The 144179-nt window shown below is 42.7% G+C and overlaps 2 protein-coding genes and 3 long non-coding RNA genes across 10 annotated transcripts in view; 1 reads left to right on the top strand and 4 right to left on the bottom strand.

Annotated features, from left to right (window-relative positions):
• Positions 1 to 69661: 69661 nt before the first annotated feature.
• LOC125165860 (uncharacterized) lies at positions 69662 to 71515 on the bottom strand. The gene is made up of 3 exons (XR_007152249.1): positions 71454 to 71515; positions 70351 to 70544; positions 69662 to 70093 (listed from the first exon to the last, which is right to left on the bottom strand). It is a non-coding gene; the product is annotated as an uncharacterized LOC125165860 (long non-coding RNA).
• A 630-nt stretch (positions 71516 to 72145) lies between these two features.
• LOC125165858 (uncharacterized) lies at positions 72146 to 76152 on the bottom strand. Of its 2 annotated transcripts, XR_007152245.1 has the most exons (4): positions 76076 to 76152; positions 74262 to 74383; positions 73255 to 73380; positions 72146 to 72315 (listed from the first exon to the last, which is right to left on the bottom strand). It is a non-coding gene; the product is annotated as an uncharacterized LOC125165858 (long non-coding RNA). The 2 variants fall into 2 exon arrangements; XR_007152246.1 differs by lacking the exon at positions 76076 to 76152 and having other exon boundaries at positions 74262 to 74418.
• Positions 76153 to 85136: 8984 nt separating this feature from the next.
• LOC125165843 (butyrophilin-like protein 1) lies at positions 85137 to 123901 on the bottom strand. Of its 4 annotated transcripts, XM_047859259.1 has the most exons (11): positions 123632 to 123901; positions 99128 to 99327; positions 98154 to 98282; positions 95427 to 95774; positions 90800 to 91081; positions 90484 to 90684; positions 90222 to 90242; positions 90103 to 90129; positions 89067 to 89093; positions 86567 to 86593; positions 85137 to 86144 (listed from the first exon to the last, which is right to left on the bottom strand). In XM_047859259.1, exons 3-11 carry the CDS (start codon positions 98236 to 98238, stop codon positions 85480 to 85482), a joined length of 1683 nt encoding a protein of 560 aa, XP_047715215.1. In that variant the 5' UTR covers positions 98239 to 98282; positions 99128 to 99327; positions 123632 to 123901; the 3' UTR covers positions 85137 to 85479. The 4 variants fall into 4 exon arrangements, with proteins under 4 accessions (XP_047715215.1, XP_047715214.1, XP_047715217.1 ...); XM_047859258.1 differs by lacking the exon at positions 123632 to 123901 and having other exon boundaries at positions 99128 to 99745; XM_047859261.1 differs by lacking the exon at positions 123632 to 123901 and having other exon boundaries at positions 98154 to 98248; positions 99128 to 99745.
• LOC125166422 (neurogenic locus notch homolog protein 4-like) lies at positions 119112 to 134474 on the top strand. Its single transcript, XM_047860349.1, has 20 exons — positions 119112 to 119260; positions 120060 to 120141; positions 120333 to 120602; positions 120817 to 120917; positions 121486 to 121833; positions 121911 to 122033; positions 122152 to 122388; positions 122503 to 122658; positions 122966 to 123160; positions 124562 to 124675; positions 125792 to 125905; positions 125993 to 126115; positions 126866 to 127025; positions 128246 to 128391; positions 128673 to 128825; positions 130031 to 130215; positions 131154 to 131236; positions 132415 to 132653; positions 132881 to 132993; positions 133804 to 134474. Exons 1-20 carry the CDS (start codon positions 119203 to 119205, stop codon positions 134329 to 134331), a joined length of 3528 nt encoding a protein of 1175 aa, XP_047716305.1. The 5' UTR covers positions 119112 to 119202; the 3' UTR covers positions 134332 to 134474.
• Positions 134475 to 144055: 9581 nt separating this feature from the next.
• The window catches only part of LOC125165857 (uncharacterized), a 5410-nt gene continuing 5286 nt past the window's right edge, over positions 144056 to 144179 (bottom strand). For both annotated transcript variants that reach the window (XR_007152243.1, XR_007152244.1), the window contains one exon: positions 144056 to 144179. This exon is cut by the window's right edge and continues 311 nt beyond it. This is a non-coding gene — a long non-coding RNA (uncharacterized LOC125165857).

Raw genomic sequence — 144179 nt, 5'->3', positions numbered from 1 at the left:
CCTACCTCAGATCCTCTGTCTCCCTCTCTCTGTGCCCCTCCTGTGCTCTCATGTGCTCTTTCTCTCAAAAACAAATGAATATTTAAAATGTATTTAAAAGACCCCTGGAGAAATATTAACAATGGGTAAATGTATTGTACACACAAAAGACTGACAATGTTTTTGCTTGTATTTGTATTTCAGCAAAATCAGCTCCACTCTTAAGTAAGTTTATTATCTTTTTTGTAATTTTCATATATACTGCAGTATTACAGACTTTTATTAAACTGAGTTTTCCTTTTCAGTAGCATAAAAGATAACATTGTACCAAATTTTAATGATGTGCTTAAAATTTAATCTTACTGAATAAATTGAGGACTTTGTTAAATCAACTCTCTTTCCAGTGTCAAAAAAGGTTCACCCCGGGAAAAGATACAAACCATGAAATTTTGGGTGAGATGAATTGGAAGCAGGAAAAGGAAGCTAGCCAGGGAAATAAAGAGGCAAAAAACAAGAAATAAGTCATGAAAAGTAAACTGTGGAAGCAACCAATAAACTCTAAATGTAGCACCCTAATGTATTACTATTAAAAAGCTAGACAGCAGGGGGAGTGAATTTTTGAATTGACCATTAACAGTATCTCCACCAGGAATTCCAAATTACTTGGTTCTCATTATAGAGGAATAAGAATTCAGGGAGAGTAAAATATAGGAGGTGAAGGTAGTAGCAAGGTTGAAACCAAGTGAGCTTTGATAAGTTTCTAAAGTACTTCTTCTGTTAGAATCTCAGAGAAAAGGAGAGAGGATGGCTCTTTCATCTCAGCTAAAAGAAGGTTTAGTGTGCAGCAGACGGATACAATCTCCTTCCCCAGAGGGCTATCAGTGATAACGTTCTACAACTCACAAGGGGAAAAAAGTAATGTGCTTTTTTGTCTTTGAATTATACAAGATGTTCCAGCATACAGTAAACTGTTTTCAACTTCCAATTTCTGGTTTATTTTACATTTTCCAGTTACCAGAATGTTCTCTCTCCCTGGCATTTTCAATTCTAGATAAATTCATATTATTCAATCCCACTCTTTTTGTTACAGAATCTATTATTAAAGATTATGGGGAAATATAAACTATACTGAAAGTAAGGAGGAACAATAATAGGTCAGTAACATATATAAAGTTCACATCAAATAAAGAACAACACTGATGGTGTACAAAAAATTAAAAGGTTAGGTAAGTAAATTAGCAAGGAGAAAAAAGAAATAAAAATTAAGATTACAAATATTTAATGTTGATAATATCATTAGGATGCCTGAACTTTGCAGTGTATATGGAAGGAATTAAAAGAATAGAGATTTTGCCTACCAAAATACTTTGTCCTCGTCCTTTCCCTTCAATGATAGACTCCAAAGGTGGCACCAAATCGCTGAAGTCCCAAACAACACAGAGGTCAACCATCTAGCCCTTGTCATTTCATGTGTCCAGGAGGGATTTCTCTAGAATTTATACCAAAAGACAGTCTTTTTATTTCCAGTTGTTTGCAGAATGCAACAATTTACACATACTCCAACTGTAAGAGAAAGTGTCCCTCACCCCACATCTTTTACACATCTTACTGTTTTGTTGGATAGAAAGCCACCATAAGTAATCTCATATTTTTTCCTTGGGGTTTTCATTTTCTTAAAAAATCATCAATGATCTTTAGGAATGCCACAGATGTAAAACAGTTTGAAGTGCAGAACTCTGGTGGTCAGAGTGAAAATAGCAGGTGCAGGAACATTGATTTCTGCTTTTCTGATGGGTACTTCCTCCCTCCTGGTTGTTTTAATTTACATTTCCTTGACCACTTCCGAGGTGAAGCACTTCTCTACACGTACTTATTAGCCACTCAGGCTTTTACCTTTTAAAAGTAATCCAGTCACATCCTTTGCCCATTTTCCTATTACATTTCTGGAACCTTTCTTATTGATTTTCTGGCATTTTATGCATTCCAGGGATTCATTCTGTGTGATTCTTAACACATTGAAAATATTTTCTCCCAATGAATCATGTGTCCCTGAACTTTATCTAAAGTGAACAGTCTTGAACAAAAATCCTGAGGTCAAATACATCAACTTTTCATAATACTGTTTGTGATTGAAAGTTTTAAGAAAGTTTCAAGACCAAAAAGAGCTTCCACCTTTTCTTTTTTGCCGCAGTTTCACCTTTCCCATTCATGTCTTTATGCCGTATATTCATACTCTTTCCACTGCACTAAGCCCCAAGGCATCTTTACATTGAACCGGGCTCTCCTACCTAAGAAGTGGTCTTAAAAGATATCCTAACTGGGGTCCTCTTTAGTGTTCCACTAGTACCTTGCTCCACACTTTAATAAAGTAATTACACATTTCTATAATCATTTAACATAACTGCTGACTTCAACTTTATGACACTATCAAGTCCTTCAAGGGTAGGCTCACTCTGCTCTATTCTTTTCAGTACCAAGGATGGTGCCTGGACCTTGGCAGATACTTAATACACATTTGTGAAATGGCAGAGGCTTACCATTCTCACTTTTCCCACTACTAGAAAGCTTGAAGAGGGATAGAAACATGGGGGAAACCTAAGAATAGAACAAACCCAATTTCAATCCCAAATCTGGCATTAATTAAGTTTGACAGGCTCCTAGTTTACAATTCTGTGGCCTCTCAGAAAGGCCAAAAGAGGCCAAAAGGCCATTTTATTTTAAAAATAAAAATGAGGGAGAAAGCGTGACTTTTCTTTTTTATTTTATTTATTTTTTTTTTTATTTTAGAGAGAGTGTGTGTGTGTAAGTGGGGGAGAGGAGGGCAGATGGACAGACAGAGAATCTTTTTTTATTTTTTTAATGTTTATTTATTTTTGAGAGAGAGAGACAAAGCGTGAACAGTAGAGGAAGGGGAAAGAGAGGGAGACACAAAATTGGAAGCAGGCTCCAGGCTCTGAGCTGTCAGCACAGAACCCAATGTGGGGCTCAAAACCATGAACCATGAGATCATGACTCGAATCGAAGTCGGATGCTCAACCCACTGAGCCACCCAGGGGCCCCAGACAGAGAGTCTTAAGCAGGCTCCACACTCAGTATGGAGTCTGGCATGGGGCTGGATCCCCTGGCCCCAGGATCATGACCTGAGCTGAAATCAAGAGTCAGACACTCAACGAACAGAGCCACCCAGATGCCCCAAAAGTGTGACTTTCAAACATCTCTACAAAATAAAGTGTTTCAAAAAAGAAAGGCAAAGCTGCAATATTATAGCACCGACACAGCTAACTGGGATGCAGGGAAGCAGTTCCGCATGCTGGAAGGAAGGCTCACAGAGGCTTGGATGCTTTAGCTCAAATTCATAACTGTGTGACTTCAGGCAACTTACTTTACCTTACTGGACCCAGTTTTCTTATCAGTAAAATGGGAAGAATAATAGGATTGTTGTGAAGAGTAGAACAACACCTAGCAAGTGATTTATAAAATTAACTATTATGATTTTATGCTGTACATTTGCTAAAGGCCAGTGTAATCAAAACCTGAAGTCTCCTCGCAGGCATGTGTTTCTGCCTTAACTTAGGAAGAGCTGAGAAAAGTTGGAATTAATTCTTAGTTATATGATTTGCTTTTGTTAATGCTAGCTCCTAAGATGTCCAGCTTTATATATATCCATGTTCTATTTCTTCTTCTGCCTTTCCTTCATACTAAGATCTTTTGTTTTTGTAATTAGCAAGAAATTTTAACGACTAACATAAACATAATGCATACACCTAAGTGTAAAGCAATATTTCTGTCCCTACTTGGCCATGACAGCAGGACTCCAAGCTGTGGGGCACTAAGGAATTAGATATTAAAGCTCACCTTGAAAAACACAATAGGGAGACCATTAGTCAATCCACCACACTCTTCTATTTGTTTTTGTATTTTAAGAATCTCTAAGAAGCCTACAGTAAGTCATTTTCATTTATCTCAATCTGAATATTTCAAAAACAAGTATATGAAGACCTTTATAATATCACTTTGCAAATCATAATATTACTTTCCATTCTAGGTTACACATCTATTAATCAGAACTTTTTAGATTGTGAGGGTTTACAAGAGAGTTTAAATACCGGGTTAACTAACAGAAACACACATCCATGCAAAATAAAAATAAAACCTTGCCTCACTGTTATAGACTGGAATCTATAGAGAGAGTCCAATTTGAGACATAATAAGTTTGTTTTTGTTTTTAAAGTTGAAATGTTTAAACAACTTAACTACTTTTCTAATAGCTTTTCTACCTTCCTCCTGCAGTAGATGGGAACATAAGGGCACCCAAAGGAATTTGCCCACCTCTACAGAGGTTTCAGCAGATGTCCTCCAACAAAGAACACAAAGGTCAGCAAAATGGGTCAAGTAGTAAAAAGAGCTTTCACTCTACTCTCGTTTTCTGTATTCTGAGACATCTTCTGGGAAGTGAAAAAATAGTAACTTTGATTTTAATCCAGGAAACCTACCATGCCTCTAAGAAGGCATTCATGTCCTAGACAAGTAACATTTTTTGTTATGTTTTCTTTGTATCTGAGAAGATCCTGAAACACCCATCCATGAGTCTGTTCATTTTCTGAATTAAGCATACTGATTATTGGATGATATGAGTTATGAGAAATTCTAATCAACTAAATTTCTTATCAACATCAAACATAATTTAATCCTGAATTCAAAGTGAATAAAAGTGGAATGAGCAGGGAATCTAAATAAGAATTTTTGCTAGGCTCCTAAGTGGTTTTTAGCCACAGCAAAAGGTGAAGAATATAAATTAAATGGTCCCCAGAAAGAAAATTCACTTTTTTTCCCCCACAAAAGTGAGAGCATGAAATAATCATATTCAGAAGAAAAAAGCATGTTATCTGTGAGAAGCCAGATTCAGTCCATTTGGAATCTCAAATGTTGTCATTGTATGTCAACAAGGAACATATGGAGATTCATGTAGTTAATGAACATGAGCCCTGAAATCAGTCAAGAGAAAATTTCAAGAATAAACATTAAGCATTAAATAAATGCAATTTATAACTTCATTAATTTATGATTTAGTGCTTATTAAATGAGTGACACTAGGGGCACCTGGGTAGCTCAGTTGGTTGAACATCTGACTTCAGCTCAGGTCATGATCTCAAGGTTCCCTGGTTTGAGCCCCACATCAGGCTTACTGCTGTCAGCACAGAACCCACTTGGGATCCTCTGACTCCTCTCTCTACCCTTTCCCCACTCATGCTCTCTCAAAAATAAATAAATAAATAAATAAATAAATAAATAAATAAATATTAAAAAAATAAGTGAGGGGCCTCTGGGTGACTCAGTCAGTTGAGCATCCGACTTCAGCTCAGGTCATGATCTTGCTGTCCGTGAGTTCAAGCCCTGCATCAGGCTCTGTGCTGACAGCTCAGAGCCTGTTTCAGATACTGTGTCTCCCTCTCTCTCTACCCCTCCCCCACTCATGCTCTGTCTCTCTCTCTGTCAAAAATAAATAAACATTAAAAAAATAAAAAAAATAAGTGAGCAAGGCTAAAAATGTTGTAGGAGTAGGAAAGACACTATGTTTTTCTTCAAGGTAACTAACAAGACTTCAAAATGATTAACCTCTAGCTACTCACTGAACATGAACCAAGAAAATAGTACAAAAGGAAAAAATTGTTGCAAGCTATTTGCAACTGCATGAGATGTTTTAAGCATAATTTAGGAAAAGTCCCAAGTAGCAAACTATAGCTAGCCTGCTGAGGTAATAAAATATTATATTTTAATAATAAATGGCAATTGTTTTTCTATAAATTAAGATTTTCTGAATCAGCCAGCAAGTCGTCATTTGTTTGGCTTTTTTTTTTAATTATTGAGTGCTTCAAGCTGAAAGAAGAGTCAAAACTGATTACTTTGGCATTATATTCCATGATTATGTTATGCAGAAACAGATCTAATTTTCATTGACTTCCATTCCAACTTCCAAGCATCCCCCATTGAATTTTTCCTGACAAGGAAAAAAAAGTCTACTAGTTCTTAAAGGGAGAAATGAAAAACAGACTAAAAGCATTTTGGTATTAGTCCACTTTTTAAATTCAAAATAATAGAGGACACCTGGAAAAAAAGGAAAATAAAAAAGGAAATGAAAAAATAAATGCACTAAAATAGCAAACAACCAAGGTTAAATAAGCAGTGGTTTTCCAGTCTCTGAAAGTTCTCAGAGGCTGGGGAGAAAAACTTAATCAGTCACTGTGATGTGTGTGGGGGGGTGGGGGTGGGGAAGAGCTGTTAAATATATTTTGAGCACACAGACTTCATTCCTCTAATATTCTTTCCTATCCCAGGACTGTGTATTTTACACCCCTAATAAACAGCTTCCTTCTCTGGATTTACAAGGACAAGATGACAGTAGTTTTGGTATTTCTGGCACATCATTTAAAAAGATACCCAAGTATTTAAGTCCAATAATAAGCTAATGAAAAGGGCTAATGTTTACTTGTTTTGTATTTCAGGTAGAGCTGTACCACTTCCCAGTAAGTTTTTGTCTTATTTATAACACCCGTATGTACTAGACTACTGCAAAGGGCATAACATTTTATTCATAGATTTTTCACTTTCAGAAGATCAAAAGTTAATTTAGAGTCATCAGTGATTAACTTGTAGTTGAAGCCAACTGGTTTGTAGAAAGAATAAACTGAGAAATACACTGTTCTTTTTATATCAAGAGAACTGGTTTGTATATTTAAAAAAATTAAATGTCCATACTAGGACAGAAAAAAATACCAACATTTTAGGTGAAATGCAATGGACACAGGGAAGGAAATTAGTCTTTGAATTAAAGGAGAGGGAAGGAAGAAGTAATTAAAGAGATAAATAAACTTTACATACAGTACAGTAAACGTCAGTAAAGACATTGAGGAGGAGGTGAATACAAGAATAATCCACAGACCTATGTTTCTGCAAGAAATTCCAAAATGAAAGGTCATCGTAGATGGCTTGGAAGCTAGATGTTAAAACAACACAAAGGAGTATTTTTGGGAGGCCTATGATAGTAGGTCAAACCAATCTCCCTTATTTGTTTCTGTTTTTCAGGAACCATTGAGAACATTTCCAGTAAGTTACTTTTATGTGGATACTATCTGGAAAAATATGTGCCTAAAGATCTTTTGATAAATAAGTCTGGCATAGCCATAATCCACTTTGCAAATCTTAATGTTATTGTTTTATTTCCTGTATTCCTCTCATATTAGTGAGCCTTTTTTAGAGATTACTGATAATTTGCAGGAAAGCTTAAAAGCATTTATTATATGACTAAAGATCACAAAGAAAATAAAAATCCTTTTCAAAACAAAATGTATAAGGAATCGGTAAAGAAAACAAGAGTCCAGTTTTGAAAGAAAAAGATAGACTGATAGATACTACTGTAACATCATCCCACCTTCCTAAAAGATTTGAATATTTCTTTGCCCTGGATAAGAAAGATGAAATACACAAAGAAGAGGATGTCTCAACAGAGGTCCTTCAAACAGAACATTCAAATGTCCAGGATTAGTCATGTATTAAAATAATCTTTCATTAAACACAAGTAGTTTCAACTGTTTTGAAATCCCTTTGCATTTCTTTTTGGAGGCACCCTCTGAAAATTGCATAAGTAACAATTTTGTTCTGACTCAAAACGTAGAGAAATTCTTTTATTGGATATATTTTCATATACTACACTTTATTTATGTCTTTATTTTTCTCTGTTTTTTTCCCTTCTGTTTAAAGAACCTGCATCATCCATTAGTAAGTTCCTTTTGAAATCCTAAAATTCATAGAATGTAAACTAGTTTTACTTCCTATTGCTATTACCATGTCAATGGTCTAAAACTCAATTCTAATATTTCTCTACTCTTCCTCTCTGTGTGATAGTGATAAATAATAAATGATATTGTAAAAAATTAAGAATAAAAATTAGTAGATCATACATATTAAAAGAAATGCCATTATCAAACTGGTCTTTGATACCAAATCCAATGTGATATTCATAAACATAAGCAAACAGATGGGGAAAGTTAACAAAAAATATAATAAGAATAGAGACTAAGAGGTATAACTTCTTGACTTGCTCAAAAATGATATAAACCTGTTGTAATAGGCAATAATGTAAGAGCTTAATAGGCTCCAGAAAGACCATTTGCTTTGTTCTTCTACCAGAGTAAGGAGACCCTAACCCCAACCATCCAGATCTTCCCTTAGAACACAGCAGGGACACCAACAACACCAACTATGTAGAAATAATACTGTAGATGCTAGTGCAAGTTTGACCTACCAAAAATGTTTGTGTCATTTTTATAGGTTAGCAACATTCCTATTGAGAAACAGTAGAACATGTACAGTTAATTCACCCAACAGAAAAGTCAAACTAAATATCTGGAGAATGTCCAAGCCTCAAAGGTCACTAAATGAATTCCAATTGTAACTACTCTGATATGTTTCTTAATTTGTATTTCATGAGCATAAACAGATCAGAGAGGTTATCGGACAAAAAAATGTATGTTTTTATATGTATGTTTCTAGATTTAGTTACCTCTAGATTTACAAGTGACAACTTGGGGCACCTGAGTGGCTCAGTCGTTAAGCATCCGACTTCAGCTCATGTCATTATCTCACCATTTGTGGGTTTGAGTCCTACATTGGGCTCTGTGCTGACAGCTCAAAGCCTGGAGCCTGCTTCAGGTTCTTTGTCTCCCTCTCTCTCTCTCTACCCCTCCCCCTCTCGCACTCTGTCTCTCTCAAAAAAAACATTAAAAAAAATTTTTTTAAGGAACAAGTCTTTAAAATAATTACTTATGCATATATTTTAGCCCAAAATTCCAATTTGGGCATTATTAATAATATAAAACAAAGGAAAATAATTTCTGAAAATATATTTGCAATGAATATGGCTAAAATCTAAAAAAGAGTCCAGACACTTAGCCACAGGAGAATTGTTTGTTAATATGATAATATATGACATTATAATTAGAACTGACAGTAGTTTTTTCTCTGAATCAGGATTTGCTGAACCAATTGATAAGGTTTTTTTTTCCTTTTCCTCTATTATTATATTTTCAGTTTAAATAATAGTCTAGAATTTATGCCAGTAGTTTTTTACTTAGAAATAATTAATATTTAACATGATATTAGTTATATGTATACCATGTAATGATTGGATATTTCTACATATTTCAAAATGATCACAATAGGTCTAGTTAACATTGGTCACTATACATAGTTACAAATCTTTTTTCTTGTCATGAAAACTTGTAAGACCTACTTTCTTAGCATTTTCAAATATACCTGAGTATTATTAACTGTAGTCATCATTCTGTACATTACATACCCATGACTCCTTTTTTTTTTTTTTTTTAGGTTCATTTATTTTGAAAGAGAGAGGGAGGAGGAAGGGTAGGGACAGAAGAGAGAAAGAGAAAGAATCCCAAGCAGGCTCCATACCGTCAGTGCAGAACTTGACCCGGGGCTCCTTCTCACGAACTGTGAGATCATGACCTGAGTTGAAATCAAGGGTCTGTTGCTTAACTGACTGAAGCCACCCAGGCGCACCCCCCTGAGTTCTTTATTTAATGATAGCTAGATGTTTGTGTTTTTAACCACCTTCACCCATATTACCCACTTTCTATACTATCACTGGCAACTACAGGATGTTTTCTGTATCCAAGAGTTCAGGTTTTTGTTTGTCTAGATTCCTCATATAAGTGAGATCATGCATTATTTGTCATTCTCTGAGTTATTTCATTGAGCATAAGGCCCTTAAAGTCCATTCATGTTGTTGCAAATGCAAGATTTCCTTCTTTTTTGTGGCTGAATAATATTCCTCTGTGTATGTGTATGCATGTGTGTGTGTACCACATTTTCTTTTTTTTAGCTGGGGCACCCCTTGCAAACTTATTTCTTGAAGTATTGGTGAAAGATAGGTCTTCTGGACCCTCCCAGGATGGGTATGTATTTAAATTGCAGTTAGTTAACATATGGTGTAATATTAATTTCAGGTGTACAATATTCTGATTCAACACTTGCATGTGATACTTGGTGCTCATCACATCAAGGACATTCCTTAATCCTCATCACCTATTTCACCCATCACCCCACCCTCCTGCCTTCTGATAACCATCACTTTGTTCTTTATACTTAAGAATCTGTTTCTTGGTTTGCCTCTCTCTCTCTTTTCCTTGTTTGTTTTGTTTCTTAAATGCCACATATGAGAGAAAGCATATGGTATTTATCTTTCTCTGACATTCTATTTAGCATAATACTCTCTAGCTCCATCCATGTCATTTGAAATGGCAGGATTCCATTTTTTTCAAAGGCTGAGTATTATTCCATTGTGTATGTATACTACATCTTCTTTATCCATTCATCAGTTTGAACTGTTTCCATAATTTGCCTATTGTAGACAATGCTGCTATAAACAGGGTACATATATCCCGTTGAATTAGTATTTTTCTATTCTTTGGGTAAATACCTAGTAGTGCAATTGCTGGATCATAAGGTAGTTTCATTTTTAACTTTTTGAGGAACGTGCATTCTGCTGTCCAGTTTTCGTAACACCATTTGTTGAAGAGACTCTCTTTTTCCCATTGTATATTTTTTTACTGCTTTGTTGAACATTAATTGACTATATAGTTGTGGATTCATTTCTGGGTTTTCTATTCTGTTCCATCGACCTGTATGCCTATTTTTCTGCCAGCATTGTACTATTTTGATCACTATAGCTTTGGAATATAACTTGAAGTCTGGAATTGTGATGCGTCCAGAGTTGCTTTTCTTTTTCAAGGTTGCTTGGGCTATTTGGGGTCTTTTGAAGTTCTATACAAATTTTTCTAAAATGTGCGTAGAAATTTTTCTAAAATTTGTATAGAAAATGCTGTTGGTATTTTGATAGGGGCTGAATTAAACATGCAGATTATGAGGAGATACAACATGGCAGAGAAGTAGGGGGACCCAAAGTTCCCTGGTCCCTCAAACACAGCAGTGTTGAGGCCAAAGAACTTTGAATTTCAAGAGTCCAGGCTGCAGAGTGACAAAGATGTCTCCAGGAGCCCAAGGGGACAATCTGGCAGGCCATAGGTACATGACTGCAAATTGGGTAGAGATAAAACGGGCTGCAGAAGCACAGATGGGAGGGATCCCCTTCTGTGGAGAGACAAAGGGAAGAGAAAGAGAAGCTGGGGGGAGCATAGGACTGTATATGGACAAAAGAAAAACCACTGACCGGAATGGACAAAGATCCATTATCTGAGGGGCTTGCTCTGGACTGGGGCTGGCTGCCCTGTTCCCACCCTTGAGGAGGAGGGGAGCCAGTCTGGGCTAACTAGTTCAGAGGCACAGTCCGCAGTGGGAAAAAGCAATCCCTTCTCTGGAGTACTGTGGGAAGAGGGTATATAACGGTTCAAAGGGCAAGACTGCCTGCGCCCGCCAGCCAGAAGCCATATATCAGCGGCATGGAGCGCACTTCTCCGGAACCAGGGTGCACAGTGTGAGACCCTTTAAGACATCTGGGATTTAAATCCCAGCTGAGCACCAGGGAGGCACTGGAGTGGTCGGAATGAGACAAACCGCCTCATTCGCGCCCAGGGCACTGTGAGGATGGCCTGTACAGAATAGTTTGGGACAACTGGTTCATGGAGGAGAGTGGGGTGTTGCCATTTTTCTCCCCATCACCAGTAAGGCAGGGCTTCAGGGAAGGGAGAGTGAGCCCACAATAGAGGTGGGACCTGCCTACACCAAACCACACCCCTCCTTGCCTGGTAACTTCATGTCTAGTGGAATGGAATTGACACTGATAAACCAGACAGCCCCTCCTCCAGACCAGCACTGCCACGAGTTGCAAGGCACCCAGCGGTTTTGCATTTTCTGATTTAATTCTCAGACAATTCTTATTATACATATATATTTTTTTCTCCCTTTTATCCTTCTTATTTCTTCCCTCTCCTAGTCTGGTTATTCTGGTTATTGGTTTGTTTAAGCAGACATATTTAATCTATTCTCTTTATACCTGTTCTGTTCTATAACTCCTTCTTTATTTCTCTTTCTCTCTCTCTCTCTTTCTGGATTAAACCATATAGTTTCTCTGCCTGGTCAATGATCTTGTCTTTTTCTGAGCCCCTGTCATTTCTCTCTTTGTATGGGATAAGGCCTCTTCCATCAACAATGCCCCCACCCCGTTGTTTTTCTGTAGTTGGTGTTTTTTGTTTTTTCTGGGTTTTTTTGTTTTGTTTTGTTTTGTTTTTGTATGTTTATTTTATTTTCCAGGGCTACTTCAATCATCAAATCAAAGCACACCAGGCGGAGGGTTCAAAACATCACTACCAGTACAGAGATAAAGCAACCAGAGTCACACCAACAGAGAACAAGTAACACACTTCAAAAAACACCTCCTGGACGGCCAGGCCCTGTACAGTGTATGATCCCTCTTTAATATAGTAGTGCTTGCAGGTGCAGGATACATCACAAGCTTTTAAAATGCATGAGGGACAGAAAACTAGCCAAAATAATGAAACAGAAGAATTCTTCTCAAAAGAAATTCCAGGAAGAAATGACAACTAAAGAATTGATCAAAACAGATATAAACAGTATAACTGAACAAGAATTTAAAATAATAGTCATAAAATTAATTGCTGGGCTTGGAAAAAGCATAGAAGACAGCAGAGAATCTATTGCTGCAGAGGTCAAGGAACTAAAAAATAGTCATGATGAATTAAAAAATGCTTGTAAGTGAGGTGTAAAATAAACTAGAGATGGTGAAAGTGAGGATTGAAGAGGCAAAGGGGAGTAAATGAAATGGAAGATAAAATTATGGAAAAAGATGAAGTTGAAGAAAAAGATAAAAGAAATTCTGGACCATGAGGGGAGAATTAGAGAACTAAGTGATTCAATGGCATAATAATACCCATATCATAGGAGTTACAGAAGAAGACAAAGAGGCCAAAGGTGTGCTTGAACAAATCATAGCTGAGAACTGCCCCAAACTGGGGAAGGAAACAGACATTGAAATCCAAGAGGCACAGAGAACACCCTACGGACATAACTTGAATTGATCTTCTGCATGATATATCACAGTGAAACTGAAAAATACAAAGATAAAGAGACAATTCTGAAAGCAGCTAGGGACAAACGGACCTTAACCTACAAGGGTAGGCACATAAGGGTAGTAGGAGACCTAACTACGGAAACTTGGCAGGCCAGAAAGGAGTGGCAGGAAATTTCAATGTGCTGAACAGGAAAAAATATGCAACCAAGAATCCCTTATTCAGCAATCCTGTCATTCAGAATAGAAGGAGAGATAATAGAATGTTTTCCCAGAAAACAAAAACTGAAGGAACTCATCACCACTAAACCAGTCCTACAAGAGATCCTAAGGGGGACTCTGTGAATGGAATGTTGCAAAACCAGAAGAGACCAGAGACATCACTACAAGCATGAAATCTACAGATAACACAATGACTCTAAACCCATATCTTTCAATAATAACACCTAATGTAATTGGACTAAATGCTCCAATCAAAAGACATAGGGTATCCAAATGGATTAAAAAAAAAAAAACAAGATCCATCTATTTGCCGTCTACAAGAGACACATTTCAGACTTGAGGACACCTTCAGATTCAAAGTGAGGGGATGAGAACCATCTATTATACTACTGGAAGTCAAAAGAAAACTGGAGTAGCCATATTTATATCAGACAAACTAGATTTTAAACTAAAGGCTATAACAAGAGATGAATAAGGGCATTATATCATAACTATGGGGTCTACCCATCAAGATAAGCTAACAATTACAAATGTCTATGCATCCAATTCAGGGACACCTAAATATATAAAACAATCACACACATAAGTAATCTTATTAGTAAGAATGTGGTTAATACTCCACTTACAACAATGGACAGATCATCTAGACAGAAAATTGATAAAGAAAGAATGGCCCTGAATGATACACTGGACCAGATGGACTTGACAGATATATTCAGAAATTTTCATTCTAAAGCAGCAGAATGCACATTCTTCTCAAGAGCACATGGAACACTCTCCATATAGATTGCATACTGGGTCACAAAACAGCCCTCAATAAATATAAAAGAATTGAGATCATACCATACATACTTTCAGATCACAATGCTATGAAACCTGAAATCAACCACAAGAAAAGGTCTGGAAAACCTCCAAATGCATGGAGGTTAAAGAACAGCCTACTAAAGAATGAATGGATCAACCAGGCAATTAAAGAAGAAATTCAAAAACATATGGAAACAAATGAACATGAAAATACAATAGTCCAAACACTTTGGGATGCAAGAAAGGCAGTCCCAAGAGGAAAATACATTGCAATCCAGGCCTATCTCAAGAAACAAGAAAAATCCGAAATAGAAAATCTAACAGCACACCTAAAGGAACTAGAAGCAGAATAACAAAGAAACCCCAAGGCCACCAGAAGAAGAGAAATAATAAAGATCAGAGCAGAAATAAACAATATAGAATCAAAAAAAAAGTAGAACAGATCAATGAATCTAGGAGCTGGTTTTTGAAAAAATTAAACAAAATTAATAACCCCCTAGCTAGACTTCTCAAAAGGAAAAGAGAGAGGACCCAAATAGATAAAATCATGAATGAAAATTGTTTTATCACAACTAATCCCTCAGAAATACAAGCAGTTATCAGAGAATACCTTGAAAAACTATATGCCAACAACCTGGACAACCTGGAAGAAATGGAAAAATTCCTAGACACCCACATAATACCAAAACTCAAACGGGAAGAAATAGAAATTTGAACAGACCCATAACTAATGAAGAAATTGAATCAGTTATCAAAAATCTCCCAACAAACAAGAGTCCTGGGCCACATGGCTTCCCAGGGGCATTCTACCAGACATTTAAAGCAGAGTTAGTATTTATCCTTCTCAAGCTGTTCCAAAAATTATAAATGGAAGGGAAACTTCCAGACTCATTCTATGTAGCCAGCATTACTTTGATTCCCAAGCCAGACCAAGACCCCACAAAAAAGAAGAACTACAGGCCAATATCCGTGATGAACATGGATGCAAAAATTCTCAACAAGATACTAGCAAATTGAATTCAACAGCATATAAAAAGAATTATTCACCATGATCAAATGGGATTCATTCCTGGGCTGCAGAGCTGGTTCAATATTCACAAAGCAATCAATGTGATACATCACATTAATAAAAGAAAGGATAAGAACCATATGATCCTGTCAATAGATGCAGAAAAGCATTTGACAAAATACAGCATCCTTTCTTAATAAAAACCCTCAAGAAAGTCAGGATCAAAAGAACATACTTAAAAATCATAAACACCATATATGAAAAGCCCACAGTTAATATCATCCTCAATGGAGAAAAACTGAGAGCTTTCTCCGTGAGATCAGGAATGTGACAGGGATGCCCACTCTCATCACTGTTGTTTAACATAGTGTCGGATGTCCTAGCATCAGCAATCAGACAACAAAATTAAATCAAAAGCATCAAAATTGGCAAAGAAGTCATCAAACTTTCACTTTTCACAGACGCCATGATACTCTACATGGAAAACCTGAAAGACTCACCAAAAGCCTGCTAGAACTGATACGTCAATTCAGCTAAGTCGCAGGGTACAAAATCAATGTACAGAAGTTGGTTGCATTTCTATACACCAATACTGACACAACAGAAAGAGAAATAAAGAAACTGATCCCATTCACAACTGCACTAAGAATCATAAAATACCTAGGACTAAACCTAACCAAAGAGGCAAAGATCTGTATGCTGACAACCATAGAAAACTTATGAAGGAAATTGAAGAAGACACAAAAAAATGGATAAACATTCCATGCTCATGGATTAGAAGAATAAGTATTGTTAAAATGTCAATACTACCCAATGCAATCTACACATTCAATGCAATCCCTATCAAAATTGCACCAGCATTCTTCTCAAAGCTAGAACAAACAGTCCTAAAATTTGTATGGAACCACAAAAGGGCCCGAATAGACAAAGTAATATTGAAGAAGAAAACCAAAGTGGGAGGCATCACAATCCCAGACTTTTGCCTCTACCCCAAAGCTGTAATCATCAAGACAGCATGGTATTGGCACAAAAAACAGACACATAGACCAATGGACTAGAATAGAGAACCGAGAATTGGACCCACAAATGTATGGCCAACTAATCTTTGACAAAGCAGGAAAGAGTATCCAATGTAAAAAAAGACAGTCTCTTTAGCAAATGGTGCTAGGAGAACTGTACAGCAACATGCAGAAGAATGAAACTAGACCACTTTCTTACAGCATTCACCAAAATAAACCCAAAATGGATGAAAGACCTAAATGGGAGACAGGAAACCATCAAAACCCTAGAGGAGAAAGTAGGCAACAACCTTTTGGACCTCAGCCACAGCAATTTCTTACTCAACACATCGCCAAAGGCGAGGGAATTAAAAGCAAAATGAACTATTGGGACCTCATCAAGATAAAAACTTCTGCATTGCAAAAGAAACAACCAACAAAACTAAAAGGCAACCGACAGAATGGGAAAAGATACTTGCAAATGACATATCAGATAAAGGGTTAGTATCCAAAATATATTTAAAAAAACTTACCAAACTCCACACCTGAAAAACAAATAATCCAGTGAAAAAATGGGCAGAATACATGAATAGACACTTTTCCAAAGAAGACATCCAGATGACCAACAGACACATGAAACGATGCTCAACGTCACTCATCCTCAGGGAAATACAAATCAAAGCCACACTGAGATATCAACTCACACTGGTCAGAATGGCTAAAACGAACTCAGGAAACTACAGATGCTGACAAAGATGTGGAGAAATGGGAACCTCTTGCACTGTTGGTGGGAGTGTTTTCCACTCTGGAAAACAGTGTGGAGGTTCCTCAAAAAATTAAAATAGAACTACCCTACAACCCAGCAATAGCACCACTAGGAATTTATCCAGAGGATACAGGAGTGTTGATTCATAGGGGCACATGCACCCAATGTTTATAGCCACACTTTCAACAATAGCCAAATTATTGAAAGAGCCTAAATGTCCATCAAATGATTAATGGATAAAGAAGATGTGGTTTACATATACAGTGAAATACTACTTGGCAATGAGAAAGAATGAAATCATGCCATTTGCAGCAACATGGATTTAACTGGAAGGTATTGTGCTGAGTGAAATAAGTCAGTCAGAAAAAGACAGATATGTTTACACTCATATATGGATCTTGAGAAACTTAACAGAAGACCATGGGGCAAGGGAAGGGAAAAAAATAGTTACAGAGAGAGAGGGAGGCAAATAATAAGAAACTCTTAAATACAGAGAACAAACTGAGGGTGGATGGGGGAGGTGGGAGAGAAGGGAAAATGGGTGATGGGCATTGAGGAGGGCACTTGTTGGACAGGAATCTACCCCAAAAACCAGAAGCACACTTTACACACTGTATGTTAGCCAATTTGACAATAAATCATGTACTTTAAAAAATAAAATTAAATAATAAAATTAAAATTAAAAAATAATTTTAAACATAAAAAAACATGCAGGTTGCTTTGGGTAGTATAGACATTTTAACAATATTTGTCTTTTCAATCCATGAGTGTGGAATGTCTTTCCATTTCTTTGTGTCATCTTCAATTTCTTTCATTAATGTTTTGTAGTTTTCGGAGTACAAGTCTTTCAATTCTTTGGTTAGGTTTATTCTTAGGCCTCTTATTACTTTGGGTAGAACTATAAATGGGATACATTCCTTAATTTCTCCTCTTGCTGTTTCATTATTGGTGTATAGAAATGCAGCAGATTTCTGTATGTTGATTTTGTATCCTGGAACTTTACTGTTTGTTAAATAATTTCTAGCAGTTTTTTTGGTGGAGTCTTTTGGGTTTTCTTTATGGAATATCGTGTCATCTCTGCAAATAGCAACAATTTGACTTCTTTCTTGCTGACTTGGATGTCTTTTATTTCTTTTTGTTGTCTGATTGCTGAGGCTAGGATTTCCAGTACTATGTTAAATAAAAGTGCTGAGAACAGACATCCCTGTCTTGTTCCTGACCTAAGAGGAAAAGCTCTCAGTTTTTTCCCATTGAGAGTGATGTTAACTGTAGGTTTTTCATAGATGGCCTTTATTGTGTTGAGGTATGTTCCCTCTAAACCTACTTTGTTGAGGGTTTTATCATGAGTGGGTGTTGTACTTTGTCAAATGCTTTTTCTGCATCTCTTGAAAGGATCACATGATTCTCTTCCTTTCTTTCATTAATGTGGTTATCATGTTGATTGATTTGCAAATATTGAACCATACCTGCAACCCTGGAAGAAATCCCACTTGATTATGTTGAATGATTTTTTTTAAACATATTGTTTGCTAGTATTTTAAATTTATTTATTTAAATTCAAGTTAGTTAACATACAATGTAGTATTGGTTTCAGGAGTAGAACTCAGTGATTTATCACTTACATGTAACACCCAGCGCTCATCCCAACAAGTGCCCTCCTTCCATCACTCATTTAGCCCATCCCCCTACCTTCAGCAACCCTCAGTTTATTCTCTGTATTTAAGAGTCTGTATGGTTTGCCTCCCCCTCTTTTCTTTTATCTTATTTTTCCTTCCCTTCCCCTATGTGCATCTGTTGTGTGATACAGGGGCAAGTCCAGAATTGTGATGCCTCCAGCTTGGGTTTTGTTTTTCAACATTACTTTGAGTATTTGGGGTCTTTCCTGGTTCCATACAAATTTTAGAGTTGTTTGTTCTAGCTCTGTGAAGAATGCTGGTGTTATTTTGATAAGGATTGCATTAAATGTGTAAGTTGCTTTGGGTGGTATAGATATTTTAACAATATTTGTTCTTCTAATCCATGTGCATGGAATTTTTATCTATTTCTTTGTATCTTCTTCACTTTCTTTCATGAGCTTTCTATAGTTTTCAGCATATAGATCTTTTACCTCTAAGTTTATTCCTATGTATTTTATGGTTTTCAGTGACATTGTAAATGGGATCAATTCCTTGATTTCCCTTTCTGCTACTTCATTATTGGTAGTAGAAACGCCACTGATTTCTGTACATAGATTTTCTATCCTGTGACTTAGCTGAATTCACATATCAGCTCTAGCAGTTTTTTGGTGAAGTCTTTGGATTTTCCATGTAGACAATCATGTCATCTGTGAAGAGTGAAAGTTTGACTTCTTCCTTGATTATTGGAATGTCTTTTATTTCTTTTTGTTGTCTGATTGCTGAGGCTAGAACTTTCAATGCTATGTTGAACAACAGTGGTGAGAGTGGACATCCCTGTCGTATCCCTGAAGTTAGGGGGGAAATTTTCAGTTTTTCCTCATTAAGTATACTAGTTGTGCATCTTTCACATATGGCCTTTATGATCTTGAGGTTTGTTTCTTCTATCCCTACTTTCTTGAGGGTTTTTATCAAGAAACGATGCTGTATTTTGTCAAATGTTTTTTCTGAGTCTATTGAGAATATCATATGGTTCTTATCCTTTTTTTAAATTAATATGGTGCATCACGTTGATTGATTTGCAGACATTGAACTAGCCTGGCATTCCAGGAATAAATTCCTTTTGATCATAGTGAATAATTATTTTAATGTACCGTTGAATTCAATTTGCTAGAATCTTGAGAATTTTTCCAACCAGCTTCATCAGGGATATTGGCCTTTAATTCTTTTTAGTGGGGTCTTTGTCTGGTTTGGGAATCAAGGTAATGCTGGCTTCATAGAATGAGTTTGGAAGCTTTCCTTCCATTTCTTTTTTTTTTAGTTTAGTTTTATTTATTTTGAGAAAAAGATAAAGAGCAAGCAGAGGAGGGGCAGAGAGAGAAGGAGACAGAATCCAAAGCAGGCTCCAAGCTGCCACCATAGAGCATGATTTCACGAACTGTGAGATCATGACCTGGGCTAAAGTTAAAGTCAGACACTTAACCAACTGAGCCACCCAGGCACCCCTTCTTTCCTTCCATTTCTATTTTTTGGAAAAGTTTGAGAATAGGTATTAACTTTTCTTTAAATATCTGGTGAAAGCCATCTGGCCCAGGACTCTTGTTTGTTGGGAGATTTTTGATAACCGATTCAATTACTTTGCTTGTTATGGATCTGTCCAAATTTTCTACTTCTTCCTGTTTCAATTTGGTAGTTTGTGAGTTTCTAGGAATTTGACCATTTTTCCAGATCGCCCAGTTTTTTGGCATATAATTTTTCATAGTATGCTCTTATAATTCCTTGTATTTGTATGGTGTTGTTGGTGATCTCTCCTCTTTCATTAGTAATTTTATCTATTTGCATTCTTTATCTTTTATTTTTGATAAATCTGGCTTGGGGGTTATCAATTTTGTTTATTCTTTCAAAAGATCAGCTCTTAGTTTCATTTTCTGTTCTACCAGAGTTTTTTAGGTTTGTTCCTATATTATTTATTTCTTCCCTAATCTTTATTACTTCCTTTCTTCTGCTAGCTTTAGGTTTTTTTGCTACTCCTTTTCTAGCTCCTTCAGGTGTAAGATTAGATTGTGTTTTGGTGATCTTTCTTGCTTCTTGAGATAGGACTGAATTGCAGCATAATTTCCTCCTAGAACTGTCTTTGCTGCATCCCAACGGGTTTGGACTGTCGTTTTTTTCATTTTCATTGGCTCCCATGTATTTTTTTTTAACTTCTTTAATTTCCAAGTTGTCCCATTCATTCTTTAGTAGGATGTTCTTTAACCTCCATGTATTTGATGGTTTTCAATTTTTTTCTTGTGGTTGATTTTAAGTTCATAGCATGTTGTGATCTGAAAATATGCATGGTGTGATCTCGATCTTTTTGTACCCATGGAGGGCTGATTTGTGATCCAGTATGTGATTTATCCTGAAGAATATTCCATACACAACTGAGAAGAATGTGTAATTCTGCTGCTTTTTAATGAAATGTTCTGAATATATCTGTTAAGTACATCTGGTCCAGTGTGTCATTCAAAGCCATGGTTTCCTGGTTTATTTTTTGCTTAGGTGATCTGTCCTTTTCTGTAAGTGGGGTACTATTATGGTATTATTATCAGTGAGTTTCTTTGTATTTGTTATTAATTGATTTATATATTTGGGTGTTTTCAATTTGGGGACATAAATATTTACAATTGTTGGATCTTCCCTTTTTTAATTTTTTAAAGTTTGTTTGTCTATGTGGAGAGAGAGGGAGAGAGAGAGAGAAACAAAAAACCCAGAGAATTGAAAAACTATATGCTGATTCCAAAAGAAAAAAAGAAAGAAAGAAAGAAAGAGAGAGAGAAAGAAAGAAAAGAAAAGAAAAGAAAAGAAAGAAAAAGTAAAGACAAAGAAGCCTGAACCGGGGCAGTGTTGGTGGGGGGGAGGAATGAAATGAAAAAAACAAACAAGAAACTATAAGCCTAATTGCAAAGGAAAAAAAAAAAAAGAAGAAAGAAAAAAAAAGAAAGAAGAAAAGAATGAAAGCCTGGTCCTATTTCCACAAAAACTGCAGGTGTCATTTTGAAGCACTGGATTTTCAGTACCCTTGGTGCATGCGGTGTCCTGGCTGTTCTGGAGGAGAGGCCTGCTGCATTGGCTCAGAGTCAGTCTTGCCCCAGCAAATAATTAGTTGCAGGCATAGAGATTTGGGGTTTTGTGTAAGCGCATCTCGCCCCCACTGGGGGCTGCTGTGTTGCTTTTTGACATCCCTCCATGTTGGTGTTGGGAGAAAATGGTGCTACCTCAACCTCCATCTCTGGACAGGGGATCTCACACCCTCCACTGTTCAGGCAGCCTTCACAGAATAGTCATCTCACCCTGTGCCTCAATTATCTGGTGTTTTTCTGTGGCATGTAGCTGGCATTCAAAACTTGAAGCTTTAAAGTGCCCAGAACCTAATGGATCCACCCCCCTCTTTCTTTGGAGTAGAGCCTCTCCATTAATTGTCTCAAGTCCTTTGTCCCTGAAAAACAGTCTCAAGCCAGCGTAGTACATGGAATTGATGATGTAATACCACTAAAAGCAGCAAAGGTTATATTCCTTCTGGGTGTGCCTCTGTCCCCTGCTGATGAAAGGCCATTGGCTGGCACCTGCGGGGCCTTTTGTCCTTGGGAAAGCAATATATCCTCTTCCAAAAGTACTGCAGAAAGGGGAATGTTCTCTCCCAATGCACCCCTGAGATAGCTACACTGTGCTATGCACTCAGGGGCCAGCTCCCTCCTCCTCAGGAGCACTCACCACAGCTCCACTCTGGAGAAAGTCATGCATTTCCGAAACCTCATAGTTTGAGCTCCAAAATCTGTTTGCAAAAAAGAACTGGGACATCCAATACTTCTGACTCCAGTCTGTGATCCAGAGAGGTTTTCCTCTTGTGCTAATTCAATGTTGCACTACATCAAAGCCTCTCTCTTTCTCTCCCTTTTGTCTTTCCATGGAAAGCGTTCCTCCTCTCCATGGCACTACTGTTTGTCTCTCCCCCATTGGACTTTCTTGTACCTTGCACCTGACACTCTGCCCCTCCAACTATAGAGATTCTTTTTCCCAATCAATTTCCTGTGTGTTTCAAGTGATCTGCCCTCAATACATCTGTGTTTGAGGGACTAGGAAAGTCCAGGGTCCCCCTATTTATTCACAATCTTAACTCTGCCCTACAACTATCACTTTAAAATAGGTAGTTTTGTTTGGGGATCAAAGATGGTTTTGATCATTTAAAAAAAAAGTATGTTGATTGAGAACTAGTCTAATTCCCTACTTTTTTCACTTATCACTTTATTTTTGAGATCTATTTATATCACTTTAAAATTACTTTGTGGGGCGCCTGGGTGGCTCAGTCGGTTAAGCAGCCGACTTTGGCTCAGGTCATGATCTCGCAGTCCGCGAGTTCGAGCTCCGCGTCAGGCTCTGGGCTGACGGCTCAGAGCCTGGAGCCCGTTTCAGATTTTGTGTCTCCCTCTCTCTCTGCCCCTTCCCCATTCATGCTCTGTCTCTCTCTGTCTCAAAAATAAATAAAACGTTAAAATACAATACAATAAAATAAAATAAAATAAAATTACTTTGTTAGTTGCTTTGAACTATATTTTCAAAAATCTATCCTTGGACTCACTAGTTGTTTCTAAGTACTTCATACTATTTACCACCCCATATACATCAACCACAGTGTATTTATTCACTCCTTTTTCCACAGATGGCATGGTCTCTACAACTCTCAGCTCACATCAGTGATCTGGAGTGTGTCCTCTTTATACCTTGTGAGTTATTTCTCTAGAAGTTATACTTGGGAGTAGTTCCACTGATAAGATGTACAGATACTTAATTTCATCATTAGATTGCTTTCCAGAACTAATGTAACAATCCATACTCTCACCAGTTGTTGGAAGAATGTTCCCTTCATCTCACATCTTGTACAGCACTTTGTTTATCTATCTCCCTAGTTGGCCATCTGGTTGGTACAAGAATGCTCCTTGCTGTTATTTTAATTTGCTTTCTGGTGTCTACTGGTGAGTTCGTATATCTAGCCATTCAGGCTTTCCTCTTCTAAGTTGCCTATTCAGATCCTCTGCCCATTTTTCCATTCATGTTTCCAGTTCTTTCTTTTTACATGGCAGGCATCTCTTCATATTGTGGATATAATCTTTTACTATTTTTTATACTTTGAAAATATCTTCTCTTAATTTGTTACATGTCTGTGAACTTAATCTATGGTGTTCTTGGTTAAACAGAAACAATTCTGTTGGAGTTAAATATACTTGTTTTTTCACATTATGTGTTTTGGGGATTCAAAGAAAGACTTCGCTCCACACAACACCATTAGAGGTGTTTTCCACAATTTTATTATATCTAAAGTTTTATCTCCACATTTAGGATTTAATATACCTCTTAATGCTCATATGCCAAACACTGGCCACAAAAGACAGATATCCCAGCACACTAGCTGTCTTCCATAAAGGATCTTAATAATTCCTTAAGGATTTTGATACCTTATAGATTGAGTGTTCTTTTAGTTTGAATTTCACTTTGGTGAAACTATTTTTTAATGTTGCTTATTCCTTTACTTAACTGTTATATCTGCAAGTACAGAAACAGTGTTCTTCTGTTCATTTCTCCATCCCCAGTATATATTATACTACCACATACAATATGGTAGACACTTAAGCATTTTTTTTAGAGAAAGAAGAAAATTATGTTCTTTTCATTTGCCTATAAATCTCAGAAAGAGGTAGAATGATGTGTAGTCAAACCTGGATTCCCAGAACAGATATATCACCTCTTTGTTTTTTACTAAAGAGAGGTTAACAATCCTCTCTGGATTGAAAGAATACCAGACAGCAGAACAGAACAGAAAGAAGAAAGAGAGAAATTAAAAATCATGTACAGAAAAAGTGTCAGAGAAGTAAAATTCAAAGAAAGAGATTTAGAGGTCAGTGATTAAAGTGTCAAAGGAGTCAACATGGAGTTGGGGAGAAGATAGGGATAAAACAGCAGCGTTAATTCCACAAAGGGGTGGAATTAAAGTGGGATATCCTAGGAAGCATAAGCCAAAGATCGTAAAGAGTTCAGCAGAAGGATGTAAAATCTACCTTAGGACGACTTTCATAAGAAACCATTCTCTCAGTGCCAGGGGCGGGGGTGGAGGGGAGGGGGGACCTGATTAATAGAATGAATATAGAATTAAAAATGTAACTCTCCTATGGCTACCTATAATAGACTGATAATAATAAAAAAAGCAGATGTTCCATTTAAATGTAGTTTATGAAAAGAATAAAGAAAAAGATGAAGGAAGTGAGAAAGCAAATGGAAAAAGAAAACTGTAACTGATGCTTCAATTTAGGAGAGCCTGAATTTCAATTCACTATTGAGGAGTGCTGAGCAAACTCATCTTTGCTTCATGAAATAACCTAGGGTCTTATTTCAGAATAGAAACACAGCTGACTGTGTATAGCCATTTCTAAAATAAAAGACCAGGATATTATCATTTTCATCCCTTTGAAATACTGCTAGTTTTCCTCTTTGTTTTTCCATTCAACTGACTACCAAATTAAAGGTACAAAAATATGCATTTATGGATTCAATGAAACTATTTTCACTTTGAATTTTAATTTTACCCTGAATAGAAGTGAAACATCTCTGCAAATGTCCTAAAGCTTAAGCCTGACACCTCTGTTTAAAAGCTCCTGAAAAACAGAAAATTTGTAATTCTCACTCACAGCTGGGTCCCTTGTGCTGGGCACAGTACCTGGAACACAATGGATGGTTAACAAATATTTCTTGAATTAACATTGACAGAATGGAGGGAGGAAGGAACAGAAGATAACCAGTATCAATTATATTCAATATATGCCAGACAAAGTGACCTCAAATAGTTCTGTTTTTCTTTTGAGAGAATTAGTGTTACTCGTTGGCTCCCTTGCTGTTGTCTCCTTATGGTATATTTTGGTATTCCATACTATCTAAGGAGTGTAATTTCTAGCCCTTGGAAAGCTCTTCTAATTGTTTTGAAATACATAGATTGCTGATAAATTCCAGAAAGCATGTACTTCTTATTAATAGAAAAATACATGTATTCACTGTGGTGTGTAATAACATTGCCAGGGAAAATGTGTTAAGCCTATTTGTAAGCAACATCTTAATTTTCCACTCTGTGACCCATGTATGATAAATAAATAAATAAACAAACAAAGAAACAAACAAGTAAACAAAAGTCAAATGAATCCCCAGGCTAAGAAAGGGGGCAGGAACAGATTACATGAGGAAAACTGAGAGAATTAAGTGATGGTAAGAAAATTCAAATGTTGAAAAATTCTACTTCCTAAATAGTTCAATTAAAAGTGAAATAGTTAAGAGGTGCCTGGGTGGCTCAGTCAGTTGAGCGTCTGACTTCAGCTCAGGTCATGATCTCAGTTTGTGGGTTTGAGCCCTACATCAGGCTCTGTACTGACAGCTCACAGCCTGGAGCCTGCTTCAGATTCTGTCTCCCTCTCTCTCTCTCTGCCCCTCCCCTGCTCATTCTCTCTCTCTCAAAAATAAACATTAAAAAAAATTTTTAATGAAATAGTTAAATGGTAAAAAATATATGAAGAAAGTGTAGAATAAGTGCTATATACTGTCTTTCCCCTAAGCCCATCAAAATAGCCAGATTATTTTAAAAATACAAATAGGGTTGATTTGGTGCTCTGTAAGTGTCCTGCTTAAAAAAAAATTCTTTCTGAAAAATATAGTAGAAAACAGTATATTATACCAAAAAAAGGTATATTTTTATTTTGACTATATTATTCTTGGTTTTGTTTTTTAGGATCGACTCCAGTACCCACAAGTAATTTCCTTTGCATCTCTCAATTGTAGTATATGTCAATCGCCTATAGAATCCAGGGAACTTTTCACAAAATGCCTATTCCAACTCAGGCTTACATATCTCGGTCTCCTTTCCTTTCTTTTTATCCAGAAGTCCCATAGTTCATTGAGAAAGTTTTAGAAAGTGAAATGTTAAAATCACTAACTGGAAAAACAAGAAATACCAGAAGCATTTCCTAATATTTAACACAGTGTATTTACATGTTTAAAAAAGAATAGAGGTAAAAGGTTAACTTGAAAATAAGATAATTGAAAGAAATTAATTGATGCATTTAGGGAAATTGGTTAAAGTAAGACAACAGTTACAATATTCCAGAGTATCAATTTCCAATAAGGTGGTGAGGAGAAAAAAGGTGATTGTTGGGGAATAGCGATAGCCTCCTGCCCAGCCCTCTTAAGTTCTCTCTATGACAGGACTAAAACCCCCCATGGGATCAAGACTACTGATGTTCTTAACAAAAGAAGATTATCAACATTAAATAATCACCATGTGCAAGAATAGAACATTAAAATTAAAATTTTTACTTAATTTTTTTTCTTTTTTTTTAATATATTTTAACTTTATTTTTCATTTTTTAAAATTTACATCCAAGGGGCGCCTGGGTGGCGCAGTCGGTTAAGCGTCCGACTTCAGCCAGGTCACGATCTCGCGGTCCGGGAGTTCGAGCCCCGCGTCGGGCTCTGGGCCGATGGCTCAGAGCCTGGAGCCTGTTTCCGATTCTGTGTCTCCCTCTCTCTCTGCCCCTCGCCCGTTCATGCTCTGTCTCTCTCTGTCCCAAAAATAAATAAACGTTGGAAAAAAAAATTTTTTTTTAAATAAATAAATAAAATAAAATAAAATAAAATTTACATCCAAATTAGTATATAGTGAAACAATGATTTCAGGAGTAGATTCTTAATGCCCCTTACCCATTTAACCCATCCCCCCTCCCACAACCCCTCCAGCAACCCTCAGTTTCTTCTGCATATTTATGAGTCTCTTCTGTTTTGTCCTCCTCCCTGTTTTTATATTATTTTTGTTTCCCTTCCCTTATGTTCATCTGTTTTGTCTCTTAAAGTCCTCATATGAGTGAAGTCATATGATTTTTGTCTTTCTCTGACTAATTTCACTTAGCATAATACCCTCCAGTTCCATCCACGTTGTTGCAAATGGCAAGATTTCATTCTTTTTGATTGCCAAGTAATACTCCATTGTATATATATACCACACCTTCTTTACCCATTCATCCATCGATGGACATGTGGGCTCTTTCCATACTTTGGCTATTGTTGATAGTGCTGCTATAAACATAGGAGTGCATGTGTCCCTTCAAAACAGCACACCTGTATCCCGTGGATAAATGCCTAGTTGTGCAATTGCTGGGTTGTAGGGTACTTCTATTTTTAGTTTTTTGAGAAACCTCCATACTGTTTTCCAGAGTGGCTGCACCAGCTTACATTGCCACCAACAATGCAAAAGAGATCCTTTTTCTCTGCATCCTCGCCAACATCTGTTGTTGCCTGAGTTGTTAAAGTGAGCCATTCTGACAGGTGTCAGGTGGTATCTCATGGTGGTTTTGATTTGTATTTGCCTGATGATGAGTGATGTTGAGCATTTTTTCATGCATCGGTTGGCCATCTGGATGTCTTCTTTGGAGAAGTGTCTATCCATGTCTTTTGCCCATTTCTTCATTGGAATATTTGATTTTGGGTGTTGAGTTTGATAAGTTCTTTATAGATTTTGGATACTAACCCTTTATCCGATATGTCATTTGAAAATATCATCTCCCATTCTGTTGGTGGCCTTTTAGTTTTATTAATTGTTTCCTTCCCTGGGCAGATGATTTTTATTTTGATGAGGTCCCAGTAGTTCATTTTTGCTTTTGTTTCCCTTGCCTCCAGAAACGTGTTGAGTAAGAAGTTGCTGTGGCCAAGATCAAAGAGTTTTTTGCCTGCTTTCTCCTCGAGGATTTTGATGGCTTCCTGTCTTACATTGAGGTCTTTCATCCATTTTGAGTTTATTTTGTGTATGGTGTAAGAAAGTGGTCCAGGTTCATTCTTCTGCATGGCACTGTCCAGTTTCCCTAGCACCACTTGCTGAAGAGACTGTCTTTATTCCATTGGATATTCTTTTCTGCTTGGTCAAAGATTAGTTGCCCATCCATTTGTGGGTCCATTTCTGGGGTCTCTATTCTGTTCCATTGATCTGTCTGTTCTTGTGCCAGTACCATATTGTCTTGATGATTACAGCTTTGTAGTATAGCTTGAAGTCTGTGATTGTGATGCCTCCTGCTTTGGTTTTCTTTTTCAAGATCGCTTTGGCTATTTGGGTTCTTTTCTGGTTCCATACAAATTTTAGGATTATTTGTTCTAGCTCTGTGAAAAATGCTAGTGTTACTTTGATAGGGATTGTGTTGAATATATAGATTGCTTTGGGTAGTATCGACATTTTAACAATATTTGTTCTTCTTATCCAGGAGCATGGAATCTTTTTCCATTTCTTTTTTTTTTTAATTTTTTTTAACATTTATTCATTTTTGAAAGGCAGAGAGAGAGCGCGAATGGGGGAGGGGCAGAAAGAGAGGGAGACACAGAAACAGAAGCAGGCTCCAGGCTCTGAGCTGTCAGCACAGAGCCCGATGCAGGGCTTGAACTCACAGACCATGAGATCATGACCTGAGCCGAAGTCGGCCACTTAACCAACTGAGCCACCCAGGCACCCCAATCTTTTTCCATTTCTTTGTGTCTTCTTCAATTTCTTTCATAAGCTTTCTATAGTTGTCAGTGTATAGATTTTTCACATCTTTGGTTAGATTTATTCCTAGGTATTTTATGGTTTTTGTGCAACTGTAAATGGGATCAATGCCTTGATTTCTCTTTCTGTTGCTTCATTGTTGGTGTATAGGAATGCAACCGATTTCTGTGCATTGATTTTATATCCTGCAACTTTGCTGAATTCATGAATCAGTTCTAGCAGTTTTTTCAGACTCTTTTGGGTTTTCCATATAGATTATCATGCCATCTGCGAAGAGTGAAAGTTTGATCTCCTCCTGGCCGATTTGGATGCCTGAAAATTTTCACTTTAGAGAAGTCTGTAGTAATGCCAAATCATTTCTTCTTCCATGTCTTAGTGTAAAAGTACCTTGGTCCAAAGCAGTGTTAAGAGACTAGTATTATTATCACTTATGCAGGGAAAATGAGAACTCATAATTCCCTTTTCCTGAAGTAGTGCCATTTTTAAAAAAATTCACTCGTGATTAAAAAGAAAATTAATATTGGGGCACCTAGGTGGCTCAGTCAGTTGAGCATCTGACTTCAGCCTTGGTCATGATCTCCCGGTTCATGAGTTTGAGCCCCACATTGGCTCTGTGCTGACAGCTCAGAGCCTGGATCCTGCTTCAGATTCTGTGTCTCCCTCTCTCTCTGCCCTTCCCCACTCACATTCTCTCTCTCAAAAATAAACATTTAAAAATTTTTTAAAAATCAACATATAAAAAAATTACATTACTCAGTTCTCATTGTGATAAGTGTACTCACCATCTGTCACCATACAATGTTCTTACAATATTCTTGACTATATTCCTTATGCTGTACTTTTCACTTCCATGACTTATTTATTTTATAACTAGAAGTTTGTACCTCTTAATCCTCTTCACCTATTTCACACCTTTGCCCACACAATTCTCTTTTGGCAAGCCACCAATTTGTTCTCTGTATTTAAAAGCCTGGGGTTGTTTGTTCATGAGTTTTGTTTTCTGAATTATTTTCTAGATTCCACAAATAAGTGAAATCATATGGTATTTGTCTTTCTCTGTCTGACTTATTTTACTTACCATAATACCTCTAGGTCCATCCATGTTGTTGCAAATAGAAGACTTCATTCTTTTTTATGGCTGAATAATACTCCATTTTATATGTATATGTATACATTGTATACATCTATGTATGTATATACACATGTATACATACAATATTTATATATATGCAATGTTCATATATACATACACAATATGCATATATACAATGTGTATATATATATATACATACATACATACATATATATATACATACATATATATACATATACATATATATATATATATATACATACATATCACCTTCTTTATCTGTTCACCTATTGATTATACTTAGGTTACTTCCACATTTTGGCTATTATAAATAATGTTGCTGTAAATATGAGGGTGCATATATCCTTTCAAATTAATATTTTTATTTTCTTTGGGTAAATACTCAGCAATAGAATTACTGAATCATATGGTATTTCTATTTTTAATTTTTCAAAAATGATTATTAGATCATTGACGCACATTATAAAATAATTTTTACTTTGTAAACTAACATTTTACAGTACTCTCTTGACAAAGTTATTTTCTAAGAATGATATAAAATATAGAAACTAATTTAAAATATGATTGAGGAGGAATTTTAAGATGGTGGAGAGGAGGAGTTAAGATGGTGAAGGAGTAGGGGAACCCTAAGCTTGCCTCCTCCCTCAAACACAGCTAAATAATTATCATATCATTCTGAACATGCAAGAAATCAATCTGAGGACTGAGAGAACAAAACTGTAAGTCTACAAGTAGAAAAGCGACCACCTTCTGAAAGGTAGGAAGTGGGAGAGTTGATTTGGGGGACATAAGAACTGCAGTTGAAGTGGAGGGGAGGGATCCCTGCTTACAGAAGCTACCACAAGGCATTATAAGCAGCAGAGCACAAAATCTGATTTTAGAAGTTCACCACTACAGGGGCCATGCCTGGCTTAAAGGTGCTCTGGTAGAATGAGGGTGAATACACAGGAGCAGACAGCATGTTCTAAGGATTCTCTGGGTTGCAAGAAGAATGGGTGCCAACATGCTGCACTGTTTACAGGCATAGGAGCAGAGAATGCCTGGAGAGTACAGAGAGCCTAGGTGCCAGATTTTGGATACCCCTTTATCTCAAACTCTGAACTCCTGTGCAGTTGTGTATCTGCTTTCCTGGAACAGGCTGGCAAATATAAAAAGTATAGGTAAACCCAAGCCCAAATGATCTACACAGGTCTGCACCATGGGAAGCCATAAAAGTTGGAGTTCAGAAATGCAGTCATGTGCCTGGGATAAAACAGGAGTAAGATGCCACCTGGAAGTGGATGGCTTGGACCCAGAAAGGGCAAAGGCAAAGATCAGAGGAAAGCCAGGGACACAAGAGGCATGATTGCTTGCTCTTTTGTGAGAGCTTCCCGAAGAGTATCAGGCTCAAACTCTCCGCTCCTGGGAAAAGAGTGCACAGCAAAACTATTTAGCACCCCTCCCATCATCAAGCACTGATCTCACTGAGCTAAATAACACCACCAATTGGAGACCCGAGCTGCTTACACAAAGCCCCATGTCCCTGGACCCCATGGGTGCATCTGCATGAGGACAAGTTCTCCTGAAAATCAATGTAAAAAACCCTCCCCCAGAAGACCAGGCCAAACCCTTCTCATGCACTGTCTACTGATCATACAGTGCTGCAAAGTTTCAGCTCTAGGGGAGATAGGGTCTAGCATCCTTTTTATCTTTTTAAAATTTTTTTAATTGTTTAAAATTTTCTTTTATTTCTTCTTATTTATATATATAAAGGTTATTCATTTATTTTGACAGGCATGGAGAGCAAGCAAGGAGGGGAAGAGAGAGAGGGAGAGAGAATCCTAAGCAGGCTCTATTCTTTTAGCGCAGAGCCTGACACAGAACTCAATCCCACCACCCATGAGTTTATGACCTGAGACAAAAACCTAGCTTATTTTAATAATCAGACCAAAACACACCTAGGATCTAGCTTTTTTGGGGGAGGGGGTCTGGACAAAATGGCAAGATGGAGGAATTCATCCCAAAAGAAAGAACAGAAAGTAGAAATAATGGCCAGGGATTTAATATATATATATGTATATATATACAAATATATATATATGTATTTAATATATATATGTATTTAATATATATATGTATATATATACAAATATATATATGTATTTAATATATATATGTATATATATACATATATATATATATATAAAAGCTATCTGAACTTGAATTTAAAATAATAATTGTAACGATACTATCTGGGCTTGAAAAAATAACATAGAAGACACTAAATAATCCATTACTGTAGAGATAAAAGAAATCTGACTAAAATCTAGTCAGGCTGAAATTAAAAATGCTGTAATTGAGATGCAAACTTAAATGGATGCCATAACAACAAAGATGGATGAAGCAGTCGACCGAATTAGTGATGTAGAAGATAAAATGGAAAATAATGAAGTTGAAAAAAGGAGGAAACAAAGATAATGGATCATGAAGGCAGACTTAAGAAACTCAGCAACTTATTAAAATGGAATAATATTTGTACCATAGGAGTTCCAGAAGATGAAGAGAGAGGAAAAGGGGGAAGAAAGTTTATTTGAGCAAATTATAACTGAAAACGTCCCTAATCTGGGGAAGAACACACATCAAATCCGAGAAGCACAGAGAACTCACATTAACTTCAACAAAAGCGAGCCATCATCAAGGCATATAATATTAATGAAATACACAGCCAAGGAAAGAATCCTGAAAGCAACAAGGAAAAAGAAGTCTTTAACCTACAAAGGAAGACAGATCGTGTTAGCAGCAGATATTTCCACAGAAACTTGGTAGGTCAAAAGGGCACTTCTGTGCTGAATGGGAAAAATATGCAACCAAGAATATTTTATCCAAGGCTGCCATTCAGAACAGAAGGAGAGATTTCCAGACAAACAAAAACTAAACCACTAAAAACTAACTACTAAACCAGTCCCACAAGAAATATTACAGGGAACTCTTAGAGTGAGGGATAAAAAAACCCAAAAGCAACAAAGACTATAAAGGAACAGAGAACATCCCAGAAACACCAAATTTACAGGTAACACAATGGCACTAAAGTCATATCTTTCAATAATCACCCTGAATGTAAATGGGCTAAATGATCCAATTAGAAGACATAAGGTATCAGAATGGATTTTAAAAAGCAAGATCCATGTATATACTGCCTACAAGGAACACATTTTATACTAAAGACATCTACAAATTGAAAGTGAGAGAATGGAGAACCATCTCTCATACTAAGGGACACCAAAAGGAAACTGGAGAAGTCATATTTATATCATACAAACTGGATTTTAAAACAAAGACTCTAATAAAAGATGAAGAAGGGCATTATATCATAATGAATGGTTCTATCCATCAAGAAGATCTAACAGTTGTAAATATTTATGCCTCCAACATGAGAGCACCTAAATATATAAATCAATAACAAACTTAAAGAAACTCATTGATAATAATACAATAATAGGAGGGGACTTTAATACCCCACTTACAACAAAGGACAGGTCATCTAAGCAGAAAATCAGCAATGAAACAATGGCTTTGAATGGCACACTGGACTGGATGGACTTAACAGATATATTCAGAACATTATATCCTAAAACAACAGAAAACACACTTTTTTAGTGCATACAGAACATTCTCCAGAATAGATCACATACTGGGTCACAAATCAGCCCTCAACAAGTGTGAAAAGATTGAGATAATACCATGCATATTTTCAGATCACAGTGCTATGAAACCTGAGGTCAACCACAGGAAAAATTTTGGAAAGACAACAAATACTTGAAGGTTAAAGAACATCCTACAAAAGTCACCTGAGTGGTGCAGTCAGCTAAGTGTCTGACTCATGCTTTTGGCTCAGGTCATGAGATCAAACTCCAAGTTGGAGTCAGCATGGGCATGGAGCCTGCTGATGATTCTCTCTCTTTTTCTATCTGGCCCTTCCCCTGCTCATATTCTCTCTACTCTCTCTCTAAAAAGAAAAGAAAAAAAGAACATCCTACTAAAAATGAATTTGTTAACCAGAAATTAAAGAAGAAATAGAAAAAAATACATGGAAGCAAATGAAACTGAAAACACGATAGTCTAAAACCTTTGGAGTACAGCAAACACAGTTATTATAGGGAAATATATTGGAACACAGGCCTACCTCAAGAAGAAAGAAAGCTCTCAAATATACAACCTAAACTTATACCTAAAGGAGCTAGAAAAGGAAGAGCAAAAAAAGCCTAAAGCCAGCAGAAGAAAGTAAATAAAAACTAGAGCAGAAATAAATGATATAGAAACAAACAAACAAACAAAAAACCCAGTAGACTAGATCAAAGAAACTAAGAGCTGGGTCTTTGAAAGAATTCATAACATTGATAACCCCCTAGCCAAACTTATCAAAAAGAAAAGGGAAAGGACCCAAATAAAATCATGATGAAATAAGAGATATTATAACCAACACTAAAGTAATAAAATTATAAGAGAATACTATGAGAAATTATATGCCAACAAACTGGGAAACCTGGAAGAAATGGATAAATTCCTAGAAACTTACACACTACCAAAACTGAAGCAGAAAAATATGGAAAATTTGAACAGACCATAACCAGCAAAAAACTGAATTAGTAATCAAAAATCTCCCAATAAACAAAAGTCCAGGGTCAGATGACTTCCCTGGGCAATTCTACCAAACATTTAAAGAGGGGTTAATACATATTCTTCTCAAACTGTTTCAAAAAATAGAAATGGAAGGAAAACTTCCAAACTCATTCTACAAGGCCAGGATTACCTTGATTCCAAATCAGACAAAGACCCCACCAAAATGGAGAATTACAGGCCAATATCCCTGATTAACCTGGATGCAAAAATTCTCAAAAAGATACTAGCAAATCAAATTCAACAATTCATTAAAAGAATTATCCACCATGATCAAGTAGGATTTATTCCTGGGCTTCAGGTCTGGTTCAATATTTGCAAATCAATGAATGGGATAAAGCACACCAATAAAAGAAAGGATTAAGAACCACACAATCCTCTTAACAGATACAGAAAAATCTTTTGACAAATTATAGTATCAAATTTTGGTAAAAATCCTCAAGAAAGTAGGGATATAAGGAACAAACCTCAACATCAAAAAGGCCATATGCAAAAGACCCACAGCTAATATCAACCTCACTGGGGAAAAACTGAGAGCCTTTCCCCTAGGGTCAGGAATAAGACAAGAATGCCCATTCTCACCATACTACTTCATATATTACTGGACGTCTTAGCCTCAGCAATCAGACAATAAAAAGAAATAAGAGGCATCCAACTGACAAAGAAGAAGTCAAGCTTCCACTATTTGCAGATGACATTATATTTTATGTAGAAAACCCAAAAAACTCCAATCAAAAACTGTTAGAGCTAATACATAAATTCAGCAAAGTTGCAGGATATGATATAAAAGTACAGAAATCTGTTGCAGTTCTATATACCAATAACCAATTAGCAAAAGAAGAAATCAAGGAATTGATTCCATTTGCAATTATACCAAAAACAACTAGATACCTGAGAATGAACCTAACCAAAGAGGTAAAAGATCCATACTCTGAGGAGCACCTGAGTGGCTCAGTCAGTTGAGTGCCCGGCTTTGGCTCAGGTCATGATCTCACAGCTTGTGAGTTCGAGCCCCACGTCACGCTCTGTGCTGACAGCTCGGAGCCTGGAGCCTGCTTCTGATTCTGTGTCTCCTTCTCTCTCTGCCCCTCCCCCGACTTGTGCTCTGTCTCTCTATCTAAATAAATAAAATGTAAAGTAAATAAATGTAAAAAAAATTAAAAAAACAACAGATCCATACTCTGAAAACTATAGAAATAATTTGAAGAGAACATAAAGAAAAGGAAAAGCATTCCATGCTCAGGGATTGAAAGAACAAATACTGTTAAAATGTCTATACTACCTATAAGAATCTACACATTTAATGCAATCCCCATCAAAATATCACCAGCATTTTTCACAGAGCTAGAACAAACAATCCTAAAATTTGTATGGAAACACAAAAGACCCTGAATAGCCAAAGCAATCCAGAAAAATAAAAACAAAACTGGAAGCATCATAATTCTGGATTTCAATCTATAGTATAAAGCTGTAATCATTAAGACAGTATAGTACTCACACAAAAACAGACACATAGATCAATGAAACAGAATAAAGAACCCAGGAATGGGCCCACAGCTATATGGTTAACTAATCTTTGACAAAACATGAAAGAATATCCAATGGAAAAAAGAGTCTATTCAACAAATGGTTTTGGGAAATCTGGTCAACAACATAGAGAAGAATTAAACTGTACCACTTTCTTACACAATATATAAAAATAAATTCAAAATGGATGGAAGACCTAAATGTGAGATAGGAAACTATCAAAATCTTAGAGGATAACACAGGCAGCAACCACTTTGACCTCAGCTGTAGCAACTTCTTACCAGACACGTAGTCAGAGGCAAGGGAATAAAGCAAAAACCAACTATTGGGACTTCACCAAAATAAAAAGATTCTCACAGAGAAGAAAACAATAACCAAAACTAAAAGGCAGCCTACAGAATGGGAGAATATATTTGTAAATGACATATCTACTAAAGGGTTAGTATCCAAACTCTATAAAAAACTTAGCAAACTCAACACCCAAAAAGTGAATAATCCACTTAAGGAATTGTTAGAAACCAGGGAGGAGCCAAGATGGCAGAATAGCAATAAAGTTTTTTTTTTTTTTTTTTTTGCATCTCACATCCATGAAATACAGCCAGATCAACACTAAACCATCATGCACACCTAGAAAACTGATTTGAGGATTAACACAACAATCTGCACAACCTGAACCACAGAACTCAGCAGGTATGCAGTGCAAAGAGGTGAACTGGGGGAGAGACAAGCTGCGGAGAGCAGGGAACTGTTTTTGCTTGCAGAGAGAGGAAGGAGATAGGGGGAGAATTTGGGGAAAGCACCCCCCGAAAAGCAGCTGGAAAGAAAAGTGGAAATGTGGAAACAGCCACAGGGACTGAACTAAAAAGGGAGAAAGGAGAGGGTTTAAATTCCATCAAGACTCTATAAACAGGGGGAGAACAGCATCTGAAACTCTGCAACTCAATACCTGGCAGTGTTCTGGTGGGAAGGGCAAATCCCCAGGAGCAGAGTAGGGTCCAGAAAGTTCTCAGGCCATATGGGGAGAAGAAGTTCCAGTGCTGGAAAGACATTTGGTAGAGGTTGTGAGGCCACCCAGTCCCAGGTGACCCCGAGAACAACCATGTTTGCTGGTGTTGGAACAAGTTCATTAAAGGTGAAACTTGGTGCCAGATGTGTGTTGTGATTTTCCATTTGTAATTTTTTCAAATTCTATTTTACTTCCATCATTTCATTTTATTCCACTTCATTGTATTCATTTTCTCAAATTTTCAAATGTTTTCCTATTTTCTTTTTCCCTTTTTTCCCTAACCTATCAAGCTCCTTTCAGTAACCACCAAAACACACCTAGAATCTACCATCATTTATTTGATTTGTATGTGTGTGTGTTGTTTTTAATTTTTTAATTTTAATTTTTTTCTCATCAATTCCTTTTCTCCCTTCAAAATGATGAAATGAAGAAATTCACCCCAAAAGAAAGAGCAGAAAGAAACAGCCATGGACTTAATAAACACAGATACAAGTGAGATGTCCGAACCAGAATTTTAGAATCACCATAATAAGAATACCAGTGGGAGTCGAAAATAGATTAGAATCCCTCTCTGCAGAGATAGAAGTGAAAACTAGTCAGGATGAAATAAAAAATGCTATAACTGAGCTGCAAGCTCGAATGGATGTCACGGCAGCAATGATGGATGAGGCAGAACAGTGAATCAGCAATATAGAGGGCAAACTTATGGAGAATAATGAAGCAGAAAAAAAAAAGGGAGACTAAGGCAAAAAAGCACAATTTAAGATTTCGAGAACTCAGGCTCATTAAAAAGGAACATTAGACTCAAAGGGGTCCCAGAAGATGAAAACAGAAAAAGTGGTAGAAGAGTTATGTGAGCAAATCATAGTGGAAAACTTTCCTAACCTGGGGAAAATCCAGGAAGCACAGTGACTCCCATAAGATTCAACAAAACCGACCATCAACAAGGCATATAATAGTCAAATTCACAAAATACTCAGGCAAGGAAAGAATCATGAAGCAGCAAGGGAAAAAAAGCCCTTAACCTATAAGGGAAGAGAGATCAGGTTAGCAGCAGACCTATCCACCGAAACTTGTCAGGTCAGAAAGGAGTGGCAGGATATATTCAATGTGCTGCATCAGAAAAATATGTAGACAAGAATTCTTTAGCCAGCAAGGTTGTCATTCAAAATAGGAGAGATAAAAAAAAGTTTCTCAGACAAACAAAAATTAAAGGAATTCGTGACTACTAAACCCTCCTTGCAAGATATTTTAAGGGGTACTCTCTGAGGGGAGAAAAGATGAAGAAAAAAAAAGACCAAGAGCAACAAAGACTAGAAAGGACCAGAGAACACCACCAGAAAATCCAACTGTACAACAAACAATGGCAATAAACTCATGGCTTTCAGTACTCACTCTAAATGTCAGTGGACTCAATGCTCCAATCAAAAGACATAGGGTAACAGAAAGGATAAGAAAACAAGATCCATCTATATGCTGTTTACAAGAGACACACTTTAGACCTAAAGACACCTTCATATTGAAAGTAAGGGGATGGAGAACCATCTATCATGCTAATGGTCAACAAAAGAAAGCCAGAGTAGCCATACTTATATCAGACAATCAAGACTTCAAAATAAAGACTGTAACAAGAGATGCAGAAGGGCATTACATCATAATTAATGGGTCTAACCACCAACAAGACTTAATTGTAAACATTCATGCTCCAAATAAGAAAGCACCCAAATATACAAGTCAATTAATCACAAACATAAACTCATTGATAATAATACCATAATAGTAGGGGACTTCAACACCCACTTACAGCAATGGACAGATCATCTAAACAAAAAATCAACAAAGGAAACAATGGCTTTGAAGGACACACTGGACCAGATGGACTTCACAGATATATTCAGAACATTTCATCCTAAAGTTGTGGAATATACATTCTTCTCCAGTGCACAGGGAACATTCTCCAGAATAGATCACATAATGGAACACAAAGCAGACTTCAACAAGTACAAAAAGATCAAGATCATACCATGCATATTCTCAGACCACAACACTATGAAACTCAAAATCAACCACAAGAAAATTTGGAAACAAAGCAAATACTTGGAGACTAAAGAACATCCTACTAAAGAAGGAATGGGCTAACCAAGAAGTTAAAGAGAAAATTAAAAAGTATATGGAAGCCAATGAAAATGATAACATCACAGCCAAAAACCTCTGGGACTCAGCAAAGGTGGTCATAGGAGGGAAGTATATAGCAATCCAGGCCTTCATAAAAAAGAAAGAAAGGTCTCAGATACACAACCTAACCATACACCTTGAAGAGCTGGAAAAAGAACAGCAAATAAAAGCCAAAACAAGCAGAAGGCAGGAAATAATATAGATTATAGCAGAAATAAGATATCAAAACAAAAAAACAAGAAACAGTAGAACAGATCAGTGAAACCAGAAGGTGGTTCTTTGAAAGAATTAACAAAATTGGTAAACCACTAGCCAGTTTGATCAAAAAGAAAAAGGAAAGAACCCAAATAAATAAAATCAAGAATGAAAAAGGAGAGATCACAACCAACACAGCAGAAATAAAAACAATAATAAAAGAATATTATGAGCAACTATATGCCAATAAAATGGGCAATATGGAAGAAATGGACAAATTCCTAGAAACATTTACACTACCAAACCGAAACAGGAAGAAATAGAAAATTTGAACAGACCCATAACCAGGAAAGAAATTGAATTAGTAATCAAAATTCTTTCCAAAAAAAACTCCAGGGCCAGATGGAATTCCAGGGGAATTCTACCAAACATTCAAAGAAGAGTTGGGGCTCCTGGGTGGCTCAGTCGGTTGAGCGTCTGACTTCAGCTTAGGTCATGATCTCATGGTCTGTGAGTTTGAGATCCGCGCTGGGCTCTGTGCTGACAGCTCAGAGCTTGGAGCCTGCTTTGGATTCTGTCTCCCTCTCTCTTTGCCCCTCCCCTGCTCATGCTCTGTCTCTCTCTGTCAAAAATAAACATTAAAAAATATTTTTAAAAAAGAAGAGCTAACACCTATTCTCTTGAAACTGTTCCAAAAAAAATAGAAATGGAAGGAAAACTTCCAAACTCTTTCTATGAAGCCACCATTACCTTGATTCCAAAACAAGAGACCCCACTAAAAAGGAGAACTAACGACCAATTTCCCTGATGAGCATGGATGCAAAAATCCTCAACAAGATATTAACCAACTGGATCCAACAATACATTAAAAAAATTATTCACCATGACCAAGTGGGATTTACACCTAGGATGCAGCACTGGTTCAATATCTGCAAAACAATTACTGTGATTCATCACATCAATAAAAGAAAGGAAAAGAGCCACATGATCCTCTCAATGGATGCAGAGAAAGCATATGAAAAAATACTTTCTTGATAAAACCCCTCAAGACAGTAGGGATAGAAGGATCATACCTCGAGATCATAAAAGCCATATATGAAAGACTCAACACTAATATCATCCTCAGTGGGGAAAAACTGAGAGCTTTTCCCCTAAGGTCAGGAACAAGACAGGGATGTCCACTCTCGCCACTGTTATTCAACATAGTATTGGAAGCCTTAGTCTCTGCAATGAGACAACACAAAGAAATAAAAGGCATTCAAATTGGCCATGGGGAGGTCAAACTTTCACTCTTCTCAGATGACATGATACTCTATATGGAAAACCCAAAAGATTCCATCAAAAAACTGCTAGAATTGATTCATAAATTCAGCAAAGTTGCAGGATATAAAATCAATGCACAGAAATTGGTTGCATTCGTATACACCATCAATGAAGTGACAGAAAGAGAAATCAAGGAATCCATCCCATTTACAGTTGCACAAAAAAACATAAACTACCTAGGAATAAATCTAACCAAAGAGGTGAAAAATCTATACACTGAAAACTATAGAAATCTTATGAAAGAAACTGAAGAAGACACAAAAAATTGGAAAAAGATTCCATGCTCCTGGATAGGAAGGACAAATATTGTTACGTCAATAGTACCCAAAGCAATCTACATATTCAATGCAATCCCTATCAAAATAACACCAGCATTCTTCACAGAGCTAGAACAAATAATCCTAAAATGTGTATGGAAGCAGAAAAGACCCCGAATAGCCAAAGTGATCTTGAAAAAGAAAACCAAAGCTGGAGGCATCACAATCCCAGACTTCAAGCTGTTACAAAGCTGTAAGCATCAAGACAGTATGGTACTGGCACAGGAATAGACACTCAGATCAATGGAACAGAATAGAGAGCCCATAAATGGACCCACAAACATCTGGCCAACTAATCTTTGACAAAGCAGAAAAGAATACCCAATGGAATAAAGACAGTCTCTTCAGTAAGTTTTCCTGGGAAAACTGGACAGTGACATGCAGAAAAATGAACCCGGACCACTTTCTTACACCATATTCAAAAATAAAGTCAAAATGGATGAAAGACCTGAACGTGACAGGAAACCATCAAAATCCTCAAAGAGAAAGCAGGCAAAAACCTCTTTGACCTTGGCCACAGCAATTTCTTACTCAACACGTTTCTGGAGGCAGGGAAACAAAAACAAAAATGAGCTACTGGGACCTCATCAAGATAAAAAGCTTCTGAACAGCAAGGGAAGCAATCAGCAAAACTAAAAGGCAACCGACAGAATGGGAGAAGATATTTGCAAATGACATATCAGATAAAGGGTTAGTATCTGAAATCTATAAAGAACTTATAAAACTCAACACCCAAAAACCAAACAATCCAGTGAAGAAATGGGCAAAAGACATGAATAGATGTCTTCTCCAAAGAAGACATCCAGATGACCAACCGACACGTGAAAAAACACGCAACATCACTCAACATCAGGGAAATACAAATCAAACCACCATGAGATACCACCTCACACCTGTCGGAATGGCTAACATTAACTTAGGCAACAACATGTTGGCAAGGATGCAGAGAAAGAGGATCTCTTTTGCACTGCTGGTGGGAATGCAAACTGGTGCAGCCACTCTGGAAAACAGTATGAAAGTTCCTCCAAAAATTAAAAAAAGAACTACCCTATGACCCTTCAATTGCACTACTTGGTATTTATCTAAGGGGTACAGGTGTGCTGTTTCAAAGGGGCACATGCACCCCAACTGCTGTTTATAGCAGCACTATCAAAAATAGCCAAATTATAGAAAGACCCCAAATGCCCATCAACAGATGAATGGATAAAGAAGATGTGGTATATATAAACAATGGAGTATTACTCAGCAATCAGAAAGAATGAAATCTTGCCATTTGCAACTACATGGATTGAACTAGAGGGTATTATGCTAAGTGAAATTAACCAGTCAGAGAAAGACAAGTATCATATGACTTCACTCTTATGAGGACTTTAAGATACAAAACATATGAACATAAGATAAGGGAAGCAAAAATAATATAAAAACAGGGAGGGGAGCAAAAACATATGAGACTCTTAAATATAGAGAACAAACAGAGGTTGCTGGAGGGGTTGTGGGAGGGGGGATGGGCTAAATGGGTAGGAGGCATTAAGGAATCTACTCCTGAAATCATTGTTGCACTATATGCTAATTAACTTTGATGTCAATTAAAAAAATAAATTAAATTAAATTTTTAAAGAAGAAAAAAAGAAATGGTTAGAAATCATGAATAGACAAAATAAATAAATAAATACTAAAAATTATAAATAGTGTAAACATAATAATGTTATATAACTTAATATAATATTACAAATATAATATAAATATAATTGTATAAAAATTTATTCATTATTAATATTTAATATAATTTACATGATAAATATAATATATAAATATTATAGCCTCAGTATATAATGATCTCTGGGGAATAAAAGAAATAAAGCAAAAGGTGCAGGAAATATATCAAACAATGAATGCTAAAAATCCAAAATTAGGGGCGCCTGGGTGGCTCAGTCGGTTAAGCATCCGACTTTGGCTCAGGGCATGATGTTACGGTTTGTGAGTTCAAGACCCACATCGGGCTCTGTGCTGACAACTCGGAGCCTGGAGCCTGCTTCGGATTCTGTATCTCTTCTCTCTGCCCCTTCCATGCTCATGCTCTGTCTTTCTCTGTCTCTCAACAATAAATAAACATTAAAAAAAATTTTAAAAATCCAAAAATACTAATCAAAGAAATACAAATAAATAAGAGCTTTTTAAAGAAGCTATTTGTGAAAGATTGGAAAGATTTACAAAGCATAATGTTTTGGGGGAGTTGGTTGTATTTATATTTCTGACAATATGTTTCAAAATACAAAATGTGCATGTACTTTGACTAACATATTTATAGATTTTTTTCTCAAAAAAAAAGAACAATTTTTCAAATTGTTCAAATGTTTCAAATTGTTTCAAATGACGGCTTATCGCATCATTTTTACAATAAAGTTTGCAAATAATATTCATCAATAGGACATTGGCTTAAAATTATGAGTTATATAAATGAAATATTACTCAAACTTTTAAATGATTATACCAATCAATATTGTGGACACAGAACCCTGAAATGTTTTTAAGTTAAAAGACCACTGTATTATGTTTGACAGAATTTCTTCTTGTGTTGTGAGTTGTTAACCACAAATATATTTTTTGTGTATTATTTTAGCAATTTTAAAAACTCATTGATGTGCTTTTTCTCACATTGTCCTTGCATAACTCTATGAGGTAAACAAGGCCAGTATTATTAACTCCATTGTACATATGAAAAAGTTGAAATACAAAAAGATTAAAAGTGTCTGGCAAAGGCCACATAATAAGTTGTAGAACTCAAATATTTTTAAACTCATCCAATGATTGCTCTGTTATCCTGAATCCAGTCTAACAAGCCTTCTCAAAACAACAGGCCTATTCCACAATTCCCACATTCCATCCAGGTTGGAAGCCCTGTTGAAAATGTCTTTCATAATATCCTCGCTTATCTCTTTACCCTCAACATCACCTGTCCAGTTTCATAAATTACATCATTGATTTCCAAAACTTTTAAGCTGCTGTGTGTTCCAGCTCCCCAAGTGTTAATTTTCCTTTACTAATAGAATAGATAGTGGGGGAAATGTGGATGGGGGTTGCCCAATACAGATAATGCAACACCCAAACTCAAAATATCCACCTAGACTACAGCCAAAGAGAAGAGCCAATTAAAGAGTACATACACAGGTGGGCAGAAACAACTGAATAAATCTGTGTGTCCAGTGACAAATATCTGGTACTCTTACCAAGGGCTACCACTATGATGCATAACATATGGGCTCTCATTAAACTCTTGACCCATTCCCAATTTGGGTAGACTCCTAACTCTCATTACTTGCTTAAATTATATTATCTATCATATTTTGGTAACTACTTGTCCTATTTGCTCTAGATTAAATATGGAAAGATGCATTGAAACAATATAGACAAACACTCAAAATCAATTAAAAGATAAGTTAATAATGAAATGATTAACCAAAGGAATCTGGACTTCAATAAAACAAGTTATCATGCTCTATTTTTCCTTTCTATAAAAATATTAATTTTAGCTTGTTATGGATCACACAGCAATAAATATTCCTTTTATTGACACAGGTACTACAAGAACCAGCTGTTTTGCCACCTTAAGTAATGCTACTATCTCTAAATCACTTTTAAAGCAGAGTTCCTGAAAACATATGAGATAGCTAAGGAAAGTTCCAGCCTCATTGTCTCTCAAATTGCTGGCTTAGTAATTCTCCTTATCACTCAAAGGGAGGTGGAGCTTCCTTAAGGAATCATATAAATATTATATAATAATATAAATCTTCTCAGAAACAGTTTTTCTTTTCAGCATACATCTCTAATCATACACTCTAGTCATGTTCTATTGAGGAATTTCCAATTCCTTTGTGTTGTATTTTTCCTTTTCTTGGTTTAATTCCTGAAAAGTCTGTATTACAAGAACCTCTTTCCTGATCCTTTGTATGTGTATCCTTCACAAATTTTATATTATTGGGAGAACAAATTTATTGTCTCAACCTTAAAACAAAGTAAAAGTGTTTGATAGCAAAAAATGTCAATAGACAAAAATTAATATATGAATGAATTATGCACTTTTATTATATTATCTGTTATATTTTCAGGTAATTTGAAAGAAGATTCAAAATCAGAAGTAAAAAGTGGCACTAGAGAAGCAAGGAATATGACCCCAAAACAGGATATTTATTTGATAATTCAGGGAGTCCCTTTACAAAATAGCCAGAGTGGTCCTAAATGGCAGCAGAAGTGAGGAGTAAGTAGCCTTGAGAAGACCTATGAAAAGAGACAAAAACAGAAAACTGGAGTGAAAGTTGAAGAGCTTCCTAAGAAAACTCAGAGTAAAGAAGAGAGAAGAGAAACAAAGGACAAAAGAAAAGATACTAAGAAAGACATGAATAAGGAAAAAGAAATAGATAAGGCCCAATCAATGGAAGGAGGTGGTGAAAAATATAAAGGTGAAGAAGAAGAAAGGATGAACATGGAAAAGAAGGGAGATGAGGACAAGGAGGATGAAGACAAGAAGGGAGATGAAGACAAGAAGGAAGACAAAGACTTAAAGGAGAAAAAATACAAGGAAGAGGAAAAGAACAAAAAGAACTATAAGAAAGGATATGAGGACAAGATAGAGGACAAGGACAAGGAGGGAGTGGAAGACAAGACAGAGGACAGGGACAAGAAGGGAGATGAGAACATAGAGCAAGGTGAGAATGAGGACAAGGAGAGAGATGGAGACAAGATAGGGGACATGGGCAATAATGGATATGAAGACAAGATAGAGGATAGGGACAAGAGAGATGAAGACCAGACAGAGGACAAGTACAAGGAGGGAAATGAGGACAAGACAGAGGACATGGGCAATATTGGAGACAAAGACATGACAGAGGATAGGGACAAGAAGGGAAATGGGGACATAAGGGAAGGTGAGAATGAGGACAAGGAAGAAGAGGAAAACAAGACAGAGGACAAGGACGAGGGAGATCCAGACAAGACAGAGGACAAGTCCAAGGAGGAAGATGAAGACAAGACAGAGGATATAAAAGGAGATTCTATGGAAAAAAAGGATAAAAAAAAAAAGTGGGTAAAGAGGACAAGAAGAACATAGACCCAAAAGAAGGTTATGGAAATAAAATGGGCAGTAAAAAAAAAAAAAAAAAAAAAGATCACACTAAAGAAAAGTAACACTAGATTTCATAAACTAAAAAAACAGAATTGAATAATTTTGCTCTAACTCATAAACTTCAAAACTAGCTCCCAGTCTTCTATGATGTAGGTTAAAATGATACACTCCTTACATTCTCTTTAGTCACAATTTTTCTGCTCCTTTGCTTGTAATCTGGAAGAAGATCTTTCAGAGATTGCTTCTATTTAGATCTCTGTCTCAAACTTCAGTTTCCAAACACAAGTTTTCAAAATGTATGTTCATTATGAACCATTGCTGGGAAAATACAATTAAGTAAAAATTAATTAAAACTCTGATTAAAGCAATGTAGAGTTATTTTTCTCAAGGTGTGGTATTTCCCTGTCTAACCAAATAGCTATTTACTTGGTCCCTACTAAGTTCAATATCCATAAAGGCATGCAAAAATATCTTTATCAAGTAGATAAATAAGAACATTAAAAACATTTAAAATATATAAATATTTTAAAAATGATTCAGAGCAGTAAATACAACAAGAAAGAATTCAGAAGAGGAAAATCCCTTTGGATAGGGATAATACATGAAAGATTTTCACAGGCAGTAGAATTTGAGCTGGGCATCAAAAGAAGATGGATAGGTTTGTATGTCGTTTGAGGCCCCTGGATTAGTAACTCCTTTACTAGAGTATAAACTCCTTGAAGGAAGATCTATATCTTACCATGCTCTCCACCCTCAGTGCTCACCACAATGTTTACTAAATTGAATTGACTGGGAAAGGAAGTGAGAGAAAAAAAGTAAAAGTTTAGAATATGGAAAGTCTATTTTAAAGGCAGAAAGTAGAGCAGAGAATCTGTGTGCAACAAATTTCCCCAAGGAAAAAGACACAAAGGGAGATGAGGACCCTGCTGATGTAGATGATTTCAGCTGGCCCCGAGTAATCATTTTAATATTAATATTTAATATTTACTTTTATGTGAATTAACAAATGTATATCCAACCCATCAAACCCATGATTTTTGGAATTACAAATTAAGATGAGATTAAGTTAAAAGGTGAGTCAATTAAAAAATTTTTAAGTAAAAATATTAGCATAGTAAAAACTATGACAAATGGGGGGGTGGTATAAAACTGAGGGTATTAAAAGAAAACAGGGTGGGAATAAGAAAATAGAGTTCTAGGGGGACTTGAGCATTTATTCCATTATTTGATAGGCAAAGGTATAAGCTGAACTGTCTTTCAGAAAGAGTAATCTGGTGGGTTAGACAACAGAAAGAAGACTGAGAGATCAGCTAGAAGACTATTGTAGTAATACAGCCAGAAAAAGGCAACAACCTAACTCATTTGGAGGCAATAAGAATAAAATGAAAGGAACAGATGTGAGAACATTTCAAAAGAGAAATGAACTGACTTGGACAACAAACTGAATATATGTGACATGGAGAAACTCAAGATGACTCCAATTTGGTATTTGATAACTGATAACATGAAAACACCAATCACAGAAGGGAAATCCACAGGGAGAAAGATAATAAATTGTTCAGTTTGAAGAGAGATGTCATTATAGATACAAACTAGATCTCAGAAGGGAAGAGAGAACCACTTAAGAGTACAGATTAAAGGGTCATTTCTAAGGAAGAGATATTCAAATAATGAGGATTAAATCAAATCTCCAGAAGGGAGACTATAATCCTAAATACTTGTGCTTTGTTGAAATTTAGGGGAAAAAGCTCTGTCTCTCTCTCTCTCTCTCTCTCTCTTTCTCTGTCTCTCTCTCTCAAAAATAAACATTAAAAAAATTTTTTTAATGTAGTACCTGTGAAGTGCTACAAAGTGAAGTGAAATAAAATGAGGTCTACTTATACTAACATTGAACTATTTCTTAGGCAGTTACTGCCATCTCATTTGCTGTCAATTTGCTCCTATTTGTTATCCATCATGCTCCTAAAATATCTCCAAGGGCTTACTTGCAATTGTTTTAGACCTCCTTCAAGTTTTTATTCTTTTTGTTCTTACCTGCTATGTATTTCTCAGAATCTTTGTTTGTTCTATTTTTGAGAAAGAGAGAGACAGAGCATGAGTGGGGGAGGGGCAGAGAGAGAGGAGACACAGAATCCAAAACAGGCTCCAGCCTCTGAGCTGTCAGCACAGAGCCTGATGTGGGGCTCAAAACCATGAACCATGAGATCATGACCTGAGCCAAAGTCAGACGCTTAACCGATTGAGACACCCAGGTGCCCCAAGAAAGTGATTTCTTGAGATAGAATCTATTCCTGGTGAAGATGCTATTGTTGCATTGACAAAGGCTTGACAATATTACATAAATTGAGTTGATAAAGCAGCAGCAGGGTTTGAGAGGATTGACTCCAATTCTGAAAGAAATTCTTTTATGAGTAAAATGCTATCGAACAGCATCACATGCTACAGACAAATTACTCATGAAAGAGTGAATTGATACAGTCAAACTTATTGTTGTCTTATTTTAAGAAATTGCTAAACCCATTCCAAACTTTAACAACCACCGCCCTGATCAATCAGTGGCCATCAATATTGAGGTAACCTTCTCCACCAGCAAAAAGATTGTGACTCGCTGAAAGCTTAGATGATGGTTAAAAAGTATTTTTAAAGTATTACATTGGTTTTTTAGGTATGATACTTCTGTATATTTAATAAACTATGGAATAGTATAAACAGCTTTTATGTGCACTTGGAAACCAAAAAATTCTTTTGACTAGCTTTATCGTAATATTTGTTTTATTGTGGTGGCATTGAACCAAAGCCACAAGATCTCTTAGAGATGCCTGTACCTCCCAAGTTGAAAGCCACTGATAAAGAACAACAACAACAAAAATGATTTCTATTAAATGTTAACGGCTATCTTCTTTACAATGAGATAACTGGCAGTTTTTAACTATTTTTCTTTTTTTTTCTTGCACTTACCATATTTTTCAAAATAAAATTATTTAACCTAAATAAGTATGTTTTAGTCTTGAAACAGTGCTGCTTTTACAGGTTCATTAAAAGATACTGTTGGCATGTAATAAATATCTTCACACTATCACAATAATTATGATACTATATTATCGCTTCTCAACCTTTTAACTAAGATCCAGTGTATGATACTATATTTATTTGATTGACTTTTACAGTAGCCATGATAATATAATGCCAATGGAGAGTTCTTTTTTTTATTTAATTCTGTGAGATCCAAGACTATATTTTGAACTGCACATTTTACCCCTGTAATTGGATTGATTCATTGACCAAACACTATTACATGACAGGTACTGCCCTTGGGTGCAATGGGGGCATTAAACACAGCCCGCATGGAACTAATTCTAGTGAGAAAGTCCTTAATTCAATAATAAACACATAAATTTGCAATCATAACAGGTTTTTTTTTTAAGGATAAGGAAGTTAGGGGTAAGATAGTGGTAAGGGATGAGGGATGGAAGGGAAGGTGAGGACAAATCAGGGACAGGAGATGGTGTTACTGAACCAGAGTAGATCTGCTTCTTAGTGAGTTATAGATGAAGACAACACAAGGTCATTTTTAATTTTATGAATAAGAGATCACTGGGAATAATTTCCAAAGCCTTGTCTCTGGGAACAGGGGAAAGCAGGTTCCTTTTATGAGGGCTTGAGATGAATAGAAAGAGGAGGGTTTTAACACTATAATGAGGCTGAAGTAACTGGCACTTCTAGCACTTTTTGATTCAGATCTATGCAGATGTCATCCTCAAATGTTTCTTTTTCTGTTCCAACAGTTCATTAGTTAGTTTCTAAAATGTAAGATTGCCTGGCAGAAGCTTCTAGGAGTTTAGTTTCTAAAAGGTAAGATTGACAGGGAGAATCTTCTAGAAGTTTAGCTTCTAAAAGGTAAGATCGACAGGCAGAAGCTCCTACTAGAAGTTTCCTGAGTTCAGGGGGTCAGACCAGAGACATTGTGGGGGGGGGGGGAGGGGAGAATAGCAGAGAAAGGGGAGGGGGAAGTGAGGCTGGTGAAAGACTGGGCCAGGGACTGGGATCACACTAGAGGGCAATGGGAAAGCCAAGGTAGGGTGAGGGTGGGAGGCCTTGTCAAGCCCAGCACCATCCCCCTACCCTTCTTGGTTCACCTAAAGTGTTGAGTCATCCTGCCTTATGTAAGTATCTTATTTGGGGCTGGGTTCTCAGGACAGTGAAAATGCTTAAAATAACTAAAATAATTTTAGCAACTGAAAATAACAAGCACCATTCTTAAAATGACCTATTATAGGAAGATTTTTACCTAGTGAGCCAGGTTAGGGAATGTTTAATCTTAAGTTCTGCTTTAATTGAGAACTAAAAGATTAGTTATCTTTAGAAAAAGTGGAAGGAGAAGAGTATTCCACATTGGGAGGATAGCAGTACAAAGGCACCTTGACATGAGCAAATAGGCTCATAACAGCAACTAAGAGAAGCCTTGCACACCGAGAGCATACAAAGTTAAAAACAAAGCTGAAGAAGCAGACCAGAAGCCACACTAGTGTCTTTTAGGGCATGTTAAATTTTTTCTCTCATCTTTGATTAATTAAGAAACCACAGCAAGGTTTTTAATGAGACATGGCTAGATCTGCATTTTGAACAAAAAACAAAAATTATTCTTGCTTGCAAGAGGATGACAGTTTGAAGAAGGGTCAAGGTGGTGTAAGAAGGACCAAATCAGATATTACTGCAATCATGTATGTAAGAGATGAAGGTATCCTGGTGGTAGTGGTAGTGAAGATAGGAATGACTAGATTTGAGAGATACTACCATTCTGTACATATTGAGTTTGATGTGCCTTTGCAGTATGCAAGAGGAAATATCAAGTTGACAAAGCTGATAAAGAGGTAAGACTCTCAGAGAAGTCTGAGCTGAAGACATTAATTTAAGTCATCTGTAGACCTGGCAATTGAAGCCATCTGTGAAGATCATCCAGGGAAAGGAATGGAATGAGGAGGTGTCCTAAGTCAAACTTGATATGCAGCCACTGAATGAACAGTCAATAAAGAATAAAGATGCTTTTGGTGCAAAAAAAAGTGCTTTTATTATAGCACGGGGACAAGAGCTGGGGCAGAAAGAGCTGCAACCGTGATTGTGAAGTGTAATAGATTTTTTTTTACATTGCAGGGGTAGGGATAAGGGAAGTCTGTAAAGGGATTTCTGTATGTTAAAGAAAACTTACAGGACCCTAGGGGTCTGGTTATTGTCAAGCTAAAGTTGCTTTTAGCTCTAGCAAACATCAACATTAAGGAAGCCATGAGTTCCTTGAAGAGTGTCACATTCTGCCTGTGTCAGGTATTTATAAATGGGCTGCAAGTTATAAGAAAATTTAATTTTATCTATATTTCTCTTGCTTTTGTTCTCCATATCATTTTCCCCCCTGAATAGTTTAGACCCTTAAAAATTTAAGGTTGTTGAAGGTGGAAGGTCTTATCTTCTATAACTTCTTCCTGCTGAATACGGGCATAGAGATGTCCCTACCTATGGGTCAACATGGGTCAGTTGGGGAATTTAGGAGTTATGGAAGTCAGAGGCAATTGAATTCAAGGTAGACAACATATATGAACCTCCTTGATTGGAAAGGATCATCTATCAGCTTGAAGTTATGGCAGTGAAGAAGTCTTAGCACTAGGCAGAGACACTGGAAAAGACAACAAAATAAGGTTAATATTATTATGAGGAAAAAGAAGCCCAATAAAAAGCCCTTTGACAGTTGACCAAAATCTTCCTCCAGTCCATGAGTTTAACCAATCATTAAAGGAGAGGGAGGGATCATATTAAGCACCAATTTCAGTATTCTTATCTTTTAGCAATCCTGTTACATTTTTGTGATAATCTGGAATATATACACAACATTCCATTTTAATAATAGCACATGTACCATGTACTTTTTATAACAAAAATGTAATGTCATGTTGAGAATCATTTAAGGTCTTAATTGTGTAGCAGGTGGTATTCGCCATCATATAGATTGTTTTGTTTAGCAAGCAATCAGGTAATTAATATGGAAACAAAAGGAAAATATAGGATAATGGTTGGAGCAAATTACAAACCTATTGTCTGAGTCTCAAGAGCTCCCAGTGAGTAGATTTGTAGATGTCAGGCTTGACGTATCCTTAGATGGAGTAGGAAAAGTCAACAGAAATCAGATGGGTTTTCCTGGTTTGCAATTCAAATCTCTCTGGTGATCCTTTTGAATAGCTCATAGAGCAACAGGCACAGAAACTGTCTATACATGAGTTTTGTGGCAATTTTTCTGAAGCTGACCTCAAGTTGTCCAGCATCAGCTTTCAGGGCTTTAGGAAAAAGGGCAGTTTTCATTTTTAATGACTTTAAGTTAAGACAATGGAAGGAGATTGGAAACCTTAGTTTGAAGACATAGCCAGATATTTGAGGAAACCAGGAGAAGTTAGGACCTAGTATAGTTTATAATAAATAATATTAAAATCTAATATCTACAAAGATGTGTTATTGAAATATATTTTCTCTATATAATCACCCTCACTTTTATCAAAAATAGTCAAATCAAACTAATTCATTTGAAAAACAAGTCAAATTTTAACAAACTTAGTCTAATTATTTACATAAGCTCAGCAAGAATAGTGATTGGCCATATATGTCTTTTAAAATCTGCTTTTCTGGAACTTTTTATAAAGAATCTCTAGGTTAACTTTAAGTAGCCTCTTGAGGCCAGAAGCCGCGCCAAATATTTGCATCAGACTTGTCTGCAAAACTTGTAGGTTTAGGCGAATTCCTCTTATTGAGATCCCCAACATATCCTGAGGTTCCTGCACCTGCCAATAAGTGACATCTTTAATTCACCTGGTAAGGCTGCTGGGAACTCTGGAAGCAAGGTATCAGGCCAACACTTCCAAGGGATTTAATGGGCCTCATGAAATCCACCTTGCTTAGTTCTTTAAAGCTGTCTAGTCATATCCAAGTCTATACATATCTCTCTCAAAGTGACATTCCAGTGAAAGCTTTGGTAAAATAACTAACGTTGGGTGTCTGGGTGGCTCAGTTGGTTGAGCACCCAACTCTTGATTTCAGCTCAGGTCATGATCTCATGGTTCTGGCAGCACAGAGCCTGCTTGGGATTCTCTCTCTCTCTCTCTCTCTTCCACCCCTGCTCACATAATCTCTCTCAAAGTAAATTAAAAAAACATTTAAAAAATAACCAATGTTTCCAATGGTGTCCTGTTACAAGGAGAATAGATTCTTATTGAACTTATGCAAATAGCTGTAATTGCCATGAAATAAAGAACATTCACTGAGAATTTCTGACTTCTGGAGGGTTCAGGTAGAGAGAAAAGTTAAATGCTTCAATTTTTTCATAAAGGAATATTTTATAATATATCTGTATAATCATGGATACCTTAAGAGAAGGCTTCCTTAATCTGGAGGAGGAAACATTAGAGAACCATAAATGTTTCAAACAAGAGTCACAAAAACTATAATCAGCTTTCTTCATTTATTTAGTCCCATGTTACTAATTCTTGTTTTGTTTGAATGCAGCTTTTTAGTATGTTCCAGAAATTCTTACCCATTTCAGTTTTGATCTTAAGGATCTGTATTTTTCAATATTTTTCAAAAATATCTGTATTTTTCAAAAGCACTTTTTATGACTGTCCCTGAAGATAAAACACATTTCACAAATGACAAAAGACTATAATGAAATTGAGAGGAAATTCAGGTATTTCTGTGACACATAACACTTTCATAATTAGAATATCATGTGATGACCTTATATCAGAACATAATATACCAAATAAATAAGCCTAATTAGTCAAAAGACTTCATCTATAATTTTAAATCTTAGGGAAGTTTGTCAAAAACCTTAGAAAGTTTTAAAGTACATGCCTAGGGGTAGGAGTTAAGATGGCAGAGTAGTAGGGAGACTCTGGGCTTGCCTTGTCCCTCAAACACAGCTAGTTTAACATCACATCATTTTGAACATCTAGGAAATAGATCTGAGGATCAGGAGAACAATCTGAATAATTTGAGGGAGGGAACATGGCAGGTAGGAGTTGCAGAGATGTGAACTGGGGGAGAGAAAATCTGCAGTGCCATGGAGGGTAGGGAGCGCTTTTCATGGAAAGGAGACGGCGATAGGAGGAAAAAGAGCAGTGCATTGAATTCATGCAAAAAAAGCACTCCCCCAAAACCATTTACTGGGAAATCAGGAGGAACTGACTATCACAAGATTTTGCAAACAATGGAGCTCAAATTTTGATGTTCTGGAAGTTAACACCATTCACCAGGGTTGATCTGGGTGGACAGTGCTACTCCAGAGGAGAAGGAGGACAGAGGCCTGGGAACAGACAGCTGAGAAAGTGGTATGGGGATCCCCTGGGTCATACTGGGAGAGAACATTCCCCTTCCTGGAGTGCATTTGGAAGAGGGTGTGTTGCCTCTCCAAGGACAAAAGACCTGCTGGTGCCTCTGAGCAGCTGGTGCCTCTGAGCAGCTGTTCAACAGCATGGGACAGAGGTACACACAGAGGGCAGATAACCATGTCACAGCTTTATACTGTGCTTCACCATAATAAATTCCAAGCACCTGTGTGGCCAAGTGACTGCTTTTCTGGGACAGAATGGCACCAGGTGCAGCACCAGTGCAGCTCTTCTCCAGAGGATGGCAATGGGTCCGTGTCTTGCCAGGTCTTTTAAGAATAGTTTTGAATCCTGGCTGCATGCCAGAGATAAAACACAGGAGAGTGTGGCACCTGGCATGTTGATGGCCCAGGCATAGACAAGCTGAGGACAGGAATCTGACAGAATCCAGGGACACAGGAGGGGAGATTATTTGCTTGCTAATGAGTGAAGATTTCCTGAACAGTGGTGGGTGTGAGCTCCCCTCCCCAGGTATTAGAGAGTGGGGCAACACCATCTTCTCCCATAGCTGGGTTAGACTTCAGTGAGCAACATAGTGCCTCTAGTGAAGGCTGGAACTGCTTACACCAAACCCCACTCCCCTGCACCCTGCAGGGGTATCTGTATCAAAGCAGGTCTGACTTTAAGTCAGCACAGGGGGCCTCTCCCCAGAGGACCAAAACAGACACCCCACATGCACCAAGTCTACTGATCATAGCGTGCTCCAAAACATCACCTTCAGTTCTGGTGGAAACAGGACTAAGATTTCTTTTCTTTTCTTTTTCTTTTTTTTTTTCTTTCTTTTTTTTTTTTTTTTTTTGCTTTTTGAATCACTCATATATTTTTTGTTGTTTCCCATTTTGTTTGTTTGTTTTGTTTCATTTCCTTTTCCATTTTTGGATCAGGTTTCTTCTTTTTTTTTTCTTTCTCTCTCTCTCTCTCTTTTTTCCTTTCCCTTAGGAATCAGGCTTATAGTTGTTTGTCTGTTTGTTTGTCTTGTTACTTCTCCTTTTATATTTTTTTTAGATCAGGCTTTTTTAAAAATCAGGCTTATTTTAACAAACAAGTCAAAGCACACCTACTTAAAAGTCTGCACACTCCCCAATGTAAGCAAGGAGGAGCTCTGCAGAGAACTTCCTGGGAGAAAGAGCAGTCAAATCACAACAGCAGAGGGCACACAGCATACACCAGAAATACTTCCTGCAGTGCCAGGCCCTGGACAGTGTATGACCCCTTCTTAATATAGCATTACTCCCAGGAGCAGGAAACATAACAAGCTTTCATAACACACAAAAGACATGAACCTAGACAAAATGAAAATATAGAGGGCTTCTCCCCAAAAGAAAGATTGAGAAGAAACCACAGTCAGGGATTTGCTCAAAAAGGATATAAGTAATATACCTGAACAAGAATCAAGAACAACAGTCATAAGAATACTATCTTGGCCTGAAAAAAAGCATAGAAGACACCAGAGAAACCCTTGCTGCCAAGATAAAGACCTAAAAACTAGCCAGACTGAAATAAAAAATGCTATAACTGAGATGCAAAAACAACTGGATGTAATTGTAATGGGGGTGGAAGAAGCAGATGAATGAATAGGTGATTAAAAGACAAAATTATAGAAAACAATGAAGCTAAAAGAAGAAGGAAAGAAAACTATTAGATCATGAATATACACTTAGGAGAGTCAGCAAATCCATGAAGTGCAATAATATCCCTATCTTAGGAGTCCCAGAAGAAGAGTGAGAAAAAGAGGCAGAAGCCTTATTTAAACAAATTGTAGCTAAAAACTTCCCTAATCTATGGAAGGAAACAGGCATTCAAGTCCAAGAGGCACAGAGAAACCCCCTCAAAAGAAAAGTCAACACCAAGATATACCATAGTGAAACTTGCAAAATGCAAAGATAAAGAGAGAATTGCAAAAGTGACTAGGGACAAAAGGTCCTTAACCTACACGTATGTAAAGATAGATACATAAAAATATCAACAGACCTGTCCATAGAAACATGACAGACAAGAAGGGAGTAGCATGATATATTCAATGTGCTAAATGTGAAAAATATACAGCCAAGAATACTTTACCCAGGAAGGCTGACATTCAGAACAGAAGGAGAGATAAAGAACTTCCAATACAAGCAAAAACTATAGGAGTTCATGACCACTGAAACAGCTCTGCAAGAATTATTATAGGGGACCCTTTTAGCAGGAAAAAGAAACCAAAAGCAACAAAGAACTACAAAGGAGCAGAGACAATCTACAGAAACAGTGACTGTACAGGTATTACAATGACACTAAACTCATATCTATTGATAATCACTCTGAATGAAAATGGACTAAATGCTCCAGTCAAAAGACAACAGGGTATCAGATGGAGTAAAAAAACAACAAGACCCATCCATATGCTGCTTACAAGAGATTCATTTTATATCCAAAGAAACTTCCAGATTGAAAGTGAGGGGGTGGAGAATCATTTATAATGCTAATGGATACTAAAAGAAAGCTGGATTAGCCATATTTATATTAGACAAACTAGATTTTAAATCGAAGACTGTAATAAGAAAGGAAGAAGGGCACTATATCATAATAAGGAGGTCTATCCAACAAGAAGATCTAACAATTGTAAATATTTATGCCCATGCAATACCCAAATATATGTCAATGAATAGCTAGCTTAATGCAACTCATTGATGATAATACAATAATAGTAGGAGACCTTAACACACTTCTTACAACAATGGACAGATTATTTAAGCAAAAGATCAACAAGGAAACTGGCTTTGAATGACTCATTGGACCAGATGGACTTAACGGATATATTCAAAACATTCCATCCTAAGCAACAGAATACATACTCTTTCTGAGTGCACACAGAACATTCTTCAACATAGATCACATACTGGATCACAAATCAGCATGAAACAAATACAAAAAGATTGACATTATACCATGCATATTTTCAGACCACAATGCTATGAAACTTGAAGTCAACCACAAGAAAAAATTTGGAAAGATCAGAAATACAGAGGTTGAAGAACATCCTACTAAAGAATGAATGGGTTAACCAAGTTATTAAAGAAAAAATTTTAAAAATGCATGGAAGCCAATGAAAATGAAAACATGACACCCCAAAACCTTTGGAATGCAGCAAACATGGTCATAAGAAGGTAGCATATAGAAATACAGGCCTTCTTCAAGAACCAAGAAGCTCTCAAATACATCACCTAATCTTACAGCTAAAGGACCTGGAAAGGAACAACAAATAAAGCCCCAAAACAGCAGAAGAAGGGAAATAATAAATATTAGAGCAGAAACAAATTATATAGGGGGAAAAAAACCAGTAGAACAGATCAACGAAACTAAGAGCCGGTTCTTTGAAAGAATTAGCAATAAACCCCTAGTCAGACTTATCAAAAAGAAAAGAAAGAATCCAAGTAAATAAAATCATGAATGAAAGAGGAAAAATCACAACCAACACCACAGAAATACAAACAATTATATGATAATATTATGAAAAATTATATGCCAACAAATTGGGCAATCTGGAAGAAATGGATAAATTCCTAGAAACACATAAACTACCAAAACTGATACAGGAAGAAATATAAAAATTTGAACAGACTCATAGCCAGCAAAGAAATTGAACCAGTAATTAAAAATCTCCTGAGAGGAGCCAGGATGGCAGAATAGCATGGAAGTTTTTGTGTGTCTCAAGTTCATGAAATACAACCAGACCAACACTAAGCCATCCTGCACACCTAGAAAACTGATTGGAGGATTAACACAACAATCTGCACAATCTGAACCACAGAATTCAGCAGGTACGCAGTGCGGAGAGGTGAACTTAGAGAGCAAGAAGGGAGGTGCTTTTGCAGGCAGAGAGGACGAAGATGGGGCAGGAGTGGGGGGAGAATACATGAAAAGCACCCCTCCCCAAAAGCAGCTGGAGAGAAAATGGAAAATTGGAAACAAACACAGGGACTAAACTAAAAAGGGAGAAAGGAGGGGGTTTAAATTCCATTAAGCCTATAAACAAAGGGAGCACAAAGTCTGCAACTCCGCAGCTCAATAGCTGGAGGTGCTCTGGTGAGAAGGGTGAATCCCCAGGAACAGAGTGGGGTCCCAGCAGACCCCAGAAAACGGCCACACTCGCTGGTGCTGGAACAAGGTTGTTAAGGGTGAAGCCTGGTGCCAGATGTGTGTTGTGATTTTCCATAATCCCTGAAACGCTGCTGCTACACTATCTCATGAACTCTTTCTGGGTTGGGCTGGCATCTGGCTGTAGTTTTGGGGCACTGGCAGTAGCAGGGTCCAGCAAGCATTCCTGGGTGCAGCCAATATTCGGCCATTGCTTATTCGGCCATTGCCCGGTGAGACTGTCCCACAGAGGGGCAGAACGGGTCAAAGCTGCAGTCCTTCGGAAGTAAGGGGCCGGGGAAAACAGCCACATCTGAGACAAAACTTAGGAGAGAGGTACTGCCTGGGGCCTGGTCACAGAGGGTGAAAAAACGGGGAGTGGACAAAAACTGAAGACGGAGGACCAGTGTGCGATTGCTGATTCTGGAGAACAGACTGGGTAGCTGAGTGGCACCATTGTCACTGCTCCTGCACATGCGCATAGCACCTACAAGCTTGGCAACAATCCACCTCAGTAGGCTAGCAGCGCCATCTAGTGGAGAAGGGAGCCATTACACTGAGCCCCACCCAACTGAGACAATCTCCCTCTTCAAGAACACAAGTCTCACTGCCTACTTAGTTTATGGACTATAAAGCACTTCAGAGTATGAGTTCTAGGGGAAACTGAAGTAATTTCAGTCCTATTTCAATCCATTAGCAGGTCTGTCTATTCAATTTTATTTTTTTTCTCTTTTTCACTTCTTTTTATTGAATACAGAAAGAGAAAAAATTCATTTTTACTTTAAATTTCTATTAAAAATATTTGTCTTTAATTTTTTACTGTATTTTTTACTTTTGTGTATATTTTTTCAAATTTTATTTTACTTCCATCATTTTATTTTAGTCTACTACAATGTATTCACTTTTTCAAATTTTCAAAATATTTCCCTTTTTTTTCCTTTTTTCTCTTCATTTCTTTTCTTTCTCTTGAATACAGAAAGAGAAAAGGTTCATTTTTATTTTTAATTTTTATTAAAAACATTTTTCTTTAATTTTTTCTACTATATTCTTTGCTTTTGTGTAAATTTTTTCAAATTCTATTTTACTCCCATCATGTCATTTTAGTCTACTTCAGTGTATTCACTGAATTTTCGGAATTCACTGAATTTTTTCAAATTCTCAAACAATTTCCTTTTTTCCCCTCTTTTTGTCTCTAATCTGTCAAACCACTTTCAACACCCAGACCAAAATACACCTAACCTAGCATCATTTATTCGATTTTTGTGTGTGTAGTTTAAATTTTTTTAATATTAATTTTTCTACCTCATTAATTCCTTTCCTCCCTTCAAAATGACAAAATGAAGGAATTCACCCCAAAAGAAAGAACACGAAGAAATGACAGCCAGGGATTTAACCAACACAGATACAAGCAAGATGTCTGAACCAGAATTTAGAATCATGATAATAAGAATACTAGTGGGAGTCAAAAATAGATTAAAATCCCTTTCTGCAGAGATAAAAGAAGTAAAAAATAGCCAGAATGAAATTTAAAATGCTATAATTGAGCTGCATTCATGGATGGATGCTGCAGTGGCAAGGATGGATGAGACAGAACAGAGAATCAGCAATATAGAGGACAAACTTATAGAGAATAATGAAGCAGAAAAAAAGAGGGAGGTGAAGGCAAAAGAGCACAATTTAAGATTTAGAGAAATCAGTGACTCATTAAAAAGGAACAACATCAGAATCATAGGGGTCCCAGAAGAGGAAGAGAGAGAAATAGGGGTAGAAGTGTTATGTGAGCAAATCATAGCAGAAGACTTTCCTAACTTGGGGAAAGACGCAAACATCAAAATCCAGGAAGCACAGATGACCCCCATTAGATTCAACAAAAACCGACCATCAGCAAGGCATATCATAGTCAAATTCACAAAATACTCAGGCAAGGAGAGAATCATGAAAGCGGCAAGGGAAAAAAAGTCCAGAGCCTACAAGGGAAGACAGATCAGGTTTGCAGTGGATCTGTCCACAGAAACTTGGCAGGCCAGAAAGGAGTGGCAGGATATATTCAGTGTGCTGAATCAGAAAAATGTGTAGCCAAGAATTCTTTATCCAGCAAGGCTGTCATTCAAAATACAAGGAGAGATAAAATTTTTCTCAGACAAACAAATATTAGAGGAGTTTGTGACCACTCAACCAGCCCTGCAAGAAATTTTGAGGGGAGAAAAGTTGAAAAAAAAAAGTATATATATATATACACATATATGTGTATGCATGCGTGTGTGTGTGTGTGTGTGTGTATAAATACCAAAAGCAACAAAGATTGGAAAGGACCAGAGAACACCACCAGAAACTCCAACTCTACAAGCGCCATAATGGCAATAAATTCATAACTTTCAGTACTCACTCTAAACGTCAATGGACTCAATGCTCCAAACAAAAGATATAGGGTAACAGAATGGATAAGAAAACAAGATCCATTGATATGCTGTTTACAAGAGACCCACTTTAGACATAAAGACACCTTCAGATTGAAAATAAGGGGATGGAGAACCATCTATCATGCTAATGGTCAACAAAAGAAAGCCAGAGTAGCCATACTTAATCAGACAATCTAGACTTTAAAATAATGTCTGTATCAAGAGATGGAGAAGGGCATTATATAATAATCAAGGGGTCTATCCACCGAGAAGACCTAACAATTGTAAACATTTATGCCCCAAACTATAGAAAGCTTATGAAAGAAATTGAAGAAGACACAAAAAAAATGGAAAAAAATTCCATGCTCCTGGATAGGAAGAACAAATATTGTTAAAATGTCGATACCACCCAAAGCAATCTACATATTCAATGCAATCCCTATTGGAGTAACACCAGCATTCTTCACAGAGCTAGAACAAACAATCCTAAAATTTGTATGGAACCAGAAAAGACCCCGAATAGCCAAAGCAATCTTGAAAAAGAAAACCAAAGCAGGAGGCATCACAATCCCAGACTTCAAGCTATACTACAAAGCTGTAATCATCAAGACAATATGGTACTAGCACAAGAACAGACACTCAGATCAATGGAACAGAATAGAGAACCCAGAAATGCACCCATAAATGTATGGCCAACTAATCTTTGACAAAGCAGGAAAGAATATCCCATGGAATAAAGACAGTCTCTTCACCAAGTGGTGCTGGGGAAACTGGACAGAGACATGCAGAAGAATGAACCTGGACCACTTTCTTACACCATACACAAAAATAAACTCAAAATGGATGAAAGACCTCAATGTAAGACAGGAAGCCATCAAAATCCTCGAGGAGAAAGCAGGCAAAAACCTCTTTGATCTTGGCCACAGCCAATTCTTACTCAATACGTCTCCGGAGGCAAGGGAAACAAAAGCAAAAATGAACTACTGGGACCTCTTCAAAATAAAAGCTTCTGCACAGCAAAGGAAACAATCAGCAAAACTAAAAGGCAACTAACAGAATGGGAAAAGATATTTGCAAATGACATATCAGATAAAGGGTTAGCATTTAAAATCTACAAAGAACTTATCAAACTCAACACCCAAAAAACAAATAATCCAGTGAAGAAATGGGCAAAAGACATGAATAGACACTTCTCCAAAGAAGATCCAGATGGCCAACCGATGCATGAAAAAAATGCTCAACATCACTCATCATCAGGGAAATACAAATCAAAACCACCATAAGATACCACCTGACACCTGTCAGAATGGCTCACATTAACAACTCAGGCAACAACAGATGTTGGCAAGGATGAGGAGAAAGAGGATCTCTTTTGCATTGTTGGTGGCAATGCAAGCTGGTGCAGCCACTCACCAGCTTGGAGGTTCCTCAAAAAAACTAAAAATAGAACTATGCTACGACCCAGCAATTGCACCACTAGGCATTTATCCAAGGGATACAGGTGTGCTGTTTTGAAGGGGCACATGCATGCCAATGTTTATAGCAGCTCTATGAACAATAGCCAAAATATGGAAGAGCCCAAATTTCCATCAATGGAAGAATGGGTAAAGAAGATGTGGTATATATATACAATGGAGTATAACTAGGCAATCAAAAACGAATGAAATCTTGCCATTTGCAACTCTGTGGATGGAACTGGAGGGTATTATGCTAAGTGAAATTAGTCAGAGAAAGACAAAAATCATATGACTTCACTCGTATGAGGACTTTAAGAGAAAAAACAGATGAACATAAGGGAAGGGAAACAAAAATAACATAAAAACAGGGAGGGGGACAAAACAGAAGAGAATCTTAAATATTGAGATCAAACAGAGGGTTGCTGGAGGGGTTGTGGGAGGGGGAATGGGCTAAATGGGTAAGAGACATTAAGGAATCTACCTCTGAAACCATTGTTGCACTATATGCTAACTAAATTGGATGTAAATTTAAAACAATAAAAATAGTATTATTATTAGTTTATATCGTTTGACCCCTTTTACCTACTTTGCCTACTTCTTGCCTCTCACTTTGGCAATCATCTATATCTTCTCTGTATTTATGAGTTTGGGTTATTATGTTGGGGGGGTGGTATTTTGTTTTTTTGTTTTTTGTTTCAGATTCCACATATATGTGAGATAATTTGGTATATGTCTTTCTCTTTCTCATTTATTTCCCTTAGCATAATGCCCTCCTGGCTATTATAAATAATGCGGCAATAATACAGGTGTGCAGGTATCTTTATGAGTTTAGTAATTTCATTTTCTTTGATTAATACCTAGGAGGGGAATTGCTGGGTGATAATGGTTGCTCTATTTGAATTTTTTGAGAAACCTTTATATTTTTTTCCATAGTCACTGCACCAATTTACAATCACACCAACAGAGCACATTGTTGCCCTTTCCTCCCCATTTTTGCCAACCCTTGTTATTTCTTGTCTTTTTTATTACAGCCATTCTGACAGGTGATAGGTGATATCTCTTTGGGTTTTGATTTGCATTTCTCTAGCGATGAGTGATCTTGAACATCTCTTCCTGTATTTCTTGGCCATCTATATATCTCCTTTGGAAAAATATCTATTCAGAACTCTGCCCATTTTGTAATTGCTATTTGCTTTTGTGTCATTGAGTTGTATGAGTTCTTTATATATTTTGGATATTAACCCCTCACCAGATATGTAGCTTGCAGATGTTTTCTCCCATTCAGTATGTTGCCTTTTCATTCTGATGATGATTTCCTTTGTTGTGCAGAAGCTTTTTGGTTTGATGTAGTCCCACTTGTTTGTTTTTGCTTTGTAGCTTTTACTTCTGGTGTCAAATCCAAAAACTCAGTGTCAAGACGGAGATCAAAAACGTTCTGCCCCCAGTTTCACCCAGGAGTTTTATGGTTTTACCTCTTATGTTTAAGTCTGGAATACATCTTGACTTAGTTTTTGTGTATGGTGTTAGATAGGTGTCCGGTTGCATTCCTTTGCTTGTGGCTGCCCAGTGTTTCCAACAGCACCTATTGAGGAGACTGCTTTTTGCCCATGTTACATCCTTGGCTCTTTTGTTGTAAATTAACTGGCTACATATGTGTGGGTTTCTTTTTGGGCTTTCTGTTTCTGTTCCATTGATCTATGTGTCTACTTTTATACCAATGCCATACTGTTTTGATTACTATAACTTTGTGATAGAGTTTGAAAGCAGAAAACATGATGCCTCTAGCTTTGTTCTTCCTTCTCAAGATGGCTTTGGCTATTCGGGGCCATTTGTGGTTCTTTTCACATTTAAGGAATATTCTTTTCACATTCTATTTTTGGACATGTTCTTAAATTTTGATAGGGATTGCACTGAATGTACAGACTGCTTTAAGCACTGTGGGCATTTTGACAATATTAACTCTTGGGATCCATTATCATGGAACATCTTTCCACTTATTTCTGCTTCTTGTAATTTGTTCACCAATGAGTTACGGTTTTCAGTATACAGGTCTTTCATCTTCTTGTTTAAATTTATTCCTAAGTATTTTATTCTTTTCGAGAGACTGTAAATTATTTTCTTGATTTCTCTCTCTGATAGTTTGTTATTCATGTATAGAAATTCAACACATTTTTATGTATTGAATTTCTGTTCTTAAACTTTGCTGAATTCACTTATTAGTTCTAAGAGCATTTTGGGAGGTTTTTTAGGTTTCTATATGGCATATCATGCACTCCTAATAAGTGAAAAGGTAACTGGGAATATAGGATGATGTCATCTAACTTGGATGAGAGTATGCAGACATATGGAGTGATAGTTTTCAAATTTTCTAAAATCTTTTGTTGTTAATATAATCAAATGAGTCCATAAATATGGTTTGTTTTGATGTACTGTTTTCTTTAAACCAGACATATAGAGCTGTGACATAGACCGGTTCTTCCCAACACTTTCGCACCCCACACTCTGTGCGTCTTGGGAGACAGCCACCTTGTCTCTTTTTTCTGTCCTGGAACCCAGTGCCTGACTCAACTCTTCAATGAATACTTCTCGAAATAATGCACTTGGGAAGAGGCTTATTTTTTCATAGGTTTCCTGCAAGGCACCCCCTCCCAAAAAAACACTGAATTTTACAGAAGTGTTTCTGATCTACCTGGAATCCTGTGAGGATGTCTAAGTTTGCATGTGGCGTCCTTTGTAGACAGATGAGAGAGCCCAGCAGTATTCCTGCAATGTCCCTTGTGACCACCAGAGGGCGGTGCTTGGCTGCTCTTGACAAGGACACTGCTCCACTTCAACAGAAGATCCAAATTAATCTCCTTCAGGACTTGGTTTACAGTCTTCGCCAGATGCTTTAAGGAGTACTTATTCGCTTTTATGCTCTAGTTTCCTTGGGATCTATTGAAAATGCTATGCAAGTAACAACTTAAAGTAATACGCTGACTAGAAGATGTCCCTTCTTACACATACAGACACATAAAATTATGAATGACTGAATGAAGGTGGACGTTCACCTAACATAATATAGAAAATGAACCCACAGTGATCAAAGACCTAAATTTAAGAGATAAAACTAAAACTCTGAGAAGAAAGCATAAGAACAAGTCTTCCTGACCTTATTTTGGCATCTGTTTCTTAAGGATGATACCAAAATCAACAAGAGGAAAAATACATATGTGGATAAATGGTCACCAACATGATTGCCTTTCCACTTGACTCTTCATGTGCTCCAGGCACCAGGCAAGAATCGTACAAATCATTTCTCAAGTGATAGGTCTGACAACCCACTTAGCAACATCAGTTCTTTCTCCATTTCAGAGATGGGGTCATGAGGCTCATAGGAACCCCTGGGGTCACTCAACTACAAAGAGGCTGAGCAGGGGCTAGAACTGCTGTCTCTCTGCCTTTGAACCCTGTGTCCGTCCACACTGCTCCACACAGGAACTCAGAGGTCTGCAAATCCTCCATATCCAATCTCTAGGCCTGAAGACCTCACTGAACTGAGGGGGCAGTGTTGCCTGCCCTTATGACTGGGGCTTGGCTTGTTGGCCAGGAATGGCAGCGAGCCTTTATCTGAGAAAGAGGAGGTTTCTCCCTGGGCACCGGGAACAAAGGTTCATGTAGCTTCAGGGCTGAGATGTCTCTTCTGCAGCATCTGATTGCAACCTTCTTGTCAGCTAGACCCCACAGGGGTGACAAGCACTGAATTCAAATCCTGCCTCTGCCTGTCTGTGGGACATAGAAAGGGAGAGTTCCCTCATTAGTCAAACAGGGACTGCATTTCTACCTTCCTCATGGAATTGTTATGGTGACTTAGTGACATGATTCATGTCCCAAAAAGACACTCAGTAATCCTTAGCTGTACCTGTACATGTTACTCCACTGTGAGCCCACTGCTGCCATGGACTTAACCTCTGCATTCTCTGTCCCCTCTGCCTGGCACGCCCTGCTCCCTCTGACTCAACTGTCCCTCCAGAAAGCCTTTTATCACCTCCAGTGTGGGTGGAGTGTCCCTCAATTGGGCTCCCACAGCACTGTTGCTCACCGATCACACCCAGGCCAGCCCTAGGACTGGACATCACCCACAGCTTGTGTCTCTGGACATAGACAGTCCCAAGTGTTGAGATCTGTGCTCTGGAGTTCCCTGAACTGTCAGCTCCTCCTTGGGCCAAATGTTGTAATGCTCACTGAAGGAGCTCTTTCCCTCCAAAGCAGCCAAAGCAAGCTGCCCTCAGCCCCATGGCACCTGCCTTCCCCACCCCTTCTGTGCAATCAGTGGTGCATAGCATCTTGGGCCTCATTGGATGCCAGGATCCCAGTGCCTTTTGGTGCTTAGTATTGAAAATATTTTCTGGAGGTGAATTTGGGTTTTGATGGAAACATCAGTAGGATGAAGCCTGTCCACTTCCAACAAACCACCACAGAGCCTGTGCCCCTGACCAATATGGCAGTAACCCAGCTCATGTCAGCCTTTCCCCCTTAGTCCTCACGACTCTCCTCTCTTACCTGCTCCCCATTCAATGGTGTTTCTCTCTCTTCCTTCAGGGAGAGCCCCAAGTTTCCTCCTTCTGAGGATCTATCTTCTCTGTCCAGGGGCCCCATCTTGTGTCAGAGAAGACATAGGTTGCTGACCATGGCCTCTCTTACTGCTTCAGATCAAGTGGACTCTCCCTGAGTTGACTTTATGGGAGGAGAGGAACCCCCCCTTCTCCTCACATGGTATTTTGAACAGGAAGCACAGCCCCCTCTGTCACAAAAATTGAACTTGAGGGATACCAAGGTTGGGGCTAGCAGGTGCAGGGGGTCACTGCCGGAGCAGCCTGAGGGATGTTGAGGGGTATACCCAGTGCCAAAACCCCTGGCTGAGGCTCTATCTATCCTGCAGCTTCCATGAGCACTTAATGTGATTTGTAAAGGTCTCCCTTGCTCACAGAAGTTCAAGTGGTTTTGCTGTTGCCAATAAAACTACATCTGGATGAATACATTCAAATACATTTCCTACTGATGGTCTATAACTCATTGACCTGACCTGCACTTACAGGTTCTTTCCTGAGAGGAACAGGCCCAGCTAGGGTGGAGGGCCAGTAAACAGACAGAAGTGGCCCAGCCTGCATCCTCCACTGGACTGAAAGCAGGGCCCAGCTGCTCTACTTAGATGCTGAGTTATGAAACAGGAGGGACGAAGTGGCTGGGGCGCATCACAGGACGGGACCTGGATGAGGTGTGCTCCAGGACATAGGATAGGGATGCTGTCAGGGTGGTCATATGAGGCGGATTTGGGCTCTTCCCTGCACTATGGGTCACTCCTAGGTACTCTCATGGGCTCAATCCTGGCTTGTCCTCCTAATTCTTCATGTATCCACTCAGTCTCTGGGGTCCCTCCTTTCCCAAATAAGGCCCCAACTTAAAGAGACTGTAGCTATTGGAAACTGTAACCAATACCTCAAGAAAGTATATAAATTATGTTCCACGAATTGTGCTTATAGGGATCAGTCCTAAAGAAAGAGATTTATGGCACAGATGTACCCTTCACTACAATCATGCGAGTCAATTAATTGGAATTGGCCCAATTATTCAACAGCTGGAGACACTGAATAAATGATGATGTGTGGCCACTGGGAATGCACAAGGGGACAGGAGTGACTGTGCCTGTCCACTGTGGAGACATTAGGTAGTATAAGAGCATAGTCCTGCAACCCTCCATGCCCCAACCCAACACACACTCACAGACACACACACACACACACACACACACACATGCTACAAAGAGAAAGGACTGGAAACAGGGAAACCATTTGTTATGGGCAATTATTTGTTGTTAGGAGTGTATCTTTTTTCTTCATATTCATTTATTTGTAGTTTTTTAATGTTTATTTTGAGAGAGAGAAAGAGAGAAAGAAAAAGAGTAAACACCAGTGGGGAAAGGGCAGAAAGAGGGAGAGAGAATCCTGTGCAGGGCTCCAAACTGTCAGCACAGACCCTGACTGGGGGCTCATGCCCACGAACTGTGAGATCATGACCTGAGTCGAAATCGAGAATTGGACGCTCAACTGAGTCACCCTGCACTTATCTTCATTACTTAAATTATTATTTTACTAAATAAACAACTTGTCTAAAACCTTCAATAATATACCTTATTACCTAAAATATTGGTAATAAATGGGAAGATTTAATATTTTATTGTGGTATTTTTATACTATGCCCATTAGCCTTATTTAAACATGGCCTGTCCGGGAAAATAAAAGATTTTACAGGTATTTTACTGGTCCAGACACTTCTCTTGTGGTTTGTGGCTCTCGAGTCAAACTTACTTACAAAAGGTGTCCCTATCCCACATAATGAAGATAGTTCATTTTGGGGCTTCACGTAATCTATGTTCTTTGGGGGATATTCCTTTGTAATAAAAATGCTATTTTCATTAAAAATCTCAAGAATTACTAATCACTGTCATGTTATGTAGCCAGACACAAAAGGCCATGTTGAATGATTCCATGCACATGAAAATCCCAGAAGAGGTAAAGCAACAGAAACAGAGAGACCAGTGGTTCCAGGGATTGGGGTGAGGGAATGAGCAGTGACCGATCAGTAGCACAGGTGTCTCTGTGATGGAAGTGTTCTAGCAGTACCTAGTGGTCATGGTTGTACAACATTGTCAAAGTACCTAATGACACGTCAACATCCAATTTAAAAGGATCAGAGTCAAACTTTACTTGAAGTCAATTTATACTTTACTTATAAAACAAAATACACTAAGCCATTCCATATCTGAATAAAAAACACAAAAATTTCAAAAAAAAAAAAAAGCAACGACAGGGGAGGGGAAGCCATCCTTTGGGGCTGCAGCCGACATGAGCCACTGCTTGGGAGCTGAGGCTGGTTGTTCAGCTGTAGCAAGTGGTTGTTCTAGTCCTTCCGTAACCCCAGTAGCTGGGGCTGGGGCCTGCTCATGCTCCAGGGCTGCCAAAGGTGCAGGTGGTTCTTCCAGCTCCTGACAGTGAATCAGAGCTATAACTACCACCTGCACTGGCTCTGACACTGCAGGGAGGGTCACTGCTTTTCCTAATTGCTGAGCTCCAGCAGGAGTGATGGCTTCAGCCACCTCGGGCTCTGAAGCTGCAGCAGGCACCACAGTGGGAGCTGGGGCTAGCTCTTGAGTTGGTTCTGGATCCTGCTCCGGAACGGGTGCTATAGCTTCAAGAAGAGAAAGTATCATCACCATGATTGCCTTTCCATGTCTCTTCCAAATAAAGGAAACCTCTCCCACCAGTCAATGTCTTCTGAGTCCAAGAACCCACCCCCAGGAAGTCTCCCCAGATGGCAGACCATGGGGACAGTTATCTGAGACTACTCACGGCTCCTGATCCAAACACAGCTTAAGGATACTTGTTCTGTGTGGCCTACCCTGTCCCCTCCACATGTTCACATCGCCCACCCTGAGTTATCTTCACCCTCAACCTCTGGCTCATTAGGCTCCATGTGTCCCAGCTATGAGAGGAGAAGATAGGCATGTTGCTCCAGGTGTGAGCCCAGCATGTTAAGCCCCACATATGCCAGCAGCATCTTCAGGCAGGGAAATACTGCAGGTTGGAAAAAATCCTCAGGGGAGTGGTCAATCCAGGTGCCCAGAATGGAGAAGATGGTCCTGGAGATACAGAAGTGGGCAGAAGAATCAAGACTGATGTCTCAGGGCACCCAGTGGGAACCTGGGCTCCTATGCCTCCAGCTGTCCAGAGGCTGGTCCCAAACCTTGTCCACTTCTGATTGGGCACTCCTGCTAAGAAGATAGTCCTGGTCACTGAGGAGAGTCTGGCAAAAAGCCATTTTGAATGGGAGCCCTTAACCAATGATGGGGCCATCTCTGTCCTTCTTGGAGAAGGACTCTTTGCTCTGTCTCCCTGCCTACTTCCTGCTGGAATTCAACTCCATGTGGGCAGGGAGGGGTGGTGTCTGGTCGGTTCATTGTCCTCACTGCATACACCAGTGCTCCATGAATATCGGAACAAATAGGAAACAAAGGAACCCGTCTCTCAGAAGGGCTTCTCAGGACCCTACTAATACCTCAAACTTTACCTCCTCCGCCTACATGTTGCTTTATTCACTTCACATCCATGTGGGTGTCCCCCCACTGACCCTAATCTCCCACAAGGTGGGGGACATCTGGTCCCTGAGCCCTCACTGGGTCTCCGAAGCACTTGCTGAGCACCCACCATTGAAGTGCCACCAGATTGGTGAGTGTGATGCTCCCCACACCCTTTGTTCTGGGTCCCAGGATGGGGGTGGAAGCAGGACTGGGAGTGGGAAGGGATGGGGTTGGACTCTCTTAGGAGGTGACTCTGTCCTCTGGCCCCCTCTGCTCTCCCACTGTGCCCACACCTCATCTACAGCTCTCTAGAATCCCTTTCTCCTCTTCCAGAAGCCCTCAGACCTTTGCCCGCTCAAAGGAATCGCACATGTGTGGGATACAGGGTCCAGAGCCCTCCCAACTCACCGCCCCCCCCCGCTGCCCTCTTGGAGGGGGAAGACCCTCCTGCATTGTCTAAAGCCCACTCACATTTTCTGCTGCTCCAGGGGTCTGCCATCCTCATCCCATTTCAGGAAGGATGCATCCATACCTAGAGGAGGCCAGGAGGGCATCATATGACCTGTCCTGTGTATGCTACCTCTTGTCATATCTAGTGTCACTGACCCCTGTGTAGAATGGAGCCCTAGAGGGCAGGGTGTTGTCTGCTCTGTGCCTTGGATGACAGTCAGCTCCTAAAGAAGTGCCTGCATCTGGTGGAGCTTTTGTATATTTGATGAATGAATGGGCCTCAACTAGCACCATCACATATCTGAGTGGGCCTGGGGCCACCTGCTCACCCCCAGGGATCCCTGCTCTGGTCTCAGCCAGGATTCAGACCCCCAGATGGAGCCTCAAATCTCCTTTTCAAATGGGAAAATGGCCCAGCTCAAGACCTGGTGACAGTGACAGATGAGGCAGAAACGTCATCATGGGGAAGAGGACAATAATAACCCAGCACAGCCACAGCCCTGCCAGCAGACCGTTCCACAATGCCAGGTGCACTTTCCCTGCAGGGCCCCACTGGGTCCCTATAATAACTCTGCCCCCATCTGAGGAACAGACTGAGACTTGGGGAGGTTTGGTGACATTCCCAAGACTCAAAGCCTGTAAGTGGCCAAGTTCACTGGGGCTGTGGAGAGGCAGGGTGCTCACCTTAGAATCAACAGATCCAGCACCTTTTCAGTAGTCGAAAAGTTCTGTACATGTCCAGGAACATGGAGACATGGCAGGGTCGGTGGTCTCTGCCCAAGAAGACAGGCACTGGGTGCTACACTTGCTTATCCAGCAAGCCTGCCTGGATGGTCCACACCACACTGGTCTCATTCTTATTCACGGTTGAGGCATTTTTACCCTGAGGTGGAACAGAGGGGGGACACAGAGTCAGGCAGCACACTGGCCACCAGGAGCGTTAGGGGACAGAATGCAGAACAAATCCCCAAGCCTTCAGTGGCTTGTGGCAAGACTGAAACATAGGTACCCACAGTAGGAAAAAGGATTTTGGCATTAAAACTAGAATTTGAGGTGGATAGTGACTGAACATGTGAGTATTTCAGGTCAGATTGTTAGCTGAGTATTGACAGCACCTCCCTGCATCAACAGCATCATCCGTGTGATTTCTGATGACACAGTCCATTCTAGAGAAGAGAAGGCAGAGGCATTTCCTGGGGTTAGAGGGATTAGGGTAATAGGTCATGTAGGATGTCCAGTGAGCACTGTAACATGGCAACAAAAGGGAATCATGTCAGAGTCCCATATCAGTGAAGAGCTAAATGGGTGTAGTAACCCATCTCCCTTCTGGAATGTTGCATAGCCCAGAGAGGCCCCTATTCCTGACCTGGAGGAGCCTCAGGGATGTGTTCCTTGGCAACCAAACTGCAGAGCAGCAGACAAAATATCATGAGCCCATGTCCCTTCTGGCAAAAATCTCCCTCCTCATGATGATCATGTGCCAGATTTGGAGAAGGTGTGCAAGGATGGTCAGGCCAACAGGGACACCTGAGAACAGGAGTTAGGAAAATACTTACAACAGTGAAAAAATACTCTAGACCAGATGGGATGTGAAATGACTTCAGGTCTCTTTTCTGATATTCCTACAAATAAGTGGACAGTGACTTTGCATCTGGCCATGGCAGAGGCTGGGCCGTGAAGGGAAATTTGAGGAGGATTTGGGGATCCAGATTCATCTGGGAGCAGAAGTCTACAAGGGGGCTCAGGGGAGTAGCAGTGTGGCTTCTGGGCCCTGGGATCTTTTTGCTACATCTGGGCCCTGGCTGTTGGGTCTCCCTGGTACCTGCACTCCCCCTGAGCCGCTTCGGTCCTGCATCCTGTTGGTGGTGTGGGGCATATTCCTGTCCTTCACGGAAGTTGAGCAGAGGATGTCATCACTCAACTCCTGCCCCATCTCTGGTGTGCAGTTCTGTAAAGACAGTGCAGCAGATAGGCAGGAGGCCTCAGAGTCCTGACTGGCTGCCTTTACTGGCCCTCAGACCCATTTGACTCCATTCCAGATACACTACACCACAGTGTGCACAGACTTCCACCAAGGAGGAAAAAGATACATGCGCAAGGACCTTGGATTAACCCTTGCACAGGAAAGAAGCACCTCAGGAATCCCTTTTCCACCCTACCCACCATGACATTGGTGTGGACATGATGGGGCCACCAGGTTATCCACTGCCTCCAACCTTCTCTAGCCCCAGGAAGGAGCTCCTCACATGTCCCTCTTTCCCTGAAACTGAAGAGGAGGGAATGGGGCTGCCCAGGAATGGCTCGAACAGGTGGCCTGAACTGAACTAGCCTTCCCTAGGCTGCTCTGTATTACTTTACGGGGCCTTCAGAAAAACAGCCTGAGGCATTGGGAGCGACATTTGAGCCAACATCCACAGCATCTGAAACATCTTCCCCACTGGGGTCTCTGGAAGCCAGAGCTCCAGAAAGAAAGAACAGCAAGAAAACATTTTTCACTATCAAGTGTCTCCAGCCAAGTGAGCCTGGTGTGGGACTATACTAGAATATGGGTGCCTGGTTATGGGGATTCCAAGTTCTCTTGGGTGGGGTCTGTTGTCAAGGCAGTAACTTCACTGCCTAGGATCACCTACCCGAGTCCCCTCCAGATATAACACCTATGCAAATAGAGCCCTGGACTGCTGGCTTCTCACCCCCTTTCTCCATGAAATGTCTCATCTGTACACAGTTACACCAATACACTACTCTCTACAGTCCCCTGGGAAGGTCTGGGTGCATCCAGGTCCTACCTTTGAGACACATCTAGGTTCAGACACAAGTCTTCATTCTTACCTGATTTTGACCCTGGATAAGCCATTGTGCCTCTCAGGGATGGTCTGTGTCCTTCCTGTGCAATGGAGATTATTCTAACATGTACTTCCTCGGGATGTCCTCAGGCATATTTGGGATGATACCTATGAAATTGGAGGAGTAGTGTCACACATAGGAAATGCTTCCAACCGTATTTTCATCGTCTCTTCACTACCTCTGAACCTGCAGCTCCTCAGATCCCAACCCCCCACCGTCCTTACTGGTGTGTGTGTGTGTGTGTGTGTGTACCAGTGTTCACATTCTGGAGGCCCAGAAGATGGGAAGGATGGGCAAAAGCTTCCCAAGATCATAGGCTAATTTCCAAAGCAAACCAGACAGAATGGATTGGAGCTTTGGCCTAGAAGGTCAGAACCCACCCTTACCTATAGGCTCTGCCATTCTCTCCCTCTCCACTGGGTGCAATGTGGACAGGGGTGCACTCAGTGGGTTGCCCTGACCTGGGGTCCTCCTCAGACAAGAATGTGCTGGAATGCCTCCTGTCACCCTCCTGTTCACCATCACCCCCACACCATCTCCATGTCTGTACAGGTACAATAACGCAACCTTTTCCAGAGCCCCCTCAGAAAGCCTGAGTGCAGCCAGGACCCCAACTTTAAGGACATGGAGCTACATTCATGCTTGGTTCTGCCTTTTGACCAGTCCCTGTGATTCTGGAAAAGGCACTGACCCTGTCAGGGTCCTCATCTTTTCCCCTCAGTGGCTCCTTGAGATCCCCACCTCCTGTATACATGTCCTTGTGTAACTCCCTCCTCTGGAGTATGGCCTAGACTTAGTGATTCACTTCTATTCTACAGAAGATGGCAACAGGACCCAAAGCCCCTTCCAAGGTTTGGTTATAAACTCTCAGTGCCCAGCCACGTGCTCACTCTGACCTGTGTTCTCTCTCAGATCCTCACACTGGGGAACAGGCCTCTATGTTGAGTCATGACACAGACACATGCATGTGGTCTAGCACTGAGAGACAACAACAGAAGAGAAGAACTCAGGCCTTTGATGTGGACTGAACCCTGCTAACACCCCTAAGTGAGCTCAGGTTCTGAGTGATGCAAGTCCTGCCTCGGTGCTGACAACAGCCCCAAACTCCTGAGAGACTCTGGTAGGAGCGCCCAGCTGAGTGCTGCTGGATTCCTGGTTCCCGGGGACTGTGAGACAGTGTTTGTGGGTCAAGCCACTAAGTGTGGGGAAATAAGGTCATACAGCACTAGTAGCAGAGTGCTGAAAATGTCATCCTGCCCCAGGCCCTGGCCCTCCTCCTTCTCCCTCTCTGCTCTCCTCCCCAACTCTCTCCAGCCTTCCTAGCCTCCTTTCTAACCTCCACTCTGACAACACCAACTTCTGCCTCCCAGCATCTGCATTCCTGTGCCCTTTGCCAGACTGCATATGCTCAGATTTGTGTAGGACTGACTCCTTCCTGTCCTGCTGAAGAAAATATTAATGTCAGCTCAGCACAACCTCATTGGACCCTCACCTGGTGGAGCTCGGGACACAGTTTAATTAAAAAAAGAAAGAAAGAAAGAAAGAAAGAAAGAAAGAAAGAAAGAAATGAAAAAGAAAAAAAAGGAAAGAAATAAAGCTGAATCTCAAGGGTAGTCAATAAATAATAAAAATACTATAATTAATAGAGAAATCAAGAAACATGATCTAGATATTATTAAAGCCAACAGAGGAGAAAATGGCATAAGTAAAAATAATTAAAACAAAAAGCAGAAAGGGGGAATGAAGCTGCAAAGAGCAGAATGGTGAAGTACAACGGCAAGGTTTCAACATAAGTATACCTGGTTTGTGGCTTCCAGGTGCTGACTGAGAACTAGTTGCATTGAAGGCAAAACAGCTGGCAATATGGTCGGCAGGTCAGATGAGGCTAAGCACTGAGCAGGTCATATTGCCTGGAGACCTGTCACTCACCACCAGGCAGCCTCCTCACTGAACAGCCCTTTAGCATCTTGGGCATGGGTCTCTGAGAATGCCAGGAACGTCTTCCTACTGTGGGACCTCCACTGCACGTGGGACTTTGGGAGCCACTCCAAGGCTGTGCACTGAAACCCTGTCCCTCTCTGGCCCGGTGACTTGTACTTTGGGGATAGAGCTCACGCCTGCAAGAGAGAAGTTGGAGAGCACAGGGAGTCCTTCCAGAACCCAGGGATGCCATCAGAGTCTTCCTGTGCATAACTCCAGGGGCAGCATGCATTCTGGGGGCTCCCTAGGGAGCAAAGCAGTGGCCCTGCCATAGAGAACAGAAGGAAGGAGCATGGGGTCCTGCATTGGGCACAGAGGGCAGGGCTCTTCTCTCCAACCATGAGAGTGGCATGTCCATTACCCCTAGTGACAGGAAGAGGAATTTGATCCCAGGTTACATCCTTCTCTGCTCTTCTCACCTCACACACGCTCCGGGGCATCTGCTTCCACCATCGAAAACCCTACCTACTTCCTGAGCTATCTCCCTAATATCCATATCCCTGGGGGTTAGCTCTGCCAGAATTCCTCACAGATATGTCAAACTCAAATCCTGAACTAATTCATATTTGGCCCCATCTGTGATAGTCTGACGATGAACATATCCCTAATCCTTCAGCCTCCTTTACATCTATCTCAGCTTCTGCCACATATTTTTAGTGCCTTCACACTCTGCCTCTGGGTTCCATCATGCACCTTGACTCAGTCCCTGAGAGTTCAGGGAATGTGACTCTAGCAGAGGTTAGAAACTGCTTGTGCATTTGCCTTGGCCTCTGACACAGGAAGGACATGCTCAGGCTAGCAAAACTTTTCCAGCTAAAACTCTCCTAGATCAATCAGCCAACAGCCAGCTGAACAACACCCATGGGAGCAAACACAATCAAAGTCCACTGTAAGGACAAAAAAAAGGTAAGAAGTTTATTGTCCCTGTTGAAAATAGAGGAAGAAAGTTCCTTCCCATCCTATTACTTACAGCATTTACTTTAGGAAATTTGTGATTTCAGAGGCTTTCTCCCCTCTTTGAAATGTATTTAAGTCCTTTGTGAAAACTAGATAGGTCTTTTGCCAGCTTTGAGGTCCAAGAATGTCTTTCTTAAGAACCAGGGAGCCCTCTCTCTGAACTGTTAACATCAAGAAGGACAGCACCCCTCTGTCCCCATTCCTGAGACCCAAATTTCAGTGGGTACCATGATTCCAGTGTAACACCATCTCCTGTCATTAAGATAGGAAACTTGGGGGGGGGGGGTTCTGGATGAAGCCAAGAGTTGGTCACCCCAATTACCAAGCAAACTTGGAATGAACTGTGACAAATATTGCTGTCACATCCACTTACTTGAGGGTTAATACCTGTTTATCCAGAGAACATGTATGTAATGAGTTGTGTCTGCATGGCTATCTGTCTTTGCAATCCCTTGGTAGATTCTCTGTGATGCACAACACAATCTGGTTAATGCTAATGCAATGATAAAAATGTTTCCTTTCCCTACTATCTTTCTGAAAAGGATTTCCAGGTTGAGAGATTTTGTGTTTAATCATATTTCCCCTACATGACCGAAGATGTATGAGTAAGCCCAGTTAAGATTAGCCAAACACAGGGGCGCCAGGGTGGCTCAGTCGGTTGTGCGTCTGACTTCAGCTCAGGTCATGGTCTTGCAGTTTGTGAGTTCAAGTCCCGCGTTGGGCTCTGTGCTAACAAACAGCTCAGAGCCTGGCTCCTGCTTCAGATTCTGTATCTCTTTCCCCCTCCCCTCATGCTCATGCTCTGCTCATGCTCATGCTCTGCCTCTCTCTGTCTCTCAAAAATAAATAAATGTTAAAAAAAATTAAAAAGAAAAAAGGATCAGCCAAACACAGCCCAGATGAGGTGAACTGCTTTAATGCACAGATTAATTAAATGGTTGTTGCTATATGCCCTTGAGCTTTCTGCGTCAGCTTTCTGAGACAACACACTCACAATAGGCAACTAACACAGAGTTATCAATATTTCTACTGCTAAACAACAAACTGCCAAAGAGAAACCTTGGGAGTCTCTGCAGTCCCCTCTTCCCCCTCCAAACTCCTGTCTCCAAAGCTACTCATTCAGTTGGGTCTACTTTCCCAAATTCTCTGACGCTGGAAACCCCTCTTCTATCTCATTGCCCCTAAGTGAATTCAGACACCTCTCCACCCCGTAACTACATGTTTGTTCCAGGTTTGCCACCTTGCATATACTTTCCCTTACAGCAGTCAAAGCAAAACTCCTACCCAAAATACCTCCTTCCACTGCTCTGTTGAAAATTTCCTCAGCTCTGCAACCAAACTCCATGAGACAGAACACAAAGCCTTGGGAGGTGTGCCATTGCCCTCGCAAACCGTCTTCTTCAATATTTAGTTACAACTAGCAGTTGGGGGATCACCAGAACTTTCCTACAGCCAGGGCCTCCACCAATAACCATCTGTCCTGATGGAGACACAGCAGGGCTCCCAGAGGCTCTCGCCCACCCAAGGGAGATGCAGGAAGGGGGATGGGGACACACTTACCTGCAGACCCCCCAGCAGGCAACTGGAAGAAGAGAAGCAAGGAGGTGAGACGGGAGAGCAAAGAGCCTCTGCGGCAATCCTCCATTTCCTCAGGGCTGGGGAGACACAGGGCAGGAGGCAGGAGAACACCTACAGAAATGAGGAGGGCCAGTCCACAGCTCTGGGCCTCAGAACAGACAGAAGGGCTCAGGGCTGATAATAATCCCCAGAACAAGAAGAGTCATTATGCTGATGGGGCTGGGTGCCCCCACAACCCTGGTACCAAGAAACCCCTCCCAGTCCCTCGGAAAGCTTTCACAGACTGCTCTGCCCATAGGACCAGAACCCTCCTGCCTTAGCATAGGGCCTCCTTCAAGTCTGTATGAGTCACAGACCACCAGAGATGCCCAGGGACACAGGCCCAGACTCAGGCCCCTGCCCATGAAGGACCCGCCAGGTCCTGTGTGCTGTTCTTCTGCTGCCCCCTAATAATGACCAGGGAACCACTGAGAAGCATGAGAGTCAGACGACATCCTCCTCAAGGACATTGTGGTTCCCACCACATGCATCCTGTCTTGAGGCCCTTTGCTTATTGAGTTCACCCAAATTTCAGCTCCCACCTCCCCCCAACCTGTTGCTGCTTAGGACAAAGGACCTGGCCTTACTCCCAACAGAGGGCTCCATCAATTCCCCATGAAAAGTTGATCCTCATCCTCTATATCTCTGAGGAGTTTCTGCCTCAGGACAAAGGAATCCAGGAGGGGGCTGCCTGGGTAGCTTAGTCGGTTAAATATCTGACCCTTAATTCCAGCTCAGGTCTTGTCCTCAAGTCATGAGTTCAACCCCACGTTGGCAGAGGGTGTGAAGCTTACTTAAAAAAAAAATAAAAAGAGGATCCCAGGAGAGAGAGAACACAGAAATAATAAAATGAGTCCTGGTCAGACAAAAAGGGGCTTCAAACCACCTACTGCTGGGTGGAGTGGGGGTCCGGCAGCAAATAGTACTGAGAAGAACAGATTCTGATGGTGACTGCTGACTTCTCTAGTGGCCAGATTCAGCCACTCTCTAGGCAACCACCTTAGGCTAGTTTCTTGACCTGTTCTGCCCCAGTTTCCTCAATGTCAAGTGGGGATAGTAACGGGATCTCACCCCAACATGCAGGGATGTAGTGCTACACAAATGTCAATAAATGAATGAAGTGCAGGCATCACTATATTTGTCCTGTGTCTTCTCAGAGCCTCATTATTATCCAGCACCACCACCCTCACCATAAGCTCAGCCACCTCCTCAAAGCCAGCTTCTTCCACCTTTTCTTTTATTGGCCAAAAGCATCTTCAGAACCAACTTACCTGCTTAGAAAGCTGAGACTTCTGGAATGTCTCTAACTCAGTAGGGTGAGATCTCAGCAGACCCCAAATCTGCTCTCAGAGGTTGCATCTGCAGTTAGCTGCTCTGAGCCCCAAACCCTGCTTCCAAATCCAACGTTGGGTGCCATAGGGTCTTCTTGCCTGAGAGGCAGGTGGTTCCCAGGCGAGTGGGGAAGCAGAACCTGAACAGATTGCAGGGGTCTGAGCCAAAACAGGGTCCTGAGCCCCCTCTAAGCGCTCCCAAACAGGAGAATCCACCCTTCTCTGATTCCTGCACCGTTTGAAAGTGAAAGCTTACAAAAAACAATCCCAGCAGACTCTGCCTTATCTTCTGGATATGCACCCCCATTATCAGGAATGAAACAGCATGACCAGAACCAGAAATACAGGACAGGTACCGGTACACTGACCCACCCTGCATGGGGACAAACAGAGGCCCAGATTCAGCAATCCTTTGTTGAAGAACTGCTACTGTCCAGGTTGGCTAACTTCTAGACCAAAAGCAGGGAGTGTGTTTGCCAGAGCCAAGATTAATACCTATCCCTGTGCATGGGGCTCTTTGTACTGGCTCTTTACTACCCAGATGGTTACATGTCTATTTGTGAATCACATGTGGCCAGAGCCATTGAGGAGTCCCAGTGTAGTTGCTATGTGTTTTTTTTACCAGGAGACCACCAAGGTGCTCTCCACAACTTGGCAGCAGAGAGGTTAAGGCTGAGCAACAGGAGCTTCCAGAATCAACTCCAGGACCCTGGCCCTGACCAAATGAATGGACATTGACCTATTGCTTCTTAGTATTTTGTTCTCACACAAGGCTTCGGTACAACAATTCAGCCCTCTCCTTGCCAGGCCACAGTGTGCACAAAGAAAGGCAGATTCTATGGTCTCTGAAAGAAAACCAGGGAGCACCAGGTCTTCCTCACCAGCCCCTCCCTGCCTGCAGGTTCCCATCTCAGTAAAGGAGATGGGTGAACCCAGTTATCTCTGCCAGAAACTGGAGGGACATTCCACTACACACTCCATTTTCCCACCCAGTCTAACTCCAATCTACCAGAATGTTCAAGACTTTTCTCAAATCTGTATCCATGGCCATTACCTGGCTCCTGACCACCCTCATCCCCCCTGGCCCAAGAAGAGTGTTCCTGCTTTCCCATTAGTGTCCCCTGCTTACCTCCAGCCTGACCTCCTCAAGTTCATTTTCCTTCCATGGTCATGATCCTTTCAAATCAGCTTATGTCAGATCTGCCTCATCTGTTCAAGAAATCCCCCTATAAACCTCTTGTCTATGATCCCCAATCCCAGGCTTCCTCTCTGACCTCTTTCCACCCTCCCCCAGTCTCCCTCACTGGCTTGGGTGACTCCCTCCAGTTCATGGAGCTTTGCCATCCTCAGGCCTTCTCACAAGCCACTGGTTGATCCTGCTTGCTCTCTTGTCCCCCACACCCCTCAACATTCCAGTCTCACCTAAAGTGACCTTCCTCAGAGGGGCCCTTGCCAACCTACTCATCCCCATAATTGCCCCATGCACATGCTTGTTGGAGTTTAATGACACCCTGTTTTCCACAATAGCCCTGACAAGCATTCTTCTGGGGCATGTCTGTGACATTCACAAAGGGAGGTACTGTGTGCCCTGCTCACGTGGCCAGCACATAGTAAACACTCAATAAACTTTGTTGAGCTCCTTTGCAGAGGACTCACTGCAGCAGCCCATTGGCTACTCAGCCTTATCTAAATTGGGCAAACATTTCTGTCCATTGAGAAACACGAACACTGTTAAAACGCTGACCTAAACAAGTCAGCCCCTTGGTGGATACAACAACTCCACCATCTTTCCCACTTTTCTTCTTACCCCAAACATAAGTTAGTTCATCACTGAAATGTCCCCAGGATAGAATCGTCAGATTCAACACCAAACACCTTTGTTTGCTCACTTAAGTCTGCCCAGTTCTCAGGTGTCCACATGTTAAGTGATTGGTGTTAAGACAATAGCTTGGCCTAGAGCCTCCCTGGTCACACTTCTGCCATGTTGTTGTCATTACTGTCTTCATTCTTCACGTGAGGAAACCAAATCTGTCTGAATTCCACAACCACATGCTTGGCAAAGACTCTCTCATCCTGTGTTCACTCTTGATTGTTCTGAATGATCTGCTATATTTGTTTTCATGAAACAAGGACTGCCTGATCCACTGATACACGAGAGTGATTGGCTTCTGCTCAGGGGTCTGGTCTGAGATACTAAAACTCTAAGCACACCTAGGACATCTGGAGAGATCTGAAACATCTGATTTTTTATCCCCAAATGTCCATTTCTTCCAATATCCACTTAGACTTGCGAATGTTGGCAAAATGCAACTTAATGCAAAGTAAACTAATGAGATAAGGACCTATATTAGCCTCCAGATCCATCCACCATGGCCCCCACCAATCCCTGCCCTCAAGTCTGCTTGAGGGAGACTCCTCAAGACCTAAGAGACATTAGGGGAGTTTGATGAAAAGACTGAGGGAAGGAAAACAAATTTGACTGCGCTCCTCCTAAGTGCCAGGAACTGGGTTACACAAGTTGTATTTATGACACTTCATTTTCACACATGCACACAGAGATGAAGGAAGACATGAGCCCTGCCATCTATTTAGCCTTTAATCCAGGAACTTCCTAGAGGAGGGAAGGCTGGACCTGCAAGGACACTCCCCCCACCTCCCAGTCCTCAAGCCCAGCCCAGCCCCCAGCTCTACACAACTCTAGGTGAAAAAGGAGCAGGAAGAGGACCTTGGACTCAGCAATGGCTCAGAATGACATGGCCAGAAAGCTTATCTCCTCTGAATTCCAGTCCTTGGATCTCATGTTGGGAGGGAAAAACATGAAGGAATGACAAAGCACAGGGAAGATGTTCCCTAAGGATCCTGGAGGTACCCTGGAGGTACTGCAGGAAGGACACCAAATAGCAAACTTCCCTGCTCTCCCCCAGCTCATCAGGCTCATGTCTCAGCTGCTTTATCAGCAAACACTGCTCACTGGCTGCTCACTGGCCATTAATGATTTTTCTTGCTCAGAATATAAATTATTCTGATGCTAATGCAGTTAATATTATACTTTCTCTTTAGCAGCCATATAATATCTCTTATCTTTCTTAATGTGTGTTTCAAACAGTTTCAGAGAAATACCTAAGCCATGAAAGAAGGACTAAGGTAAAATGAATTGTGTTTTTATAATGTGCCAGTTGGAGGAAACAATTAAACATGCTTTTTAGGGGCGCCTGGGTGGCGCAGTCGGTTAAGCGTCCGACTTCAGCCAGGTCACGATCTCGCGGTCCGTGAGTTTGAGCCCCGCGTCGGGCTCTGGGCTGATGGCTCAGAGCCTGGAGCCTGTTTCCGATTCTGTGTCTCCCTCTCTCTCTGCCCCTCGCCCGTTCATGCTCTGTCTCTCTCTGTCCCAAAAATAAATAAACGTTGAAAAAAAAAAAATTAAAAAAAAAAAAAAAACATGCTTTTTAAAAACCCGTAATAAAGTAAAGCTTAACTTATGTTATTTTAATTTTTTATTAAATTATTATTTGAGTATAGTAGACACACTATGTTACATGAGTTTCAGATGTACAACCTAGTGACTCAACAAGTTTAAACATTATGCTAGTTGTGCTCTGTGTTTACAGGTCTGATTCTGCTTTTTTGCTCGCTTGTTTATTCATTTCTCTCTCTCTCTTTTTTTTTTTAGATTCCACATAGGAGTTAACTCATATGGCATTTGTGTTTCTCAGTCTGACTTATTTCACTTAGCATAATACCCTCTAGGTCCATTCATATTGTCACAAATAGCACAATCTCATCCTTTTTTATGTCTGGGTAATATTCGATGATGTATATAAACCAACTTTTCCTTATCCATTCCTCAATCAGTGAACTCTGAAGCTGCTTCCATACTTGGCTTTTATAAATAATGCTACAACAAACATAGGGATGCATACATCACTTCAAATTAGTGTTTTCATTTTCTTTGTGTAAATACCTAATAGTGATATTAATCAGTCATTCATTTATTACTATTACTATTTTGCAATACTATGTTTAATTTTTTGAGGAAACTCTATACTGTTTTCCACAGTGGCTGCAACAGGTTGAATTCCCACCAGCAGTGCAAGAAGGTTCCCCTTTCTCCACATCCTCACCAACACTTCTTATTTCTTGTCTTTTTTATTTTAGCCATTCTGACAGGGGTCAAGTAATATCTCATTGTGGTTTTGATTTGCATTTCCCTGATGTTGAGTGAGGTCGAGCATCTTTTCATGTGTCTATTGGTGATCTGTATGTCTTCTTTGGAAAAATATCTATTAGGTCCTCTTCCCCTCCCCCATTTTTTTAATGTTTATTTATATTTGAGAGAGAGAGAGAGAGAGAGAGAGAGAGAGCATGAGCAGGGAGGGGCAGAGAGAGGGAGACACAGAATCTGAAGCAGGCTCCAGGCTCTGAGCTGTCAGCACATAGCTGATGTGTGGCTTGAACCCATGAACTGTGAGATCATGACCTGAGCTGAAGTTGGACGCTTAACCCACTGAGCCACTCAGGCACTCCACCTTTGGACTTGGAAGTAATGAGAGGCAGTACACCGATTCTGAAAACTGTGCTCATAGTCAAAGCTTTCTGAAATTCACCCAGCATCTGAAAATTCTCTTCCTCATTCATATCTTTATTCTGGGCGAAGTTTTCTTCTTTCCAACTGGAGTTGACACACAGGAAGAACCAGATCCTTCTTCTTAATTCCTGAATTAACACAGCACTGGTATTTCACGAATAACAGATATTTACTAAGGTTGGTAAGATAAGCGTGCTTCCACCATCCCAGAATAGGAGGTATATACAGTAGAATATTAGACTGCTTTCCTCTTGAACAACAATCAGCCATTCATTTCTGCAGAAATTTTTGGATGGCCAATGTCTCTGGTCAGTGTGCACATTTCCCAAAATAGAACTGGTGACCTACACATAGCCTCTGCATTCATCTGCAAAACTCAAGTTGGATAAAATATACACGATTTAATTCTGCAGAGTCATTCAGCCCTCATCTCCTTCATATCCAAGCAGAATAAAGACTGTATGAAATAATTTTCATTACCAAAAGAAGCATTACTTCCAATAGTTAAATTCAGCCTACCCTAATCCAGCTCAGTCAACTATTATCTTCTGTTGCCTGAGCATAAGGCATGAACTAAGTGTTCTCATAGCCGTACCCCAGGAGACTGCATCCAGAGCAAGAGTGCAAGACACCAGGTCATCCAGGACTAACCTCAGAGGCTTTTGTCTCAAGGAATGTGAAGCTCCAGAAAGAGCCACCATAAGGAGTCTGGGACAGTGTTGGGGTCCTATGGTCACATAGCCTCAGGGCCATAGGGGAGTAATGGAGAGTCAGCCCCTGGGAGAGCACCATCAACAGCAGAGCCTGAGCTGAACCCATCCCCTGAGAGGCTTACAGGTTCCTCCAAAGAAGATGGAGGATTGTTAAGGAGCACAGGGGTCTCTGTAGGCACACCCACCACAGAGCAGATGGTCAGGGACACATCTCCTGACTGAATCATGAAGTATGGAAACAGAGTCCCAGTGGAGGAAGTTAGAGGGAAGGAGAAAAGGTGAGATCCATGAGTCATGTTATAGAAGGAGACATCCCCTTCTCTGAGGTCTAAGAAAACACCCACCCTGTGGGGAACTTCATCACAGATTTCCTGACTCTCAGGGAGGACAAGGGCATATAATTTACCATCGTTCCACCTCAGAACCCAGAACCCCACTTCTGGCCACTCTCTGTACCATTCTGTCCTCTCCACATCTCCCCTACAGACCCCCAGACCCCACTCGCCACTGTTTCCATTCTTGATCTCCACCTCCCAGTAGCAGCGCCCTGATGTGATGGCCTCCTGGCCCAAGATGCTACAGGGTCTTCCTGAGTCCGCAGTTGTGTCCTCCAAGGTCACACTAGTCTGTCCACCAGAGACAGCAAGGTGCGGATCTGCAGACGCTGGATCCAGAGTGACAGACACTGCAGACAGAGTTACCAATCATGCAAGACCTTCCCCTGCCCCCATAACAAGGGCACACAACCACCACCACCACCCTCAGACACCTAGTTGCATATGGGAAGGGCTAAGCCTCCTGAGATGAGAGTCTTGTGACTCAAGTACATAGCTCTCCAAGCAGGAGAAGTAAGCATAAGACTGATCTGAGGGTTAGATGGGTCACAGGGAACTTGAGAACTAGTCTGGACTCAAGGACTTAAGGATATCTATTTGGAATCCAATATCAGCCACATCCACTAAGCTCAGCTATGTGACTTTCACTGCCCCATCCCACTGCACAACCATTGATGGTGCCAGCATTTGTATCACCACAGCAAGCTAAAGGAGACATCAGAAGCCATGGGGCAGCAGTAGGAGTACCCAGAAAGAATGTGAAGTAACTCACAGGCCTGGAACTTCTCCTTCCGCCAGTCTACAAGAGAACCATATTTCACAAATGTGACAACAAATCAGAGATTTGAGGTGACTGTACATATCAGTGTTGATATCTTGTGGAAAAATCGTTTGGAAACATTCAACTGAAGCATTTATTTCTTTTACACACACACACACACACACACACACACACACACAGCCATCATGCTACAGCCTTCCCATGAAAGCCAAGCTATAAAACTTAACCACTGAGAGGCTGGATAACAACCTGAAAAGAAAGCTCTAGACCCAGTATTCACCATCATATTATGCTTTCTCAAGAATCCTTAGCCACACATCTATCCTGAAAGCTAGGTTTTCTTGAGAAGAATTGGGGAGATAAAAAATTCTGAGGCCTCCATTTATTTCTAAAGAATTGATTAAACTGAACTTGGAGGTTGAATCTAAGCCATGGTAGCGACCATACAACCTGGCAGAGCTGAACTTGGAAGACAACTACAAGCCCTGGGCGAGGAGAATTCAGGACACAGCATCAGAGAAATTTTCCCTAGTCAGAAGGCAATGGAGAGGTTTCAAGGAAGGGAAAGACAGAAGTTCAAGCAGGAAAGACATACATCCAGTGAAAGGACAGACACTATGAACTTGTTTCCCCTTTTCGTGGGTTATTGGGAGGAAAAATATCCCTATATGTAAGGGGAAATCAAAAATATCAGGTCTAGTCATCTGCTTCCCCCCTTAATTGCTCAGAGAGATCAAAATCACCAGGAGAAACCCCACGTGGTAGGTACCCAAATATGGTCATGTCCTAGGCCCCCTTATTCATGACATTGAAAAATTATTTTTCAATTTTTAAATACGATGAGATCAGATATTACTTCACCTCATGCTATGAGCTGATCAATATGCAAATATTGATTCTACTGTAATGGTCTCTGTCCTTACAAAATAAAAAGGTATACAAGGTATACATTAAAACACATGCACTTCAATCCATCAGAGAAGGGGGAATGCTAAAAGAAGACTATTTGATCCTTATTTTTAATAAATAAATCCCAGGAATCAGGGAGACTCTCTAAGGGGGTTTCCTCACACATCTAGCCCCACGTCTCCTGCATCCCTGGCTCCCCCTTCTCTGCTGTCATAGTCCATGTTCATGATCATGAACAAAACAGCTGGGACAAACACCCGCGCATGCACACACACACATACATACCTCACACAGGTTCAAAGGACCCAGATTCTTAACTCACACCGGTGCTAAGTGGTGTTCTGGATAACCTTTCACTGCTTTAGGATCCCCCGCACCACACCTCTGCCCCAACTGCTACTGGAAGGTTGAGATGGTCTCATGATCAGAAGCAAACTCAGTCAGAAAAGTACTTCAAAACTGCTCAAAATACTGTAAGTCTTTTCAGAAATCTCTCAAAGAGGTATCAGGGAGTTTATTACTTCTTGTGCACCCAAAAACTGTGCACACCCTCTGTGTACTTTACACTCAAACCACCGTGATTATGATTTGTGGTCTCTCTTCCACCACTCTGAGCTACCCAAAATCTCTCCAAGAGGAATCACAGGATTTATACTCCCTTCTCATCTCCTCTCTTCCTCACTGCTTTTCTTTCCCTGATTTGTTCCCAACTTTTCTCTGATAAACAATTTTCACTCCTCTAACTTTCTCCTATCGTATCTTCACACATTGCCCTGATAAATCAAACCAGGAACAAGCCCATCAGGTAAACATGCAATTCTCCTAAAGGAGAGATAATGGTTGTGAACAATTATAAGTTACAGTTCTTTCAAAAAAAAATTTTTTTAAGTTCTTCCTCTGTTACACAAACATACACATAGGATTTTGTATATAATTGCAGGTAGCTCTCAGACCCACCACCAGGAGTCCATAAATATCCTGGAAGCTCTAGATCTCAGATTCAGAACAGGCAATTTAAAGCAATTACTTTCACAGCAAGCAGGGAAGTTTAGAGGAAGAAACCCAACTTGGACAAGGAGCATGAGGAAACAAATGATGACCACCATTCCAGGGGACCAAGACAAAAACAGGAAAATCAAAAGTAGATCTGCAAGATGTAGGAATTTCAGGGTAAAATGGATTCAGAACCAAGGATCCCCTTAGGAATATCTGAATCGTAAGCAAGCAAGAATGATATATGAAATCTTCTAGAGACAGCAATTTCTGGTCTACAAAGCCATTACTGTGTTCCAACTGTCCTTATAAATGAGCACTCTTTCATCACTGCTGCAGCAAAAGCATGAGTTGAACAAGGTGTGTTCAGATGAAGTTGCTAAGCCTAATAGTGACCTACAGTAGAAGACATGTCAGAATAGAGGCAGATCTGTGTTTCCCAGAAGAGTCCCTGAAGTCTTCACAGGGAAACGACTACATGACAAGGAGAACAGGGACACCCACCCTGTCCTGGTATGGGGTCCACTGACAGAGAAGGGGGAAGAGTTGAGGCTGAAGGAATAAGGGCACAGAAAACTGAGTTACTCACCTGCATACAACTGCGCCTTCCTCCAGCCTGAAAAGGGACACACTCTAGTGAAATATGAGCCAGAACAAGAATGCTTAGCATTGATCTACTGGCCTTGCCTCCTCTCTGTACTACAGGTGACACTCCCAACAGAGTAGGGAGGCTGGAGAGGAGATATCCTCCTGCAATGTGCAGAGAGCAGGGTATTGGGGAAAATTCCCTGGATCACAGGTCAGAAAGCCTGAATTGCAGGCTGAGTTCCACCCCAGCCTGCTGCAGCTGTGTGACCTTTTGCAAAGCCATTTAGCATCCTGTGCCTTAAAAACCTCAAATATTTTTATTCTATCTCCACTCAGTTTTGCTTCTATGAAAATATTTTAGGGAATAAAATACAAATTATTCCATACTTATAAACAGAAATCATTATTACAGGCAATGTTTTCCAGCAAAGAGATATTTGGGAAAGAACACAAAAGGGGACATGAATTAAGAACAGGGACGTTAGGTAAGATCTGGGGTAAAAGGGGCCAAACTTTCTCAGAAAACACATCACTGTTCTGGAGCATTGACAGCTGACCCCACCACATTCCCACCCATGGTCTTCCCAGTCCTCTACCCATCACTTTGTGACCAGCACCTCCAGGAAATGGAGAGAAAAGACTCTCCCTGGATGATGTTATATGCAGGGGACATACTCCTAAACTTAATGACCCCATTTATTTACATAGCTTCTTTACCAAAATCTCAGAGCATCCAGGTTGAATAAGAAATAGTTGCATTGAAGGCTAAAAAGTTGGCAAGATGGTGGGGAGATCAGCACTGGAATAAACCCAAGATGCGTGACAGACTCCAGGGACCACCATCACCCCAGGTTCCCAAGCACTGGGTGGGATACAGCACCCCAGATAGGGAAAGTCCATGGAGCAGGGTCCTGCCCCCCACCTGCTTCCACTTCTGCCCCAGGGAAGGGTCCATATGTCTGTGCCAGAAACAAGGAGAAGGGACACCTTAGCTTAGGTAGGACAGGAAACCCAAAGACAACTGGAGAGTCACTCACCACCCAGGTAAATGGATTTCCTCCTGCCTGAAAGACAACACAGGAAACTGGTGAGCTAAAAACCAGAGTGTCTCCTACACAGGGGACTCAGAAACTTCTGGGGAAACAACAGAATTTACCAAGATCTTCTTGGAGTTCATCTGAAAGAGAGTGAAAAATAAGTCTGAACTCCCATCCTTAAGAAAGGAAAGACTGCACCTAGAGAACCCATAAAAGGACTTCTCGGTATCCTAGAAGATCTAACTCCAGAACCGCCTCCACAGCTCCAACTGTCCTTTCTGGACCTGTTCAGCCACCTGCTTCCAGCCAAGCCCCTTGCTGTCAGCTTGTCCTCTGCACCACCTTCCACACTAGCCTGCCTTGGCTCCTGAGCTGCCTTACCTCTGGCCTTCAACGCCTCCTCCTTTGTCCGCCGGGCCTCCTCCTTGTCCCTGTGCAGTCTCTCCCATTCCTGCATCTCCTGCCTCTTTACAGTATGTTCTGTCTTGATGTAATAGGCAGCCCCAAGGAGTGAGAGCATCAGCACCACGAGGCTCACTATGAAAGCTGGCTTCCAGGGAGAGGCCTGGGGGAAGAAGGGCTCTGTGGCCAGCCAGAGACCCCATCAGCGCCACAGACCAGGGCAGCCCAGCCCAACACTCACAGAAGCCCTAGGCCACTCCCTCTGGCCCTGCTGGGAATGGGAAGTAGTGCTGACCTGGGATGAAAATGGCCATCGCCTTCTTCTGGTCCAGGACGGGGTTGAGGACTGAGCAGGTCATGTTCCCTGAAGAGCTGTCCCTCACCACCAGAGCAGACTCCACGCTGAACAGCCCTTCAGTGTCTTGGGCATGGGTCTCAGAAAATGTCAGGAACTTTTCCCCATTAGCAGCTCTCCACTGTATCTGGGGCTTTGGGAACCATCCCGAGGCCATGCACACCACTCGGACCCCGTCCTCCTCTGGCCCTGTGATGTGCACTTGAGGGACAGAGCCCACACCTGTGAGAGAGAAGCTGGAGAGCACAAGGAGGCCTTCCAGAATCCAGGGATGCCAGCAGAGCCTTCCTCTGCACAACTCTGGTGTAGCATTGCATTCCAGGGCTCCCTGGGGAGTGGTCCCTGCAAGGATTAGAGCAGGGGTCCTGCCACAGGGAACAGAAGGAAGGAGCATGGGGACCTGCAGAGGGCAGGGCTCTTCTCCCATCCATAAAGCTGGGAAGTCCATCACCCAGAGTAACACAAAGGAATTTCGTCCCAAGTTCTATCCTTCTCTGCTCTTCTCACCTCACACACTCTCCAGGGCATCCACTAGCACACTCAGTACCCTGTGGTAAATCATTTCCATCCTTGACAACCCTACCTACTTCCTGAGCTCCCCCCACTAATATCCACATGTTAGCTCTGCCAGGATTCCTCACAGATGCTTCAAACTCAAACCCTGAACTGATTCATATTTGGCTTCTCTGTGATAGGCTGATGATGAAAATATTCCCAATCCTTAACCCTGTTTCACATCCAGCTCACCTTCTGCCACATATTTTTAATGCCTTCACACTCTGCTTCCGGGTTCCATCATGGGACTTATCTGGGCCACTGAGAGTTCAGGGAATGTGACTCCAGCTTGTGCCATTGCCTTGCCCTCTGCCACAGGAAGGACATGCTTGGGCTAGAGCAGTCCTTCCAGCTAAAGCTGTCCTAGATCAGCCAACAGCCCAATGAACTTCACTCCTGTGAGTAAACCAGGTCAAAGTCGACTGTCAGGACAAAATATATTAAAAGGCAGTGGCTTCTTGTCCCTGTTGAAAGTAAGGTCCCTTCCCATCCTTTTTCTTATGCCATTTACTTGAGGAAATTTGTGATTGTGGGGGCTTTCTCTCCTCTTTGAAATGTATATACGTCCTTTGCGAAAACTACATAGGCCTTTTGTCGGGGTTGTGATCCAGGAATGTGTTTCTCAAGACCTTGGGAGCCCTCTTTCTGAACTGTTAACACCAAGGTGGACAGCACCCCTCTCTCCCAGTTACTGGGGGAGTGTAGGAGCCTAACCTCACTGGGGACCAGGGCCCAAGTGCAAAACCACTTCCTGTCATAAAGATGGGAGAAGTTGTAAAAACAAACTGTTTTAACTTTTATTTGTCTGGAAAACTCTTCATCTTTCCTTCCATTCTGAATGACAGCCTTGCTGCAGGTTTTTTCCTTTCTGTTACTCTGAATGTATCATGCCACTCCCTCCTGGCCTGACAAGTTTCTGTTGAAATCTCTACTGACTAACAGGAGGAAGTGTTGAACCACTATATTGCACTATATTGAGCCACTATATAAAACTACATGTTAACTACACTGGAATTTAAAAACCTTTTTTTAACTTTTAAGATTGGAGAATTTTTTTTTCCTTGGGATAAAGCCAATCAGCTAACAGAGATGGTCACCACAATTACCAAGTACATTTAGGATGCACTGCCCATGACAAATGATACTGTCAAGTCCATTTACTTGAGGGCTAGTAACTGTCTATCCAGAGAACATGTATGTAACAAGTTGTGTCTGCACGGCTATGTAAATAGGTGAGATTTCTTCTGTCTTTGAAACCCCTTGGTAGATTCTCTGGGATGCACATCACTTACTGGTTAATGCTAATGCCATAATAAAAAAGTTTTCTTTCCCTACTACCTTTGTGAAGACGATTTCTGGATTTGGAGACTTTGTCTTTAATTATATTTCCCCTACACTTAAGATGTATGAGTAAGCACCATTAAGATTTGTCAAACACAGCTCAGGTGAGCTGAACTCCCCTAATGCTCAACAGTAAATAAATGGTTGTTACTATGCGCAGCTGAGATTTCTGTCTATGTTGCACAGCATTATGACAGCAATCAACAACTAACACAAAATAGCAATACTTCTAAATACTACTACTAAACAACAAATTGCCAAAAAACATGCAAACAAACAACAATTAAAACAAAACAAAAAAAACCTTGGGAGTCTCCAGTCCCTTCTCTCCAACCCCCAAACTCTTTGTGTCCCCAAGTCCACCCACTCAGTTGGGTCTACTTTCCAAACATCTCTGACACTGGAACCCCTTCTCTTCTCCCACTCCACTGCTCTGACATTAATTCAGGGAACCATCCTCCCCACCCTGTATCTACATGTCTTTCTCCAGTCTTGCTCACCTTCTATGTACCCTCTCTCACAGTTGTCAAAGCAAACCTCCTCCCAAAAACACCTCCCTTCACTGCTCTGTTTAAAATTTCTTCAGCTCTTCCTCCCAACTCTGTAATACACCACACAAAGCCTTCTATGGTCTGGCATCGCCCCTAACCTCAAAACCCCTCACCACTTCTTCCCAAGTTCTCCCACCCGGGCCACTCCAGCCCCAGGACTATTTGGCTAGCTGTTGAACTGCTCATAACCACAATCACCATGCTCTCTGTGCCCTTCATCAACCACCAGGGCTCTTTGGAACACTTTCTGGATTCACTCAAGTACCTGCACAACCATGTACTCCTCATGCACTGTTCAAGATCAATCCCTTCTCTCTGCCCGTGGACCAGGAGTGTCACTTCTCACCAACCTCCCATCCACCTGTCTCACCAACCACATGGCTTCCTTGTCTGCCCAGACACACCAGCCACACTCCAACTTTGGTTGTTTCACATGAGTATTCCTCTGCTTGGAACTCTCACCCCCAGATACCCACGTAGCTAAATCTCTACTCACCACATCTAACATCCTCTATAACCCATCTGTCTGTCTATTTACTGTCTTTAACATAAACTCTGCAGGACAGAGATCTCTATTTGGTTCACTGATGTATTCAGGTGCCCAGAAGGGGACCTGGCACTTACTAGGGATTCTATATATCTTATAAGGGTATAAAGAATTAAGTGGGTTGGGAATGCAAGCTGGTGCAGCCACTCTAGAAAACACTATGAAGGTTCCTCAAAAAAACTACAAATAGAAGTACCCTATGACCCAGCAATGGAACTACTAGGCATTTATCCAAGGGATACATGTGTGCTGTTTCGAAGGGACACATGCACCCCCATGTTTATAGCAGCACTATCAACAATAGCCAAAGTATGGAAAGAGCCCAACTGTCCAGTGATGGATGAATGGATAAAGAAGAGGTGGTATATATATACAACGGAGTTACTTGGCAATCAAAAAGAATGAAATCTTGCCATTTGCAACTACATGGATGGAACTAGAGGGTATTATGCTAAGTGAAATTAGTCAGAGAAAGACAAAAATCATATGACTTCACTCATATGAGGATTTTAAGAGACAAAACAGATGAACGGAAGGGAAGGGAAACAAAAGTAATATAAAAACAGGGAGGGGGACAAAACAGAAGAGACTCATAAATATGGAGAACAAACTGAGGGTTACTGGAGGGGTTGTGGGAGGGGGATGGGCTAAATGGGTAAGGGACACTAAAGAATCTACTCCTGAAATCATTGTTGTACTATATGCTAACTAATTTGGATGTAAACTTAAATAAATAAATAAATAAATAAATAAATAAATAAATAAATAAAGTTCAGGCGTGGGAAAAAAAGATACTGGTATATTGTTAGGATAGACAAATTAATGCAAAACTGGGGGCAAAGGGTGTTGAGTAATAGATAATTAGCCAGTCCTTAGAGGAAAATTTTTAAAAGAATGTACTCATGAACTTGCATGCATTGATGACAGAGTTGTAAATCAAAAGAAATATTTCTGATTTACTTTTCATCAATTTAACAAAAATGTGATTTTATACTCAAGTCGTAATACTTTATTTTAGGAAAGAAAACTTAAAAATAAACTGGTGATTGGGGCAGCTGGGTGGCTCAGTTGGTTTAGCGTCAGACTTCAACTCACGTCATGATCTCACAGCTTGTGAGTTCGAGCCCTGCGTCGGGTTCTGTGCTGACAGCTCAGAGCCTGGAGCCTGCTTCAGATTCGGTGTCTCCCTCTCTCTCTGCCCCAACCCACTCGCATTCTGTCTCTGTCTCTCTCAAAAATAAATAAACATTAAAAAAAAGAAATAAACTGATGATTTTTCTAACAACAAGAAAAGAATTAAGTGAGTGATGGGCATTGAGGAGGGCACCTGTTGGGATGAGCACTGGGGGTTGTATGGAAACCAATTAGACAATAAATTATATAATAAATAAATAAATTAAAAAGTAAACATTAAAACATTTTTAAAAAGAATTATAAGGATTCCTATTGAATTAATCAATAAGTGAAAATCGCTCCTTTCCTCATCTCTAAAATGAGAGGACTGATTCACTTGGCCCCTGAGGTCGCTCCCAACTCCAACACTCAGGACACTAAATATAGATCAACCACTCACCTGCCACCTTCAGCTCCAAACTGGCCTCTTCATAGAAACTTCCCTTTCTGAAGAAGCAGGTATACAGCCCGTTGTCGGAAGCCTGGACCTTGTGGATACGCACAGTGGCCTCCCCCTGGCTGAGGAAGTCCTTCACCAGCGAGGTCCGCCCTGTGTACTGAGCCAGCTGCTCTTCTTTCTGTTCCTGCTGGTTTTCATAGATGAACACTACTTCTGAGAACTTGGAGCGGAACCACCGCAGCTCCATGTTTTCCACATCCATGGCTGGGGACACATGACAGGGCAGCGTGACGTTCCCACCCATCACTGCCACAATGGGTTCCGAGGGGCCAATCACCACAAACTCCTCTGTGGACACAGACACAGGAGTGAGAAAGTGGAGAGACACAGGTAGGGAGGCATGGAACACATACTGTCAGGTGGGGGGCCCAGGCAGGCAGGGGTGAGTATCAGGTGGGAGGCTCTGACTTGATAGACTGAGCTGTGACCACTCTGAATTGGGACAAGATCATCTTACCACACCTTTGAAACCCGGAAATGATATCAAAGAGACTCCCTCAGCAGCCTGTGTTCCTGGTTTCCAGCCCTCCATCAAGGCCTCTCTAACTCAGGGGTTCTAACCTTCCACAAGCATTACAATCACCAGGAAGGCTTGTAAAATACTGACAGCTGGGCTCCACCCCCAGAGCTTCTGGCTCAGTACATCTGGGGTGGATCCAACGATGCACATTTCTAAGGGGTTCCCAGGGATACTGAGGCTGATGTTCCAGGGACCATACTCTGAGATCACAGCTCCAGCTTGGCTCCTCTTAGAACAGGACTGAAAACTGGTTGAAGTTTATTATTTCTGCCCATGTGTTTCTCCTCTGCTAAATTACATGTGCATTAAAAACTAGAGCCCACAGTTATTTCCATTAAAACCTGCCCTCACTCCATCACACAAGCACCCAAATCACCACCACTTTTCACAGGCCTTGGTCTTCTGAGACGTGGTGGACACGTCATGACATGACACTTCTGCAGAAAGAACCCTGTTGGATCTCCAAAGAGTGACTTCTCATCTCCTGTGCTACTCCACTTGGGCTGAGTCACTATCTGTCTCACCTGAGGAATGACAGTGACTAGTCTCCCTGGGACTATCCTCTTCCCGGCCCCATTTGTGTGACCCTTTTAACCTGCAAGTAAAACCATGTCGCCTCTCTATCCAAGCCCTCCAATGCCTCTCTGGTTCCCGAAGTGACCTGCAAGCCCAATAAGGATGATCCCTCAGTGCTCTCTGACATCCAACTCTTGTTTCTCTTTCTTGCTCACTCTGTCCCACCCAACACGTGCCTCCTCTGCTCCTTCAACACCCAGGCACACTGCCTGCTTTGCTCTGGCTGCTCCCCACTCTGGAAACCCTCTTTCCTTGGCGATCCGGACAGGATGGTACTCCACATGTTCATTCCCATCTCACTGCCTACACCGACCACCTTATGGAGCACTGCTGCCCACCCACACACCCTCCTGCACCGCTGACTGCCCACCCTGCTCTGCTTCCTTCTCCCATAGTGTCCACTCCTCTAACAGACATAGATTCCATGGAGTTGAGGTAGTTAGTACTCGCTGTCTCCTGCCAGAATGTAAGCTCTGTGGAGACAGGGACTCTGGTTTGTACATAGATCAGCAATTTACACAAACTTCATACCCTGTAAATATTTATGGAATGTAATGAATTAATAACCGAATAACTACTTAGATACCAATAGAGCCAGCAAACAAAAAATAAAAGGAAATTTATTTTCACACTTTTCATAGTGAAATTCACATTTTTTTACTTTGTAAGACATAAACTCCTCATTGGACAACTGTCTTGGTCCCCTTCCCTTATTTTATGGTCCTGGTACTCTTCCTGTTTTTTTTTTTAATTTATTTATTTACATTCAAATTAGTTAACATACAGTGTAGGATTGGTTTCAAGAGTAGGACCCAGTGATTCATCACTTGCATATGACTCATCCCAACAAGTGCCCTCCTTAATGCCCATCACACATGTAGCCCATCCCCTACCCACCTCTCCTCTAGCAGTCCTCAGTTTGTTCTCTGTGTTTAAGAGTCTCTAATGGTTTGCCTCCCTCTCTGTTTTTATCTGACTTTTCCTTCCCTTCTGCTGTTTTGTTTCTTAAATTCTACAGATGAGTGAAATCATATGGTATTTGTCCCTCTCTGACTCATCTCGCTTAGCATAACACCCTCAAGTTCCATCCACATTGTTGCAAATGGCAAGATTTCATTCTTTTTGCTCACTGAGTAGTATTCCATTGTACATCTATACTGTTTCTTATTTATCTATTAATCAGTCAATGGACATTTGGGCTCTTTCCAATACTTTGGCTATTGTTGATAGTGCTGTTATAAACACTGGGGGGGGGTGCCCCTTTGAATCAGTATTTTGGTTTCCTTTGGATAAATACTAGGTAGTGCAATTGCTGAGTTATAGGGTGGTTTTATTGTTAATGTTTTGAGGAACCTACATACTGTCCTCTAGAGTGGCTGCACCATGTGGCATTTGGTTCTGGGACTCTTCTTAAATATTTAATTATACCTAGTGGTTGGGGGACCACCAGAACTTTCCGACAGCCAGGGCCTCCACCAATAACCATCTGTCCTGATGGAGACACAGCAGGGCTCCCAGAGGCTCTCGCCCACCCAAGGGAGATGCAGGAAGGGGGATGGGGACACACTTACCTGCAGACCCCCCAGCAGGCAACTGGAAGAAGAGAAGCAGGCAGGTGAGACGGGAGAGCAAAGAGCCTCTGCGGCAATCCTCCATTTCCTCAGGGCTGGGGAGACACAGGGCAGGAGGCAGGAGAACACCTACAGAGACGAGGAGGGCCAGTCCACAGCTCTGGGCCTCAGAACAGACAGAAGGGCTCAAGGCTGATAATAATCCCCAGAACAAGAAGAGTTTTTGTTACTAGTCATTATGCTGATGGGGCTGGGGGCCCCAGGACAAAGGCTGCTCAGGACAAAGCAACTGGCCTTACTCCCAACAGAGGGCTCCATCAATTCCCCATGAAAAGTTGACCCTCATCCTCTATATCTCTGAGGACTTTCTGCCCCAAGAGAAAGGAATCCAGGAGGGGGCTTCCTGTGTCGCTTAGTCGGTTAAATATCTGACCCTTAATTCCAGCTCAGGCCTTGATCTCAAGTCGTGAGTCAAGCCCCATGTTTGCACAGCGTGTGAAGCCTACTTAAAAAAAAAAATAAGAGGATCCCAGGAGAGAGAGCGCACAGAAACGATAAAATGTGTCCTGGTCAGACAAAAAAGTGCTTCAAACCACCTACTGCTGGGTGGAGTGGGGGTCCGGCAGCAAATAGTACTGAGAAGAACAGATGCTGGAGGTGACTACTGACTTCTACAGATTCAGCCACTCTCTAGGCAACCACCTTAGGCTAGTTTCTTGACCTTTTCTGCCCCAGCTTCCTCAATGTCAAATGGGGATAGTAACGGGATCTCACCCCAAGATACAAGGATGTAGTGCTACACAAATGTCAGTAAGTGAATGAAGTGCCGGCATCACTGTATTTGTCCTGGGTCTTCTCAGAGCCTCATTATTACCCAGCACCACCACCCTCACCACAATCTCAGCCACTTCCTCAAAGCCAGATGCTCCCACCATTCCTTTTATTGGCCAAAAGCATCATCAGAACCAACGTACCTGCTTAGAAAGCTGAGACTTCTGGAATGTCTCTAACTCAGTAGTGTGAGATCTCAGCAGACCCCAAATCTGCTCTCAGAGATTGCACTTGCAGTCAGCTGCTCTGAGCCGCAAACCCTGCACCCAATTCCAACGTTGGATGCCATAGGGTCTTCTTGCCTGAGAGGCAGGTGGTTCCCAGATGAGTGGGGAAGCAGAACCTGAACAGGTTAGAGGGGTCTGAGCCAAAACAGGGTCCTGGGCCCCCACTAAGCACTCCCAGACAGGAGAATCCACCCTTCTCTGACTCCTGCACCATTTGAAAGTGAAAGCTTACAAAAAACAATCCCAGCAGACTCTGCCCTGCCCTCTGGATGGTGCACCCCAGTTATCAGTAAGGAAGCAACGTGATCAGAGCCACAGAAACAGGGCAGGTCCAGGTACACTGACCCACCCTGCAGGGAGTCACACAGAGGTCCCGACTCAGCAATAGTTTGATGAACAACTGCTACTCTCCAGGTTGGCTAACTTCTAAACCATAAGCAGAGAGTGTGTATGGCACAGCCAAGACTAATACCTAGCCCTATGCATGGCTGTTCACTACGGAGACTACTCATGACAGTTGGTGAATACCATGAGGCAAGAGTCTTTGAAAAGCCCCTGGTGTAGCAGCTTTGCTTTTCTTAACCCTGAGACCACATAGGTGTGGCAACAGAGAGGTTACTACTGGGCATCAGGAGCTTCCAGGACCAGTTCCAGGACTCTGGCCCTCCCCAAGCTGAATAGGCAGCACCCTGTGGCTTGTTAGTATTTTACAAGTATGCATGGCCTGAATACACCATTCAGTCCCCTCCCTGCCAGGCTGCAGTGTGCTCTAGGAAAGATGGATGTTATGGTCTCTGAAGGAAAACCCTGGAGCACTGGAGCTTCCTCCAGCCCCTCCCTACCTGTATGTTCCCACCTCAGCAGGACACCTTGGTTCACTCAGTTACATCTGCCAGAAACTGGAGGGTCATTCCACTACCCAGTCCATGTTCCCACCCAGTCTACCTCCAATGCACCAGAAATGTTCAAGACTTTTCTCAAATCCATATCCATGGCCAGTATCTAGTTCCTGGCCACCCCCATTTCTCCCCTGGCCCAAGAAGGGTGTCCCTGCTTCCCCATGAGTGTCCCCTGCCCACCTCCAGCCTGACCTCCTCAAGTTCATTTTCCTTCCAAGGTCATGATCCTCTCAAGTCAGATCTGCCTTATCTGTTCAAGGGATTGCCCTGTAAACCTCTTGTCTGTGATTCCCAGGGCACAGCTTCCTCTCTGACCACTTTCCATCACTCTGCCAGTTGTCCCTCGCTGGCCTGAGTTAGTTCCTCCAGTGAGTTCCTCCGTTCTGAAGCCTCGGGCCTTCTCACAAGTCATTGTATCATCTTGCTCTCTCATTCTCTCTCTCTCTCTCTCTCTCATCCCCCAAACTCCTTAACGTCTCAGTCTTGCCTAATGTGACCTTCCCCAGAGGAACCCTCGCCCACCTGCTCATCCCCATACGTGCCCCATACACGTACTTGTTGGAGTTTTACCGGCACCCTGTCCTCCAGCACAGCTCTGACATTGGTTCTTCTGTGGAATGTCTGTGGCATCCACAAAGGGAGGCATGTGTGCCCTGCTCACGTGCCCAGGACACAGTAAACAATAAACTTTGCTTGAGCTCATTTGCAGAGGACTCACTGCAGCAGCCCATTGGCTACTCAGCCTTGTCCAAATTTGGAGAACATTTCATTCCACTGAGAAACACAAAGACGGTTAACTCTGACCTAAACACGTCAGCCCAGCCCCTCGGTGGTACAACCCCACCATCTTTCCTGCTCCTCTTTCCTTCCTGCCCCAAATATATATGCTTCACTGAAACATCCCCAGGCTAGAAACTCAGATTCAACCACCTTTGCTTACTCCCTCAAGCCTGCCCAGTGCTCGGGTGTTCATGAGTTAAGTGACTGGTGTTAAGACACTAGCTTGGGCTACAGCTTCCCTGGTCACATTTCTGCCAGGTTGTTGTCATTTATCTTCATTCTACAGGAGAGGAAACCAAATCTCTCAGAGTTTTGCAACCACACACCCAGCAAAGCCTCACCCAGCCTGCATTCACTCTTGATTGTTCTGAATAATTCACTGGATTTGTTTTCATGAAACAAGGCCTGAGTGGCTCATGGTGCATGGGCTTGATTGTTTTCTGCCTAGATGTCTGGTCTGAGATATGAAAACTCTGCACAAATCCAAGACCTCTGGATATATCTGAACACATCCCAGGTTGTCATCCGCAAAGGTCTATTCTGCCAATATCCACTTAGACTTGGGACTATTGGGAAAATGTACCTTAATGGAAAAATAACAAATGAGGGGAGGCTGGGTGACTCAGTCCATTAAGCATTTGACTCTTGATTTTGGCTCAGGTCACGATCTCACAGTTTGTGGGATCAAGTCCCTTGTCGGGCTCTGTGCCCTCCGAGAGAGGAGCCTGCTTGGGATTCTTTCTCTCCCTCTCTTTTTGTCCCTCACCCTCTCACGTGGGTGCACACACTCTCTCTCAAAAATAAATAAACTTTTTAAAAAGTCAATATTTTTTTTTAAAAATAAGAAAGAAAAATAACAAATGAGATAACGACAAATATCAGCTTCCAGGTCCACCCCCCCAACCATGCCACCACCAATCCCTGCCCAACGGGGAGACTCCTCAATGCCTAAGAGACATTAAGGGAATTTGATGTAAAGACTGTGCGAAGAATTTGACTGAGTTCCTACTAAGTGCCAGGAACTGGGCTACACAAGTTTTATTTATGACACTTCATTTTCACACATGCACACAGAGATGAAGGAAGACATGAGCCCTGCCCTCTATTAACCTTTAATCCAGGAACTTCCAAGAGGAGGGAAGGCTGGACCTGCAAGGTGCACCCCTCCTTACTGCCCCACATGACCCAGTCCACGAGCCCAGCCCAGCCCCTAGCTCCACACAGCTCTGGGTGAAAGAGGAGCAGGAAGAGGACCTTGAACTCAGCAACGGACAAGGATGATATGGCCAGAAAGCTTATCTCCCTTGAAGGCCAGTCCTTCGATCCCAGGATGGGAGGAAGGGGAGAGGAAGGAATGATAAAGCACAGGGAAGATGTTCCTGAAGGACACTGGAAGGACACCTGGGGACACTGCAGGAAGGACACCACACAGCAAACTTCACCGTCTTCCCCCAGCTCTCAGACTCATGTTCCAGCTGTTCGTCAACAAATACTGTCCACTGGCCATGAATGATTTTTCTTGCTCAATATAAGTGATCCCGATGCTAGTGTGTTAATATTATACTTTCTCCTTTAACAGCCATGTAATGCCTCTTATCTTTAGTTGTTTCAAGTACTTTTGAAACACTTTTCAGATAAATATTAAGCCATAAATCAACGGCTAATATAAAAAGAAGTGTAATTTTAAAATGTGACATTTGGTGGAAAGGATTAAACCTCATCTTTAAAAATCTGCAATCTGGTGAATCTTAATTTATTTTGACGCTGTGAAGGTGAAGGTTCACTGGGTTATCTTCCACTGCAGGAAAAAAGTTTATACAAATGTTTCCTGCTTGTTTGGTATCTGGAAAAACTGAAAAATAACAGGAAACACACACACACATACACACATGCACGTACACACACATAAGGCGATAGTTTCTGTGTAGATTTCAAAATGTTCCTTCCTTTTCTAGCCAGTATGACCATGCTGGTGGGTTGAATTCTGCCCTGGGAGTCTGCTGAGGACAAGACTAAGGGCTCAGTGGGGATGATCAGTATCCCCTGAGTCTGCACACCTGCCCCTCTGGTGAGCACAGCCCTTCCTAATGGAGGCTGTCTTCCCATATCTGAACTATCCAACCAAAGATGCCTCAGAAAATTCCTTAGACCCTTACTCATTCCCAGGAGTGGGGCCTGCCCAGGCCTCTCACAAGTCGACGGCAAAGCCCAACTGGCCAGGGCACCTGCCCCAGCACCCTCTGAATGGGCAAGTCCCTTTGCTTCCAAAGTCTGAGTTTCCTGGGGACATCAAGAGGCATCACTCCCATCCCTCTGAGCTATATAAAGGCAAAGGACTGAGACCAGGGAGAAAGACATTCTTATAGAAATTTTAATAAATTTTATTATGCCATCAATTAGCAAAAGATAAATAAGAAATTGAAAGAAATCCAAGAGAAAAATGGTGTAAGAATGGAAAGAGCAGGGAAAAAAGGAATGGAAAGAGCAAGAAGAAAGAAGTGAAGGAGGGAGAGGAAAAGGGAGAACAGAATGACGGAGGGAGGGAAGGGCAAGCAGGGAGGAAAGGAAAGGGAAAAGAGAAGGTGCAAGCCCCACCTTGCATTCAGCCCTGATATATCTGGGGACAAGACACCTGAATGGGACACAGGTATGCCCACAGTGTCTCAAGTACATTCACTAGTCACTGAGATGTCAGTGAATGTTTCAGTGAGTGAATACAAGTACCGCCCACATATAGGTGACCCAGTCATAACCTGGGAAGCATTTACTCACTCTCCCAATCCCATGTAGATCAGGCCCATCCACAGTCAAGGCTGAAACAGTTAAGTCCTTGTAGGAGGGTGAGTGCCAAGTTATGGGAAAAGGGCCTGGAGATCTGCTACTTTAGCCTCTGACCATGAAAGAATCAGAGGAGAGAGGCCCGAGGCAGAAAAGTCAGGAGGGGCCCTGGCCAAGCTTGAGAGGCTGATTCTAACAGTCCCCAGCATGCCCAACACCCTGTTCCTCCATGTCAGGGAGACTTGCCTCCACGGGCTGAGCTGTAGGCTGAAGCCGTGAGGCCAGGCCCCACCTCACTACTGACTTTCACCAAATACTCAGGACCACCATTTATCTAGTGCTATTTCACTCTGGTCATTATGTACTTTGTTTCAATAAATGACTTACTCTAATCCTCAGAGGAGAGTCTTTCCTCATGTTAAAGCTGAGAGACAGAAGCTGAAGAATACACGGGGACACAGGGACCTGCCCAGGGCCAAACCCTACTTGAGGCAGGTCCACCCCAAAACTCAGGGGAGCCCTAAACAGAGGGCACCAGATTGGAGGCCCTGGGCCCAGAAATCCTCTCTAAAGTAGCAGGTCTCAGAGACTGAAGCAGGAGGACTATGCTGCAGCAGCTGCCTGGGAGGCAACCAGACAGAGGGTGCTATGAGGGGAGAGCAACCCTGGAGACCCTACCAAGTCTCCTAGATTCCATCAGGCTCTGCTGCCCCCTTGTGGCCAGAACGCACAGCACCGAAGGAGCGCTTCCCTGCGGGAGGACAGAGGGACAGAATACAATCTCATAAACGTGGATGGGAGCACAGGAAACCAGGCACAAAAGACCGAGGGCTACAGGACTCCTGATAGATGAAATTAGAGAATAGGCAAAACGGAAGGCTAAACGGACCGCGGTGGCAGAAGGCCGATGTCCTCATCGGGGGTAGAGGGTTCCGGGGCACTGAGGGGTAGTTAGGACAGGAAAGGACACCACATAGTTATCCTGGGGTGGTAGGGCTTAACTGATACTTATCGACTTACTGAAGTTAGCTTATTCATTTTATTTATTATTTTTATTTTATGTATTTATTGTAATTAAATATTATTCATTTTTAAAGAACAAAACTGAGTTCCCACAGGAAAGTGCTGGGACAGATGTCAGCATCTCTGTCCAACCAAGTCTCCACACATTGGTTTGGCTCCTCATTCTCACTGTTCCTCTAAAGCCTGGTAGGGTGAGGATCCCCCTTCACAGACACCCCCATACATACACACACACACACACACACACACACACACATCACTGCATCCTGTCTTTGCAAAAGGTCCACACTGCCAGGCCTTGGCTCTGCCATTTCCCCCAAACCAAAAGCAGTCTTCTCCACCTGTCCCCTCCCCTTTCACCCCTCACTGTGCCCCTAGTGAAAGGTCATAGGACACAATCTCTACATTCGCTTGTTCAGTGGGCATCTATTGACAGCTGGCTTCAAGCATCTGGGGGAGACAAAGAAAGTCTCTTGCCCCAGACATTCTCACAACCTGGCCACTTAATATGACACATGGCAAAGCAGAGAAACCGCAAGGCAATGTGAGCAAGAAGCGTGGACCCTCAATACACTAAAGATACGATACACCTAAGGGAGGCCCTGGGCAGACTTGCTGGAGAAGTGCCCTAGGTTTGCATGTTGACTCCCCTTGAGAAACTCCAAATTCCCTGGAACAAAGCTGGAAGTGGCTAGTCCAAGTGTGACACCTCTGAGAAGACAGCTTCCTTGCTGAGGAGACACTGACTCAGAGTTGGAACCAGAGATTCAAGGTAGAGGGAGGGACTTAAAGACTGAATCCCAAGAGGGTGAGCGATGGAAAGGAAGCTGAAGATTCTGCCTTACAGTTTGTGGTGAGAAAAGCACAGCACTGAGTGAGGAGAGCGCGTCTCCCACCACATGGAAACTCAGTTCTTAGCCAGCCCACCTGAGGCCAGAGTGTGAGAGAAGAGAGGTGGAGGGCCCCAGAAGGAAGCAGAATTCCATTAAGATGGTTCAATTACAAAGTTGTAAAGAAGTAATTTATCTGGGGATGGGTGGGACAAGGGAACAGCAGGGGCTTCTGAGGCACCTGAGAGCCTTTCTTCCCCCTCCCAACCTTAAAGGGACAGGGAAGAGGAGCCCAGATACTGGCAGGGAGGGAGAATACCCCACCTACTCTCCCTCCACCAAAGCCTCCCTCTAGTGCCTCCCATTGGCTGTCCCCAGTGAAAAGCCACCGGCAAGTCCCTAAGCCCTCGCTCCCTGTGATCAGTCCAGGGAGTCAGTGTCCCCAGTTACAGAGTGAGGCAGGGAAAGGTGAGAAAAGACAAGGAAGAGGGGGCAGACAGGGAGTAACACCACAAAGGACAAAGGGACCCAGGGGAAGAGGTTAACATGAGAACCCCCACCTGATCCATCTCTGCCACAAGCACCTTCCCAAGTGATCTAACTACTGCTTCTGCCAGATGACAACCCTCCCCCCAACAAAGATAAGGACACCAGTGACAAGCCCAGTAAGTGGGGAATCTGGGTGCATATAGAGGTGGGAGAGGTAGGGAGGCCTGCCAGGCAGCTCTGGAGTGGACAAAACACAATTCTTGATGTCTCCAGGCCCAAAGTCAGCCCAGACTAGGAACGGTGGGGAGCCTCCCAGCAGGTGTTTACAAAGACCTGAGGACTAGGTTCTATGTAGGTTCACCCCCAGGAGCCTTCCCCAGGGACAGCCCCCATCCACTTCTGCCACCATCACCACCACAGAGGCCAGGAAGAATCACCCCCTCCATCCTTTTAGTTCACACTCAAAAGGTAGAGATTCATTTTTAGAGAACTTTGCATAGGAAATGCAAAAGGAAACATAAAGACACAGAAAAGAAGGATTGTCAACATACAAGGCTCTCACAGGCCTATACAATGACAGCTGGCCAGGGGGCCAAGCACAGTAGCTGAGTGGGACCAGCCTCAGGCTATTCCAGAACCACCTCCTCTCCCCAAATCTCTCACTCCATTGAGCTCTGAGGCTGTTCCCCATGCCCCAGATTTACTCTGCAGATGTCTCTCCATCCCCTCAGGACTCTCCTGTCACACCTGTCTGCTCTGGGAAGCCCAGTGCCTTAACCCCATGATCCCAGCTCCCCCTCTCCCGCCTTGCCTTCCTGCACTCGCCAGCCCTATTCTCGTGCACCACCCTCACCCACACAGACTAGCTTCTGTGGGCAACAACCATCCTCAATTTCCTTTGACCGGCCCCTCCAAGGCTTCCCTGCCACTCAGTTCTTCTCAGTCCCTCCGCAAATTACTCACTGCCATCAGGTGTCAGATAGGAGACCCAAAGGACCCCTGGAAACTTCTGGTTCAAACACTTGGGTTCAAGTTATCCACTGACCTTGCTCACCATGTCCCACTCTATCTTCTCTACCTCTAAAGTGATACCTTCTCCTTGGCTAAAAATACAGATGGGCAGAGGGAGTGGCTCCCAATGATTGTGGCTGGCTGCCTCTCCCTGAGGCAACCTGGCCTTCCCTGGCCCTGGGACTTCCCCCATTGCAGGGTAAGAGTCCTGTCATGTCCTTGACCTGCACCCAGCACATGTACACTGCCCCTCTTCCAGAGTGCCAAGCCTGGCCACTGGCTTCTGAAGAGGTCTGCAGGGCACAAGCCACATCAGCACCTGCTGGGAGACAGGGGTCAGCCTGCTCCGCCCCCTTTCCACAGCCAAGAGTTGGACACCCTCAGTGGGCAGAAGCCCAGCACCCACACTTCAAGGAGGCCTTCCCTCCAGGGAGCAGGTGACAGGTCACATTCACCAAAGGATATGCTTTGGGGGTATGGGGTGAAAAGTCTTCCAGAAGCTTCCTAAGGGCCTCCCCTTTTCCCAAGTCCCAGAGGTCACAGAAGGGGAGAGTCTTCAGGCCTCAACTGCACCCAAGGAGCTCCTGTGCCCAGAAGGGCAGAATCCACAGTGCCTCTGCCCACATCCAGCCCAGAGCTCTCCATTTCAGGGAAGGGAATCAAGAGTTTAGGGTTAGATGTGTTTCTGTTGACTTTTTTGTTAGACATCTTGGTGAGGAGTGGAAGACACAGTTGAACATGTAGGTCTTAAGCCCAAGAAAAGTTCTGGAGGGCCTGGGTGGCTCAGTCAGTTGAGCATCCGACTTTGACTAAGGTCATGATCTTGCAGTTTGTGAGTTCAAAGCCTGCATCGGGCTCTGTGCTGACAGCTCAGAGCCTGGAGCCTGCTTTGATTCTGTGTCTCCCTCTCTCTCTGCCCATCCCCTGCTCATTCACTCTCTCTCTCTCTCTCTCTCTCTCTCTCAAAATATAAATAAGCATTGTTAAAAAAAGAAAAGTTCTGGGCTGGAAACATCCTTTGTGTGGCTACAAGACCATTTGATGGTGATCAGAGCTGTGGGGCTGGAGAACAGCTGGCTTCTCTCTGAGCTTCCACAGGGGATGTTCATACCACCTCCCTTCACATCCACAGTTTTACTTATTATAACTGTCCGGGTCTCCCACACAGTTTGGAAACCTCTGGAGGGCAGTGGAAGGTCAAAGATCCTTTAGTGCAGACAGATCCTCCCAACACCTAAAGCTGGGTCAGGCCCAGAGAACCCATGAGAAAGGTACCATGCTGGGCAGCTCTCGCCCCGTGACTGTGCCAGCCTGGGGCCCAGGACCCAGGAGAGCCACTCCTAGCCTTTCCATCAACATGGGCCATGGACCAGAGACTTTACCTCTTGTCCCAAACACCCAGGGAGGGTGGGTTGCGAGTAGACCAGAGCAGCCCACGCAGGTAGCTAGCTGCCAATCTCAACACCTCTGGCTGTCTTCACTGCACGATGACCTCCCTGCCCACACATCATGCATCTTGGGACCCTCTGCATCCTCACTGAGTCTGCCCTCTAAACAGTTCCCCCCAGGACAAGTCCTAAAGCCCCAGCCTGCTGCCCCCACCCCAGTCACACTCCACCCCCATTACCTCCCCAACTCCACCTCTCCCCATCCTAACCTCAACTCTCCCAACCCCCCCCCACCCCAGCCACGTCCTCTGCCCACTCCAGACACTCCACCACCCCACTCCCAGTCACTGCCTAAGGGCTTCTTCCTCCTACCACTGAGAAAGTACTACCCTTCCACTGAAAACACATCCAACAGTCCTCTCTCTTCACCAAGAATTCAGTAAACTTTGGCAAAAGAGGTAGAAAAAAAAGGAGAAAACGCACAGATTCACAAACCCTTTGGGTCCCTGGGGCTTAGGACGTAGAGACATTTACTAGAGGTCAAGTAGTAGTTTTGCTTCTCTTACTTATCCTGCCAATTGTTTTCATACTTATCAACTTGTGGACTTAAATTTCCTTAATATTTAAATAAATTTGTTCCTCATACTAGGCCCCAGTACAAGACTGCTTCTCTTCAGGAAAAGAATAAATAAGTCGGTGTGCTGTCTTTAACTTTTGTCTGCTTATGCAATAGTTTGTAATTTTAAAATGGAGAATTTTCTGAATCAGTCTATGATCATGTGTGTCCAGTAAAAATGTTAGTCTGTTTTACGGGTTTAATTGCCAATCTTTCTGCCAAAGGGATAACCTGTAATGTTGCACCACCCAGCAGCTCTAGTTTAGGGTCTTCTAGGACAGTATCTGACTGGTCAAGTACCCATGTACCTGCCTGTACACCTCCCATGCTCCTAATCCAGCACCTACTGACTGACCCACACTAGCCCCAACCTCCCCGGCCAAGGTCTGAGTGCCCAGGGCCAGTAGTGTGCTGAGGAAAAGGGACAGGCACAGTTCACTGACTTAAGAAGAGCACACTTTGTGCTATGTCAGGAGCCTCTTTCAGCCCCTTCTGGATCCCAGACCTAGAGAGGCAACCATTTCCCCAGCCCACCCCTCCTCCCAGGTCAGACTTTCCAGAAGGTACTACTCGGGGCTCTCACATCATGAAAGGATGTCAGCATCTTCAGCGTCAGCTTCAGAGCCACTGTCCAGAAGCCCCAAGGGCCCTATCTATACCTTCCATGAGCACAGAGCAGTCACTCGATGTAATAAATTCTCCAGAATATCCAAGAACCAAGAACCACATACGGGTCATCCGTGGGGAGAGGGCCAGGGCAGCTGAGAGATGCATGTGGGGAGAGCAGTCCCTATAAGAAAGGCAATTAGCCTGATTCACAAGATCCCAGGATCCAGGAAATGGAAAAGCTTCTCTGAAGCTGGAAGGAGGTCATTTAGGAAATACTGAAAAATTTTAAGTATCCCACACTGTGCTCAACACCTCCTGTTTTTGCAAGTCACTCTTCTGCCCCACCCCCATAATTTGTCCTCTTCCCAGACTTCCAACCGCTTCTGCCCGATTTTAACAATATCCCACCTAGATTTCCAGACCCACTGTTATAACTACCTTGCACACTCAACTCCCATTTTCCTCATTCTCTCCATCATACCACCCTGGAAAAATCCAGCTTTGCGTAAATCCAACTTCCCACCTACTCCATGTCTAAATACAAGCAGCTAAGTGATTGGTTAAAAATACTCAAACATGCCTATGGAATATTTATAATCACAAACTTCAAGCTCGTCGATAAAAGGACACAGAATTTTCCCGTTTACTCACTCACAAACTTTCAAGGCAATTATTTCACATTTTCTTCTTAATTGCACACCCTCCCTCCCCTCCACTTTCAACTGATAACCAACTCCTCCACTTGGTCACTGAACCCCAGACCCTCCCACCTATTCAAGGACATTCCATTCCTCCTGCAACCCTCCCTCTTCTGCAATGCTGCCTTTCCCTCTGAAAATCACACCCATAAGAAAACAAACATGGTATACTTCCTATCCTAAAATGCAACTGGCAGGGAGCCAAGATGGCAGAACAGCATGAAAGGTTTTTTTGTGTCTTGCGTCCATGAAATACATCCAGATCAACACTAAACCATCCTGCATACCTAGAAAACTGATCTGAGGATTAACACAACAATCTGCATAACCTGAACCACAAAATTCAGCAGGTACATGTTACAGAGAGGTGAACTGGGGGAGACAGAAGCCACGGAGGGCAAGGAGCTGTTTTTGCGTGCAGAGAAAGGATGGAGACAGGGGGGCGTGGGAGAATATGGGAAAAGCACCCCCCCAAACCAGCTGGAGAGAAAGGGGAAAAGTGGATACAGTCACAGGGATTAAACTAAAAAGGGAGAAAGGAGAAAGGAGAGGGTTTAAATTCCATTAAAACTCTATAAACAGGGGGAGCACAGAGTGTGAAACTCCACAGCCCGTTACCTGGTGGTGCTCTGGTGGGAAGGGTGAATCCCCAGGAGCAGAGTGAAGTCCAGCGATCTTCAGGCCACATGGGGAGAGGAGGTTCCCCTGCTGGGAGGACATGTGGTAGAAGCTGTTGGCCCCCCCAAGGCAAAGGCTTCAGTGGATAAGGGAGAACAATCATATTTACTGCTGCTGGAACAGGGTTGTTGGGGGTGAAGCCTGGTGCCAGATGCATGTTTGAGTTGCCATAATCCCTGACACAGTGCTACTACACAATCCTGTGAACTCTTTCTGGAGCAGGCTGGCACCCAGCCATAGTCTCTGGACTTTATCAGCAGCACAGTCCCATGAACGTTTCTGGGTGTAGCCGGCACCTGTCCTTTGCTCTGTGAGACCCTTCCACAGAGGGACAGAATGGGTCAAAGAAACAGGCCCTCAGAATTAAGGGGTCAGGAAACACAGTTGCATCTGAGATGAAACTCAGGAGGGAGGTGCTGCCTGGGCCTTGGTCATGGACAGTGTAAAACTGGGGAGTGGACAGAAGCCAAAAACAAAGGATGGGTGAGTGATTGCTGATAGGGGAAAACAGGGTTCCGATACTAGAGACTGGGTAGCTGGGTGACACCACTTTCACCACTCTGGCGCATGCACATACACCCCTACAAGCGCCACAACAATCCACCACAGGAAGCGAAGCAGCGCCATCTAGTGGAGAACAAGGCCATTACATTAAGCCCCACCCAACTGGGCCAACTTCACTCTTCAGGAACACAAGTTTCTCTGCCTGCTTAGTTTACAGACTATAAAGCACTTCATAGTTTGACTTCGAGGGGAAAACGAACTAATTTCAATCATATTTCAGTCTGTTCGCTGGTCCATCTATTCAATTTTCTTTCTTTTTCCTTTATATTTTTACTCTTTTCGTTTCTTTTCTTTTTCTTGAATGCACAAAGAGAAAAAATTTATTTTTATTTTCAATTTTTATTAAAAATATTTTTAAATTTTTTCTACTGTATTTTTTACATTTGTGTAAATTTTTTCAAATTCTATTTTACTTCCATCATGTCATTTTATTCTCTTTCAGTGTATTCATGTTTTCAAATTTTCAAATGATTTTTTTTCTTTCCCTATTTTCTCTAATCTATCATGCCCCTTTCAACACCCTGACCAAAACACAGCTTAGATCTAGCATCATTTATTTGACTTTTTGTGTGTGTGTGTGCTGTTTTTAGTTCCTTAATTGTGAGTTTTTTTAATTTTAATTAAAAAAAATTTTTTTCCCTCATTAATTCATTTTCTCCCTTCAAGATGATGAAATGAAGGAATTCACACAAAAAGAAAGAACAGGAAGTAACAACAGCCAGGGACTTAACTAACACAGATACAAACAAGATGTCGGAACCAGAATTTAGAATCATGATAATAAGAATACTAGCTAGGGTCAAAAATAGATTAGAATCCTTTTCTGCAGAGATAAAAGAAGTAAAAGCTAGTCAGAATGAAATAAAAGATGCTATCACTGAACTGCAATCTCAAATGGATGTTCAGCGGCAAGGATGGATGAGGCACAGCAGAGAATCAGTGATACAGACGACAAACTTATAGAGAATAATGAAGCAGAAAAAAAGAGGGAGACTGAGGCAAAAGAGCACAATTTAAGAATTAGAGAAATTAGTGACTCATTAAAAAGGAACAACATCAGAATCATAGGGGTCCCAGAATATGAAAAGAGAGAAATAGGGGTAGAAGGGTTATGTCAGCAAATCATAGCGGAAAAATTTCCTAACCTGGGGGGAGACCAGACATCAAAATCCAGGAAGCACAGAGGACTCCCATTAGATTCACCAGAAACCAACCATCAACAAGGGATATCATAGTCAAACTCACAAAATACTCAGACAAGGAGAGAATCATGAAAGCAGCAAGGGAAAAAACAGTCTTCAACCTACAAGGGAAGACAGATCAGGTGTAGAGCAGACATATCCACAGAAACTTGGTGGGCCAGAAAGGAGTGGCAGGATATATTCAGTGTGCTGAATCAGAAAAATATGCAGCCAAGAATTCTTTATCCAGCAAGGCTGTCATTCAAAATACAAGGAGAGATAAAAAGTTTCTCAGACAAACAAAAATTAAGGGAGTTCATGCCATTAAACCCATCCTGCAAGAAATTATAAGGGGGAATCTGTAAGGGAGAAAAGCCAAAAAAAAAAAAAAAGACAAAAAGCAACAAAGACTAGAAAAGACCAGAGAACACCACCAGAAACTCCAACTTCACAAGAAACATAATGGCAATAAATTCATATCTTTCAGTACTCACTCTAAACGTCAATGGACTCAAAGCTCCAATCAAAAGACATTGGGTAACAGAATGGATAAGAAAACAACATCCATCTATATGCTGCTTACAAGAGACCCACTTTAGACCAAAAGACACCTTCAGATTGAAAGTGAGGGGACGGAGAACCATCTATCATGCTAATGGTCAACAAAAGAAAGCCAGAGTAACCATACTTATCTCAGACAATCTAGACTTCAAAGTAAAGACTGTAACAAGAGATGAAGAAGGGCATTATATCATAATTAAGGGGTCTATCCACCACGAAGACCTAACAATGGTAAACATTTATGCTCCGTTATGCTCCAAATGTGGCGGCACCCAAATATATAAATCAATCAATCACAAACATAAAGAAACTCATTAATAACAATACCATAATAGTAGGGGACTTCAACACCCTACTTACAGCAATGGGCAGATCATCTAATCAGAAAATCAACAAGGAAACAATGGCTTTGAAGGACACACTGGACCAGATGGACTTAACAGATAACTTCAGAACATTTCATCCTAAAGCAGCAGAATATACATTCTCCTCCAGTGCACATTGAACGTTCTCCACAATAGACCATATACTGGAACACAAATCAGCCCTAAGTAAGTACAAAAAGATCGAGATCATACCGTGCATATTTTCAGACCAATCGTCCCAGTACTATTTGCTGTTTCTTTCTTTGTTTGTTTGTTTTTAAATTTTTTAAATGTTTATTTATTTTTTGAGAGAGAGAGAGAAAGACAGAGCATGAGTGGGGGAGGGGCAGAGAGAGAAGGGACACAGAATCTGAAGCAGGCCCCAGGTCTGAGCTGTAAGCACAGAGCCTGATATGGGGCTTGAATTCATGAAGTGCAAGATTATGACCTGAGCCGAAGTCGGACGCTTAATTGACTGAGCCACCCAGGCACCCCTATTTGGTTGTGGGTTTTTGTAATGTTAATATATTTATTTTAAGACAGAGAGTGAGTAGGACAGAGGGGCAGAGAGAGACAGAGACAGAGAGAATTCCAAGCAGGCTCCACGTTCAGCGCTCGATGCAGGACTTGATCTCATAACCATGAGATCATGACCTGAGCCAAAATCAAGAGTCCGGTGCTTAACTAACCAAGCCACCCAGGTGCCCCCCACTACCATTTGTTGAAAACACTTTTCTTTCTCCCTCTGAATTGTCTCGGCACCTTTGTTGAAAATCAATTGACCATACATCAATTCTATTGCACTGAGCTTAATGTCTAAACTTATGTCCATACCACACTGCCTTGATTACCATAGCTTTGTCGTAACTTTTGAAATTGGGAAATATAAATCTATTGTTTTGGCTATTCTGAGTCCTTCATATTTCCTATGAATTTTATGAAAGTTTTTTGAGTTGAGGGAGCAAGCCATACGGGTAGCTGGGGGAAAAAGCAGTCCAGGGAGTGGGAAGAACAAGTACAAAGGTCCTCAGGTGTGAATGTGCCTGTTTACAGAACAGTTAGGAGGCCAGTGTGGCACAGTGGAGGGGAGGAGTAATAGATGAGGTCAGAGAGGTAAACAAGGCAGGAGAGGAAAGGAGCCAATATGTAGGGCCGTGCCCACCCTTTAAGAAATTTGGCTTTACTATGAGTGAATGCAGAAGTGATTGGAGAGTTTGGGGCATAGGAGCGACATGGTCTGACTCATATTTTAGCAGATTCACTGTGACTACTGTATAGACAAATAGCCAAGGGAGCAATGACAACAGCAAGGAGGCAAGTTAGGAGATACAAGAGATGATGGTGGTTTGGACTAGGGTGCTACCAGTGGGGAAGAGAAGAGATGAGAAGTGGTCAGATTCTGGAAAGATTGTGAATGTCGGCCAGTAGGATTTAAGACAGATTGGATATGCAGTATGAGAGAGAGGAGTCAGCACTGTCTCCAAGGATCTGGGCCTGAACAGACTAAAAGAAAGGCAAAGGCCAAGTCCATTGAGAGGAAGGAGAAGGTTTGGAGAGGAAGATCGCATCAGTCCTGGACATGACCAGTCTGAAGTACTCATGAGACCCTGGAAGTGTACATTAAGAGTTTAAGAGAGTAGTCTGATCTAGAAACACTAACTTGGGAGTCAGCAACACAAAGGTAGTCTTCCTAGGTGATATTTAAGTCTGGCAAAGACATGAGACTGGATGGGATCACTCAGGGACAGATGAAAAATAGAAGAGGCCCAGAGATTGCACCATGGACACCACTGTGGTACAAAGTTGAGGAGACGAGAAGTCACCAGCAGGGAAGGGAGGTCTGAGGGAACAAGAGAGGCTCCAAGTCTCCTGAACTATATAATCACAAGTAATCTCTCAGGGTGGGCCAACTGTTGTGCATTTCTACATCTACCGTGAGCATCTTCTCTGTGTTTGGTCACATTATCAAGGCCCAGCTCAGAGATGGATCCTATCTTAAAGTCAAAAGTCCCCAGGACTAAAGTGTGAATGATTGACAAGTTTATTCTCCTCAGGGGATATACAATATGAGAAGAGTCAGTTGAGTAAAACAAACCTCTATTTGATGGGATGTTGTAAGGAATGAGGTCACTTTACACCAGAAAGAACTCTCTGTGTCTCCTGGGACAGAGAAACAAGCTCTTAGGAAAGCATCAACACTCTTTTGGACGGTAAGATCCTAAAGGCCAGGGAGAGTGTCTGTGACCCAAGCACAGCTCATAACACCTGAACAGGTGCATGCTGTCTTCCTTAGGCAGGGATAAGGCAAGAAGTGGGCTGTGCACTTTCTTGACAATGTCTTCTTTTTTAATGTTTATCTATTTTTGAGAGAGAATGACAGAGTGCAAGTGGGGGAGAGGCAGAGAGAGCCGGAGACACAGAACCCAAAGAAGGCTCCAGGCTCCGAGCTGTAAGCACAGAGCCCGACTCAGGGCTCAAACTCACAAACCACAAGATCATGACCTGAGCCAAAGTCGGGTGCTCAACTGACTGAGCCACCCAGGTGTCCCATCTTTTTTTTATGTTTATTTATTTGTGTGTGTGTATGTGTGTGTGTGTGTGAGAGAGAGAGAGAGAGAGAGAGAGCAGGGGAGGGGCAGAGAGAGAAGGAGACAGAGAATCCCAAGCAGGCTTCAAGCCACCAGTGCAGAGCCCAACACAGTACTTGGGCTCATGAACCACGAGATCATGACCTGAGCTGAAATCAAGATTTGGACACTCAACTAACTGAGCCACCCATACACCCCACTGACACTGTCTTTAAACTCAGCTTCTGCCCTATCACACCCCAGGTCCCCCTTCTACCCAACCACTCCCTTTCTGTCTCTGTTATCCTTTCATTCTCTCAAGCTGTGGCCTAGTGCACTAGCCTCCTTTTCCACACACACACACACACAAAATGTGGGGTCAAGAATATGGAAGAAATTGAGAGTTTCAATTTTTCCACTCAGGTCTTCATAGTTCCGCGAGAAGCGTAGTGTCCCTTCTTATTTTCCTTTCCCTTCTCACAAACATCAAATCTCACCCCGTCCACCAGTCAACAAACCAGAAGGTAGCAAAAGGAGAGACTTTTCACACTAGGTTTCTTCTGCCCAAGACTCCATCCTCAGAGCTGCCACCAACTAACAAAGATGATGGGAAAGTGGCAATGACATAAACAGGACAACGGGACAGAAACACACACAGGAAACTCACGAAGAAGAAACAAGAATAGCCGCTAAATAGATGAAAATAATGTCAGCTCTCCAACAAGCACAACTGAAAACAATGAGACACCATTTCACCTGTCAAAGTGGTAGGTATTCCGATTCTGATCAGCAGGGTCTGCGAGAATAAGGGCATGCACAGACACTACGGCCCAGGTGCGGTCCTGTGCTGTTTTCTGGAGAATGACTCGGCAACACTTAGATACCAAAAGCTTTCAAAATAAGCCTATCCTTTGACGCTTTGACTCAGTGGTTTCACTTCTAGGAATTCAGCCTATGGAATCACTTAGGCAACCATGCAAATATGTATGTTCGAGAATATATACTGCAGCATGCCTTACCGTAATTTTAAGGATTGAGATCCAACTAAATGCTCCCACAATGGGAAACTGGATTCAATGAACGAGGGTTCATCAAGCAGTGGGATACTTGCCAACCATTAAGAATGATGTTAGCCCGTGTGTCTTCTGGTGTGCTGCGTTGAGAAGGCTATAGCCTCACGTTGGTGGTATTCCTGGCCAAAATGAGTAAACTGAAGAAACATCAGACATACCTAAATTTAGAAACAACCTACAAAATAGCTGACCTGTATTCTTCAAACCTGTTAATATAATAAAAGGCAAAGTTCGTCTAAGGAATTGTATCCATATTAAAGGATACTGAAAAGACATGATGATTAAGTGCAAGGCATGATCCTGGACCAAGAAAAAAAAATTCAGTATGAAGGACATTATGGGGCAATTGGCAGATTTGGAACATGGACAGTAGATTAGATAATACTATTGTATCAACTTAAGTTTCCCAATTTTGATAGTTGTACTGTAGTTATATAAAACATGTTCTTGTTCTTAAAACATTCATACCCGTGTTTTTATAAGTAAAGGGATATCTTGTGTACAACTTACTCTCAAGTGGTTCAGAAAAAAATACTGTGTATTTAGATAAATAATGATAAAGCAGATGTGGTCATGATGCCAGTTGGTGAATCTCAGTGAAGAGTATCCTAGAATTATATCCGTGCCCTTTTGCTGTGAGCTTTAAATTATTTCCAAATAAAAAAGAGTTTTATTTTTTTTAATATGTGAAATTATTTGTCAAATTGGTTTCCATACAACACCCAGTGCTCATCCCAAAAGATGCCCTCTTCAATGCCCATCACCTACCCTTCCCTCCCTCCCACCCCCCGCCCATCAACCCTCAGTTTGTTCGCAGTTTTTAAGAGTCACTTATGCTAATAAAAAAGAGTTTTAAAAAGGGAAGGTACTCCGGGCACACCAGGCTGCAGCTTTGAGCACCACAGTGCTGGGGCTATGCATGGCTATTGATAACACCTCCAGCCACCCCAGACTCTCAGCTCTCTGTGCTACTAAGGAAACTCAGTGTGTGACTGACCCTGGAGCTGTCCTGGGTTGACTCAAAAAAGGTAGGATGAGTCAGGGAAATGAATTTTCTTTTGTCATTTTATTTACTCCAGTTCTGAACTCAGAAACTGACATTCCGTACATCTCAGAGATCTCTGTGGTAGAGAAAGGGAAGGGAACTTACCTAAATATACAGTTCGCGCTGGATAATCCAGACTGCACATTTCAGTACTGACAACGTTCATTTATCATTGATATTGGTTTTATACGTTTCCCAACAAAGGAAGGCCAAGATTTCCCCCAGAACCAGCCCAGTAACTTGCCCATTCCCCCAAAGGAGAAAACTAAGTCCCCAGCAAGGGCCAAGGTAATGGCTAGGAGTGCCCTGCATTCCCACTGCCAAGGTTAGTGGTTTCAACTTATAGAAAGTTGCAGAGTGTCCAAGAAGCACGGATACTAACCTGGAATAGAAGATGCCTCAGCACCCCACACCTCTGTTCCAGGCCCTGACCCTCCCAGGGCAAGGGTAAGCCACCTTGTCATTCTCATCTCTAGAAAGGGGAGACCACACAACAACAGAAGGGCTGGGACTGAACCCAGAACCCCCCCCCCCCAGCCCGGTGCTCCCGTCCTGTTCACCTGCCACACCATCCCACTCCCCCTCTCCCCAGGGGTTGTCAGGGACAGAAGGCCCCTCCCTCATCCCCCTCAATGTTGTTCCACTCCTCCCCCTCCCATCACTAGGGTGTCCAGGACATTGTGTGACTCAGGAAACAGCTCAGACGTGAGGCTTGCAGTGGGCAGAGGAGGAGGAAGGGGCCATGGGAGCAGAGGAGGTGGCTCCTGCCTTGGTGAGGGCTCTGAGGGTCCTTGCCTGAGGAGGCAGAGGATCTGGGTGTGGGGCGGTGCTCTGGAATGCAGCCCCCTTCACTGCTGCTGCTGCTGCTGTGTCACTCAGTCGTCAAGACCAGAGGTGAGGCATGGGGTAGGAGAGGTGACGGGACCCATCTTCCTTAAGAGGGTGTTGATGGGTTGGGGGCGGAGGGCCAAGCCCCATGCTTTGAGAGGACACTGGGTGGAAGAGAATCTCACCACCATCACCCCCCAAACGCAGGGAGAGAAGACTCTGCTGCTGCAGCTGCACAAACCAAGGCTTTGGGGCCTGTGCCAAGGGCGGTGACTGTCTGGAGAATGGGTGGGAGGGTGCCCGCCTCAGGGAGAACCCAGTTGGTCTTAGTGCTGGCGGACAGCAGGCTCTTGCAATCACATTTAGGAGGTAAAGAGGGAAAAAGACTGGCCACCTGCTAGGGAAGGCGATGAGAAAAAAGCAGGAGATGAAGACATGGGAAGGTCAAGGGCTGACCAAGTCCCTTTCCCGGCCCAGCTGTCCCCACCCCCCAGATGGCTCAATGCTGGGCCCTTCAGGGAGGAAATGCCTTCAATGTCTCAGCCATTCACCTTCCAGGAATCCCCTGGGCCCCCCTCCTGAGCCCTGTTGTCTCCATTCCAAAGGATGGAGCCTGAGGCTGGACTTGGAAGGCTGGATAATAAACAGGAAAGGGGGTGGGGATTAGGAGCTGAGAGGATCCCCAGGCCTGGGATGGGGGCGGGGCGATGCGAGGGCAAGAGCACCACTCTGGTAGGGATCAGGCAAGTGCAGAAGTGGTGGTGGCTGAGAGCACGTGTGGGGCTGCTGCAGGCAGCAAAGCACCCAGAGAAATCTGGGAGCACAGCGCTCCCCACTCCCATGCCTTCCTCATCTCCATCCCTAGTGCTTCGGTGTGGGGACTTCCCAGAACCCTGTGCCAACGGAGGCACCTGCCTGAGCCTATCTCGGGGACAAGGGAGCTGCCAGTGAGTTCTCCTGGGAGTGGGAGACCGGAAATGGGGAGGGAGAGCTGGGGAGGAGGAGGGACTGGGAAGGAAGGAGAAAGGGAGGAGGTAAAGGCACTAAAGGGAAACCAATGAAGGCAAAGGAAGGGAGGTGGCAGAGAAGGCAAAGAGGACCCAGTGACTTAAGTTTTCCACTCTCCTCCCCTGCTCAGGTGTGCCCCTGGCTTCCTGGGTGAGACATGCCAGTTTCCTGACCCCTGCCAGGATGGCCAGCTCTGCCAGAATGGGGGCAGCTGCCAAGCTCTGCTTCTCACCCTCCCAGGCTCCCCCAGCCTTCCCTCTCCCTTGGCCCCCAGCTTCTCCTGCACCTGCCCCTCTGGCTTCACTGGCCAGAGGTGCCAGGCCCCTGGAGAGGAAGGCTCCTCTGATCTACCAGGAGGGAGGGGACTGGACAGGGCAGTGAAGACCACACGGGGAGGAAAGTGATCTGTGAGGGGTGGACTAGAAGAGCAAGGCTTCTCAAACGTGGCAAGGCACAGCAATCACCTGGAAAGCCTGCAACATACTGGTGCCCACGTCCCAGAAAGGCTGCTTTAGTGGGTCTGGGGTGGGCCCAGGCATGGAGATAGTTTGAGTGCCTGGGTAATTCTGAGGATTTGGGGGTGGGAGACCAGCCTCTCGTGGTGTGACAACAAGGAGGACTGTCAATGACAACTTGCCAGGCCTTGTGCTTCAAGCAGCGGCCCACGTGTCCAGTGCCAGCTCTGCCACCGATGAGACGCGCGCCCTTGCATCAGGTAGTTAAGCTCTCTGCATCCTCAGTTGCCAGCTGATGTCCACACTTCATAACACTGTCGAGAGGAGGAAAGGGAGTGATGTTCAGGAGGTGGTCACTTAGCCCAGTGCCAGCCACCACCACCGCCGTTGCCACTGGGGGGAACAGACGAGACGTCTGTCTCCTTATCATTATCTGCAACACTGTACCCACCTAAAGATTAGGAAATCCGGACAAGGGAGGCCAGACACACCTGAGGGCACACAGCGGTGGTGGCACAGCAAGCTGCCGAGTCTGGAGGCCAGCTGCTTTTCTCCTCCCCACCAAGGAAAGGCCACCAAATTTGGAAGGACACTGTGTCTCAGGTCTGCTCAGCAGGGCCAGCCTGCAATACTCCCACCAACAACGACAGCTCCCATTTTCCAGAATGCCAAAACTGAGGCAAGGGGTGGTGGAGCAGGGCAAAAAGCCTATGGGAACAAAGAGAAGGCAACATGAAAATCAGACACAGATAATCCAGAGTGAGAGCTGGATTCTCCCAGCGGAGCGGGGGGCTGGGATTGAACAACGCCCTCTGTCCTCTGCCTCAGGTGAGCAGTGCCAGCTTCGGGACTTCTGCTCAGCCAATCCCTGCGTCATTGGAGGGGTGTGTCTGGCCACATACCCCCAGATCCAGTGCCGCTGCCCACCTGGCTTCGAGGGTCATGCCTGCGAACATGATATCAATGAGTGTTTCCTGGACCCAGGGCCCTGCCCCAAAGGCACTTCCTGCCATAACACCTTGGGATCTTTCTGGTGTCACTGCCCCACTGGGCAGGAGGGTCCACGCTGTGAGCTCCAGCCAGGACCCTGCCCCCCTACGGGCTGTCCCAATGGGGGCACCTGTCACCTGGTTCCAGGGAGAGACTCCACCCTCCACCTCTGCCTCTGCCCCCAAGGTGCGTCCTCACGTCTGCCACCCCTCTCTCGGGGCAGGGAGGTCCCCTTCCCTTCGCTAATCCCATGACCCTGTCAGGTTTCAGAGGCCCGAGCTGTGAGGTGAATCCAGATGACTGTGCTGGGCACCAGTGTCAGAACGGGGGCACTTGCCTGGATGGGCTGAGCACCTACACGTGCCTCTGCCCAGAAGCCTGGACAGGTGAGTCGTTTAAGCCAAGTCCATGGCACCTGTGGCCCATATGATCAGCCCCTAGCCTCCCCTCCTCACAGGGCTCCCAACTCCAGCCTTTGTCCCCTTCCCATCCCATCCCCCACAGGCTGGGATTGCTCCGAAGATGTGGATGAATGTGAGGCTCAGGGTCCCCCTCGCTGCCTAAATGGGGGTACCTGCCAGAACTCAGCTGGCAGCTTCCATTGTGTGTGTGTGAGCGGCTGGGGAGGCACAGGCTGTGAAGAGAACCTAGACGACTGTGTTGCTGCCACCTGTGCCCCGGGATCCACCTGCATCGATCGTGTGGGCTCCTTCTCCTGCCTTTGCCCACCTGGCCGCACAGGTGTGACAGAGGGCTCGGGGAGGTGGCCGTGAGGATGGCAAGTGACAGAAGCATAAGGGGGGCAGCTGGGATCCTCAAGCGGCCCAAGAGCCTCATGCCCATCCTGCCCTCCAGGACTCCTGTGCCACATGGAGGACATGTGCCTGAGCCAGCCATGCCACGGGGAAGCCCAGTGCAGCACCAGTCCCCTGACAGGCTCTCCACTCTGCCTGTGTCAGCCTGGCTACTCGGGGCCCACCTGCCACCAGGACCTGGACGAGTGTCAGATGGGTAAGGCACCCCCACATCAGATCCTCTCTGAGTCCCAAACAGCCTCTGCAAATTGTTTTTCAAATTAAAAATACAATCATCTCTTTTTTCCCAATTTTGTCCAGATTTGGCAATTCTTCCCTACACGGTCTTCTCACCAGTGCTTAGCCCTCCGGGCCCCACTTAGTCCTCGTCTGTGTTAAAGACACCAGCCCTTTCTCCGATGTGTTCATTCTGCCACAAGCAGGCCCTCATGCCTTCCCTGGCGGTCTGGCCCCCTTCCCTTCTGCCCTGGGCCCCTGTGAACTTCTGACTCCTCTCCTCCTAGCCCAGCAAGGCCCCAGTCCCTGTGAACACGGCGGCTCTTGCCTCAACACCCCTGGCTCCTTTGACTGCCTCTGTCCCCCTGGCTACACGGGCTCCCGCTGCGAGGCTGATCACAATGAGTGCCTGTCCCAGCCCTGCCATCTAGGCAGCACCTGCCTGGACCTGCTTGCCACCTTCCACTGCCTCTGCCCACCAGGTACTAGATGGATGGGGCCCTGAGTAGAGGACACAGGGGACTAATCCTGAACCCACTAGGCATGACCCCTCCAGAACATAGATAGCCCCAGGCCAGTTGGGATCAGCTATCAAAGAATACCTCTTTCTCATCTCCCCACCCATGATGAACACTCTGGGAAACCCATGGCCTCTAAGAGAAGGGCAGCCACAGATGGTACTGAGGTTGTACACTGCTCAACTCTGGGGGTGAGAGGAGAGCATTCACTTCATAGTCATTGTAAAGTGTGCAGCCTGGTCCACTGTACACAGAGGCCCATCAAGGAAGAGCAGAACAGCAGCAGCCTCGGCTCATGCCAACTCAGAATGTTCCTCCTAATCACAGAAACTCTCCCCTGTAGAGATTGAGTAAATCCTTAAAACCCCAAAGGGCCTGTATGCTTGAATTTGGTACAATAGGAAAAAAAAAAAAGTGCCACAAGGCTGCACCTACCTCCAAGTTACTTTTAAGGGAGACAGGTCTCCCCAGGGGTATAGTGACCAACCCGATATCAGGAAGCTGAATGAAACCAAAAAAATAATAGCTTACTTTCTGCCAAGTACCACCTGAACATCTTACATGCATTTTGTCATCTTGGCAAGAACCCTCTAAGGTCAGTATTGTTACTGTGCCCATTTTACAAGAAACAGACACAGAGAGATTAAGTGAGTTGTCCAGCCAGTAAGTGGCATGGCCGGGATTCAAACCCAGGGCTTCAGTAGATTTCACCACTACACCAAACAGCCTTCCTAAACTGAGCAGCATCCAAGGAAAGAAGCTGAGAAAACCATGCAGCCATACCAGGGACAAGGTCGTAGATACCAAGGACCTTCAGAAGCAGAATCCCCAGGCAAGAAGTGGGAGGCAGCCGAGGTCTAGAGGCTGATCCAGCTTCAGTTCAGGGTGAGACTGCGGATACCAGGACAAGCCCAAAGATACAGGACAAATATGTGACCAACAAGCTACCCAAATGCCCTTCAAATACCCCCCCTTGGGGACTCCTGGTCTCCCTGGCACAGAGCCTGCTGGGGTAGAACAAGAGGCATGACTCACCTCCAAGCAGATGCCCATTTGTTTCGTTTGACCTTGAGGACCTCCAGGCTCATTAGCCCAGCCCAGTGAGCCTGCCCTCTGGGCACAGAGAATGGCCCCCAAAGGTACTTCCTTGCTGCCCCCTCGGGTCCCAGCAGGTGCCCTGCTCCCTGAGCTTTCACATTTAAAGGGGGCAGAGCCACACACAGCAGAGCAGCAGGACCGCAGGCTCGTCGCCCCAACCTTCAGGCAGACAGCACCCTGGGAGGGTTCTAGAACCCTGGTCCTCCTGGGCAGAAGGGGTGAGCAGCCCGGGCAGGGCTCAGCCTGCACCACATCTCCATGTCCCAGGCTTAGAAGGGCAGCTCTGTGAGGTGGAGACAGACGAGTGTGCCTCTGCTCCTTGCCTGAACCAGGCTGACTGCCAGGACCTCCTCAACGGCTTCCTGTGTGTCTGCCTGCCTGGTGAGTACAGATTCCACTCCAGCCCTTCAGCCCAGCCCCCTGAACCACAGTGCAGGCCCGGCAATCCCAACCCTTTGGAAGTTCACCCTGGCTTGGCCAAAGAGCTCCCATTTCTCCCAACTCCTCTGCTCCCCCAACTCTCTTCTGTTACATCCCAAACCTTCCTCGCATACTCATCCACCTTTATCTCTGTCCTGCCAAATTACCCAAATCGTCCTTTCTGGCCCTCCTCCAGAGTCCGCTCGTGGGGATCCCAGGCTGGTCTTGGCACTGCTCACCCTGGATGCAGGGAAAACTGCCCCCGGCCTTCCTTCTCCACCATTATCGATCCCTCTGTTCCCTGATGTGACGATAACAGATGTTTCTTGAATATTTGCTCCAGGCCAGGCACTTGGCTGTGTACTTTTCAGGCATTACCTCATTTAATCCTTTCAATGACACCATAAGGTAGGTTCTATTATGCCCCTTTTACAGAAGAGGACACTGCAGCCTAGAGAGCCTGAGTAACTTGCCCAAAGTCACACAACTGGCAGGTGCTGAACATCATCCTCCTGTCACCTCCACCTGCCCCAGGTGTCTTCTCTGGGAAGCCCCCCAGGTTCACTTTTCCTGCTGAGGGGAGGGGGCACGACTTGCATTTATGCTTTATTTTCACCATTCACACACACAGCCAGTTATACCTTCTTTATATAAAGAATGAAGTTACTAAGATATGCTGTTATGTTCTGAAATTCAAATCACTCTTTGAGCAGCCCCCAGATTGGTACCTTCATTATATAATGATACATGCAGATGAACCTCCAAACCAAGCAATTTGAAACAAGATTCTCTTCACTGCAATTCATAGGAATGTTATTTCTGTCTGTGTAAATAGAAGGTTAAATAGCGGCATTAGCTCTAAATTTCTTGTTTGAATCCATGAAATCATACCTGTACATCTCAGTCACAAATATTTGTAACAAACTCCCTGATGAATCCAAAGTCACAAAAGAAAGAAAAAGAAGGAGAGGAGAGGAGAGGAGAGAAGAGGAGAGGAGAGGAGAGGAGAGGAGAGGAGAGGAGAGGAGAGGAGAAATAACCTTTACCATCTCTCCCCACTTACTCCCTGCCCCCCAGGATTCACTGGCTCCCGGTGTCAGGAGGACATCGATGAGTGTGGAAGCTCTCCCTGTGCCAATGGTGGGCAGTGCCAGGACCAGCCTGGATCATTCCACTGCGAGTGCCTTCCAGGTAGACCAGTGTTCAAACACTGCAGGGTAGAGTGGGGGCCAAGTGCAGACTCCCCTGCATGTCCCTGACCCTCCTGCTGTGCCATAGGCTTTGAAGGCCCTCGCTGTCAGGCCGAGGTGGATGAGTGTCTGAGTGGCCCATGCCCCACTGGAGCAAGCTGCCTGGATCTCCCAGGAGCCTTCTTTTGCCTCTGCCCCTCTGGCTTCACAGGTAAGCAGGGGAGGTGTTAGAAAGGACTGGCAGGATAGTTGAGTCCATTAGGGGTGGAGCAGAGGTCACTGCTGGATATTCAAGGGTTGGACTGTAAAAAGAGAATGAGAATGGAACCCCTTCAAATTATTCAATGCAAGGTTTGCACAACCTGAGGCTGACAGCAGGTGTTATTTACAGGGCCCACACTGGGCCCAACATGAATGGTGTGATTAGGGCTCAGAAACAGGATGGGGTTCAAGAGGAAGCCATTCATTTCCTTATTTAGAACGTATTAAGTGCCCACTATGCACAGCCAGACACAGACACAAGTTGGTAAGAGACCTGCTCTCCTCAAGTGGCTTTAAATCTAGTGCAGAGAGACCAAGAAGTCTCCTGTTGGTTATAGCCACAGGTGCTCTGAGAGAGACTGCACAGGATTCTGTAAGAGCACAAAGGACCAGCCAACCAGACTAGAGATGAGAAGGCTTCATGAGGAGGTAATGGCTGAGCTGAGTCTGGAAGAATGAGTAGGAGTTTGTCAAGACAGAATGATTACATGTTTTAGCTGCAGGTAACTGCATTGTGAAATGATGCCATGCAGGACCCTGTGTGCCATTCTGAGGAAGTTAGACAGTATCCTGAGGCAACAGGGAGCCACTGAAGGACAGGTTCGTGGGGAGTGAGCAAGTCATATGTAAAAAGTGGCTTTGGCCCCATCAAGGACATAGAGGGACTCTGTTTTCCCTGTGACTCATCTCCCCACCCCAGGTCATCTCTGTGAGGTTCCCCTGTGTGCCCCCAACCTGTGCCAGCCCAAGCCAAAGTGCCAAGATCAAGAAGACAAGGCCCACTGCCTCTGCCCTGATGGAAGCCCTGGCTGTGCCCCCATTGAGGACAACTGCACCTGCCACCACGGACACTGCCAGAGGTAACCTTCCACTGTCCTCTGGGTCCTCCTCAGCTAGGCCAGGGGGAGACAACCAGGGAGGGGTGAGTCTGCAAGAAATGACCAATAGGGAAGAAGAAGGAAATGGCCAAGTTCTGAGGTCAAAGCCAAGGTGAGGGATCCACTAGTGAGTGCTATCCCGTGAGGGGAGAGTTCATAAATAACAGGAGAAACAGAGGGCTAGAGGGTCAGAACAGGAAGAAAAACATGAAATCCCAGGGCCAATTAATCATACATTAGAGGGGTACCTGGTTGGTTAAGTCGGTGGAGCGTCCGACTTTGGCTCAGGTCATGATCTCACAGTTCATGAGTTCAGGCCCCGCGTCCAAGCTGTGCTGACAGCTCGGAGCCTGGAGCCTGCTTCAGATTCTGTGTCTCCCTCTCTCTCTCTGCCCTTCTCCCACTCTCACTCTGTCTCTCTCTCTCTCTCTCTCTCTCTCTCTCTCAAAAATAAAAAATTGAAAAATTTGAAAAAAAATCATACATTAGACAAATATTGAACATCTACTATGTGTGGATCTTTTCCAGGCACTGGAGGAATAGCACAGAACAAAAGAGACAAAGTGTCTGTTCTCATGGAGCTCTCATTCTAATGAGGAAAGACAGATAACAAACAAATTATAGAAGAAATGTATATACATATTCATACATGTAGTGGGAGAAAACAAGCAGGAGGCAGGTATGGAAGGGGGACAATGCTGAGAACAGAGCCACTGAAGAAGGGGACCAGAGTCTCAGGGCCAAAAAAAAGAAGAGATCAGGGGACTGGGTGGCTCAGTTGGTTCAATGTCCAACTCTTGACCTCAGCTCAGGATGTGATCTCAGGGTGGTGAGTTCAGGTCCCACGTTGGGCTCCAGGCTGGATTGGACTCCGGAATGGGCGTGAAGCCTACTTAAAAACAGAAGAGGTGCCTGGATGGCTCAGACAGTTAAGCATCTGACTTCGGCTCAAGTTGTGATCTCGCGGCTGACAGCTCAGAGCCTGGAGCCTGCCTCAAATTCTGTGTCTTCCTCTCTCTCTGCCCCTCCCCAATCACACCCTGTCTGTCTGTCTGTCTCTCTCTCTCTCTCTCAAAAATGAACATGAAAAAGAAAAAAAAAAGAAAGTCATAGGGTTCTAACCAATGATGAGGAGTGGGGAGGGGAGAAGAAAAAATCACCAGAAGAAGAAAAACACTCTTCTTTTTTCTCGTTATGACCAGATCCTCATGTGTGTGTGATGTGGGATGGACAGGACCAGAATGTGAAGCAGAGCTAGGGGGCTGCATCTCCACGCCCTGTGTGCATGGGGGGACCTGCCACCCCCAGCCCTCGGGCTACAACTGTGCCTGCCCCACAGGCTACACAGGTGAGGCCCTTCCCAAACCACAGACATTCTGGGCTGGCCACCTCTAATCAAGAGCAAGACCAGTAGAGGCATGTGTCCTAGGCCTCTGGGTCTTGGTCACTACCAAGGAGAACTGGGCATGTGCTGCAGGGACCACAGGCGATATGCAGGAGGTGGTAAGAAAAGAAAAGAGGTTGGATGGAAGACAAAAGGGATGGGGATGAGGAAAAGGAAGGGGGGATAAGTGGAGGAAGACAGAGAGAAGAGGATGCCCTTTCTCAGACCCCACTCATTTCCCTCAGGCCCCACCTGCAGGGAGGAGCTAGCGGCTTGTCACTCAGGGCCCTGTCTCAACGGTGGCTCCTGTAGCCCCAGCCCTGGGGGCTATTCCTGCACCTGTCCTCGGAGCCACACTGGGCCCCGCTGCCAGACAAGCACTGACCACTGTGCCTCTGGTGAGTACCTACCATGTTCTGGGGCTGGGCCACAGGTGGATGGAGGAACTGGTCAGGGTGTGTTGGTGCCGTCTGATAAAAATCAACTGGCCACCACGAGCTGCAGTTTTGATGGGGGCAGCAGGGAGTGCGTGTATGTCCTGTGCGGGGTGTGACTAAGGTCACAGGCCAGGTATGGGTAAGGAACCCAACCCCTCACAGCCTCCTCTCTCCAGCCCCGTGCCTCAATGGGGTACCTGTGTGAACAGGCCTGGCACCTCCTCCTGCCTCTGTGCTGCGGGCTTTCAAGGCCCACGCTGTGAGGGAAGGACCCGTCCTAGCCGTGCAGGCAAGTGAGCAAAGACCCCTAGACCCCTTTTGCTCCCTTCTGCTGTCCTCTTGCCAGAAGGCCGCTCTGAGCCAAGGTACTAACCCAAGGACCAACTGGGGAACAGATGAAGAGAGAAAGGATGTCCCTCTCTACCCGATCCCTAAGGGCACCCACATACAACCTTTGACCAAAACAACCAACTAAGAGTCAAAGTAACAAAGACCAACCACTACCGCTGATTCTATAGCTCAGCCCTCCTATCACCATGCTCAAAGCAACTCAAGCAACACCAACCAACCCAGACCACAAGACTCCAGTTTATCACAACCACTGAGACATAACTCCATGTGAAGCAACTCAACTCTGTCACTATCATAACTCAGCTAGAATGGATCACACTTAACCCAACTTCACTAAGCTGCTGCTCCCAATCATTTTCATGTTATGCCAACCCCCTTGTGAAAGAATACCGCCCCCTCATTCCAATGAGTTTAATATGAGCAGAACTCAGGAAAGAGACTACTGTGGGGTTAGGGGATGGGAATCACAGTGAGAGAACATCACAGGATGCCAATTCAGGGGACAGACTTAGGCACCTAAAGTTTCCACTGAGTTCTTTCTTACTTCAGACTTGTTTTAAGCCAAGAATACAGTTGCTTATAATGCTCTAATAAGTTTAACAAGAGGTATCTCTCTCCATTCTGGCAGAACAGGCAGGAGGGGGATCTTGATGTCTTAATCTCTTCAGCACCAGAATTTATTGACTCCTCAGGCTCCAAGTGGCCTCCACCCACCCCAGGAATGTCAGTGATCCCCATGAGACTCTCTGCTCTGTGTCTGGGGCCCCTAAGAACCTAACTTAGCTTTATCTATCCCTGTTTGCCTTTCTTCTCAGGCACAGAAGTTTCTTCCCTGTGCCAGAATGGAGGTCTCTGCATCGACAGTGGCTCCTCCTATTTCTGCCACTGCCCCCCTGGATTCCAAGGCAGCGTATGTCAGGACAGGGTGAACCCATGTGACTCCAGGCCCTGCCAACATGGGGCCACGTGCATGGCCCAGCCCACTGGGTATCTCTGCCAGGTAAGCCGGTCTAGAGGAGAGCAGTAGGGGAGACAAGTGTGGGTGGATGTGGGAAAAGTAGTTGAGGAGGCGTGTAGTGATGTATTCATTTCCCTTTCCTTTACCCACATACCCAACCAGCCACCAAGTCATGCCATTTTGCCTCTTAAATCTTTCTCAATTCTGTCCTTCCTCCTTCACCCTTTGTCCCACTGCCTCAGTCTAGGCCTTTGCTGCCTTCCACCCGGACACATGGAGCACCCTCCTATCGTCCCTGCCTCCCCACTTGTCCACCTATAGGCTCAACCTTTACTCCACTACCAGGGTGCTCTGTTGAAAACGTTAAGCTGACCTGTCACTCCCCTGCTTAAAACCCTTCAGTGGCTGCCCACCTCTTTTAAAAAAAAAAAAATTTTTTTTAATGTTTATTTATTTTTGACAGTGAGAGACAGAGCATGAGCGGGGGAGGGGCAGAGAGCGAGGGAGACACAGAATCCAAAGCAGGCTCCAGGCTCTGAGCTGTCAGCACAGAGCCCGACACGGGGCTCGAACTCACAGACCGCGAGCTCATGACCTGACCCTAAGTCGGACGCCCAACTGACTGAGCCACCCAGGCGCCCCATTGTGGCTCTTTGTTTTGTTGTTTTTTTTTTTTCAACGTTTATTTATTTTTGGGACAGAGACAGACAGAGCATGAACGGGGGAGGGGCAGAGAGAGGGAGACACAGAATCGGAAACAGGCTCCAGGCTCTGAGCCATCAGCCCAGAGCCTGACACGGGGCTCGAACTCATGGACCGCGAGATCGTGACCTGGCTGAAGTCGGACGCTTAACCGACTGTGCCACCCAGGCGCACAATGTGGCTCTTTGATAGTGAAATCTAAGGCCAGCGTGACCCAGCCTTGCCTGCTTCTTAGGTCTCATGTCCCCACACCCTCGCCCTCCTACTCTCTGCTCCAGCTGCTGTTGGCTTCCCTACACACCCCTTATACTGGCTCTCCAGTGTCCTTCCCCACCCACTTCTACTGGACGGTGCTCAAGAGGTGCCTTCCTCAGGGAAATGTCCCTAACTTCTCTCCAGACTGGGTTTGGGCCTCTCCCTGGTGGTTCAGATCACTGAGCAGAAGAGGCAAAGCTGGGATTCAAGTCCAAGCAGCCTGATGCCTGTACTCAGAAGGCTGACTTTGGATAAAACGTGTGATGCAAATCCCCCAACCATCCTCCTTAACTTTTTAATTTTATTCTTTAACTTTTTATTATGACCATTTTCAAACATACACAAAAGCAGTGTACCAATTAGTAGCCAATACCCCTTCACCCAACACTCAGCTTTACCTCCCCTTTCCTGAGACTCCTTCCCTCTGATATCTCCAAGATACCCCCTCACCCGCTTCTCCCAGCCCTCCAGCCACTCCTCACGCTCTCTGCAATTCCCTTTTGCTCCACCTTTCTGAAGCCTGGTACTGCATTCTTACATGCTCTCCTTCCTCTTGCAAGAACTCAGCACATGGTACAGACCTCATCGATGACCCTTCTCCCACTAGCAGAAAGATAAACAATTGGAAAATGGCTAAGGGTACTGGTTATGAAGTCACAGACTTGCACTGAATCCCAGCTCTGCCACCTGCTAGCCGAGTCATGCAGTCTTTCCAGGAATCATTTGCCTTTTCTGTAAAGTGAGAATCAAATGAGATAATTCACATACAAGTTTGTTGGGAGGGTTTTATGAGCTTATGTATAGAAATCATGCAATAAATGCTAGCTGTCTCTCTGGTTTACTGAGAACGTCATGGAAGCAGGGATGAGTTCTAATTTTCTTCATGTTCCTAGTGCCTACAACAGTGCCTGGCACGAAGCAGGCATTCAATAAACACTTACAAATTAATTAAGAAAGCATGGCAGAGCCTGGCTGTCAGGCGTGTGATTGAGGGAGGGAGGTCTTACCAAAAACAGAACTATGTTTAATAGCATTGTATCATAAGATAGTTTGGGACTGCTGGAGCGGTTAAATTGCCCACTATTGAACAAGGGTATAGCATGGAGTTGAGATACAAGGGTGAAGCTACGCAGGGCTGTGATGGATGATCAGTTGAGTGATACCCTGAACTGGAAGGTAGGGAAGGGATTAGGCAGAATGTCTTGAGCTGGCTCCCCTGTACTGTTGAGATGGGCGGGATTATTGGTTCCCTGTCTGACCCTCTTTGCTCGCAGTGTGCCCCAGGTTACAATGGAACTGCTCAAAGAAATCCAACGCTTGTCAATCCCAGCCCTGTCACAACCATGGGACCTGCACCCCCAAACCTGGAGGCTTCTACTGCACCTGCCCTCCAGGTTTTGTGGGGCTGCGCTGTGAAGGGGACGTAGATGAGTGTCTGGACCAGCCCTGCCACCCCCCAGGCACTGCAGCCTGCCACTCTCTGGCCAATGCCTTCTACTGCCAATGTCTGCCTGGATACACGGGTGAGGCCTGGGAGGGTGTGTGTAGGCATCTCTGTGGCACAGCTGAGTTGACAACGCCCACCCACAAGGCAGCCTAGTCATCATGTCCATCCCCCTGCCTCCCCACCCCAGGGAATATGCCCCAGGATCCCTTCCTGTGCAGGTAGTACTGGGTCAATTCCCAGTAATGAGCTAGGAAGGGGGCAATGACTGAAGTAGCGTATGACATCTAACCCCACCCTCCACAGGCCAGTGGTGTGAAGTGGAGACAGACCCTTGCCAGAGCCAGCCCTGCTCCAACGGAGGGTCTTGTGAGACAACAGCAGGACCACCCCTGGGTTTCACCTGCCACTGCCTCCAGGTAAGTAACCACAAAGCAGTCTTCTCTGTTTCCCCCAACACTGGTGCCAGGTGAGAATGCCTGAGTGGGATCCTAGAGGGGAGTCTAGGGAGCACTGGAGTGGGAATTATTGATGAGAACCAGCCCATGTGAATGGCGATGAGTGGCTCTCAGAAGCAGTTCAGGGGGGCAGGCAGGATCAGGTGTTAGCATGAATGGATTTTCAGAAATCATTGGCACTGCCTAAGGTAAGGCCCCAGAGTCAAGCTGGGCGACCTTGGGTAAGTTCTTTTACGTGTGTGTGTGTGTGCGCGCGCACGTGGACCTCAGATGCATGAAATCAGGTTAATCATAAGCCTTTGTTCATGATACACTATCATCATTGGTTTGTGCACGGCCTTCTTTTTATTATTCTTACAACATAATACCCAGGAACCTAACCTAAGAATTACAACAGTAATGATGACTCACATGTACTTATGTCTTCCTCTATCCTCTTCTGCTTCCAGAGAAAGAGAGTTTATCACCCTTGTCCAAGGACTAAGATAATATTCATTTAATACCACTCTATTAAGTGTTTAGTCTTCCAGGTTGTTGCACACAGCGGTGGTTCGTCCATTTTCACTGTGTAATATGTCATTATGTGAAAAAAACATGGGCCATGGTTTCAACATCTATAAAATGACTGGAGATAAACCTGATGTTCTCTGAGGCCCCTTCCAGATATGAGATTCTAGGGCCATCTGTGTTATCTTAACCCGAGAGTTCGCTTGGGGGGGAGTGGGAAGAATAATACAAGGGCCTTCCCCAACATCTCTCTCCTCTCCACAGGGTTTTGAGGGCCCCACCTGCAACCACAGAGCCCCCTCCTGTGGCCACCACCACTGCCACCACGGTGGCCTGTGTCTGTCTTCCCCCAAGCCTGGCTTCCCACCCCGCTGTCCCTGCCTCAATGGCTACGGGGGCCCTGACTGCCTGACCCCACCTGCTCCTCATGGCTGTGGCCCTCCTTCTCCATGCCTACACAATGGCAGTTGCTCAGAGATCCCTGGGCTGGGGTCCCCAGCCTTCCAATGCTCCTGCCCTCCCAGCTCTCCAGGGCCCCGGTGTCAGAGGCCTGGAGCAAAGGGATGTGAGGGAAGAGGTGGAGATGGGGCCTGTGATGCTGGCTGCAGTGGCCCTGGAGGAAATTGGGATGGGGGAGACTGCTCCCTGGGGGTCCTGGACCCCTGGAAGGGCTGCCCTTCCCACTCCCGGTGTTGGCTTCTCTTCCGGGATGGGCAGTGCCACCCACAGTGTGACTCTGCAGAGTGTCTGTTTGATGGCTACGACTGTGAGACTCCTCCAGCCTGCACGTGAGCCTAAAACCCTGACTTCAGGTTGGGGGTGGGGAGGCCTCTAAGTTACAGTGTGACCACAGCCTCAGGCTCCAGGCAGTTTCCACCCTTGATAACCATTGCCAAGTAGGGGTGGAAGACACTAGGCTCCAGCCCAGGGGAATAGGGCAGCATCAATTTTTAACATGGGAACCAGGAAGGAGGGCACTGCCTCTGTCTGGGCTCCTAAGAGTTCTGAGAGCTCTGGCCTCAAGCCTCTCTAAGACCTGTTGCCATGGAGTATCTCCCCTAACAACCAGCACTCCTGAGGGAAAAGGTCTTTGGACTCTCCTTCAGGGAGACAGGAGAGCTTGGGAGGGTAGGGAGAAGGGACAGTCTTAGGAAACAAGGGTGTCATAGACATTAGAGTGTCTCAACTACCTACCACCCAGGGCCTGACTAAGCCCATTGCTCTGGAGCTGTATCCACTTAGCAACCTGTGCCCTAGAGGCAGTGGAATATCAGGCATCTCTCTGGAATGAAGAAGGGGGTCAAGTTTCTTTGGCGATCCTGAGTCCCTCTCACTCAGGCAAGGAGAGAATCATGAAAGCAGAAAGGGGAAAAAAGTTCCTAACCTACAAGGGAAGACAGATCAGGTTTGCAGCAGATCTATCCACAGAAACATGGCAGGCCAGAAAGGAGTGGCAGGATATATTCAGTGTGCTGAATCAGAAAAATGTGTAGCCAAGAATTCTTTATCCAGCAATGCTGTCATTCAAAATACAAGGAGAGATAAAAAGTTTCTCAGACAAACAAATATTAGAGGAGTTTGTGACCACTCAACCAGCCCTGCAAGAAATTATGAGGGGAGAAAAGATGAAAAAAAATTATATATATATATATATATATATATGTGTGTGTGTGTGTGTGCGCGCGCGCGCGCGCACGCGTGTGTATAAGTACCAAAAGCAACAAAGATTAGAAAGGACCAGAGAACACCACCAGAAACTCCAACTCTACAAGCATCATAATGGCAATAAATTCATATCTTTCAGTATTCACTCTAAACGTCAATGAACTCAATGCTCCAAACAAAAGATATGGTGTAACAGAATGGTTAAGAAAACAAGATCCATTGATATGCTGTTTACAAGAGATCCACTTTAGACATAAAGACACCTTCAGATTGAAAATAAGGGGATGGAGAACCATCTATCATGCTAATGGTCAACAAAAGAAAGCCGGAGTAGCCATACTTAATCAGACAATCTAGACTTTAAAATAAAGTCTGTATCAAGAGATGGAGAAGGGCATTATATCATAATCAAGGGGTCTATCCACCAAGAAGACCTAACAATTGTAAACATTTATGCGCCAAACTATAGAAAGCTTATGACAGAAATTGAAGAAGACACAAAAAAAATGGAAAAAAATTCCATGCTCCTGGATAGGAAGAACAAATATTGTTAAAATGTCGACACCACCCAAAGCAATCTACATATTCAATGCAATCCCTATCAGAGTAACACCAGCGTTCTTCACAGAGCTAGAACAAATAATCCTAAGATTTGTATGGAACCAGAAAAGACCCCGAATAGCCAAAGCAATCTTGAAAAAGAAAACCAAAGCAGGAGGCATCACAATCCCAGACTTCAAGCTATACTACAAAGCTGTAATCATTAAGACAGTATGGTACTGGCACAAGAACAGACACCCATATCAATGGAACAGAATAGAGAACCCAGAAATGCACCCACAAACGTATGGCCAACTAATCTTTGACAAAGCAGGAAAGAATATCCCATGGAATAAAGACAGTCTCTTCACCAAGTGGTGCTGGGGAAACTGGACAGCGACATGCAGAAGAATGAACCTGGACCACTTTCTTACACCATACACAAAAATAAACTCAAAATGGACGAAAGACCTCAATGTAAGACAGGAAGCCATCAAAATATTGGAGGAGAAAGCAGGCAAAAATCTCTTTGATCTTGGCCGCAGCAACTTCTTACCCAACACATCTCCAAGGCAAGGGAAACAAAAGCAAAAATGAACTACTGGGACCTCTTCAAAATAAAAGCTTCTGCACAGCAAAGGAAACAATCAGCAAAACTAAAAGGCAACCGACAGAATGGGAAAAGATATTTGCAAGTGACATATCAGATAAAGGGTTAGTATTTAAAATCGACAAAGAGCTTATCAAACTCAACACCCAAAAAACAAATAATCCAGTGAAGAAATGGGCAAAAGACATGAATAGACACTTCTCCAAAGAAAACATCCAGATGGCCAACCGATGCATGAAAAAAATGCTCAACATCACTCATCATCAGGCAAATACAAATCAAAACCACCATGAGATACCACCTGACACCTGTCAGAAGGGCTCACATTAACAACTCAGGCAACAACAGATATGTTGGCGAGGATGCAGAGAAAGAGGATCTCTTTTGCATTGTTGGTAGCAATGCAAGCTGGTGCAGCTACTCACCAGCTTGGGGGTTCCTCAAAAAACTAAAAAGAGGGGCGCCTGGGTGGCTCAGTCGATTGAGCAACCGAGTTCGGCTCAGGTCATGATCTCGCAGTTCGTGAGTTTGAGCCCCGCGTCAGGCTCTGTGCAGACAGCTCAGAGCCTGCAGCCTGCTTCTGATTCTGTGTCTCCCTCTCTCTCTGCCCCTCCCCCACTCATGCTCTGTCTCAGAAATAAATAAACATTAAAAAAAATTTTTTTAAACCAAAACTAAACTAAAAATAGAACTACCCGACGACCCAGCAATTGCACTACTAGGTATTTATCCAAGGGTTACAGGTGTGCTGTTTTGAAGGGGCACATGCACCCCAATGTTTATAGCAGCAATAGTGCTATAGCAATAGCCAAAATATGGAAGAGCCCAAATTTCCATCAATGGAAGAATGGGTAAAGACGATATGGTATATATATACAATGGAGTATTACTTGGCAATGAAAAAAGAATGAAATCTTGCCATTTGCAACTCCGTGGATGGAACTGGAGGGTATTATGCTAAGTGAAATTAGTCAGAGAAGGACAAAAATCATATGACTTCACTCATATGAGGACTTTAAGAGAAAAAAAAGATGAACATAAGGGAAGAAAAGCAAAAAATAATAGAAAAACAGGGAGAGGGACCAAACATAAGAGACAAATAAAGAGATCAAACAGAGGGTTGCTGGAGGGGCTGTGGGAGGGGGGATGGGCTAAATGGGTAAGGGGCATTAAGGAATCTACTTCTGAAATCACTGTTGCACTATATGCTAACTAAATTGGATGTAAATTTAAAACAATAAAAATAGTATTATTATTAGTTTATATCTTTTGACCCCTTTTACCTACTTTGCCTACTTCTTGCCCCTCACCTTGGCAATCATCTATATCTTCTCTGTATTTATGAGTTTGGGTTATTATGTTGGGGGGGTGGTATTTTGTTTTCTTGTTTTTTGTTTCAGATTCCACATATATGTGAGATAATTTGGTATATGTCTTTCTCTTTCTGATTTATTTCACTTAGCATAATGCCCTCCTGGCTATTATAAATAATGCGGCAATAATACAGGTGTGGAGGTATCTTTATGAGTTTAGTAATTTCACTTACTTTGATTAATACCTAGGAGGGAAATTGCTGGGTGATGATGGTTGCTCTATTTGAGTTTTTTGAGAAACCTTTATATTGTTTTCCATAGTCACTGCACCAATTTACAATCACACCAACAGAGCACATTGTTGCCCTTTCCTCCCCATTTTGGCCAACCTTGTTATTTCTTGTCTTTTTTATTACAGCCATTCTGACAGGTGATAGGTGATATCTCTTTGGGTTTTGATTTGCATTTCTCTAGCGATGAGTGATCTTGAACATCTCTTCCTGTATTTCTTGGCCATCTGTATATCTCCTTTGGAAAAATATCTATTCAGAACTCTGCCCATTTTGTAATTGCTATTTGCTTTTGTGTTATTGAGTTGTATGAGTTCTTTATATATTTTGGATATTAACCCCTCACCGGATATGTAGCTTGCAGATGTTTTCTCCCATTCAGTATGTTGCCTTTTCATTCTGTTGATGATTTCCTTTGTTGTGCAGATGCTTTTTGGTTTGATGTAGTCCCACTTGTTTGTTTTTGCTTTGTAGCTTTTACTTCTGGTGTCAAATCCAAAAACTCAGTGTCAAGACGGAGATCAAAAACGTTCTGCCCCCAGTTTCATCCAGGAGTTTTATGGTTTTAGCTCTTATGTTTAAGTCTGGAATACATCTTGACTTAGTTTTTGTGTATGGTGTTAGATAGGTGTCCGGTTGCATTCCTTTGCTTGTGGCTGCCCAGTGTTTCCAACACCACCTATTGAGGACACTGCTTTTTGCCCATGTTACATCCTTGGCTCTTTTGTGGTAAATTAACTGGCTACATATGTGTGGGTTTCTTTTTGGGCTTTCTGTTTCTGTTCCATTGATCTAGGTGTCTACTTTTATACCAATGCCATACTGTTTTGATTACTATAGCTTTGTGATAGAGTTTGAAAGCAGAAAACATGATGTCTCCAGCTTTGTTCTTCCTTCTCAAGATGGCTTTGGCTATTCAGGGCCATTTGTGGTTCTTTTCACATTTAAGGAATATTATTTTCACATTCTATTTTTGGACATGTTCTTAAATTTTGATAGGGATTGCACTGAATGTGCACACTGCTTTAAGCACTGTGGGCATTTTGACAATATTAATTCTTGGGATCCATTAGCACGGAACGTCTTTCCACTTATTTCTGCTTCTTGTAATTCGTTCACCAATGAGTTATGGTTTTCGGTATACAGGTCTTCCATCTTCTTGTTTAAATTTATTCCTAAGTATTTTATTCTTTTTGAGAGACTGTACATTATTTTCTTGGTTTCTCTCTCTGCTAGTTTGTTATTCATGTATAGAAATTCAACACATTTTTATGTATTGAATTTCTGTTCTTAAACTTTGCTGAATTCACTTATTAGTTCTAAGAGCATTTTTGTGGGGTTATTTAGGTTTCTATATGGCATATCATGCATTCCTAATAAGTGAAAAGGTAACTGGGAATATAGATGATGTCATCTAACTTGGATGAGAGTACACAGACATATGGAGTGATAGTTTTCAAATTTTCTAAAATCTTTTGTTGTTAATATAATCAAATGAGTCCATAAATATGGTTTGTTTTGATATACTGTTTTCTTTAAACCAGACATATAGAGCTGTGACATAGACCGGTTCTTCCCAACACTTTCCCACCCCACACTCTGTGCGTCTTGAGAGATAGCCACCTTGTCTCTTTTTTCTGTCCTGGAACCCAGTGCCTGACTCAACTCTTCAATGAATACTTCTCGAAATAATGCACTTGGGAAGAGGCTTATTTTCTCATAGGTTTCCTGCAAGGCACCCCCCCCCCAAAAAAACACTGAATTTTACAGAAGTGTTTCTGATCTACCTGGAATCCTGTGAGGATGTCTTAATTTTGCATGGGGCTTCCTTTGCAGATAGATCAGACAGCCCAGCAGTATTCCGGCAATGTCTCTTGTGACCACCAGAGGGCGGTGTTTGGCTGCTCTTGACAAGAACACTGCTCCACTTCAACAGAAGATCCAAATTAATCTCCTTCAGGACTTAGTTCACAGTCTTCGCCAGTTGCTTTAAGGACTACTTATTCGCTTTTATGCACTAGTCTCCTTGGGATCTATTGAAAATGCTATGCAAGTAACAACTTAAAGTAATACGCTGACTAGAAGATGTCCCTTCTTACACATACAGGCACATAAAATTATGAACGACTGAATGAAGGTGGACGTTCACCTAACATAATATAGAAAATGAACCCACAGTGATCAAAGACCTAAATTTAAGAGATAAAACTAAAACTCTGAGAAGAAAGCATAAGAACAAGTCTTCCTGACCTTATTTTGGCATCTGTTTCTTAAGGATGATACCAAAATCAACAAGAGGAAAAACACATATGTGGATAAATGGTCACCAACATGATTGCCTTTCCACTTGGCTCTTCATGTGCTCCAGGCACCAGACAAGAATCGTACAAATCATTTCTCAAGTGATACGTCTGACAACCCACTTAGCAACATCAGTTCTTTCTCCATTTCAGAGATGGGGCCATGACGCTCATAGGAACCCCTGGGGTCACTCAACTACAAAGAGGCTGAGCAGGGGCTAGAACTGCTGTCTCTCTGCCTTTGGAACTTGTGCTCCATCCACACTGCTCCACCCAGGAAACCAGAGGTCTGCAAATCCTCCATATCCAATCTCTAGGCCTGAAGACCTCACTGAACTGAGGGGGCAGTGTTGCCTGCCCTTATGACTGGGGCTTGGCTTGTTGGCCAAGGAATGGCAGCCAGCCTTTATCAGAGAAAGAGGAGGTTTCTCCCTGAGCACCAGGAACAAAGGTTCATGTAGCTTCAGGGCTGAGATGTCTCTTCTGCAGCATCTGATTGCAGCCTTCTTGTCAGGTAGGCCCCACAGGGGTGACAAGCACCGAATTCGAATCCTGCCTCCGCCTCTCTGTGGGGCATAGAAGGGGAGAGTTCCCTCAGTCAAAGAGGGACAGCATTTCTACCTTCCTCATGGAATTGTTATGGTGATTTAGTGACATGATTCATGTCCCAAAAAGACACTCAGTAATCCTTAGCTGTACCTGTACATGTTACTCCACTGTGAGCCCACTGCTGCCATGGACTCAACCTCTGCATCCTCTGTCCCCTCTGCCTGGCACGCCCTGCTCCCTCTGACTCAACTGTCCCTCCAGAAAGCCTTTTATCACCTCCAGTGTGGGTGGAGTGTCCCTCAATTGGGCTTCCACAGCACTGTTGCTCACCCATCACACCCAGGCCAGCCCTAGGACTGGACATCACCCACAGCTTGTGTCTCTGGATCTGTGCTCTGGAGTTCCCTGAACTGTCAGCTCCTCTTTGGGCCAAATGTCGTAGTGCTCACTGAAGGAGCTCTTTCCCTCCAAAGCAGCCAAAGCAAGCTGCCCTCAGCCCCATGGCACCTGCCTTCCCAACCCCTTCTGTGCAATCAGTGGTGCACAGCATCTTGGGCCTCATTGGATGCCAGGATCCCAGTGCCTTTTGGTGCTTAGTATTGAAAATATTTTCTGGAGGTGAATTTGGGTTTTGATGGAAACATCAGTAGGATGAAGCCTGGCCACTTCCAACAAACCACCACAGAGCCTGTGCCCCTGACCAATATGGCAGTAACCCAGCTCATGGCAGCCTTTCCACCTTAGTCCTCACGACTCTCCTCTCTTACCTGCTCCCCATTTAATGGTGTTTCTCTCTCTTCCTGCAGGGAGAGCCCCACGTTTCCTCCTTCTGAGGATCTATCTTCTCTGTCTGGGGAGCCCCATCTTGTGGCAGAGAAGACATAGGTTGCTGCCCATGGCCTCTCTTACTGCTTCAGATCAAGTGGACTCTCCCTGAGTTGACTTTATGGGAGGGGAGGAACTCCCCCTTCTCCTCACATGGTATCTTAAACAGGAAGCACAGCCCCCTCTCTCACAAAAATTGAACTTGAGGGATACCAAGGTTGGGGCTAACAGGTGCAGGGGGTCACTGCCGGAGGAGCCTGAGAGGTGTTAGGGGTATACCCAGTGCCAAAACCCCTGGCTGAGGCTCTATCCTGAAGCTTCCATGAGCACTGAATGTGATTTGTATAGGTCTCCCTTGCTCACAAAAGTTCAAGTGGTTCTTGCTGTTGCCAATAAAACGACATCTGGATGAATACATTCAACTACATTTCCTACTGATGGTCTATAACTCACTGACCTGACCTGCACTTACAGGTTCTTTCCTGAGAGGAACAGGCCCAGCCAGGGTGGAGGGCCAGCAAACAGACAGCCCTGGCCCAGCTCTACAGACCTGAAAGCAGGGCCCAGCTGCTCCATCCTCCACTGGCCTGAAAGCAGGGCCCAGGTGCTCTACTTAGAAGCTGAGTTATGAAAAAGGAGGGAAGAAGTGGCTGGGGTGCATCACAGGACGGGTCCTGGATGAGGTGTGTTCCAGGGTATAGGACAGGGTGGTCACATGAGGGGGATTTGGGCTCTTCCCTGCTCTATGGGTCACTCCTAGGTACTCTCATGGGCTCAATCCTGGCTTGTCCTCCTAATTCTTCAGGTATCCACTCAATCTCTGGGGTCCCTCCTTTCCCAAATAAGGCCCCAACTTAATAAAGAGACTGTAGCTATTGGAAACTGTAACCAATACCTCAAGAAAGTATATAAATTATGTTCCAGGAATTGTGCTTATAGGGATCAGTCCTAAAGAAAGAGAGATTTAGGGGTGCCTGGGTGGCGCAGTCGGTTAAGCGTCCGACTTCAGCCAGGTCACGATCTCGCGGTCCGGGAGTTCGAGCCCCGCGTCGGGCTCTGGGCTGATGGCTCAGAGCCTGGAGCCTGTTTCCGATTCTGTGTCTCCCTCTCTCTCTGCCCCTCCCCCGTTCATGCTCTGTCTCTCTCTGTCCCAAAAATAAATAAACGTTGAAAAAGAAAAAAAGAGATTTATGGCACAGATATACCATTCACTACAATTATGCCAGTCAAAAAACTGGAATTGGCCCAATTATTCAACAGCTGGAGACACTGAATAAATGATGATGTGTGGCCACTGAGAATGCACAAGGGGACAGGAATGACTGTGCCTGTTCACTGTGGAGACATTAGGTAGTATAAGAGCATAGTCCTGGAACCCTCCACGCCCCAACCCAACACACACTCACAGGCACACACACACACACACACACACACACGTTACAAAGAGAAAGGACTGGAAAGAGGGAAACCATTTGTTATGGGCAATTATTTGTTGTTAAGACTGTGTCTTTTTTCTTCATATTCATTTATTTGTTATATTTTAATGTTTATTTTGAGAGAAAGAGAGAAAGAAAAAGAGTAAACACCAGTGGGGAAAGGGCAGAAAGAGGGAGAGAGAATCCTGTGCAGAGCTCCAAACTTTCAGCACAGACCCTGACTGGGGGCTCAGTCCCACGAACTGTGAGATCATGACCTGAGCCGAAATCGAGAATTGGACGCTCAACTGAGTCACCCTGCACCTATCTTCATTACTTAAATTATTATTTTACTAAATAAACAACTCATCTAAAACCTTCAATAATATACTTTATTACCTAAAATATTGGTAATAAATGGGAAGATTTAATATTTTATTGTGGTATTTTTATACTATGTCCAATAGCCTAATTTAAACGTGGCCTGTCCGGGAAAATAAAAGGTTTTACAGGTATTTTACTGGTCCAGACATTTCTCTTGTGATTTGTGGCTCTCGAGTCAAACTTACTTACAAAAGGTGTCCCTATGCCACATAATGAAGATAGTTCATTTTGGGGCTTCACATAATCTATGTTCTTTGGGGGATATTCCTTTGTAATAAAAATGTTATTTTCATTAAATTTCAAGAATTATTAATCACCGTCATTATATGTAGCCAGACACAAAAGGCCATGTTGAATGATTCCATGCACATGAAAATCCCAGAAGAGGTAAAGCAACAGAAACAGAGAGACCAGTGGTTCCAGGGATTAGGGTGAGGAAATGAGCAGTGACCGATCAGTAGCACAGGTGTCTCTGTGATGGAAGTGTTCTAGCAATACCTAGTGGTCATGGTTGTATAACATTGTCAAACTACCTAATGACACTTCAACATCCAATTTAAAAGGATCAGAGTCAAACTTTACTTGAAGTCAATTTATACTTTACTTATAAAACAAAATACACTAAGCCATTCCATATCTGAAAAAAAAACAAAAATTTCAAAAAAAAAAAAAGCAACGACAGGGGAGGGGAAGCCATCCTTTGGGGCTGCAGCCGACACGAGCCACTGCTTGGGAGCTGAGGCTGGTTG

The sequence above is a fragment of the Prionailurus viverrinus genome, chromosome B2 (genome assembly GCF_022837055.1).
Source record: "Prionailurus viverrinus isolate Anna chromosome B2, UM_Priviv_1.0, whole genome shotgun sequence".
In the NCBI taxonomy this organism is placed as follows: Eukaryota; Metazoa; Chordata; class Mammalia; order Carnivora; family Felidae; genus Prionailurus; species Prionailurus viverrinus.
Note: the sequence above shows the minus strand (reverse complement) of the source record. Positions and strands in the feature narration are given on the sequence as shown.

Bases quoted from the DNA above. Each gene is read 5' to 3' on its own strand.
- LOC125166422 (XM_047860349.1), top strand. From the start codon at position 119,203: ATGCAGCCCCCTTCACTGCTGCTGCTGCTGCTGTGTCACTCAGTCGTC. The intron at 121,834-121,910 runs GTGCGTCCTCAC...TGACCCTGTCAG, and splicing joins CCTCTGCCTCTGCCCCCAAG to GTTTCAGAGGCCCGAGCTGT. The intron at 132,654-132,880 runs GTGAGGCCTGGG...CACCCTCCACAG, and splicing joins ATGTCTGCCTGGATACACGG to GCCAGTGGTGTGAAGTGGAG.
- LOC125165843 (XM_047859259.1), bottom strand. From the start codon at position 98,238: ATGGAGGATTGCCGCAGAGGCTCTTTGCTCTCCCGTCTCACCTGCCTG. The intron at 91,082-95,426 runs GTGAGTGGTTGA...TCTCTCTCACAG, and splicing joins TTTGGAGCTGAAGGTGGCAG to GTGTGGGCTCTGTCCCTCAA. The intron at 89,094-90,102 runs GTGAGTGACTCT...GTCCCTTTTCAG, and splicing joins GAAATCCATTTACCTGGGTG to GCTGGAGGAAGGCGCAGTTG.